At 61.5% G+C, this 109,540-nt stretch overlaps 17 protein-coding genes across 28 annotated transcripts; 9 read left to right on the forward strand and 8 right to left on the reverse strand.

The window, feature by feature from the left end:
* Positions 1–537: 537 nt before the first annotated feature.
* Positions 538–3,992, forward strand: LOC115341599 (probable low-specificity L-threonine aldolase 2). The gene is made up of 7 exons (XM_030014878.1): positions 538–701; positions 984–1,067; positions 1,825–1,913; positions 2,118–2,303; positions 2,482–2,619; positions 2,810–3,002; positions 3,467–3,992. The coding sequence occupies exons 1-7, from the start codon at positions 635–637 to the stop codon at positions 3,802–3,804; spliced, it is 1,095 nt and encodes a 364-aa protein (XP_029870738.1). The 5' UTR covers positions 538–634; the 3' UTR covers positions 3,805–3,992.
* Positions 3,993–4,369: 377 nt separating this feature from the next.
* On the reverse strand, positions 4,370–8,910 carry AFMID (arylformamidase). 7 transcript variants are annotated; one of them, XM_030016208.1, is made up of 11 exons: positions 8,726–8,910; positions 8,529–8,619; positions 8,287–8,391; positions 8,160–8,208; positions 7,895–7,980; positions 7,727–7,799; positions 7,256–7,353; positions 6,853–6,931; positions 6,419–6,554; positions 6,059–6,163; positions 4,370–5,029 (listed from the first exon to the last, which is right to left on the reverse strand). In XM_030016208.1, the coding sequence occupies exons 1-11, from the start codon at positions 8,885–8,887 to the stop codon at positions 4,715–4,717; spliced, it is 1,299 nt and encodes a 432-aa protein (XP_029872068.1). In that variant the 5' UTR covers positions 8,888–8,910; the 3' UTR covers positions 4,370–4,714. The 7 variants fall into 7 exon arrangements, with proteins under 7 accessions (XP_029872068.1, XP_029872069.1, XP_029872072.1 ...); XM_030016211.1 differs by lacking the exon at positions 4,370–5,029 and adding an exon at positions 5,464–5,863; XM_030016214.1 differs by lacking the exon at positions 6,419–6,554 and having other exon boundaries at positions 4,896–5,029.
* A 165-nt stretch (positions 8,911–9,075) lies between these two features.
* Positions 9,076–12,407, forward strand: TK1 (thymidine kinase 1). The gene is made up of 7 exons (XM_030016278.2): positions 9,076–9,391; positions 9,704–9,735; positions 9,809–9,922; positions 10,009–10,102; positions 10,423–10,512; positions 10,600–10,719; positions 10,840–12,407. The coding sequence occupies exons 1-7, from the start codon at positions 9,326–9,328 to the stop codon at positions 10,996–10,998; spliced, it is 675 nt and encodes a 224-aa protein (XP_029872138.1). The 5' UTR covers positions 9,076–9,325; the 3' UTR covers positions 10,999–12,407.
* A 368-nt stretch (positions 12,408–12,775) lies between these two features.
* SYNGR2 (synaptogyrin 2) lies at positions 12,776–15,349 on the reverse strand. Its single transcript, XM_030015583.2, has 4 exons — positions 15,179–15,349; positions 14,593–14,830; positions 14,126–14,265; positions 12,776–14,008 (listed from the first exon to the last, which is right to left on the reverse strand). Exons 1-4 carry the CDS (start codon positions 15,278–15,280, stop codon positions 13,811–13,813), a joined length of 678 nt encoding a protein of 225 aa, XP_029871443.1. The 5' UTR covers positions 15,281–15,349; the 3' UTR covers positions 12,776–13,810.
* A 529-nt stretch (positions 15,350–15,878) lies between these two features.
* Positions 15,879–24,453, forward strand: TMC6 (transmembrane channel like 6). 2 transcript variants are annotated; one of them, XM_030015580.2, is made up of 21 exons: positions 15,879–15,966; positions 16,720–16,830; positions 17,110–17,228; positions 17,550–17,681; positions 17,802–17,960; positions 18,078–18,183; positions 18,276–18,372; positions 18,466–18,720; positions 19,047–19,237; positions 19,313–19,457; positions 19,722–19,877; positions 20,062–20,237; positions 20,387–20,468; positions 20,778–20,875; positions 21,057–21,152; positions 21,924–21,999; positions 22,291–22,424; positions 22,734–22,910; positions 23,100–23,178; positions 23,351–23,429; positions 23,713–24,453. In XM_030015580.2, the coding sequence occupies exons 2-20, from the start codon at positions 16,775–16,777 to the stop codon at positions 23,420–23,422; spliced, it is 2,406 nt and encodes an 801-aa protein (XP_029871440.1). In that variant the 5' UTR covers positions 15,879–15,966; positions 16,720–16,774; the 3' UTR covers positions 23,423–23,429; positions 23,713–24,453. The 2 variants fall into 2 exon arrangements, with proteins under 2 accessions (XP_029871440.1, XP_029871439.1); XM_030015579.2 differs by lacking the exon at positions 15,879–15,966 and having other exon boundaries at positions 16,260–16,830.
* A 997-nt stretch (positions 24,454–25,450) lies between these two features.
* ARL16 (ADP ribosylation factor like GTPase 16) lies at positions 25,451–26,965 on the reverse strand. Of its 2 annotated transcripts, none has more exons than XM_041123812.1 (5): positions 26,873–26,965; positions 26,674–26,732; positions 26,454–26,567; positions 26,040–26,155; positions 25,451–25,766 (listed from the first exon to the last, which is right to left on the reverse strand). In XM_041123812.1, exons 1-5 carry the CDS (start codon positions 26,958–26,960, stop codon positions 25,667–25,669), a joined length of 477 nt encoding a protein of 158 aa, XP_040979746.1. In that variant the 5' UTR covers positions 26,961–26,965; the 3' UTR covers positions 25,451–25,666. The 2 variants fall into 2 exon arrangements, with proteins under 2 accessions (XP_040979746.1, XP_029871442.1); XM_030015582.2 differs by having other exon boundaries at positions 25,451–25,795.
* A 70-nt stretch (positions 26,966–27,035) lies between these two features.
* On the forward strand, positions 27,036–37,335 carry HGS (hepatocyte growth factor-regulated tyrosine kinase substrate). The gene is given in 22 exon segments (XM_030015766.1): positions 27,036–27,145; positions 27,510–27,594; positions 27,994–28,069; positions 28,548–28,640; positions 30,654–30,777; positions 31,770–31,822; positions 32,368–32,436; positions 32,643–32,767; positions 33,006–33,084; positions 33,172–33,270; positions 33,651–33,746; positions 34,099–34,137; positions 34,222–34,365; positions 34,516–34,729; positions 34,911–35,083; positions 35,241–35,381; positions 35,460–35,637; positions 35,717–35,850; positions 36,144–36,260; positions 36,454–36,549; positions 36,641–36,664; positions 36,666–37,335. Coding segments are annotated over 22 exon segments (2,280 nt in total). The 5' UTR covers positions 27,036–27,108; the 3' UTR covers positions 36,750–37,335.
* A 192-nt stretch (positions 37,336–37,527) lies between these two features.
* On the forward strand, positions 37,528–41,398 carry MRPL12 (mitochondrial ribosomal protein L12). The gene is made up of 4 exons (XM_030016166.1): positions 37,528–37,797; positions 37,895–37,972; positions 38,116–38,247; positions 41,026–41,398. The coding sequence occupies exons 1-4, from the start codon at positions 37,543–37,545 to the stop codon at positions 41,140–41,142; spliced, it is 582 nt and encodes a 193-aa protein (XP_029872026.1). The 5' UTR covers positions 37,528–37,542; the 3' UTR covers positions 41,143–41,398.
* Positions 41,399–41,791: 393 nt separating this feature from the next.
* SLC25A10 (solute carrier family 25 member 10) lies at positions 41,792–48,222 on the forward strand. 3 transcript variants are annotated; one of them, XM_030016014.2, is made up of 12 exons: positions 41,792–41,920; positions 44,337–44,456; positions 44,637–44,751; positions 44,834–44,882; positions 45,283–45,324; positions 45,764–45,807; positions 46,283–46,353; positions 46,458–46,550; positions 46,808–46,885; positions 46,965–47,021; positions 47,498–47,596; positions 47,885–48,083. In XM_030016014.2, the coding sequence occupies exons 1-11, from the start codon at positions 41,831–41,833 to the stop codon at positions 47,576–47,578; spliced, it is 840 nt and encodes a 279-aa protein (XP_029871874.1). In that variant the 5' UTR covers positions 41,792–41,830; the 3' UTR covers positions 47,579–47,596; positions 47,885–48,083. The 3 variants fall into 3 exon arrangements, with proteins under 3 accessions (XP_029871874.1, XP_029871875.1, XP_029871873.1); XM_030016015.2 differs by having other exon boundaries at positions 47,520–47,596; XM_030016013.2 differs by lacking the exon at positions 47,498–47,596 and having other exon boundaries at positions 47,885–48,222.
* A 3,301-nt stretch (positions 48,223–51,523) lies between these two features.
* GCGR (glucagon receptor) lies at positions 51,524–61,628 on the forward strand. The gene is made up of 14 exons (XM_030016223.2): positions 51,524–51,671; positions 58,089–58,253; positions 58,524–58,620; positions 58,745–58,852; positions 59,006–59,127; positions 59,209–59,315; positions 59,456–59,609; positions 59,675–59,834; positions 59,924–59,984; positions 60,253–60,322; positions 60,483–60,571; positions 60,726–60,864; positions 60,987–61,028; positions 61,116–61,628. The coding sequence occupies exons 2-14, from the start codon at positions 58,200–58,202 to the stop codon at positions 61,410–61,412; spliced, it is 1,500 nt and encodes a 499-aa protein (XP_029872083.1). The 5' UTR covers positions 51,524–51,671; positions 58,089–58,199; the 3' UTR covers positions 61,413–61,628.
* Positions 61,629–67,257: 5,629 nt separating this feature from the next.
* MCRIP1 (MAPK regulated corepressor interacting protein 1) lies at positions 67,258–69,405 on the reverse strand. The gene is made up of 4 exons (XM_041123910.1): positions 69,209–69,405; positions 69,021–69,139; positions 68,813–68,911; positions 67,258–68,701 (listed from the first exon to the last, which is right to left on the reverse strand). The coding sequence occupies exons 1-4, from the start codon at positions 69,214–69,216 to the stop codon at positions 68,637–68,639; spliced, it is 291 nt and encodes a 96-aa protein (XP_040979844.1). The 5' UTR covers positions 69,217–69,405; the 3' UTR covers positions 67,258–68,636.
* A 120-nt stretch (positions 69,406–69,525) lies between these two features.
* Positions 69,526–71,866, reverse strand: PPP1R27 (protein phosphatase 1 regulatory subunit 27). The gene is made up of 3 exons (XM_030014895.2): positions 71,330–71,866; positions 70,066–70,216; positions 69,526–69,834 (listed from the first exon to the last, which is right to left on the reverse strand). The coding sequence occupies exons 1-3, from the start codon at positions 71,514–71,516 to the stop codon at positions 69,711–69,713; spliced, it is 462 nt and encodes a 153-aa protein (XP_029870755.1). The 5' UTR covers positions 71,517–71,866; the 3' UTR covers positions 69,526–69,710.
* A 2,470-nt stretch (positions 71,867–74,336) lies between these two features.
* On the reverse strand, positions 74,337–84,066 carry P4HB (prolyl 4-hydroxylase subunit beta). Its single transcript, XM_030015348.2, has 11 exons — positions 83,850–84,066; positions 83,265–83,471; positions 82,309–82,442; positions 81,950–82,087; positions 78,857–78,961; positions 78,447–78,572; positions 77,808–78,008; positions 77,018–77,138; positions 76,608–76,789; positions 76,069–76,155; positions 74,337–75,409 (listed from the first exon to the last, which is right to left on the reverse strand). The coding sequence occupies exons 1-11, from the start codon at positions 84,001–84,003 to the stop codon at positions 75,326–75,328; spliced, it is 1,539 nt and encodes a 512-aa protein (XP_029871208.1). The 5' UTR covers positions 84,004–84,066; the 3' UTR covers positions 74,337–75,325.
* A 3,742-nt stretch (positions 84,067–87,808) lies between these two features.
* On the reverse strand, positions 87,809–98,276 carry ARHGDIA (Rho GDP dissociation inhibitor alpha). 2 transcript variants are annotated; one of them, XM_030014829.1, is made up of 6 exons: positions 98,161–98,276; positions 91,412–91,621; positions 90,935–91,018; positions 90,255–90,331; positions 90,012–90,075; positions 87,809–89,533 (listed from the first exon to the last, which is right to left on the reverse strand). In XM_030014829.1, exons 2-6 carry the CDS (start codon positions 91,599–91,601, stop codon positions 89,334–89,336), a joined length of 615 nt encoding a protein of 204 aa, XP_029870689.1. In that variant the 5' UTR covers positions 91,602–91,621; positions 98,161–98,276; the 3' UTR covers positions 87,809–89,333. The 2 variants fall into 2 exon arrangements, with proteins under 2 accessions (XP_029870689.1, XP_040979624.1); XM_041123690.1 differs by lacking the exon at positions 98,161–98,276 and adding an exon at positions 93,262–97,954.
* A 210-nt stretch (positions 98,277–98,486) lies between these two features.
* Positions 98,487–103,510, reverse strand: ALYREF (Aly/REF export factor). The gene is made up of 6 exons (XM_030015703.1): positions 103,197–103,510; positions 102,825–102,956; positions 100,213–100,360; positions 100,046–100,109; positions 99,693–99,873; positions 98,487–98,767 (listed from the first exon to the last, which is right to left on the reverse strand). The coding sequence occupies exons 1-6, from the start codon at positions 103,428–103,430 to the stop codon at positions 98,753–98,755; spliced, it is 774 nt and encodes a 257-aa protein (XP_029871563.1). The 5' UTR covers positions 103,431–103,510; the 3' UTR covers positions 98,487–98,752.
* A 74-nt stretch (positions 103,511–103,584) lies between these two features.
* Positions 103,585–104,054, forward strand: ANAPC11 (anaphase promoting complex subunit 11). The gene is made up of 2 exons (XM_030015705.2): positions 103,585–103,720; positions 103,803–104,054. The coding sequence occupies exons 1-2, from the start codon at positions 103,612–103,614 to the stop codon at positions 103,946–103,948; spliced, it is 255 nt and encodes an 84-aa protein (XP_029871565.1). The 5' UTR covers positions 103,585–103,611; the 3' UTR covers positions 103,949–104,054.
* Positions 104,055–104,173: 119 nt separating this feature from the next.
* NPB (neuropeptide B) lies at positions 104,174–104,958 on the forward strand. The gene is made up of 2 exons (XM_030015704.2): positions 104,174–104,541; positions 104,783–104,958. The coding sequence occupies exons 1-2, from the start codon at positions 104,323–104,325 to the stop codon at positions 104,909–104,911; spliced, it is 348 nt and encodes a 115-aa protein (XP_029871564.2). The 5' UTR covers positions 104,174–104,322; the 3' UTR covers positions 104,912–104,958.
* The last annotated feature ends 4,582 nt before the right edge of the window (positions 104,959–109,540 follow it).

Raw genomic sequence — 109,540 nt, forward strand, 5'->3', positions numbered from 1 at the left:
GGGAGCCATTGCTGTTCAGCACGGAGGTGCCGTGGGCCTGTGGAAAGATTCGGGGATCCTCAGGGAACCGCGGGCCGAGTGGGGCGCAGGTGGCTTCGTGCTGGCGCTCCCTCCAGCAGCACGGCTGGGACGAGCAGAAGCTCCTGGCAAAGCGAGGGGCCGCGGGAGAGCCAGGGGCCCGGGGCAGCAGCCCCCCCCGCCGTCTCCCGCAGCCCCTCCGCCTGCCCCCACACCGTGGCTCGGGGGCGCCGCGGGCGCCGGGCAGAGGCGGGGGACGGGGACCCCCGGGCCGCCCTCGGTGCCCCCGCGGGAGCCGCCGCCCCCGCGGGGTCCCGGCCCCAGCCCCGCCCGCGACGGGGCCCGGGGCCGGCGGGGCCGTCCCGATCCCGATCCCGATCCCGATCCCGATCCCGATCCCGCCCCAGCCCCCCGCCCGCCCCCCGCCCCCCGGGAGCCCTGGCGGCGGGGCGGTCCCGGCGGGTCCCGGCGATGCTGGCGGCACGGGGCGCGGGCGCGGGCGCTGCGGCGGGGCGGCCGCTCGCGGCGGGGGCCGGGGCCGGGGCGGTGCAGCCGCGGGGCCCCCCCCCGCGCCGTGGACCTGCGGAGCGACACGGTGACCCGGCCCTGCGCGGGGATGCGCCGCGCCATGGCCCGCGCCGCCGTGGGCGACGACGACTACGGGGAGGACCCGGCGGTCAACGGTGGGCTGCGGGGACGGGCCCCCCCGCGGCTCCGGGCCCGGCAGAGCCGGGGGGGGGGGGGGCCGCCCCACACCTCCCACCCCGGTGAGGGTCCCTGCCTGCAGCCCCCCCCCAGCCCAGGGGGCGGCCGGGATGGGGACCCCAGAGGAGGACTTCTCCGGGGTGGGGGGGCTGGGGGCGGCTGCCTGGACCTGGGGGGTTCCCGTCCGCCCCCCCGTGCCCACTCAGGGCCAGCAGACGCTCCCCCCCCCCTCAGGACCCCCGTGCTTCTCCCCCCTGCAGAGCTGCAGCGCCAGGCCGCAGGGATCCTGGGGATGGAGGAGGCTCTTTTTGTGCCTACTGCCACGATGGCAAACCTCATCGCCGGTGAGTGCCCCGGGCTGTGCCCAGCCCTCCCTCCTCGGGGCGGTCGCAAACTGAGGGGCAGGTTTATGCCCCCATCCCGTGGAGGGTGCGGAGGGCGAGAACAGCCCCGCTCCTCCCTGGGGTCCCAAGGAGAGCCCCACTTCTGCTCAGGAAGCTGCCTGGACAGCCACAGGGGAAAACTGTGGGCAGCAGGTCCTTTCTGACCCGGGTGCATCTCCTCACCCCCCTCCACCTCAAATTGGTAACAGCATGGCCCCGCTCGGACCCCGAAGCTGCCCCCCGCTTCATGCTGCTGCTGAGCAACTCCCCGCCTTGGGTCTGCTCATCCCCGTCTCACGCTCGGCCTCCACTCTGCTCCATTAACCTTTACCCTGTTCGCTTTCCTGCCTTCCTGTGAGCGGGGGTCCGCTGTGCGCTGCGTGGGATCATGGGCCCCTGCTCCAGCCTTGGCCACGTGCATGCACCAGGAGTTGAGGCTGTGCCCCCCAGCTGCTCCCCCACCTCCAGCTGCTGCGGGCACCCCCCGGGCGACAGCCCCAGCACCGCCGGGGACAGAGCGGGTGCCCCCGTGCCCGCAGGAGGCCGCGCCGCTGCTGCAACGCCGTGCTGCCTGCCCAGGCTTTGCGCGCCGGAGCCCCCCAAACCGCCCGAGCGCAGGCAGCCGGCGGGTACCCCGGCTGAGCCTGCCTGCCCCCCCCCCCGCACACGCTGCCCGCCGGGCGCTGGCCCCCTTCCTCACGGCCCCTCTCCCTCCCAGTGATGTGCCACTGCCAGCGCAGGGGGGCTCAGCTGCTCCTGGGCCGGGACTCCCACCTGCACCTCTACGAGCACGGCGGGGCCGCGCAGGTGGGTGCCGGGGGCGGGCGGGGGGCGGCTGCGCAGGCGGGGCCGGGAGGGCGGCTTGCTGCTGCCCTCCTCTGGCTGCCGGGGCCGGGCAGGGCGGAGGATCGATCCCTTGCTGGGCTGCGGCTGCAGCCGCAGAGGGCCGGGACCCCCGTGCACCGCCACCGTCCCCCGTCAGCTCTGCTCTTCACCCTGCCCTGGGCGCAGGTCGCTGGGGTCCATTCCCAGGCGCTGCCGGACCTGCCAGACGGCACCTTCGACCTGGACCGGCTGGAGCTGACCATCCGTGAGGCCCACGGCAGCCGGTACCACCCGCGCCCCGAGCTCATCTGCCTGGAGAACACGCACAGCTCGGCGGGGGGCCGGGTGCTGCCCCTCACCTACCTCCAGCAGGTAGGAGCCCACAGCTGGACGCTGGCTGCAGCCCTGCCTGGGTGCAGGCAGCCGGACCCAGCAGGACGGCACCACGGGGACGCCAGGGCCCTGCCGAGGAGCTCAGAGCACGGCTCACGTTGGTGCCGGCCGCCCCAGGAGTCCCTTCCAGCCCAGCTGCTCCTCTGCCTCCCCCCAGGTCCGTCGGCTTGCTGACCGCTACGGGCTGCGGGTGCACATGGACGGAGCGCGGCTGATGAATGCGGCGGTGGCCCAGGACGTGGACCCAGCTCAGATCACCCAGCACTGCGACTCCGTGTCCCTCTGCTTCTCCAAGGTGTGCTTGCATGGGGAGGGGGGGTCCCTGGGGCCAAACGGGACCAGCACAAGACAGGGCCTCGCCCTTGTTTGGGGGCACCAGGCTGAGCCCCCGCCTTGCAGGCTGGGGCATCCCTGGGCACGTCCCTGGGAGGGGCAGGGGGCTGCTCCCCGGCACAGCTCGGGTCACCCCTCTGGTGGCTCCGCAGGGTCTGGGTGCCCCAGCCGGCGCGGTGCTGGCTGGACGCAGGGAGTTTGTCGCTGAGGCCTGGCGTGTGCGGAAGCTGCTGGGCGGGGGGATGCGGCAGGCAGGCGTGCTGGCAGCCGCTGCCCGCGTTGGACTGGAGCACGCGGAGGCGACGCTGCGCAGAGACCACGACAACGCCCGACGCTTTGCTGAAGGTATCTTGGGGTCCCTCGGCACGCTGGGAGGTACAGGCGCCCACAGCCTAATGCCGCTCCCTCTGACTGGCTGTGCAGGCTTCCAGGCACTGCTGTGCAGCCAGGTTCTGCCCTGCCCGACAGCTCGGCGTGGGCCCAGCCTTATCCCCCACCCTCACCGTCGGCTGGGCTCACCGCACCCAGCACCAGCCGGCACTGCCAGGGGTGATAGCGGTGCGGGCACCTTCCCCGGGCAGCCGTGCTGGATCTCGAGGATGCTGCTGGGGTCCCTGCCTGGCTGGAGTGCTGGGACGATGCTGTGCCTGTCCCCGCGGTGCTCACAGTGACCCTGGTGTGCAGCACAGCGGGGAGGGCGAAGGGACCCTCCTTCAGCCAGGGTCTGGGGCAGGGCTTCGGCAGCCTCCTCTCCCGGGAACCCGGGCACCGGGCTCACAGCCTACTGCCTCTGCCTCTGCCTCCCGCAGGCATCCAGGAGCTGAACTCGCCCGTCTGCTCTGTCAACCTCGCAGCGGTGGAGACGAACATCGTGATGGTGAGCATCAGGGGGGGCTGGCTGTCCCCCACAGAGCTCTGTGAGCACCTGCGGGCAGTGAGTGAGGAGGAGCTGGCCGAAACCGGCCAGGCTGTCAGTGTCCTGCTGTTCCCCTGGTCGGCACACACCGTGCGCGCGGTCTGGCACCGCGATGTGTCAGCCCGTGACACCGAGCTCGCAAAGAACAAGCTGGAGTTTGTGGCCAGGAAGTGCCAGGAGAAGCTGGCCCTGGGACTGCGTCCGACTCCTCCGAGTGCAGGGGGATCCTGAGCTTGCCTCCCCCTGGCTGCTGCAGGCAAGCTGGTGGGCTGCGGCAGAGTCGTGGTTTAACCCCAGCCAGCAACTAAGCACCACGCAGCCGTTCACTCGCTCCCTCCCCACCGAGTGGAATGGGGGAGAGAATAGAAAAAAAAGTAAAACTCGTGGGTTGAGGTAAGAACAGTTTAATAGGACAGAAAGGAAGAAAATAATAACAATAATAATAACTAATAAAATGACAATAATAATAATAAGGATTGGAATATACAAGTGATGCACAATGCAATTGCTCACCACACGCTGACCAACACCCAGTTTGTTCCCGAGCAGCAATTCCCCCCAGCCCCACTCCCCCCAGTTCATATACTAGACATGAAGTCACACAGTATGGACTACCCTTTTGGCCAGTTTGGGTCAGCTGCCCTGGCTGTGTCTCATCCCAACTTCTTGTGCCCCTCCAACCTTCTTCCTGGCTGGGCATGAGAAGCTGAAAAAATCCTTGACTTAGTCTAAACACTACTTAGCAACAACTGAAAATATCAGTGTTATCAACATTCTTCTCATACCGAACCCAAAGCATAGCACTGTACCAGCTACTAGGAGGACAATTAACTCTATCCCAGCTGAAACCAGGACAAGCAGCTGTCCCAGCCCTGTCCTGGCAGCCAGCAGCAAAGGGGCTGGGACCAGCCACAGCGTGCCCCAGGTATGTTCCCAGCCAGCTGCAGCACAGCATCCACCCCAGTGTGCAGCCCCGTAAACCAGCGTGAGCCCAGCCCCAGGGAGACCCCAGCCCACCCCTGCAGTGGGAGCACCGCACCTCTCGGGAGGCAGCACCTTCACAGGCATGCCCAGAGGGACAGACAAGAGCCCACATCTCACATTGCCACACAGACCCCTCCAAGGCAGCATCCCTGCCTCGCTAGTCACCCAGCAAACGCGTCCTCAGAGCACCCTCTAGTCCTCTACAGAAGCTCTGCTCCTGTAACTCAGGTCCCGCAGGCAGCACCCAAAAGCAGAGCCAGACATCCTCCGTCCCAAAGGCCACACACTGCACGTGGCCCATGTGCACCACACGTGTGCAAGGATGCTGCAGCAGGGAGACAGGTCCTAAGGGATGGTCAGGGCACAAAATAAACCTGTTCTGGCAGTACTGTGGCTGTGCAGGATGTTTTCTCCCAAGTGTGCTCCTCTCCTGACTGCGCAGCAGGGACATCATCGCAGCCCAGAGGTGCGCCTATTGAGGGACAAGTGCTCCTGAGGATGTGGAAGTGTCTCAGCCACAGGACCAGGGCCACTACACAGCAGTGCCAAAGTTTGTATCTGGCCAGGACTGTCCCAGGGGCACGAGCCTAGCCTGGCCCAGACAGCTCGCCAGTGTGCTCCTCCATCACCCCCCATCCCCAAAGGCTTCCATTACCCCTGTCCCACAGCCGCAGGCAGGCTCTCCGGGCTTCCCTGCCTGCCGAGCCTGTCACATTCTGGGTTGGTGAGTCCCCAGCAAAGAGCTGGGCTGGGCTCAGTGGTGCGCTCCCCACTGCCAGCACAGCGGAGGCCAGCTGCAGACTGGGAGCTCCGTGCTGGAAGAGGAGATTCTCTCTGCAGCATCCACATCTAGTGTCTACTTGATGGCTTAGCACAGCCCCAGCTCCCCAGGAAGCAGAGTTATACTTAGGCAGCAGTTATTCCTATTTTATTTTGTATTGGCAATAAGCAGTTTAAAGGAAACCGAGGGAACAAACTTCATCACCAGGTCATCCAGACAGAGCCCTGCAGGCCTGCCAGCCCCATGCAGGGGCAGAAACACCCCAGCAAAGGAATGCCAGCCCAGGCAAGAACTGGTAATAACTGGTGCTCCCCTGCTCCGAGCCCCCCCTGCTTGGCTGCAGGCTGGAGGGAGCGGAGGGGACACAGAGGGTGTCCGGAGGCAGCAGCCACCCTGTGCTGCAGGAGGAGACCCAGGCAGCTGCAGTGAGGAGGGCAGCAGGGCAGGGTGCATGCAGGGCTGCAGTTCCTGACTCAGTTTGCTCCCGACATGCCATCAAGCTCTTGAAATCATGTTCAGAATCACCTGGGATGAGGAACCGAGCCCTGTGAGCGGTGCCTGGCCCCGCTCCTCCACTCGTGGAGATGATGGCCAGCCCCGAAGCCGCAGCCCCACATTGGCCCCCGTACGCAGGGGAAGCTCGCCTCAGCACAGCTCTCCTGCGCTGCCGGTCTCAGCTGTGCTCAGAGAGTGAAGGGAGGACAGGAGGTCTTCCCCTACCTGAGTGAGGACATAGCTGTCCTCCGACAGCTTCTCAATGATGTCAAAGTGATCCACGCCAGCAAGATCCAGCAGGGAGACAGACCAGCCGGCTGCACGCAGGGCCTGCGGAGAGAGCGGTGCTGGCAGGAGGGACCCTGACCCCCATCCACTCTGGTCAGGGGAGCAGGAATGATGGCTCGGCAAGGACTAGCATCCTCCTCTGATCCACTGTCGTCTTTGACAGCAGCCATTGCCACAGCAGCAGAAATACTGCTCTGATACAGAACATGAGCTCTTCATCCCAGCTTAGCAGGTCCGAGCGGGCCGGCTGGAGCCACATCCCTGTGGAGCTGGGCAGGGCGCTGCCCCGGAGCTCACCTGGCCATACTCCTGCGACTGCCTGCGAAACTCCGGGGAGTCGTGCTGGGCCACAGCCACGAGCACCTCACAGGCCGCAGCCGCAGGCGCTGCTGGGGAGATGCACAGCATGGGGCTGTTCCTCTGGGCAACCTCCCTGGAGGAGACAGCGCAGTGGCAGCTGATGTAGCCCCTCGCTCAGAGAAGGCATCTTTGCCTGCAGAGCACCCGTGTCCTCAGCTGTGCACACCATCCAGGCGCAGGGCGCAGGGCCTGTGCCCGGGTCAGGCGCAGAGGCAGCGGGTGCCCCGCAGCGCAGGCAGGCTGTGCGGGCAGGGGCAGAGCAGGCTGCAGAGCCGCTGGTGTTCGCCCGCAGGCTGCGCTGGCCAAAGGCAGGCATACACAGCCTGCCTGTGCCCTTTCCCAGTCGCTGTCCCCATGGTGTGTGGGCTCACCGGCTCATGTTCAGCGCATCATTCACGTAGGTGTGCAGGATGGGCTCAAGGTCGTACACGCCGCTCACGAGCACAGCTCCTGGAGGCAGAGGTGCTGGTGGGTGAGGGGCCCTGCAGCTCAGGCCGCTCTTGCAGCCCTGCACCTGGGAACTCTGTTTGCACCCACATCCCCGGGCTTCAGTGAGCGGCTGGTGGGTGCAGGACACACACACCCCCGGGGGCAGCTCGTCCAGGAGCCCAGAGTCTTGCACTCCTAGTGCCTGTGGGCTGCAGTTGGCTGGGGCAACTCATCCCCCTCGGCTCTACAGCCCCCACAGCCCCTTACAGGCAGCAGAGACGGCCTCGCTCCAGGTGCAGACACCAGTTCTCCTTCAGCCCCTGCACCTGCACACGGCGGCGCTACCTTTGATATCTGGCACCACTCCGTATTCTGTCCAGTCCGTGGACAACACCATGGCTGCCAAGTGGGCCCCTGCTGAGTGTCCACACAGGTAAATGCCTCTGGAGAGAGGGAGCCATGAGCCAGCGTGGGGAGCGGCGGCACGGCGCCTGCTGCCACCCTGCTCCGCGCGGAGGAGGTGGCACAGCTGCAAGTGCCACAGCCCAAACGCGGCAGCTCAGACACGTTTCCCGGTCCATTGACCAACGCCTCGCACAGTGACAAGGGAGCATGGCCACAGGCGTTGCCCAGCCCTTGGACCGGTCGAAGCCTTTGTCACACGGCACAGCTCGTTCGTCCCCCTCCTGTTGCTGCCATGGCCACTTCCAGGCACCGAACCACCCAGGGAGTGACATGGGCACAGTTTGCCTTGAAGGCCTGGCAGCGGCTGTAGTGGTGGGGCAGAGGGGACCCCAGGAGCTGCACGCGGCCCACCTGATCCCAGAGTACCGCTCCACCAGGAAGGCGAGGCTGCGCCGCACCTGCAGCACCATGGCGTCCATGTGGCCTGGGCAGAGGGCAGAGTCAGGAGGGCGCCAGGGCAGAGTCGGGAGTGCGCCGGGCCAGCACGGGCAGCCTCTGCCTCCGCTGGGCACCACCTACCTTTGGGGGCTGTGTCGTAACCCACTGCCACCACCGCCACGCCCTGCGACACCAACGGGGGGGCTGCAAATCCTGACTCGTCTTTACTGGGGGGGGAGATGGAAGCTAGCCTGGCTGTGGGGGCCAGGGTCTCCCAGGGCTGGCCGGGAGGCCGATCAGACCCGGAGCACCCAGGACAAGTCCAGGTACCATGAGAAGGGAGACAGTAGGAGCGGGCCGGGGGGCTCCCTTCCCGAGGGATCCCCTCCGCAGCAGCCCACCTCACCTCAGGCACTGCCAGTATCCGCCATGGATATAGACCAGGACCGGGAAGGCTGTGCAGCACGGCCTGGAGTGAGCAGGGGGGCACGGCCCCTGCCCACCCCCGCCGCCCCTGCCGCCCCGTCACCTACTTCCAGAAGGATCCACGGGAAAATAGATGTCCAGCTTCTCGCCGTCGCCGTCACCATAGGGGACGTGCAGCGAGGTCTGTGCGCCGGCCCGGGCCCGCTGCGTTCCTGCGGCGGGACGGACACGGCACCTGGGGCACCGCCGGCGGGACCAGGGTCCCGGCACCCGAGCGGCAGCCCTGCTCCCGGCCCCGGTGCCCCCAGCCCCGACCCGCCCCGCCGCCCCGGGGCCGCCGGCCCCTCACCTGCCGCCGTCGCCGCGAGGTGGGCCTGGATGACGGTGTCCCTGCCCAGGCGGGGGGACCAGCGGCTGGGGGAGTACTGCTCCTCCAGCGCCTGCGGAGGAGGCACGGGGGCTGCGGCGCGGGGCAGCTCCGCCTGGGCGGCGGCCCCGGGGCGGCGGGGACCGGGCGAGGCCCCCCGCCCCCGCCGCGGGCCCTACCTCCGCGGGCATGTCCCGCCACCCCCCCATGCTGCGGCCGATCCCGATCCCGATCCCGATCCCGATCCCGATCCCGGTCCAGCGCCCGTCGCGGTGGCCCGGCGCCCCCTGCCCGCCCGGGGGCGGGGTCCGAGTCCGGGGGCGGTGCCGCCCCACTCCCATTGGCCGCCCGGGTGGCGGGGCCCGGGGGCGGGGCGGGGCGGGGGCGGGGCGGGGCGGGGGCGGGAACAGCCCGTTCCCGTTGGTCGCACAGTGGGCGGGGCCGCGCCGGGGACACCGGGCGGATTGACAGGGAGATGACGCAGGGGGCGTTCCGGCGCGCAGGCGGGCGCGGGGTGCACGCCGGGAAGGCGGCGCGGGCCCGGGAGCGGACGCGTGGAGGGAAATAAGAATTTTCGCGCCTGTGTCCCCATTGGCCGGCGCGGCGGCGCGGCGGCGCGAGCCCTCCTCCGATTGGCCGGTGAGGCGGCGCGTGGGCGAGAGGCCTCTCCGGATTGGCCGGCGCCGCGCTGCAGCGGAGAGGCGCGCGCGGGCGAGCGGTCGGTCAGTCGGTCAGTCAGTCAGTCCGTCCGTCAGTCTGTCCGTCCGTCCGTCCGAGCCATGAACTGCCTGACGGTGCCCGGCGTCCACCCCGGCTCGCCCAGCCGCCCGCGCGGGCAGATCCAGGTACCGGGACGGGCCGGACGCCCTGGGGCTGCGGCGAGCGCCGTGGGGCCGGCACCGACTGGGGCAGCGCGGGCGCCCGGGCTGTGCGGGGAGATGGCGTGGCCGGGCTGGTGCGGGTCGTGGGGCCGCGCCAGCCCCGGGCGGGGAGCCGGGGCTGCCAGAGCCGTGGCGGGGCTGGGCCGGCGCCAGGCGGGATGCCGGGCCGGGCTGGGCAGGGCAGGGCGGCGGCCGGGCCAGCGCCCCGGGGCTGCCTGCGTGGTGCCCGTGCCCGGCTGTGTTCTCACCCGCTGACCCCCGTGGTTCTGCCCCCAGGTGATCTTCGGACCCATGTTCTCCGGGAAGAGGTAGGCCAAGGGCGGATGGGGGAGGGGGTGGGCAGGGAGGGGGCCAGAGCCCGCTGACGGCGGTCTCTTGCAGCACGGAGCTCATGCGGCGGGTGCGGCGGTTCCAGCTCGCTCAGTACCAGTGCCTGCTGGTGAAGTACGCCAAGGACACACGCTACTGCACCTCTGGCGTCTCCACGCACGACAGGTGAGTCCCTGGGGCAGGAGGACCCATGCCTTTGGGCCCAGCATCTGGGGTGCCTGGCTCACCTGCTTGTTCTCCCTTCCCCACAGGAACACCATGGAGGCCCTGCCAGCCTGCCTCCTCAAGGATGTGTACCAGGAGGCACTGGCCTCTGCGGTCATCGGCATTGACGAGGGCCAGTTTGTAAGTGCACGGCCAGGGCAGGTCCTGGGGAGCATCTGCAGCATGCGGTCTCTTCAGAGTACCCTGGGCAGATGACGGTCTGAACCCTCTGTAGGAGGGTGTGGGAAGAAATACCCTGGGACAGTTTGATCCTCCTGGATTATGCTTGTATAGTCAAACCCTTCCCTTCCCTTAGTCCCTGCAGGCTAAGGACAGTGGGACTGGAGTCTCTTTCACAGATAGGCAACATGGCTCTAACTTTCTTTGTACCCTGTGCTGCTGGATCCTGAGCGAAGTGCTGCCCCTTCTTCCTCCTGACGCTGTTTCTGTGCCTCCTCTAGTTCCCAGACATCGTGGAGTTCTGTGAGATGATGGCCAATGCTGGGAAAACCGTTATCGTTGCTGCTCTTGATGGGACTTTCCAGAGAAAGGTAAAACACTTTTTTTTTAGCACAGCAGGTGCTTTGGGATCCTCATAGAGCCCATCCAACAGAACTGCCCCTGCTGTCTTGGCACAGGCCTTCGGGAGCATCCTGAACCTGGTGCCGCTGGCAGAGAGCGTGGTGAAGCTGAATGCTGTGTGCATGGAGTGCTACCAAGAAGCCTCCTACACAAAGAGGCTGGGAGCAGAGAGGGAGGTGAGTTCCCTTGGAAGAAAAAGTGCTTCAGTAGCTTCACCTTGCCAGTCCTGCTAGTCTAGAGGAATCTCCTCAGGGGAACTGAGCTCTGCAGAGTCACTCTCCCAATTTTCTTGCCAGGTTGAAGTGATTGGAGGAGCAGACAAGTACCACTCCGTCTGCCGAGCCTGCTACTTCCGCAAGCGGCCTCAGCAGCCTGGGTCGGAAAACAAGGAGAACGTGCCCATGGGGCTGAAGCAGCTGGATGTGGCTGCCTCCCGGAAGATCTTTGCTTCTTGACTGCTGGGCTCCCATGTGGGGAAAAACAAGAGGAAGGAAGCTAAATGCTGTGACTCCCGGATGCCAGATTTGGCTGCTTCTGCTTTTAGCAAAACTGTTCAGTGTCTTAGCTCTACCTGTCAAACCAAGCCGCTCTTCCTCTGCACCAAGCACTAGGAAAGAGGAGGATCAACCGGACCTGATGCCAGGGGGGAGCTGAAGCAGGAGCATGACTAAAAGTGAGTTCCTTTCTCAGAACACGGAAAAGAGACAGATGTAGTTACTGATGCTGCCACACAAACAGGTCCTGGAAAACTGTCAGCAAGCCAGGCTGCAGGGCTTCCATCGCTGGCCTTAATTCTGGCCTTCTCTCCTGGGTCTTCTGCATATGTTCAGACTGCCACTGATGGCTGGTTCACTTGCCTGTGAACGCAACTGTTTCTTTCTTGCACACTGTTGCTAAAGCCCAGGTTTCCTAAGACCGTGTAGAGTAACTTAGTATTTTAAACTCACTTCCTTTTTTAACAGTCTGAGGAGATAACCCATCCCTTGTCACAGAGCTATGGCACAACTTTTCAACTGACACACGTAGCAACAGCCTGGCCCTCAGCAGTCCCTTTGAATGAATGTTCATGGCCTGTCCATTTGCCGTTATACTCAGTTGCTCTAACTGTCTTGTAAATTTTTGTCGAAACAGAAGAGGGGGAAAGGAAGGCTTGACTTGACAGCCTGACAGTAGGCTCTTCCTAGCTTTTGAACTTTAAAAGGGCAAGCAGTGGTCTGTATATTAAGACAGAGTCCTTTTGGAAGAATTAGACTTCACTGCAGGAAGAGCTTCCTCTCCAAAACCAGGGTGTTCTTGTTCAGGTCCAATCTTGGTGCTGCCACTTCAGTGTTTTGTTACCTGTGAAGGGTTTGGAGGCTCAGGACTTACTCTGTAAATGTTTGGACTACTGTGTCTGTGAAGATCTAGCTACTTGGAAAAGGGTCTCTGCTTTGAGTGGATGGTTCTCAACTCTAGTCAACTCTAGTCATGCATCTTGCTCCCTCCTGAGCCTTCCAAAAATTTTCGAGGCTCATTCTTCCTCAGCTGTAAGTTGACTGAAGGATCCTCTTCCCACTTTGCTTGACGTGGCTTCTGGAAGGTTGCTTTGTTTTTTTCTTACTCCTTGCAAAAGTGCTGTTCACTGTAAGCCAGTGTCCACAAGCTCCAAGCAGTGGCTCCTTGTTCGGGCCAGGTCCAATCTCCACGTGCGAGTGCAGCATGCTCTGTTTGCGGGCACCCTCCCTGGAAGCTTACAAGAGCTGTCTGAAAACCCCTGCTCCCTCTGTGTTACTTCAAGGGACGACACTTGTAGTACTCACAAGCACTTGATTGCCAGGCCTGGGCTTTCCCCTTAGGGACGGGGAAGGCAGCACTGCTACTGGTTCAGGTTAATAAATAACTTAACAAAATTGTCTGTGTGTGTTTTATACCAGACTGCTCCGGAAAAAGCTTCCCTGCAGCAAGCAGCATGCAAACAGAGCAGGCTGATTGCTCACAGCAGCAGCCTGTGCTGGAGGGCTGGTCGCAGGGGTGGTGTTGGAGCTCTCTGCTCAAACCTTCTACCAGACTCTGCAAGGAGCAGGAGGAGGGCTTGCCTAAAAATAGACATCAGCATGAGTGTGCTGTTTGCAGTGCAGCAGTTGGCTGGGGCTGTTCTGCTGTTTCCCGGCCTGGAACCCCCCCTGCCCCAGCCCTCAGGGAGAGAGGAGAAACCCTGTTTTGCTTCCCCAGAGAAGAAAGGCACGTGGTGGCTAGGTGAAAAAGTTTATTCCATCTCTACAGTGACAAAGAACTATTTGAACGCCAGCCCCAGCAGCGACAGCTCGCATACCGCACACTGCTGCTGGGAACAGCTTCGCAACAGGTGCAGCAGAAAACACAACCGGAGCCAGCCAGCCTGCACAGGCACCCTCAGGGTCAGCCGGGAGCCCAGGCTGCGAGCAGGGTGCTGCCGAGGGAGCAGCAGGCAGGACGCGGGATGGTGGCCTCACGTCTGCGGAGGCAGTGCTTAGTGGGAGGCTAGTGAGGGGGGCTGAGTCAGCAGGGAAAGCACTCCAGGACCTTCCCCAGACAGCTGGAACTTCACAGCCCCGCTGAGAGATCCCAGCGCTCGCTGCTCCCATGGATCCCAAACTGCGTCACCTGAGCACCGGCAGCTCTAGTGCAGGCTGTGGGAAGGCACAGCACGGGAGTTTATAGTCAAAAGAAGACAGGGCTTTGGCATCAAGCTCACCCAGCAGCAGCCGAGGGGGGAAGGCACAGAAGCTGGCGGCAGGCAGGAGCTGGACCGCCCGGCTGTGCTACGGCAGCGAGAGCTGGCACTTGAGGGGTTGCAGCTGGCAGGGCTGGAAAGGCACCGGTGCCAGGACAGGCCGGGGCAGCAGTCACAATGGCACAGCCAGGCCAGAGCCGGGGGGGTGCAAACCACACACCGGTCCTGCTGCTTCCTCCCGCGGCTGCTTCCCCCAAGGCCACAACAGCCAGGGCAGGAGCTCACCCACCCTCGGCAGAGCCACAAGGCTGCGCTCAGCAGTTGCGAATCACCCACTATGTGCCAAATCACCCACTACACACCGGGCACCGGATCCCAGCGGCGGGGAGCTCAGGTCCACCGTCGGGACCAGGCCCCTCCTGCGCCCCAGCACCAAGGCGCGGTGGCCTTCACACAAAGCAGCCGCCACCCTCCCATCCCACCTTCCCCCTTCAAGTCACAGGTCCCTCCCCTCCCACCCCACAGAAGAGAATTGCACTGGTACAGCCGTCTTTGCCGGGCCACCGGGCAGGGGCTCAGTACACCGGCGGGGGCTGGTAACCCTCTGGGGCTTCTGCAGTGTGGGTGAAGGGCGGCTGCTGGTAGCTCTCGTGGCTGATGTTGGGGTAGCTGGAGTAGGGAGCTGAAGCCTCCGGGGTGGGGTCGATGTAGCTGTGAGCAAAGTCCTCCACCCCCATTTTGTACCTCTTGTAAGCAAAGGCGATCAGGAGGCCCTAGAAAGACAAGGGGGTTGGCAGCGTCAGGGCTACCCTGGGCTGCGTGGCCCGGGAAGCCCCTACATGCTGCCTCCCGAGCAGGGCAGGGCCGGCTTCTGCCACAGCTTCACTCACCCAGGAGAAGATGGAGAAGAAGCTGAAGGTGATGGCGGCACGGGCCGAGTCAGCTCCGATGTACACGTCTTTGGCCTGCGTCCAGGCCCACTGGTTGGTCAAGAAACAAAAGCCAATGAACCACAGGAACGTCCAGAGACCTGCAGGAGGAAGGCGGTGTGAGGGACTGGGGCTGCATCCTGCTGCTCCCAGGCAGGTTCCCAGGCCAGACCCTGCTCCCACCAGGCTGCTGCTGCCATCGTGGGGGGGGCCCAGAGGCCAGCGCAGGCGCCTAGCCCAGTGCAGCTGCCAGCGTGCTTCTCCCCATGGCTCCTCAGAGCGCTTTCAAGCAGGCAGCACATGGCCCGTGGGCAGCGTGCCAGGCGGGAGCGACTCCCTTCACCAGGCACCGGCGGCCACGTCACGGGACAAGGGCAGCCATCGTAGCAGCCGCTGAAGGCGCAGCCCTGCCCTGTGGCCGCCGGTACCTGAGAAGCCGAGGTCCGCCAGGACCAGGTACTTGCGGTCGGTGGTGTTGCTGATCTGGGGGAAGTAGATGTCCACCATGAAGAAGAAGATGCAGGCGAGGAAGGCGAGGACGCCGATGCCGATGCCATAGCGGCAGGCGTCCTCGTTGTGGTTGAAGATGCAGAAGAGCTGGGGGGAACTGGGCAGGTTGCTGTAGCCCTCCCCGACCAGGCAGGCGAAGACGATCAGGGCGAAGACCTGCAGAGGAGGGAGCGAGCAGGTGTCCGGCGGGCAGCACCGGGGCTGTGGGGCCCCTTCCAGGGCTGCCCGCGCCCAGCCGGGCTGGGGACACCGGCCTGGGCAGGGCTCAGCGGAGCGCCCGTCACCGCGGCTGCGCCTGGGCAGGACGCGGGGAGGGGAAGGGAAGGCCGGGCCGGGCCGGGCCGGGCCGGGCCGGGCCGAACAGGAGGGGAAGGCCGGGCCGGGAGGGAGAGGAGGGGAAGGCCGGGCCGTGCGGGCTCCGGGGCGCAGGGCCGGCCCGGCTCGGGGCCCCTCCACAGCCCCGCGGCGCGGCCCCGGAGCAGGCCCCGTCCCGCCCCGACTCACCGCGCTGGCGATCCGCGCCAGGACCTGCGGCTGCTGCACGAAGCGGCCCAGGTCGAAGGCACCGCCGGCCTTGGCCGCCCCGTACGCTCCGCCGCCCTCCATCGCCCCGGAGCCGCCGCCGCCGCGCTCCCCCGCCGCTTCTGCGCGGCGCCGCCCCGGGGAGGGCCGGGCCGGGCCGGGCGGTCCCCCCGGCCGCCGGGGCGGAGCGAAGCGGAGCGGAGCGGGGCGGGGGGGGCCGTGCCCCGCCCGGCCACCGAGCGCAGCACCGTGTCCGCGCCGCCGGTGCCCTCGTGCTCCGCAGCCGCTCAGCCCGGCGCAGCGGGGAGGCCGATCAGCCGCCCCCCCGCCCGCGGCGGAGGGTCCCGCGCCTCCCTCCGTCCCTCCCTCCCGGTGCCGCGGCTACGTGGCCCCAGCGCAGCACCCGGGGCACCGGGCAGCGCCGTGGGGACGGGGGAGCGCCCGGTGCCTCCCGACCAGCTTTGTGCCGCCGGTCGGGCCCGGCCCCGCGCCCCCGAGCCCGTGCTCCCGCGAGTCGCAGCCCCACGGCCCGGCCGGCGGGGGGTCCCGGTGAGCGCGGCCGGACGGGAAATGAGGGGCTTTGCGGGGGCAGCTCCCGCCTCCCCCGGTACCGGGAGGCGGCAGGAGGGCTGGGCGGGGCTGGGGGGGATCGGTGCTTCCCCCCCGCCCTCCCCGCTGCTGGACGGGGCCGGCTTCGCACCCACGCCGAGCCGCGGCGCTTAGCCGGCGCGGGCGGAGGGAGCCCCGGGACGCGTCTCCGTCGGCTCCTGGTACCGGGGCGGGCGGGGGGCTGCCGGGGACTCCCGGGGGGGCGGGGAGCGCGGGCGGGGTGGCCGGGAGCCCCCGCCGGGGCCGTCGCCCGCCCGGAGCAGCCTTAGTCCGCCCCGGGAGGACTGCGAAGCCTGAGGGCGATGGAGGGGGAAGAGGGAGGGGAGGCAGGAGAAGGCGCTGGGGCACCGGCGGGCGGTGGGCGCGGGCGGCACGGCCCCGGCGGAGCCGTTCTTCGGCCCCGGGACGGCGCGGGCGGGGTGGGGGGGCACAGAGGTCTCTGCCCCGGTGTGTCCCCCCGCCGGGGCTGCCTCGCCCGCCCCGGGGCTGCGGATCCTGCCGTGCCCTTCCCCGGCAGAGCCCGGCCCCGGAGCGTCTCTGCCCCGGAACGGCGGGCGGGCTCCTCCGGCACAGCCCCGGGCCTGGGACGGTGCGAACCCCAACCCCACCTCCGCCGCGGGCAGGACCTGCTCGGCGGAGGCTGCGCCGCCTCCCCCATCCGCCCGCCTTCCTTCCTGCTCCCGCCGCGGCTCCCAGCCTGCTGGGCCGCCGGGCCGGGCTGGCCCCGCTGTTCGCCCCGCGTTTACACCCGGGTTTAGCCCCGCGGCCCCTCGCGCTCCCGCCTGCCCCGGGCTCCCGCACGCAGCGGCACCGGCACCGGCTCCATTCCCGTCCCCGGGGGCCCCGGGGCCGTCGGGGTGACCGGGGGTGCCGGCGGCGCGGGGCCGGCTGACGCCCGTCCGTTTGCCGTGCAGGGCGGCGTGTCGGAGGGAGCGGCGGGGCCGCAGGGACCCGCTCGGTCCCAGCAGGATGTCCCGGCCGCCCTCCATCACCCTCCGCGTCTCCGAGGACACCGACAGCGATGGGTGAGTGTGGGCCTGCCCTGCCCTGCCCTCCCGCTGCCCGTGCCCACCCGAGCTGTGCCACCGCACCCTCGGCCCCCCGGCATCCTGCAGCCCCAGCGGCACGAAGCTGGCGTTCTCGCCACGGGCGGCGGCAGCCCTCGTGCCCAGCCGGCACCGGGTGCGCATGCCGCGAGGCGACATGGCCGGGCTTTGAGCCGGCACCGGGGCTTTGCCATGGTTCCGTCCCTCGGGTCCCGGTGCCCAGCCCAGGCCTAGGTGAGCGGATCTGTGTCCCTGCAGCCAGGAGCTGAGCCCAGACAACGAAGGAGCCCTGCACACCTCCTTCCACCAGCTCATCCAGGAGCAGAGCAGCTTGGTAGAGGCGGTTCTGGAGCTGGAGATGCAGGCGAGGGGCAGAGGTAAAGTGCTGCGGCCGCAGCCAGGGTGGGATGGGGACAGTGCGTGTGCCCAGGGCTATTTACCGTTCCAGACCCTGCCTGGGCCAGCTAGGGCTCGTGCCGAGGCTGTGGCCAAAGCACTTGTAGGAGCCCACTGACACCTTCACCTGTGCAGGCAGTGGGGCAGACCTGCCCTTGGGGGCACAGAGAGCATCCCCAGGGGGGGCACACACTGGGGCAGGTGCCTTGCCTCCATGCCGGAGAAGGGCAGCAGGACCACAGGGACTGGAGGTGTGGGTGGTCTGGCTCTCACCGCTCTGCATCCTGCCCTCCCTCTCTCAGAGCACCCGGCCCGCCTGGCCCCCCAAGATGCCTGTGCCACGGTGTGGCAGGAGCCTGGGCAGGATGAACAGCACCTCGGTTACTCCTCCGCCTCCCTGCGGATCCTCGCCAACATGCCCAGCCGTACCATCGGTAGGTGCCACACACCGTCCCGCCCTTCCCAGGCCCAGGAGCCCCTTGGGAGAACTCTCCCATCTGCCTTGCTCTCCCACGGCTGCTCACCCCCCTGCCCTGACCTGCTCTTGCCCGCAGGGCGCAGCCGCGGGGCCATCATCTCCCAGTACTACAACCGCACAGCCCGGCTGCGGCGCCGGAGCAGCCGCCCACCCCTGCAGCAGCTCTGCCACACGGCGCGGCCCAGCCTGCGGCAGTACGACCTGGAGACCGACCCTGCCAGGGCCACTCTGGAAGGTGAGGGTCCCCCAGGAGTGGGAGCAGGCAGTGCCGGGCACCGTCCCCACGCCGGGTTCAGGATGGGCACACTGTGTCCTGGCTGGCCATGTCCCACTGAGCCCCTTGTGCCCCCAGACAAGCGGAGCCTGCTGGTGAAGGAGCTGCTGAGCCTCTCACCCAGCCAGCGCAGCCACATGCTGCTTAATGTGCCCCTCAGCCTGGCAGAGAAACGCACCCTCCGGTAGGTCCTCTCCCCCCGGCCAGGCAGGGCTCCCACAGCTGGAGCCGTCCTGGGGCCCGTGCCACCCTCTGACATCCCTCTCTGCTGGGCAGGCAGGAGCTGAGCGGGCAGAGGGGCCCCCTGAGGCAGCACGCCCAGTGCCAGGCCCCCTCCTCTCTCTGCGGATGGTCCAAGGACTACATCATCCTCGTAAGTCTGGGGTATGGGTCTGCACAGCAGCTGTCGGGGGCTCCGGTACAGGCTCCGGCCCCGGTGCTCTCCCCAGGCTCCCTCTCTCCGCAGGGCTGCCGGGGCCTCTGGTACAGGCTCCTCTCCCTGCTCCCTGCCGCGAAGCCCTGGCATTACGCCCTGAAGCAGATCGGCGGCCGCTTCGGCTCCAGTGTCCTCTCCTACTTCCTCTTCCTCAAGACGCTCCTTATGTTCAACATCATCTCATTCCTCATTCTCCTGGTCTTCGTGGTGGCCCTGCAGGCTGCATATCCCCCTGCCTCTACCAGCCCCCAGTCCTTCACTGGCCTCGAGCTCCTGACTGGAGCGGTAAGCACTGCCAGCACGCCAGTGCCAGCACATCCCTGGGCCAGGAGCTGCTCCAAGCCTGGGGCCCAGCCCTGCATCCCTGCCACAGTGATGCCCTGGTCCCTGTCCCGCATCCTTACATCCCCGCCACGGTGATGCTCCAGTCCCTGCCCTCACACAGCCGGGGCCCTGTGACTGCCAGTGTTGTGGGTGCAGAAGGGGGTGCCTGCTGCTGCCCCAACCCAGGGCTCTGCATCCCCACGAGCTGGCACAGATGTCCCAGGCTGGGCAGGGAGCCACGGGCACCAGCGAGATCATCCTGGGCCCCATCGTGCACTTTCCCACAGGGCTACTTCACTCACTCACTGCTATACTACGGCTACTACAGCAACATCACCCTCAATGACCCCTGCACCTCCAGCCCCAATGACAGCGCGTGCCCCCTCGCAGCCCCCCCGCTCCCATACAACATGCCGTTGGCCTACGTGTTCAGTGTTGGGGTCTCCTTCCTCGTCACCTGCGTCCTGCTGGTGTACAGGTGGGTCGGCAGCGCCTCCGGCACTGCCAGCCTTCACCCAGCCCTGGTGCCCTGACACCCTTCCCCTCGCCGCAGCATGTCCTGCTCCTTCCGGGAGAGCTACCGTGTGGGCAGCTCTGCTGGGGACCTGGCTGTCAAAGTCTTCTGTGCCTGGGACTTCAAGGTGATCCAGAGGCGCTCGGTCAAGCTGCAGTGTGAGAACATCTGCACCCAGTTGAAGGTGAGGAGCTGGGCTGGAGGCGGCCCCTGCACCCTGCAGTGGGCAGGCGAAGGCGTTCACAGGAGCCAGTCCAGACCCCAGGGCTCAGCACCCCCGCTCCTACCCACTGCACAGGGGAGCCCTGCAACTGCAAATACCCCCTGACCCCCACCCCGCACCAGCACTTTGTTCATCAGCCCTCAGGGTCCCAGCTCAGTGCAGCAGGACAAAGCCTTGCTCCAGACCCAGAGCATGTTCAGCAGCACTGGCACTGCTTTCTTGCAGGAGCTGCTCGCGGACCAGCAGTCCCGCTCCCGCTCCCTGAGCCTCTGCCAGCGCCTGGGGCACTCTGCTGTGCTTCTCCTGGCCTGGGCCCTCTCGCTGAGCACAGTGCTGGGCTGCGTACTGGCTGTGCACTACTTCTCAGAGCACATGCACGGGGTGAGTGCAGCCCCTCGCTGTGGGATCTTCTGCCCTGGTGTTGGGGGGGCCAGGGCTGGGCTACTGGGGAGGGAGGCAGGGGCAGCCCCATTGCAGCTCCCCTCCTGGCATTGGCATTTGCTGCCCTCCCCGAGGGTGCCAGGCTGCCGGCAGCCGCACACTCACCCTTGTACCCGCCCACCAGGTTCAACAGGACCACCGAGCACGGGGCAGCAGTGAGCGGCAGCAGGAAGCCATCCTGCTGGTCCTGCCCTTCATGGTGTCTCTCCTCAACATGCTGATGCCCCACCTGTACAACTTGCTGGCGACGTGGGAGAAGCAGGACTCCCCCGTGGCACAGGTCTACGTGGCAATCTGCAGGTAGGCTGGCCAGGGCCGAGGTGGAGGGAGCATCCTGCACCCCCACCTGCAGCATGGGGGGAGGCTTTGGGGCCAGACACCCCATCCGCGGGGCTTGGCCCCTCCATCCCCAGGGCTCAGGGGCTTCTGGCCCTGCTCCTGCTCCCCAGGAACCTCATTCTGAAGATGGTGGTCCTCGGCCTGCTCTGCTACCAGTGGCTCAGCCGGAGAGTTGTCTGCTCAACAGAGGAGGTCAGCACCGCCGCCCCGGGGCCATGCCATGCAGACTGTCCCTTGCCCAGGGAGCGTGGACCAAAGCCAAGGCTGCAGTCCTGGCACTGGCAGGCAGCAGAGGCAGGGGTCTGGCAGCAGGGGGTCTGCTGAACAGCACCACAGGCACCATCTGCTCCTTTGCTGAGGAGAGGGGGGTGTTAGCCAGACGTGGGGTAGCTGGGAAAGGGGCGCAGGGGAGGAAAAGGTCCCACAGCCCCTCACAGGAAAGTCATGGGGGGAGGAGAAGCCTCATTGCTCGCTTGATGCCACCTTTGCTTGTCTCCCCAGTGCTGGGAGACGTGTGTGGGGCAGGACCTGTATCGCTTCGTGGTGATGGACTTCATATTCACCCTGCTGGACACGCTTTTCGGGGAGCTGGTCTGGAGGTAATGTGCCCCAGGAGGGGTCCCCCTGCCAGCATGGCATCCCCAGCATGGCCCCGGCTCTCCGCTGCCCAGGCAGCGCTGCCCTGGTGCACCCAGGCTCTGCTGCCGCCTGAGGGCAAAGACGGGGTGCTGAGCATCCCTGCCAGTGGCAGTGTGGGAGCAGAGCTCCGCTCTTTCCCAGGCTGATCTTGGAGAAGAAGCTGAAGAGGAAGCAGAAGCCTGAGTTTGACATCGCCCAAAATGTGCTGGAGCTGATCTATGGGCAGACCCTGACCTGGTGAGATGTCTCCTGCCCGGCACGGCTCATTCCTCTGCTGGCAAATGCCTTGGGGGTCCCCTGAGAGCCCTGTGGCTGTCGGGGACCAGGCATGGGGAGCTGCATGTTTCGCTGAGCAGGGTCGTTTTGCTCCACATGGGTGGGACGAGGGAGATGGGTGGCCTGACAGTTACAGCGCCTGGTGCCAGCATCTTACAGCCACAATGCACGTGCTCACCTGGGAGGTCTGGCTTTGGCAGCAGGGTGAGAGCCACGGGGGGATCAGCAGCAGAGCATCCCGGCACTGGTCCAGCATCCCCCGCCCAGCTGGTCCCCTCCAGAGCTCTGGGGAAGGAGCAGGCTCTGGTGCAGGAGCAGCCCCCCTCGTTTGTCCAGACCATAATGGTGCAAGCTGCTCCCCTCCAGCCTGTCTTCTCAGCTGCTCAGGCCCCTGCTTTGCCACCCCCCACCCGCCTTTCTGCAGCCCCTGGTCTCTCACCCCCCTGCCCAAGGAGGGGATCCATGCGTGTGCTGCTGCGTTCCCACTCTCAACACACCTGGGAGCTCCAAAGGCCACGACCGCCCTGGGGTTGGTGAGATCTTAGCCACTGCCCAGCCCCAGCACAGGCTGCGCAGCAAACCTGGCACGGGGTGTTGTGTGCTTGCTCTTCGCTTTACGAAAGCCTGACCGCAGCTGGCGTCAGTGCCCTGCCGCTGCCCCCAGCTCTGCCCACCACTGGCTCCTGCAGGGCCCAGACTTGGGACAAGCTCGTCTTCTCTGCTCTCTCTCAGGCTGGGCGTTCTCTTCGCACCACTCCTGCCGGCCGTGCAGACACTGAAGCTGCTGCTGCTGTTCTATATCAAAAAGGTGTGAGCAGCCCCTCTGCCCCGCAGCTCGCCATGTGTCCCTGTGATGGGCAGCCCTGCAGTGATGCTGCACCCTGCTGCAGGCTGCCTCTGTCACAGCAGAGGTGCTGCACCATGCAGCAAGCAGCGCCGTCGTCGTGGGAGGGAGGAGGTGTTGCTGGGGACAGGGTGTCCCCAAGCTTGCCCAGCTCCCAGCGGAGGGGATGGTGGGCTGGGGCAGCTGTCCCGCTTGCGCTCCTGGGGCCGCTCCCCAGGAGACGGCAGCACGCAGGACTCTGCTCCCTGTCTGCAGACCAGCCTGATGCAGAACTGCCAGTCCCCCAGCAAGCCCTGGCAAGCATCTCACATGAGCACTGTCTTCATCACCCTACTGTTCTTCCCGTCCTTCCTGGGTGCAGCCGTCTTCCTCTCCTACACCATCTGGTCGTGAGTACCCGCTGGACCACAGCTTGGGGCACAGAACCGCTGGTTGCCTGGCGAAGGAGAGGGACTCGGGGAAACTGTTCCTCCCCAGCCCTGTACGGCATGCGGAGCGCAGTGTACCCAGCACAGGGCTGTGCAGTGCTGCGCCAGGCAGGGAGATGCAGCAGCTGGTCTGTGCCCACTTCTCCCAGCTGTTCCTGATGCAGGACAAGGGGATGAGGACCCCCTCGTGCAGCCACTGGGGATGGCTAGGAGAAGCAGCCAGCTGGGCTGTCCATCACTCTGACCAACCCCATCGGTCTGTCCCCTCAGGGTGCGGCCGTCGGAAACCTGTGGTCCCTTCCAGGGGCTGGAAAACATCTACAAGTCAGGGAAGACCTGGGTGCAAGTGCTGGAGAAGTCCAACCCGAACATCACCTGGTTTGCGTGGGTCCACCAGCACCTGGTGGAGAACACCTTCCTCCTGTTCTTCGTGTCTGGGTTCCTGCTGTGAGTACAGTCCCAAGCCTGAGGCTGAACCCTGGGCCCACACTTTGAGGGTCCTGCTGAGGAGCTGAGCGGGGGGCTGCGATCCAGGGTGTCACTCCAGAGCCCTGCGCCCCAGCCTGGAGGCAGGAGCGCAGCGTCCCCCAGCTTCCTGCCCTGGCTGCCACTGTCTTGTCCTGCCTGTCATTGCAGAGCCGTGATCTACTTCAACATCCAGGTGGTCAGAGGCCAGCGGAGGATCATCTGCCTGCTGAAGGAGCAGATTGCCAATGTGAGTGAGCTCTGCATGCTGCCCCTGGCCAGTCCCAGCAGTCCTGGCTGTTTCATGCCCTGGTCCAGCCTTGGGATTGCCGGATTCGGGTTCTAGCCCTGACAGCGCTGCCACCTCAGGCATGCAAGAGCACATCCCACGGCTGCTCACTGCAATGTCTCTGCTGTTGCAGGAAGGGGAAGATAAAATATTTCTCATTCAGAAGCTTCACTCTGTTTACGAGCAGAGAGAGAGACGCACCTGAGTCCCAGGTGAGGCCTGCATGAAAGGGAGAGGGGGCTGCCAGGGTGCTCGGAGCTCGGCTGGACACACAGACATTCCTCCGCTCCGTGCCGGAGCGGGGCTGGCGGGAGCGGCACTGCCAGGGCCAGCCCAGCTGCGGTAGAGCACTGCTTGCCGGGGAGCAGGAAGGTGCAGGAGATGATGGGGTGAAGGAGGATGGAGACATTTAGAGAGCCTCCTCTCTGCTTTCAGTGCTGTCTGCCCCCAGCAGCACACGCTTGGGGGTCTCGGGGACTCTATCTCTCCTCTTAGTGTCAGACTCCCCAGGAAGGAGCGCGACAGGACAGCGCTCTGCTTGCAGCCAGGGACTGGATCCAGCCATCTTTCTAAGCCATCACAGCGTGACACTGGAAGCAGTGGGACCGTGGGGTGCTGGGGAAGATCCTCCCCTCCGGGTTGCAGCAGCCAAGGACTCATTGGGGCATGTCATCTGGCAGCTCTGCGGGGATGCTGTGGCACAGGGACGTGGGCGCTCCCACTTCCCAGAGCTGCTGGGGATGGGGCAGGCACAGCAGGACCACGACACAGCGCTGCGCGGGGCTGGCTTGCCAGCAGAGCCCTTCTCCATGGGTGGTTACGGTTAGCAGAGAACAACTCTCCCTACTGTAAATGCCCCAGCCAGCCCGTAGAACACCTTTGGGCTGTTTCCAGAAGACTTCAGGGACAGTGATGCTTTCTGGCTGGAGAGAACCCTCAGCCCCCTTTGCACTGCCCAGGAGCAGCAAGTCTGGAGCTGGGAGCTGCCAGGCGCCGACCCAGCTCCAGCCCCATGTCTGGCTCACCACGAGGAGAGCAGCTGGCCGATACCTTCCCTGTGAACAAGGCCCCCCAGGCCCCCCCCAGCTCAGGCAGCCCTGCGGCACGCTGTGCCTGCTGGGAGGACAGGCTCAGAGACCACCATGGTGCTGAGTGCTGGGCTGGGCAGAGGAACCCAAAGGCTCTGGCTCCCCTGCTGCATGCTGACCTGGCCCATTAAAGTGTAGTTGTACAGGAGTGCTCCCAGCCTGTGTCTGACCCGTCGGGCTGGAAGCTGGCAAGCAGGTTCGGTGCATTAGCGTCAGTGTTCCTTAGGGGTGGTGACTCAGCAGCCGTGGCAGGGTGTGCTCAGGCTCCTTGGCACTGCCTGCCCATCAGGCTGTCCCGGGAAGAGCCCGGCTCAGCCCACACCGCAGGAGCAAAGACTATGGCCATGTCATCGCATATGGCCCCAGGAGCCACTCGCCATTGCGGTGCGGTGTCTGCAGCCCCCAGCACTGAGAACCGCTTTCCACCATACCACGCTGTCAGCAGGCCCTGGCCCTGGCCCAAGCCGGTTTCCCCCCGCGCCATGGCACCAACAGACCCAGGGAGGGTTGTGCCACGGCGTGTGCCAGGCGCGGGCAGCCACAAGTACCCCCGTGACTTGGCACTCATGCCACCGGGTGAGGCAGCTGCCTGCCCAGCTGGGCGCTGGGCTGGGCTGTCAGTGCGGGCACCGACAGGTTATCAGCGTGGACACAGACACAGGTTATCGGTGCGGGCACGGGCCGGGTTCTCTGCACGCACCCAGCTGTTCTCTGAGCCCAGGTGAGTGCTGGAGAGCAGCCACGGGCTGGCACTTGCTGCAGCTCATGAGACATCCCTGACCGAGGCATCCCTGCAGCTCAGCCTGTCCTGGCTCCGACACCCACCCAGGTCCCCCCCAGTCTTTCCACACATTCCTCCAGGTCACCCAGCTGTGCCTTGGCTGGCACAAGGCCTGCAGGGTCAAAGCTGCTAGCAGGAGCCCCATGTGTACTTGATCTCCAACCCGGGAGGCGTTACCAGCCCCTGGCCCAGGTGCTGCCGCACTCCCCCAGCCCTGCTCCTTGTGACCACCATGACCACCCCTCCTGTCCCCAGAGGTGCCAGCACTGCCCTGTGCAAGCACAGTCTGGCCTCTGAGGCTCCTGCTCGTCCCTTCCCCGAAAGGCCAGGGTCTCCACGCAAGCACAGGGCAGACACCAGCCTGGACAGTACGGTGGGAATTTTACTGTAAAGTTCCACAGGGGTCCTGTCCGCCACCAGCCCGTGACACCATCCTGGGCTCCACTCCTAGTCCCACGCAGGGCAGGTGCTCACCGGCCACCTCCTTCGGTGACAGGACTTGCCTGGGCTGCCGCAGGCACCCGGGCAGGGTCAGGGTCAGCGGGGCTCTCCGAGGGTGGCCCGAAGCCACTGCAGGACATCAGGCAGGCCGGTGCCATCGCGTGCACTCGTCTCCAGCATCGTGATGGGCTGCGTGGCGCAGGAGACGATGTCCTGCATGCGGAACAGCGACTTCATCTCCGCCAGCGACATGTAGCAGGGCAGGTCACTGCAGGTGGGAGGGGGGTGGCTGCATTAGCCCACCCCAATGGCTCTCCTGCCCGGCCCAGCCCCTGGTTCGGGGGTCTCTGCAGGCCCAGCCAGCCTGGGGAGTGCAGTAAAGTGTGGCTGCTGCCCCCCAGGACACGCCAGGCTTCCTTGGGTGTCACCTGATGGAAGAGACATGGGAGCCACCGCGGGCCCTCAGCGTGCCCCTGTGTGCCCCCACCCTCCGGGCTGACCCCCCTCCTCACATCTTATTGAAGAGGACCAGCACGGGCACAGAGGCGAGCTGCGCTGCGGAGAGGACGGACAGCAGCTGGACGCAGGACGAGGAGACCTGGGTGGGGTTGGCGGCATCGACCACGAACTGGAGGAGAAGGGAAAGCGGCGGTGCGGGCGTGCCTGAGGGCGGCCCCGCATCTGGCCGGGCCGGATCAGGGCACGGCAGAGGGAAATCACAGAGCCAGGGCGAAGCCGAGGGGCCCGACTCCCCACAGCAGAGCGGGGGCCAGCGCCGCCCCCCAGACACAGGGTGCCCTGTGGCTGCATCCCCCCCCCCCCCCCCCGGCCGGGTCTGTCCCTCGGGGCCTCGGCTCAGCAATGGCAGCCACGGGGTCCCCGCTCGGCCGCCGGTGCGGGGTCCCGGTGCTGCCGTTGGCGCTCACCAGGAGAGCGCTGCACTCGCTGTAGTAGCTGGGCCAGATGGGGCCCATGCAGCCGCCCAGCTCCCGGAGCGTCGCCTTCCGCGGCAGCCGCAGGTCGGTCAGGTTGGTGCCCACCTGCCGGGACAGGCGGCTCGGTTGGCTGCGCCCGCGCCCCGCAGACCCTCGGCCGCGCCGGGGCTACCGGCCGGCCGGCCGGCGGTCCCCGCCGGGCCCTGCCTACCGTGGGCAGCGTGGCCGGGGGCTCGCCCAGCTCCGCGGCCCCCTCCTCGGCGCTCAGCTGTGCCGCGCGTTAAGGACACGACGACGCCTGGGAAGGGGACGCGGCCCACAGCCCGCCCGGCACCCCCGCCCCCCCGCCGGGACCGCCCCGGTACCCCCCCCCGGTACCCCCCCCCCCGTTCCCCGTCCCCGCCGGATATGGCGGAGCCGCCTGGCCAGCAGGCTCTTCCCGCCGCCCGCCGCCCCCAGCAGCAGGCACGTGGGCACCGCCCGCCCCGCGCCCGCCATCCCGCCCCGCCCCACCCCACCCCGCCGGAAGGAGCCCCGCCCCGCCCCGCCGGAAGGAGCCCCGCCCCTGTCGGAAGCCGGAAGCGGAAGCGCCCGCGGAGGGGGCGGTGGGGCAGGCCGGACCGGCGGTGCGGAGGGGGGACACACCATGGGGCGCGGCGGCGGCACCTTCGAGCGGCTTCTCGGTACCGGTCGCGGCCTTCCCCTCGGCGCGGGGGGCGGGGCGGGGCGGGAGCGGGGCCGGGCCGGGCCGGGGGACGCGCCTCTCGGCCGGGCCGAGGTCCGCAGCGCTCGGCCTCGGGAGCCGGGGCGGGCCCGGGGCCGGCAGGAGCCGGAGCGGCGGGTCCGAGGTTACCGAGGGCCCCGGGGGGCCCGAAGGGGAAGATCTGGCGCGTTCCGGGAAAAATCGGGATTTTTATCCGGCAGTGCTCGGGTCTGGGGCATCGCCGGCGCCCGGGGGAGCTTTCCCGCAAACACACCAGCGGTTGTAGAGTGGAACCGGGATAAGCAGAAGTGCTTAAAGCAGCCTGACGGGTTTATTCCTTGCAGATAAGGCTACGAGCCAGCTTCTGCTGGAGACGGACTGGGAATCCATCCTGCAGATCTGCGACATGATCCGTCAGGGAGATACCCAGTAAGTGCTCTTTGGCTTTTGGATGCGCTACAGGCGCAGCATTTCTTGTCTTTGCAAGACGACACGTGAGGGTCTCGGACCTGTCAGCCTGCGGTAGCACGCGTCTTGTTATCCCCTTCCAGAAGAGCATTGGAAAGGCAGTACAGTACACCCCAATGTGTTGAGGTGCTTCCCTGACCTCGGGAGTTGCGGGTTATCTCTGGCCTGAAATCCTCGGAGAAACTCAAGCTTGAGCGCACTTATTCCTTCTCTTCCCAGTTTGCCTCAGGGAAATCGCGTAGACCATGAGCGAACTGTACCCTTTTGTTGGGGTGGGGGTTAGCAGGTTATCAGCAGCAGGTGGAATCTCCGCTCAGATTCCTGATTACCTGAGGATGTGCGCTCTCTTTCCTTACGCAGAGCAAAATATGCCGTCAACGCTATCAAGAAGAAAGTCAATGACAAGAATCCCCACGTGGCACTCTATGCACTGGAGGTAACGTCAGCACAAACCGCGAGCACTGCAGGGGACTGGTTCACAGGCCAGGGAACTTCCCATCTTTTATAAGCTTGCATTCTGGGCTATGCAGTCTGCACAGCGTTCCCTGCCCTGCTCAGGGAGCGTCGGAGTTGCGGCTTGGAGTTTGCCTCCTCCTGGCTCTTTCATGATGGATCAGCAGGCCATAGTTTTCATTCTTTAATTCTATCTCGGAGTTAGGAACGGACAAAGCTGGAACTTGACACACTGTCCCTGGGGGTCTGTCTCTACATAGCAGAGGTACAAAGGCCACTGCGCAGTTGAAGCACAGCTTACTCTCCAGGGTGGTGGTGTGGATTTCTCTGGCTTGGCTGATGCTGCCCTAATGCGACTCATTGCTGAAGTAGTGCCCCCATCTTGGTGTGCTGGCTGCAGTAACCGCAGGCTACAGAGAAGGAAGAAAGCGGCGAGCTAATACTGTCCTTTGCCCTCGCAGGTCATGGAGTCAGTGGTGAAAAACTGTGGCCAAACAGTCCATGACGAGGTGGCCAATAAACAGACTATGGAGGAACTGAAGGAAATACTCAAGGTAAGTATATCTTATTTTACCATCATTTTTGAATGAGGTTGGAAAAGAAGCAGCTGCAGGAGAAAATATGCATGTCCTCTCTTTCGTTCCCTTCATGTAAGGAACAGAAGGGAAGCTGCTTGGAAATGCGTTTCAGAAAAGAGCAAACTGTATTGTGTGGTGTGAAGGGATGAGTATAGGGTGCTAAGGAGTGCCTGCTAGGGAGAGAAGATGTCCTGAGACCAAAGGTAGTGTTTGGCTATGTTGTGAAGTGGGGGAGGCATATGCTGCAAAGGCCTAGACTGTTTCATGGTAAATGCTCCTGGCTGCAACACTTTGCTTGGTTTGAGTCAGCAAAGGAAAACAGAGGTGATGGTCTGGCAGTTGCACCAAGGACCTGAGCAGCAGTGAGGTGAATTCCCTCCCATAGTACAGTATGAGACATGCAGAAAGGTGAGCAGCAAGGTAAAAACTGGCACAAGCTTCCTCTTTATCGTGGCTGTTTCATTGGCCTGTGGAATTGTTTGAGGAGCTTTGCAGGATGTAGACCTGGCTGTTTTCACTGACAAGCTGTTGTCACAAGCTGTCGCTTGCCAGTTTGTTGTAACGTGGTGCGTGCAGGAACTCCGTGTGTCCTTGGACTGGGGACTTCCACAAGTGAAGTGGAAACAGGAACTTTGTCTCCAGCTCCCAGCCCCGGAACGGCAATGCCCAGACAAGAGCTTGTGGCAGTACTGCTGTTCCTTCCTTGCAGCCTCCATCTTCTGCCAGAAATAGGCGACCAGGTGACCCAGATATTTGGTGAATGAGCTGTGCGAGTCCCATCATCTTGCACGCTGTAGCAGGGTGTCTCTCTCCTGTCACCTTCGTGCTAGGGCTGACTCAGTCTCTGTGCAGGATGTTCTGCTGAGATTGGAACACTGCCACAATGTGACGGACAGGTGTAGTAGTGCAGCCACTCCGAGCACTGAGGAGACCAGATAAGATCAGGTCAAGAGATTTTGTGGTTCTCTCTAGTCCTTGTCTGCCTTGGTAGTTTCATAACTGCCATGGACCCATTCTCCTCCTACACTTGGATCTTTGCTGCTTGTGAATGTCCAGTGCTGGTAAAACAGTCTTTGTTCTGATGAGGTTCAGGGCTGTGACATTTGTGGAATGCAGGATTTTGCCAAATCTTCTAGAAGTTTGGAGCTCCAGGAATTGTCAGTAAGTGACACTGTGTGGGCCGAGCTCTCGGCTGAAATAGGAGCTTGACAATGCTCCTCTGGTTCCCCGGGGATTTCTGGAGCAGCCGGTCATGTGAATGCGCGATGACTTGGTCAGCTGATGACAGAGCTGCTCTCAGAGGCTGGCTGGGATAGGAACAGGCTTGCCAAGTTTCCTCTGGCTCCTTGAACTGTGATACAACCACCCCTGCCTCCAAAGGGCAGGCTTCCCAGCTGTCCTTTCTGCGTCACATCCCGAGGTAGCTTTACGTATTCCTGGGCAGGAGTCTCGGGGCTGGAGGTGCTCACAGCCTGACACTGATACCCTCCATTTCTGAGCTTGTGGTGCCCTGTCAGTTCTCGGGTGAGGCTGACTGTGCTGTTCTGCCCAGCTGGGTAGCTGTAGGTCCCTCAGTTTTCTGAGTGCGGGATGAGCAACTCTTGTGAGGAGGTGAACAGAGATGTTGGGCAGGCCAATGCTCGTGCCTGCCCTGGGGAGCGGCTGAGCAAGTCTCTGTGGGCGTTTGCTCAAAGCATTGTAACCGCACCCCTTTTCAAGTTGGTCTGTGCTGCTCTGAAGGACATTTTCTTGTTTGTGCTGGAGGGGGGAAGTGGGGAAGCTGAAGGAGTATGTAGTCCTTGGCACGAGTTGTCCTTATTGCAGCTTTCTGATGGCTCTTACCTTGCACGAGTACTCTAAAGTCTCTCTTTCCCTGAATGGTATTTCTGGCTCCTCTTCTGGGGGATTCACACAGTCCTTTGGGTTTCAGAGTCTTTTTCTTAGATTTTTTTTTTTTTTTTTTTTTTCCCCTCCTCCCTTTCTGTGCAGAGGCAAGTGGAGACAAGTGTCCGCAGTAAGATCCTGTACCTTATCCAGGCCTGGGCTCACGCCTTCCGCAATGAGCCCAAGTACAAGGTGGTGCAGGACACCTATCAGATAATGAAGGTTGAAGGTGAGGACTCTGTGGGCAAAGGTGGGTGGACAATTGGTCAAGCAGCTCTGCTCTGGAGGAGCCTTGCAGGAGAAGGAATGGGTGTCAGGACCCTGCCTGGTGTTAGCAAATTCTGGACTTGCAATACTGAACTTTTTCTTGGTGCCCGATACCCGATGAACCTCTTGGAGTGATTGAATCCTGCTGCAGAGAGAGGACAGACCCATTGTCCCAGGATCAGGCGCTGCCTTGCTCTGGGCCTCCAGCCCAGCTAGCAGCTAAGGGTTGGCAGTGAGACCTGAAAAGCAGGAGCTGCAAATGTTCTTCAGGAAACTGGCAGCAAATCAGTGTGTCCTCTGGGAAGGGATTTACAGTGGGGTGGTTCCTTCCTGTCAGGCTTTCATTAGTACTCCAGGACGGGCCCACGCTCCTGCTTTCTGACAGTGTCAGTATGGCACTTTCTCTCTTGTCCCGGGGATAGCAGTGTTCCCTGCGAGGGAAGGGATGCGCTGCTGTCTCTGCCTCTATTTCTGTGCACCAGCACCTCCACAGGCAGTGGCAAAGCCTGGAGGTCCTGGTCCCCCGCCAAGCCGGTGTTGCCACACTCTTGCCATTCAAGGGGTGAGACTCAAAGCCCTGCCTGCCTGTGCAGTGGCCTTTTTTCCCCCCATGCTGAGTTCAAGGTCTTGAGAAATAAGCCTTATCCAAAGGGCCCTGATGTCCCTTACAGGTGTGTAAGGGAAACCAATAGGGGGTTGTCCTGTGCATTCGAGATCGTGGCTGAGAGCCCCGTACTTCGCAGACAGCAGCAAGTGCTGCACAAGCATTGCCCTCTGGCCTCCTGCAGGAGGAAGATTGCTGTTAGTTGTGTCAGAGTAAGATAATGGTCAGGGCAGGCGTGCTGAGCTGGGTCTGACGTGTGTGGCTGGGATCTATGGCACAAGGCTGTAGGCACCACAGCCTCCCTGTGCTGGAGGAGCCCTTTCACAACAGGACATTCGCTTCTCCCACAGGTCATGTGTTCCCGGAGTTCAAAGAGAGCGATGCCATGTTTGCTGCAGAAAGGGTGAGCTTTGCTGGTGGGGAGGGAGTTGGCACTGTGGGACAGACCTTGCTCTCTTGTCCCCTTCCTACTAAACCTTCAGTTCTTGCGTTTCTCCATTTCTTGCAGGTTAGAGACCTTGCTGGGTACACAACTGCTCCCAGCTGTCACGCAGGCAGTTCTGGGGTGGTGTACAGCAATTTAGCCTAAAACTACCAGACGGAGGGGAGAATTGACCAGGTCAGGGAGTTAGTCTCATCTTATCCTACTCAGTGGCCTTCCAGCACCATGGCAGTCTGAACATGGCAGCAGGGCATTGCTAAAGCGATTGCTGTGCAGACACATTCCTAGAAAATCTCTTCCTGACTGGGAAAGCATCACAGTCTCTAGAAATATGCAAGGAGATAACTTGTGGGGATTAAAAATTCCTGCTGAGCTGCAAATGCTTCCAGTCTCCCCCATTCATGAGAGCACCTTGGTTAGCCATAGGAGCTCCTGAAAGGTTCGGTGGAGACACTTTCCTCGAGGCCTTCCTCCCCTCCTTACACAAGCTTCCTTAACCCTGACAGGCTCCAGACTGGGTCGATGCTGAGGAGTGTCACAGATGTCGAGTGCAGTTTGGCGTTGTGACACGGAAGGTGGGTGCCACTCCTGCCCCTCTGGGTTCCCTGGTCCTGCCCAGCCCCCTGGGACTTGCAGGACTCCCTGAGCCTGCGTGGAAGTGTGTCAGGGCTGGACCGCATTCCCTGGCCACCGGCAGGGAAGTGCCCGGAGTGTCTGAGTGATGTTGTCTAATAGCGAAGGAGTGTCTTGCTACTGCACTGATGTCTCCCACCTTTTGCAGCATCATTGCAGGGCCTGTGGGCAGATCTTCTGTGGCAAATGCTCCTCCAAGTATTCCACCATCCCCAAGTTTGGGATTGAGAAGGAAGTGAGAGTCTGCGAGCCCTGTTATGAGCATCTCAACAAGTCAGTACCCTTTGTGGTGTGTTTCTTTGCCTGCAACAGCTGGGACTGTGAGGGGAGAAGCTTGGCATGGAGCCACCTTTCTGCAGACCAGAGCGAGGGTTTCCCAAGCTGTGCAGGCTGGGCTGGGTTCCCTTCCTTCCAGGGAACGGGGTTTACAGCTGTAGTGTTGTGCAGAGCTGGGGCTCCAGTGCAGAAGAAGGAGTGCTCAGTCTGCACTGTCACCTCTTTCTGACTCCAGGAAAGCTGAGGGTAAAGCTGCTGCCACCTCTGAACTGCCCCCTGAGTACCTGACCAGCCCCCTCTCTCAGCAGTCCCAGGTGAGTGGCTGCCCTGTAGGTGATCTAGTGATCCTGACATGCTTGTTGATCCCTTTGTTGACCACCTCCTCATCTTTCTTCTTGCAGCTGCCTCCGAAGCGTGATGAGACAGCTCTGCAAGAGGAGGAAGAGCTCCAGCTAGCTATTGCCTTGTCTCAGTCAGAGGCCGAGGAGAAAGAGAGAATGGTTTGTGTCCTGCTTGGCATGTGGGAGTGGTTGTTGCCATACAGCCCAGATGTGCTGGGCATCTCCTAGCTGTGCAGTAACAGATCTGTAGCTGCGTCCTGGCGTGAGCGAGTCACGGGGCCTGTGGAATGAGAAGGTGAAAGCAGAGCTAGGCACATGCTGTGTCGCAGTCCCAAATCTTGGAACCAGGCTGTGCCCAAGCTGCAAGCCCTGGGGCACACTGGCCTGCGGGAATTGCTCAAAGCGTGAGGCTGGGTCTGCTGGCTGTGCCTGGCCATCTCTAGGAGCCTTGTCCACGCAGTGTGCCCAGTTTGTTGCTGGCTGGGTGATTTGGAGGAGTCTGGACAGTCCCCGAGTCGACTGTTTTTTCTCTTTTCCAGAGGCAGAAAACAACCTACTCCATGTACCCGAAGGCTGAGCCCACACCCGTCACATCATCAGCTCCCCCGGTCAGCACGCTCTATTCCCCACCCGTGGTAAGTTCACGGAAGCCCCTGAATGTGAAGTGGCTGGATGCAGACCCCTTTCCTAGCCTGAGTCTGCCCTGCTTGGGTCGGATTTAATTCCTGTTCTGGGAGAAAAGATTTGCCCCGTTCAGTCCCTTGCTCTTTCACAGCACTACTGTGTTTTCAGCCAGCATTTAGGTGCCTCCGCTGCTTCCCGTAGCTGCAGCATGTGTCTGGCTGAAGGAGACAGCTGTCCCTTTTCAGTCTCCTGCTGGTGCTCAGCACTGGTGGTTGTGCATGGCCAGGTCCGAGGAGGACGTCTGTTGGGAGCTGTGGGTCTGTGGTTTCTCTGAACTGGTTTTCCCTGTCTGTCTCTTTCCAGAATTCCTCTGCTCCCTTGGCTGAGGACATTGACCCGGAGGTAAGGATCCAGGCCTTACTAGTCCACGGCACAGGCTCACTCCTAGCGGGGCTGTGATGCTCATCTTCCTTCTCTTTCTGGCAGCTGGCTCGGTACCTGAACCGCAACTACTGGGAGAAGAAACAAGAGGAGGTTCGCAAGAGCCCCACCCCATCAGCACCTCTGTCCCTCACGGAGCCAGCTGCTCAGCCTGGGGAAGCCCACCCTGCTCCACTCGGTGTTGTTGAGGTAAGAGGGGGCCTGGACCTGTGTTTGGCAGCTTCTGAGGGGTGAGAAGCGCCCAACTCCTTCGTTCAGCCCAGTCACACAGCTCTGCAGGCTTGCTGCTGGTGCTCGACACAGCAGAGTTGAGGCTGACTGGCTGCCCTGTCCTTCCAGCAGCAGTACCAGAACGGCGAGTCTGAGGAGAACCACGAGCAGTTCCTGAAAGCACTGCAGAATGCGGTCACCACGTTTGTCAACCGCATGAAGAGCAACCACATGCGGGGCCGCAGCATCACCAATGACTCTGCCGTGTTGTCCCTCTTCCAGTCCATCAACAACATGCACCCCCAGCTGCTGGAGCTGCTCAACCAGCTGGACGAGCGCAGGCGTACGTGGGAGCTGCCCGGCCGTGGGCGGGCATCCTGGCGAGGAGCGGGTGGCTGCCTGGCTGCTGGGGTTTCCCCCAGCGCTGGGGTTCGGCATTCCCGTGACACAGCCTCTTTGGAGAGAAGCCAGCGCGGTGTGCTCTGCCCCGAGAGGGTCCCTGAGGCTGTCCCTTCCCTCCCCAGTGTACTACGAAGGCCTGCAGGACAAACTGGCCCAGATCCGGGATGCGCGTGGGGCTCTGAATGCGCTGCGGGAGGAGCATCGGGAGAAGCTGCGCCGTGCAGCAGAGGAGGCAGAGCGCCAGCGCCAGATCCAGCTGGCCCAGAAGTTGGAGATCATGAGGCAGAAGAAGCAGGTGAGGCAGGGAGGTGTTTCCAGGGTATTCGGGGCCGCGTCAGCCAGCAGGCCTGCCTGCACCTTGGGCCAGCCCAGGGCTGGCAGGGACGGGTGCCCTGACAGGAGGGGATGCTGCGGTGTCCTGGCTTCTAGCTGTCACATCCCTCTTTCCATAGGAGTACCTGGAGATGCAGCGTCAGTTGGCCATCCAGCGACTGCAGGAGCAGGAGAAGGAGAGGCAGATGCGCCTGGAACAGCAGAAGCAGACCATCCAGATGAGAGCCCAGATGCCAGCTTTCTCGCTGCCTTACGCTCAAGTACGGCTGCTGAGCCAGAGACCGTCCTGCCAGGTCCCAGGGGACGTGGCCTAAAGGTTGTTTTTCTTCCCTCAACAGCTCCAGGCCATGCCCGCAGCCAGTGGGGTGATCTACCAGCCTTCTGGGCCCACCAGCTTCCCTGGCACCTTCAGCCCGGCTGGCTCCGTGGAGGGCTCTCCCATGCACAGCGTATACATGAACCAGGCAGCACAAGGGGGCACGGGGCCGTACACCGCAATGCCTGTCACAGGGACAGGTACGTCAGCCAGCTGATCCCAGGCGGGTGGAGGCTGAGCGCAAGGTGGTTGCTTCAATCTCTGCCCTCTCCGCCCCAGATCCCAGCATGGTGAACGCCTACATGTACCAGCCGGCGGCAGGCAGCGGGCAGGCGGCTCAGCAGGGGCAGGCGGTGCCCACCACCACCCCAGCGTACTCGTCCTACCAGCCAACTCCAACACAGGGCTACCAGGCAAGTGAGGGCAGAGCAGCTCGCAGCCGGCTGGGGTATTCTGCGGGGCTGGTGCAACTTGCCCCAGCTCGGTGATGGGATCTCCTAGTGGGAAGGAGAAAGGGCTGGTTGGTCCCAGATCTCTGGATCTGCTGCTGCTTTTGCTGTGGGAGCAGGTTGGGGCTCCCCACGGCGCAGAGGGAAGAAGACACCCTGGTTCTAGCGGAGCGGGGAGAGCTCTGCTGCTCCTGGGGCCTTGGTTTGAGATGAACCATCGCTGCTTGCGCCACGTCTCACCAGCCTCTCCTCCACAGAGCGCAGCCTCACAGTCGCAGAGCATCCCGGCCATCTCTCAGGCCCCCCAGTCGGGCGCCATGGGCTACATGGGCAGCCAGTCGGTCTCCATGGGGTACCAGCCCTATGGCATGCAGGTGAGCTCCCTGCTGCACGGGCCCCTTCTTGGGCGCTGGCGGGGGGACGAGATGTGGGTGGTCTCCAGCCTGTGCAGCCTTCCACGGTGGCAGGGAAGGGGGAGGCCCGGGGGAGGCTGTGGGCCTTCACCTCTGCCCTGTGGCCGCTGTGCATCCCCCAGCCCCTCTGACGACCACCCCCTCGCTCCCGCAGGGCCTCATGTCCAGCCTGCCGGGCCAGGAAGCGGCGCTGAGCAGCCTGCCAGCCCAGCAGTCCTACCTGCCCGGGCAGCAGCCCCTCTACCAACAGGTGAGTGCTGCCGGCCCGGCCCGGGGCAGGGGCGGGGACTTGCCACCCTAGAGGGGTGTGTTCCCTAATGAAGCTGCCTCATCTGTTCCAGATGGCACCTGCTGGAGGGCCCCCCCCAGCAGCAACAGCCCCAGCCGGCGCCCGCCCCCGTGCAGCAGCCCCAGGGCAGCGGAGAGGCCCAGCTCATCTCCTTTGACTGATCTCTGCCGTGGGGGGGGCGCGGGGTGAGCCCGTGTAACACTACTCTACTCTTCATCCGGAATCACTTCTGCACTTCACCTACTCCTTCTGCCCCCTCAGCCCCCTCCCACCCATCCCACCTCCCCAATCTGCCCCCGGCCCGGGGGACGTGGGACCACAGGCTCCCGCCAGCGGTGCTGGGGCCACATGAGCACAGCCCTCCCTGCCGAGACCCGGGGCTGCGGTCCTGCCCCCGCCCCGCCGCCGTCGCCGCCCCTGGAAGCCCGCGGGCCCCGGCTTGCACCGCGGGGCTGGGGGCCCTTGGCTGGGCCGCCCGGGGTGGGGGCCGCCGGCTCCCCCCCCGCTCCCCGTCGCCTCGGGCACGGCGCTGTCTGCCACCAGCCTGGCCCTCTCCGTGTCCCGTCCCCCCCCCCCCCCCCCGCCGAGCCCCCTTCCCCGCCAGCGGCCTCTCCCCTTCCTGCCCCGGGGGCCCCCTCGCCGGGCCGGGCCCGTCCCCGCGGCGCGGCTGCTCGCTCCTCGCCGTGGGGAGGGGGTGTGTGGGGTGTGAACCGAGCGCGAACGGTGACAATAAAGTGTTCGGAACGAGCCGCGGCCCGGTGTGCTGGGGGCGCGGGGGGGGGGGGGGCGGGCCCTACCGGAGCGAGCGAGTGCCGGCGGACCCGGCGGCTAGAGCGCCGCCGCCTCCCCGCCCCGCCATCGAGAGGAGGCGTCGGAGCCTAGAGCGGCGCGGCGCGGGGGCCGCCGGGACCATCGAGCGCGGGGCAGAGCGCCGCCGTGTCCTCTGCGGCCGCCATGCTGCCCGCCGCTCGCGCGCTGCCGCCGCGCCTGCTCCGCCGCCCGCCGGCCGCCTGGCGCTGGGCCGCGGCCGGGCCGCCCGCCGCCGGCCTGCGGGCGCTGGGCACGGGCCGCGCACGGCGCTCGGAGGCGCTGGCCGGGGCGCCGCTGGACACGGCCGCCAAGGAGTACTCGCCCAAGGTGCGGCAGCTGGTGCGGGACATCGCGGGGCTGACGCTGCTGGAGGTGGCCGACCTCAACGCGCTCCTCAAGGTGGGTGGCGCGGGGCGGCGCGGCCCGCTTCGGCCCGGCCCGGCACGGTCCGCGTGCGCCGCCTCACCGGCTGCCGGTGCCGCTGCTCTTCCCGTAGGAGACGCTGAAGATTCCGGACGTGGGGGTGATGCCGGCGGCGGCCGCCTCTCTCCAGCCCTCTCAGGCGGCTCCGCAGGTACCGGGCTCTCCGGGGAGGGGCCGGGAGTTGGGCCCCCGGGGCTCTGTGTCGGTCTCGCGGGTCCCCACGCGTGGGGGGGGGCGGGGAGGAGGGCCGCGGGGCCCGGGCGGCTGTTTTCACCGAGCTCTGGCTGCTTCCAGGAAGAGGAGGAGATCCCGCTCAAGAAGGAGAAAACGCATTTCACCGTCCGGCTGACAGAGCTGAAACCTGCTGACAAGGTGAAGCTGATCAAGGAGGTGAAGAACTTCGTGCCGGGAGTGAACCTCGTGCAGGTGAGGAGGGGGCTGCCCGAGGCTCTGACCGCCCGCCGTGTCGCCTCCGAGCCTGGACGGCTCCTGAAGCACATTGTAAGCGGCAGGCTCAGTTCTCTGTTCAAAAGGGAGCCTGGATTTCTGTGTTTAGGAGAACAGTCTGCTTGTGCGCACGCCTCGGTGCAGAGACGCGGACGAGGTGTAGAGCAGGAGTCGGTTGCGTCTGTTTGTCTGGCATTCTTTAGGGAAGGCTGTTCCCTCCCAGCTCTGCTGCGTGGCCGACAACTGAGCCCCTAGCAGGAGTGGTGAGATGAAGAAGGAGCCTCAGAGCAAAGACCTCAAAGGCCTCCGTGCCACCCTCACCTTCTCCAAATCTAAGCGCTGCCATGAGCCTCCCTGCAGACCTCAGGAGTAGCCAGGATTCCTCACTGCAGCTGGATTTGGCTTGCCTTCCCCCCAGCTTTTTTGAGACCAATGTATTTCTGAAGTTAGGCAAGTTTCTCTAATTCACACGTCCTGCAATCCATGCTTCCAATGCTTTTTCAGAGCTCTTCTTTTTATAGGTGATGCCTCCTCCTTCTTCCTCGGAGGAGACGGGTCTTTCACAGTCCTGTGCAGCATCTGAGCTCATGCCCTTGAGCTGCGATGTAGGCTCAGGACAAAGAATGGGTGATACAGCAGCTACTGCAGAAGCATTTAACATGCTTTGGTTCTCCGCTGGGTGATGCTTTCATGTCTTGGGGATAATAGTAGCACTTTCTGTTTATCCAGTTGCAAGGAAGAAATGTTGAGCATTGTAAAATCTGCTCTTATTTGTAGCCCAGCATATCAGAAGGATTTGTAGAAAAGCTTCTGACCCATTCATATTTGTATATTGGAAAGCAAACAATTTGGTGACAGAGAAACCGTGGTAGCGAGATATGAGTTTCATTGGCCCACTGGGATAATTACCTTGCTATCAGCTGGGTTACTCTGGCAGTTGTTTATCCGTTACCAGTCGCAAGCAAACATTAAACAACCAAAATCCCGTAACGGACATGATCAGCGGATAATTAAAAGCTGTCTGGAGAACTGATGCTAAATCAACTTGGCTTAGCACGTGGAACCTGTCAAACAAGCTGGTTACCGTTCCAATGCGGTTACAAGGTTGGTAGATGCAGGTTACTGGGGGTAAACTTTGTCAAGTGGGACTTACCTGACCTGGTATTTTGGTTAAAACACACACACACACAAAACAAACTGCTGCGGAAGGTTGATTCTGCCTAAAGAGGTTGTATTCAAAGTGTAGCTGATACATTTTTGTTGTAAATTTTATTGCCATCCGGTTGAGGTGTTTTTAATGAGATTTGCAGGGAACCTGTTCTTGGCCTGTGGGGCTGTTGGTGGTTTGGAAGAAAGCATTGCTAGTAAAATCTTTGGATGTTGTGTGCTGATGTGACTCAAACAGGTCAGTCCTACGGGAATGACTGCTTGATGAGACAGGCACGTTGTCAGCACAAGCTGGACTCGAGTCCATTTGCCCCTCTGAAAGCGTCTTTAGAGCCAGCCCAACAGACGCTTACCTCGCATCTTCACCTGTCCTGGGCTGGCGTTCTCGTATGCTCCGGCTGGGGTTGAAAACGCGTTGCCTCTCTGTCCAGCGTCTGTTACGGTGCAGGTCCAGCTTGGCTCAGGCCCCGCTCCTTCTCCTGCTGGGCGCTCTGAACAGCTGCTTCCTCTGACCGAGGCTGCTTTAGAACAGAAGTTAAGCATTAGTGAGCAAGGATCTTTCATGAATAACCTTGATTGTGTTGCCTGTCCTCATCACAGCAAGCCAGAGCAGGCTCCTTTCCAGATACTGTCCTGGGATCTGGTGGGTGAAGGCATGCCTGCCCTGCCTGCACAGCTATGCCTTCTCATCCCTAGCAAAAAAAAGCATTTTCTGCCACCCTGGATACATCATTACTGTGCCCTATGTGAATTAAAACAACAAAAGCTTCTTTCTCTCAGCAATGGTCAATCTGTTGGGTGCTAAATACCTGCAGTGCCAGATGGCAGAGAACTGGCAGTGGCTTTTCACCATAGGAACCTCCCAGGGCTTTGTTTTTAAGGAGCTGAATAGCTTTGTTGCTACTGCTTAGTGTAAGAGCAAGAGCATCTGACTGCAGCAGGGGCTCAGCCTCCCTTCCCTTTTTATGGCAGTACTGCAGGAAGTCCCTTCACATCAGTTCAACAGCTTTTCAGTTTGCCTTAAATATTGCGGTACTGCGTAGTATCAGTAGTTTCGTATAAAAAGTCCTGAAAATACCAAGATTGTGTTGTCAAGCATAGTCTGTACTGGAGTTCTTTTTCAGCCAGTACAGTGGATTCCTGTACAGCAGTGTACAAACCCTGCAACAGCCTCTCCTCCCCGCTGGCAGAAATATGTGAACCAAAACATTCGCACTGAAAAAAGTCGACCCAACGCAGGCCGGTAGCTGCCTTGGCAGGTTACCACGTGGTGGCTCTGCGTGCATCCCAGGCACCTTCTCAGACCGGGGCTTCGCATCCTGGAGCACCATGCATATGGTGGGAAGAATTTACGGGCTATTACTCACTGAAAAAGGTCTTCCAGGGCTGCAGTGGATGTGCCGTCACTTGCAGTCAAGTTTAGATGTCTTCCGGCAGGATGTGCTGTAGTTCAAGTAAAAGTCTTGGGGTTTAGACCAGTCAGTGAGTTTTCCTGGTCTGCTTATGCAGAGGTCAGGCTCATGGCTCTAAATCTGTTAATCCGGTTAGTGAAAGCTAGTTTATAAGTCTCGTACTTTGTCCCTCCCGCAGGCAAAGAAGCTGGTGGAGTCCCTTCCGCAGGAGATCAAGGCTAACGTCTCCAAGGAGGAAGCAGAGAAGATCAAAGCGGCATTGGAGGCAGCAGGAGGGACTGTGGTTCTGGAGTAGGCAGTGGCATCTCACCACGGAGGGACTGGCATGATGGCAGCCTTCCCCACTGCCGCCTGCCCGGCTGCTGCCCGAGCCAGGGTCCGGACGTTTCTGACTCCGAGACGTCCCCTAGTCGTGCGGTGGGAACGTTCTCTCAAAGTGATACGAGAATGCTGTACGGTTCGGCGGGGCTGCTTTCTCGTTCCGGTATCGCGATGAACTCTACCTTCATAAATATAAAAAAACAAAACAAAACAAAACAAACCACCAGAAACCTGTAAAACGGTTCCTCTCTCCAAAATGAGCCCCGCCTGATTGTCCCCTGGGCTCCACGCACCTACCCCCGTCCCGGCACTGCCTATACCCACTGCGCTGCGCAGCAGCCCCCTTCCTCAAGCTGTGTTTTGGTGGCCGCAGCCGTTAATCGTGCCCCGTTAATTAACGGGGAGAGGTGCCACCTGGATGAGGGAGAACCGTGTCCCTGGAGCCCGGGGTCGCCGCGGCAGCTCCCCGAGCGGCGCGGGGGAGCTGCCGCGACGACCCCGGGCTCGTTGCAGCGGCCCCGGTCCCGTGCCCCCCCCCCCCCCCCCCCCCCCGCGCCGCCTCCGCTGCCCCGCTCCGGTACCGTGGGAGGGGGCGTGGCTTTATCGCAGAGGCGTGGCTTTGCCTTCGAGGAGGGGGCGTGGCTTATCGCCGAGCGGCGCCGATGGCGGAGCGGCGCGTGTCGCGCTGGTACTTCGGCGGCCTCGCTTCGTGCGGTGCCGCTTGCTGCACCCACCCGTTGGATCTGCTCAAGGTGAAAGGGGGGGGGGGAAACGGACGGGGAACCGCTTTTGGGGGGACGGGGAGCGGTTCTGAGGGGTCGGGGAATGGCTGCCCGGTGGGGGGGGGGGGGGCGGGCTCGGGGAGGAGGCAGGCGGCCGTGGGGCCCGGGGACACGGCGGGGGGGGGGGCGGTTGTGGGGTACGGTGGTGAGGGGAGAGGGACGGGGGGACCGGGCTGAGGGGAGGCGGGGGGGTAGAGTGCAGGCGTGTGAGGAGGACAGGTGTGGGGCAGAGGGTTCTGGGGAGCTCGGGGTGCCGGCCCTGGGGGCTGTGGGGGCCGTGGAAGACACCCCGGCCAACCCTGCCCGGGCTCCCGCGTAAGGCACGGCAGCGGCTCCGGGGCCTGCGGCGTTGGACACAGGCCCACTGGGCTCCGCGTCCTCGGGCCAAGATGTCACCTAGGCGCCTCGGACGGCCTGGCATCCCCGCTCCCGCACAAAGAGCGACGCGCGCAGCCCTGTGCTGCCAGCACCCGCGGACGGGGCGAACGCCAGCGCTGCCCGGAGCCTTGTGCGCCGGCCAAGCGGCGATGAGCCTGGCAGCCGGGCAGGCTGCGGAGGGGGAGCGGGGGAGTGAGCCCAGGCCAGGGCCTGCCGTGCCCAGGGCCGTGCCCATGGGTGAGGCTCGGGACAGGCAGCCCATTCCCACCCCACCGCACGGAGAGAGGGGAATATGCGCCGGGCGCAGGCCCAGGAGAGGAGCCAGCAGCGCTGGCAGGGGGATGCCGCTTCCCCGGTGCTCGGCCCGTTGCCGTGCCCGGCTGGCCCCATCTGCCCAGCGGAGGTGGCTGGCAGCCCGTGGGGGCTCGCGTCGGATGCCCTGGCAAGGCGCTAAGAAGGGGGATTAGTCTGGCACACGCCTCTAGGTCTGCCTCTGTCTCTGAGCCAGCGTGATGGGTGTGACTTTTGGGCTGCGTCCCCACGTGCTATACCCTGCAGATGCGTAGCCCCTGCATGCCCCGTGGCTGTGAGCAGCCCAGGCCAGCCGGCTGGTTTTGCCAGCTGAATATTGAACACAGACCTGCCTTTGGCCCAGAGCTCCCCTGCAGCAGGGGCTGGTGCCAGGCGTGAGGAAGCACGAGGGGCCTCAGGGTCCGGCAGGGCAGGGGGCCAAGGGCACTTCGCTGCACCTCTGGACCTTGGTCCTGGTGAGAGGCCACAGCCAGCCCGGCCGGAGGGTGCTCGCGCCCCTGAGCCGGCACTGCGCAGCCACTGGCCGCCCACGGGGCTGCTTGCCCTGCGGCAGTGACCACAGCCCTGGCCAGCTCCTCCCCTGCCCGCCTGCCTGCCCTTCCTGCGGCCCTGGGATGGGCAGGCAGCGGAGCGCTTCCAGGCATGGCTCTGCCCTACCTGCCTGCCCGCCCGGCCCCTCTGTCCCGGCGTCCAGCAGCCGCTCGCCCAGCTCCCCGACATGCCACAAGCTCTGGTCCCTGTCGTCCAAAATCCGCAGCAGGCTCCTTCCCTGCATCCCCACTGCTGCCCTGCACGGGAGACGGAGGCTGTTCCCAGCGTCCTGCTGCGTGTCCCACGCCCTGGCCGTGCCGGGGCTTCTGTAATGGGAGCCAGGCCTGGTCCCCCGCCAGCGGCCCTTTGCTCTCTTTAATTTTATCTCCTTGGGCCTTTGACCCACACGTGATCTTTGCAGCATGGGGCCAGGCGGGTGCACTCAGAACGTGCTCTGCCACTGGCCAACATGGCTCCTCCGACCCAGCCAACCCCTGCAGTCCCGCTGCCGCTTCCTCCGGTGATGGTGGGAAGTGTTGGGCTGCTGCGGGTGGCGAGGGGAGCGCCTGGACACCCGGGCTGTGCCTGGCTGTGGCAGGGAGCAGTTCGGAGCTGGTGAGCAGGGCTGCGGGGTTGTCTTCCTGCCTCCGCGATTCTTGTGGCTGGGGAGAAGGGGAAGTGACTTCTTGGAGGCCTGCTGCCTTTTGTGGCAAGGGTGTAGGGCAGCAGGAGGTCATGAATTCACCGGCCCTGTTGTGGTCCCTCTGAGCAAACCCACACTGGTTGCTCGCTCGCTCACATGCTTCTGGATCCTCCCCGCTCCGATGTGGCCCAGGGCCTTTCTTGGCGGAGCAGGCGCTGCCACTTCATCTTGGGGCGTGCTGTTGAGGCCACCCAGGTGGGCAGGCGCCTGGGAGGGACCGTGGGCAGGTGCCTCGCCAGCCTCCACCCCTCTGATGCTGGGCTGGGCATGTTTACAAGTACTGCTTAGGTGTGGGGAGCCTGGAGCTGTTGGTGTTTGCGCAGAAGCTCCTGCATGAGTGCTAAGGAGTTACCTTGGCAAGCACTTGGAGCGGCTGTCCCTGCTCCGCTGCCCTGCGCTCTCCTGTTTCTGCCCAGCCCCAGCACTGGGCTGGTGCACTGATGCTGCCAGACTCTGCCCCAGGTCCACCTGCAGACGCAGCAGGAGGTGAAGATGCGGATGATGGGGATGGCGATGCGTGTGATCCGCACCGACGGCTTCCTGGCTCTCTACAACGGGCTCAGCGCCTCCCTGTGCCGGCAGGTGAGTGCCACCGTGCCCTGACGGCCTCTGGTCCCCCAAGGCCAGCACGGAGCTCCTGCCGCACGGCGCTGCCCAGCCTGTCCGGCAGCTGAGCTGGAGCTGACAGGCTGCCCTGAGCCGCAGGGGCCGGGGAGGTGGGCGCCCAGCGGGACACAGCGGCTCATTCTCCCTCTCCTCCAGATGACGTATTCCTTGACTCGCTTCGCCATCTACGAGAGCGTGAGGGACCGCCTGGGCCAGGGCAGCCAGGGGCCTCCCCCCTTCTACCAGAAAGTGCTGCTGGGTGCAGTGGGAGGTGAGCAAGGGAGAGGGTCCCTCAGCCCCGGACTCCCTCGGGCTGGAGAAAGCCCCTGACCTCAGCTCTTCTTTTGCTGCAGGTTTCACCGGCGGGTTCGTGGGGACCCCGGCGGACATGGTGAACGTCAGGTCAGTTCTGCCCACGTCCTGGCGCTGCTGGTGAAGGAGGCTTGTGGCTGGTGTGTGGCAGCAGTTGGGACAGCGGGGCGCTCCCCATGCTCCTGACTTCTCTCCTGACCAGGCTGCCCCGTGGTTCGCGGCCCAGTCCCGGCAGGCAGCTCTGTACCCCGAAGGACCAGCGTTGTTCTGCCGTTCAGTGTGACAGCTCTGGGCCCCAGCCCCTGCGTGGCCCTCTGGGGGGGTGTGGGGCTGGAGGCAGCTTTCTTGTCCCTTTGCAAACAGGCGACGCAGTCCGTCTGCTGGGCCGCTGCCCTGAGCAAGGGCAGGCTTGCCCCGGGTCCCCGGTGCTGGGGGGGGTGGACAGCGGGGCACTGGCCCCCTCCTCAGCCCATGGTGCTCTGCCTTCCAGGATGCAGAACGACGTGAAGCAGCCTCCCGCCCTGCGGCGCAAGTGAGTGGGGGGCCGGGGCTCCCGGGGGGGGCCGGAACAGCGGGGCAGGGTGTCAGGGGGTGCCAGGGCTCCCAGGGGGGGCCGGAACAGCAGGACAGGGTGTCGGGGGGTGCCAGGGCTCCCGGGGGGGGCCGGGGCAGCAGGGCAGGGGGTCAGGGGGTGCCAGAGCTCCCGGGGGGGGGCCGGGGCAGCAGGGCAGGGGGTCGGGGGGTGCCAGGGCTCCCGGGGGGAGCAGAGCGGGGGGTCGGGGGCTCCCGGGGCCGGGGGTCCGTATGGCCGCGGGGGGGCAGCACCGCACCGGCAGCACGGCACCGTGCCCGGGGGCGGCGGGACCGGGGCCGCGGCCCCGGGAGCTGCAGCCACCGGCTCGGGGCGGCGGGGCTGCCGGGGTGCCGGGGAGCCTCGGACCCTGACACCTTCCCCTTCTCGCTCCTTCCAGCTATTCCCATGCCCTGGACGGCATGTACCGCGTCCTCCGGGAAGGTGAGGCCGTGCCAGCTGGGGTCTGGTGAGCCCGCCCGGGCTGTCCTCGCTGACACTTGGGCAACCGTGGCAGGATTGACGCGGGGAGCTCCGTCCGGGAGCTGCCGTGGGTGCTCGCTCAGCCGAGAGCGGCTGTGGGAGCCGAGGGTCGGGCAGGGGCCGGCACCTCCACAACAGCTGGCTGGGGCACGGGCCAGGCAGGGCCTGGCAGCCTGCCTGTACTCCGGTGGAAAAGAGAGACCTGCCGGGAACCGCTATGAAAAAGGGCAAGAGGGTGGAGCAGGTGGGAAGCAGAATGAACGGCAGCAGGGAGGAGGTAGGGCTATTCGGAAGGATTCTCCTTTCCTGCAGCCTATTTGCTGTTGCGTGTTTTAAGCACTGTTATATGAGGAGTCTGGGACACAGACCGGGCAGGGAGGAAGGGAGTGTGAGTAATGTCCCAGGACTGTGCTGATCCCAATCTGTCTGTCTGCAGAGGGCTTGAAGAAACTCTTTTCGGGAGCTACGATGGCATCCAGCCGAGGGGCCCTGGTCACCATTGGGCAGGTAGGACAGCTCTGCCGGGCAGTAGGTGCCCAGGGTAGGGACAGGGGTAGTCCCTGGCATGGTGAGGAGGGGGGACGTGTCACTAATACGCCGTGTCTCCGCAGCTCTCCTGTTACGACCAGGCCAAGCAGCTGGTTCTCGCGACTGGGTTGCTATCAGACAACATCTTCACTCACTTCCTGGCCAGCTTCATCGCTGTGAGCAGGGCTGGGTGCGGGGAGGCAGGACTGGGACTGGATTTGCCTGTGGCTGAGCTCAGGACCCCAGGCTGGGGCTGTCAGAGCTGCCTCTCAGGACTCTGATGAAGCAGAGCTGGGCACAGAGGCTCCTGTGGGGCTCCCAGCATGGGATTGGGCCCAGGCAGAGCTCTGGGTCTCTCCAGTGACCATGGCAGTTGCTGGCACCCAGGTCTCCTCCGTGAGCCGGAGCTGCTGACCCCACTGACTCTTTCCAGGGTGGATGCGCCACATTCCTGTGCCAGCCCCTGGATGTGCTCAAGACCCGCCTCATGAATTCCCAGGGCGAGTACCGGGTGAGTAGCCCATCCTGTTCCATTTGCGCACTGGCCTCTGCCTCCGGGCACCTCCTCACCCCTCTCCCTCTCGCTCCAGGGTGTTACCCACTGTGCCATGGAAACTGCCAAGCTCGGGCCCCTCGCCTTCTACAAGGTACCTACCTGGGGATGCGTGGGGTGGGCTGGTAGGGTGGAGTGTGGGGAGACGGGGCTGGGCTGGGAGCAGAGGTTAAGGTGCAGAACAGTTCTGGGGTAGGAGCCTTCTGGGCTCTGCTGCCAGCAGCCTGACTGCTTCCTGCATCAGGCCTTCGTCTGCCAGTCCCCAGCTTGGCCGTGGAGTATTGCGAGCCTTGGCCTCTTCTGGGCTTGCAGCCTGGGTCTGGGCACCGCAGCAGCTGCCCTGTTGCACCCGCTGGGTTCCCCAATGGGAATGCAGGTACGGGCAGTGGTGCTCCAGCACTCGTTGGATGTTGCTGACCAGCAGACCCGGTCAGCTCTTGGGCCCTACGTGCCCGGGCTTGGTGCAGTCACCCATGTGTTCAGTCTCACTCCTGGGAGGGCCCCTGAAAAGGGGTTTCAAACCCGAGGTTTTTTCCAGATGCTGCCAGTCAGGCATTTTCCCTGTTACAGCCTGTCCGCTCATCTTCCCCAGGCAGCGTCCAACCCCCTTCTGAACCGGGGGCTGTGGGATCTGACCCGGGCTTCTACTGAGATTCTGCCTAAGTAGTGGTGATGCTGGCACTGATGTGTTTGGGGGCAGAGGGGTTGATGCATGATGCTGAGATCTGTGTGCACAGCGATGGCTGCGGTGCCTCCCTCACCGCTGTGGCAGTCTCTGCCTGACACCAAGGCCCCAGCTCCTCGGAGCTCGTGCTGCATGCCCAGCCAGCCGCTCCCCCATGCTTGCAAGCTCGTGCCGTTCCCCAGGGGTTGGGCTGCTGGGCACCCTTGGCCCTGACGGGGAAGCCCAGGGCCAGGCACGCGCTGACTCTCCACCTTCTCGCTGTCCCCTTCCAGGGCTTCGTTCCTGCTGCCATCCGGCTCATTCCTCACACCGTCCTCACCTTTGTCTTCCTGGAGCAGCTGCGCAAATACTTTGGGATCAAAGTGATCACCTGAGTAGGAGGGATGGGACCCTGCCTTGCCCCAGGGGGGTGAGCGTGCGGGTCACCGCTGAGATCCCAGAACCCCTCTCCGCTGTCTGGGGCCAGCGCCGCTCCCCCTACCCCTCATCCCCACTCCTGTGCCTTGCCAGTGCCTGTGGCCAGCCAGTCCTGGTCTCCCCTTGCCTCTCTCACCCCCATTCTCAGCATCTCTGTTACCTCTGGGCTATTCTTGGGCCTCTTGTCCCCTCTGCACTGTTGGTTTGGGGGTTTTTTTGCTGTCTTCCCACTGCCCTACTGGCCACGAGTTCTGCCCTTGCCTCCCTCAGCCCTGTCCCATATGGGCTGCCAGGAGCAGGACCACGCTGTCCTGGGGAGGACGGGGGATCCCGCCTTCTGGCTCCATGCCTGGTCACAGAGTCCACGGGGCTGGGGGGTCCAGTGACCACACTGCAGCCGGGGCCGTGCTGGGGTCTGTGGGGCTGGCTCACTCCCAGCCTCTGCTGCCAGCAGCAAGGGGAGATGCAGGTTTGGCACAGCGAGGCCCTGTTCTCCCTTAGTGCCTCTGGCCCCATGTGCTCCTCCGCTGACCCCAGGGCAGCCTGGCATCCCCGCTCCGCTTCCCAGCCTCCCCAAACACCCCCTGCTCCTGCTTGGCCAAAACTCACCAGCGCCCGACGGCTGCTGGGCTCTTCAGGGATTGTGCCTCATACCAATGATGACAGAGAACGGACCCCGCGGGCGAGGGGCAGCCGCTCGGCTGCCCTGCCCTGCTGGCCAGGCACGGGATGGAGCCCTCCTCGCCTGGGGCAAGGCCGGCAGCTGCGCCGCTGTCCCCCGGCTCTGGCCAGGGCCAGGCAGCGCGTGTCCGAGGACCCGGCATTCCCTCGCCCGTGGCGCGCTCCCCCTCCGCCAGACCTGGCCTCGGGTGGGGGCGTCCGTCCAGCACCGTTCTGCGGCCTCACCCGCTCCCCCCGGCCATCGCAACGAGGCCGGGGCAGACCCCAGCCACGAGTGCACCGAGGCTGCCTCACGGCCCCCCCCTTGCCCTGCACTGCCCTGCACGGGGGGGCTGCAGGCACCAGCCCCTCTGCTGTGTGCACCCCTGCGCGTGGTGGCCCCGAGGGATCAAAGAACTGGACTATCTGTGACCTTAATATATAATAAAGAGTGGAACAAGCGCAGGGCCTGGTGTCCTTCTTGGGGGGGGTGGGGAATGCTGTTCCCCCTCCTGCTGTGGGAGGGCTCAGGCTGGGAGCTGAGCTCCCCAGGAACGGAGGGAGGAGAGTGAGGCTCGTCCCCTCGGCACTGCACCAAGCAGGGGAGTCTTCACCCTGTTCTGTGCCCCCAGCCTGACGCCGAGGCAGGGGATGAGCCCAGCACCTCCCGGCCCCACGCAGTGGGGAGCCATGGGCCGGGCTCCCCGGGCCAGCCCTGCGCCGAGCTGTGCGCAGTCTCAGCCGAGCAGGCAGCTCCTGGGCAGAGCTGTGCCGAGGGCGCCTGCCCGCCTCTGCCTCTTCGTGGGAGCTGCCTCCTGGATGTGACACTAATTGGGCTCCAGCAGGCGGAACAGAGCCAGCCTGGGACAGCAGAGAAGTGAAAGCTCGTCACCTTAACGAAGTCTAATGATGCTGGCTGGCATCGCTGCTTTGTTCCTGTGCCTGGCCCTGTGTGAGAGCCGTGGGCAGGTGAGTGTGGGGCGAGCTGAGCCCTCTTTCCTTGCGAGGGGCTGGGGGCTGCCTGGCCCTGGCCGGGCTGCGCTGGCTCATGCCCCCAGCCACCCTGGCACCGCTTCCAGGGCAGATGGGTGCTGCTCTGCACCCATGCAAAAGGCCAACGTGGAGCAGGAGAGCGATGGAGCTGCACGGCCCTGCCCCAGCTGGCCATCATCCTCCAGCAGCACAGAGCCCCGCTCAGCCCTGTGCCGGCCAGCGGCAGGGACGTTCCAGCCGGGCCACTGTCCCACCAGCTGCGCCAGCCCTGCGCTCCTGGCACTGGCATACCCTCTTCCCATGTCCCTTATGGCAGCTGAGCTGCACCGCAGCCACACCGGCAGGACAGCATGTGCCAGACACAGCCTGGAGCACGGAGCGTCCAGGAGCTGCACAGCGCGGGAGCGCTTCTTATCTCTGAGCATCGGAAAACGAGAGGCCTCGGGACTGTCAACAGCCTGTTGCCAGCGGTGTTTGCACTCACTGTAGCTGGCTGGCCCCTCCTGGTCTCATCCTGCCCTCTGCCCAGGCACCCCTGCCACCTCACGGGCAGCAAGCCGAGCCCCAGGCCCTGCTGCCTGGAGGGGCTTCCACAGGTCATCCCTCTGCCTGCACTGGGCAGGGCTGGGGGCTGCCAGTCCTCCCCCTCCACAGCCTCCTCCTGACCCGGAGGGGTGCAAGGGCTGTCTCCGGGGGGGGGGGCCGACCACCCCCAGCACTGGCGAGGCACCCGCAAGCCCCAGCGTGTGCCCAGGCAGCCGGGTCACTCTGTCCACACCCACAGGGGCTTCCAGCAGGCGGGTGGCTGAGCAGAGTGAGACCCTGGCTAGGGGCACTGGCTGGGGGGCTCCGGGGGGCTGGCCTGGCCGGGGTCCAGGTAGGAGGACGCTTGGAGTCCCTGAGCTGCCATGGCCTGCATGGCCGCCATGGCTGTCGGCCCAAGGTGAATACGTTTGTGCCCAAGGGCTGAGGCAGGGCGGTGGGTTGGCTGCTGGCATCCCCGCGGCCGGGGTCTCTGCCCAGGCCACGCTCCAGCCCCAGACCCGGGGGCTCGGGGGGTGCCCAGGGCGTTTGCTGCTGCGCTGGGATGTGTTTACCTGGTTGTGCTGCAGCAGGACAGCGTGCGGCGGACACTGACCCGTCACCGCCAGCGGTGGCCGGAACGCGGGGGTCGAGACAGCTCCCGGCTGCACGGCAGAGGTTTGTCCGGGTCCTCGGGGGGGGGGCGAGCCCTGCTCCCGCAGCAGGAGCTGCCAGCTCTGCGCACAGGCAGGACCGGGACGCGGGATGGGGATGGAGGGGGGGGTACACGGGACGGTGCCGGGAAACCCCCGGGGACCGCAGGAGAGCCCCGAAGCCCTGCCGGCTCGCTGGGGCCGGGGGAGCCCTCCCCGGCGGACCCCGCTGCGCCCAGCGGGGGGCTGCACCGGCCCCCCGGAGCCGCGGGCACCCCCGTCCCTCTCCCCTGGGGGCCGGTGCGCTTCAGCTGCCCCCGCCGCTCCGTCCGCCCCGTCCCCGCCGGTGGGAAGCCGGTGCCCGGGAGCGGGGCGGGGCGGGGCGGGGCGGAGAAGACGGCGGCGGCGACCGGCGGCGGGGACCGGCGGCGGGGACAAGCGCCGGCGCCCCCGCAGCTCCCGGGCGCGGCCGCCGGTGACGCGGGGCCGCGCAGGCAGCGCCGCGGCGTGCGCAGCGCCGAGCACCCGGGACCGGCGGCCCCGGGCGGGGCGGGGCGGGGCGGGGGGCACTGGGCTGCGCCCCCCCCCCCCCCCCCCGTGCCGGCGGGAGGAGCGGGGCGGCGGGACGCGGCTCCTCGCCCGCGGTCCCTCCCCCCCGCGCCGGTCCCTCCCCCCGAGCCGCCACAGCCGCCGCCGCCGCGGCTCCGGCAAAACTTTTCGTCGGAGCGGCCGAGCGCGCCGGTCCCGGTCCCGGTCCCGGTCCCCGCCAGCACCGAGATGCGCCCGGGAGCCGCCGCGAGCCCAGCCCCGACAGGTACGGGGAAGGGGCGGGGCAGGAGGGAAGGCAGCGCCCATCCCCGCGGTCTCGGGGCTCCCGGTCCGGCGGGATGCCGCACGCCCCGTCGCGTGGATGCGGACTCGGGTGGCGGCCGCGCATCCCCGGGGCCGCGGCTGGAGCCCCGGGAGTGCGGAGCGGCAGCTCCCAGAGCCGTCCCGGTGCTGGGCGCCGGCCGCGGTGGGGCTGAGCCCCTCGGCACGGCGTGTCCTGGGCCGGGGAGGTCCCGGCTGGGCTGCGCCCCCTCCCCGCCTGAGCCGCTGCCTCCGATGTCCCTGAGAAGGGGCCGTTGGGCAGCTCGGCACCCCTGGGTGCTGCCGTGGCTGTCGTGAGCCCTGGGCGAATGATACCAGCGGGGCTCTGACGCGCTGGGAGCATCTCCCAGAGAAGCCCCTCGCCGGGGTGGTGCCCGCGGGGTCTCCCTGCCGTGGTCACAGAAGTGCCTGCGGCTTTCTTGCTGAGGGGTGGAAGCAGGGGACACTTTTCCACCCTTCCCAGTGCTCCCCAGGCTCACCGGGTGTTGCAGGGGCCCATTGCGAGTGCCCTTTGTGACTCTGTCCCGAGCTCTGCTGTGTCAACACGCTGTTGGTAAATGGCTTTGTTTAACCAGGACATGTTGGGTATGTGACCTTGCCGCCCTCGTGGTTGGAAGCGCATCTCCAAAGCAGCTGCCGAGATCACCTCTGCCTGGCACTGCGCTTCCCAGCCCGGCGGCTCCCTCGGGGCAGCAAGGGAGAGCAGGGCGCACCGGTGTCAGTCTGGCTCCCTGCGAGCCGTGGCGGCTGGATGGGCAGAGGACGGGGCATCAGCTGCTGCCCAGCCAGTGCTGCCGAGCGTGCGTCTGCCCAGCGCCTTGCCCCGCACCCTGTATTGTAGCCGCCTTGCCCCATGCAGCACTCGGCAGCACGTTGCGGGTGTCCTGACACATGGCAAATTCAGTGGTTGCCCCTGCAATTTCCTCGGCTTTATCTGTGCATCAGCAGGAAAATTTAGGGCCCGCAGGACCCCTCCTCGGCATGTTAGTGCCGCCCCAGCTGCCGGCTCCTGTCCTTCCCACCAATCCCCGCTCCTTTCTGCAAGCTGCGGTGCAGATTTTTTTTATGTTCTGTTGCCTGGAGGGTGGAAAAGAGAAAAGGCTGAATGGAGAAGAGGCAAAATGTGGATTAAAAATAGTTAATGAAAAAATGTGACCGCAAGCCCTGATCAGCAGTGCAGGGCTGAGACCAGCCACCAAGCACAGTGCTGTGCCGTGCACCTCGCTGTGCCAGGCAGAGGCAGAGGCAGGCTCTGGGCAAGCTGGATGCAGGGGAGATGGCATGGCCTCTCCGCTCTGTCCCCTTGTGCTCCTCCACTGCATCCTGCCCTGCCCTGTGTCCCCCACAGCCACAGCCCCTGTCCTTGTCTGTCTACCCCAGATCCGGGGGTCTGGGGAACTTGGCTGTGAGCAGCAGGCGCCAGCGGGCAGCTGGGCACGAGTGCTGCACCACCTGCCTCTGGTGGCTGGCTGTGCCCAGGTGCTGCGGGTACCTCGGGACAGGGAGGGACCCTGCCAGAACCTCTTCCAGGATGGGCTGCGGTGGGGCAGCTGTGGGCAATGTCACTTGCACATCTGCACCTCGGCAGAGCAGGGTTTGAGCTCACTCCTCGGTGAGGTACCAGGAGGTTGTCCCCAGCTCCGTAATGACCGCAGCATTCATTCGTGACACAAGCTGCTCTGGGGAGGCAGGTGCTGAGCTCCCAGTGCAGGCGTGCGTGCGCAGACGCCTGTCTGCACTGACCTTTTCCTAGGCTTTTCCCAGGCTTTTCCTGGTCCTGTGCTTCCCCTGTGACACGCTAACCACACGTGTCATGCCGTGTCTCTCATGCCATCCTCCTGTGTTTCACGGGTTTTTCATGCAATGTGATGAACAAGAAAAAATCTGTCTCCCTGAGCCAGGACCAAGGTGCTGTGTGGCTCAGCATCCCCTCACCAGAGCCTGCCAGGCAGCAAGCTTATTCGACCACTGCCTGGCTGCCAGCTGTGGTTGCAGACCACACTCCCTCTCTGGTACTGGGCAGCTGTGGACGATGCCCTTGACCGTCCCTTTCAGTAGCAGGGCAGTCATGGAGGTGATGCAAAGAGCGTTTGTCCTGATGGCACGGGAGGGGGTGAGTGCTGTTTGTTTGCATCCTGCGTTGATGTTGACAAAAACGTTGTCAGGGTTGGTTTAGGTTTTCTTGGTCCAAAGTGACACAGAACCCGACATCGTCGGTGCCCGGTGACGTCGGCTCTCTCCGTGTGCCGCCGCTCAGTGTTTCCATAATCATGTAGCTCTGTGCAAACGAGCTGCGGTCTTGCAGCGTGAGGGCTGCTCCAGGCAGTTCAGCTGTTCCTCCGTTGCGAAAGTTCCTGGTACTCGGTGCTTCACAAGGGAGGACTGGAGCAGTTGTGCATTGCAGGTGGGGCACGGGAGGCATCCCCAAGCTCGGGGCAGGGACACAGGCAGGGGCAGTGCAGGGTGTGGGACAGACCTCCAGGGCCTCCCCACTGCTTGTTCTGCTTGCTGTGGTCCTGGGCTGAAAGTGGAGCAGCATCTGCAGTGCCAGGCTCGCGCTGGCATTGCATCAGCTCTGGCCCTGCACCGTCCCCTCCCCTGCCAAGTGCCGAAGCCCCTGCCGCGCTGGCTTGTAGCTCGGAGCTCAAAGCCAAGCCGGCCGTGGAAAGCACTGCATTAGCGCACTGGGGGCTAATCCCTGCATATGGAGGGCACGCAGGCCCCGCTGCTGTCTCCTGAGCAAGCGGTGCTGTGCTGGGCATGGGGCTGCGCTCGTGGGGAGGCCGTGTTCCCACCCCAGCCAGGGATGCGAGAGCCCCGTGGAGGGACTGGGCTGTGGTCAGCGGGCTGCGCCAGCCTCCCAGCGCTTGTGTGGGGCTGTGGCTGTGCCCGGGTGCTCCTGGGTCACGTTGCAGATGCCCATGAGTGTCCCCATGGAGGCTTCACCAAGCTGTTGATCCATGTGGCAATTGGCTGCAGTGATCCCAGATGTGGAGCTCGTTCCTCCACACGTGTGATGGCAGCCAGAGCCAGGCGCCAGCCAGAGGGGCCGGGGTGGGAAAACCCCCAAGGGAGGCTGACCTGGGTGGGAGGAGGAGAGCATCTCTCTCCCCCAGGAAGGGCTGGGCGCTCAGCTGACTGCAGGGGTCCATGCCAGTACAGAGCTGCTGCAGGGCAGCGCAGGGGCTGCACATCCACGAGTGGGGGGCAAAATGCCAACACAAGCCTGTTTCCATCCATTCCTGACGGCTTGGTGTGATGCCGCAGCGGTGGCAGCAGCCTGGTGGCACAGCGTGCCCCAGTACTCGGCTCAGCCCATACCCTCCCCAAGCTGTGCACCCCGGTTCCCTGCGTGCCAGCAACCCCCCGGGGCCGGTGGCTGCCAGGCCACGAGCCACAGGTCCAGGGACTGCAGGGAAGCCGGTCGGTGGGGAGAGGAGGTCCTTGCTTTGCCCCTGCTGCTGCAGGGTTTGGCACCGCTGGCTTGGGAAGGGCTCAGCACATGAATGCAGGTGCCAGTGACTGCCCCACTGCCCCCACCCCAAGGGTAGATGATGGTGCCTGCGTCTGACACCTCTGGCCCCCCAGCGCTGGGGCTGCTGGCATTGACCCCTTCCCCACCTGGGCGCAGCTGTCCCAGAGCTGGTTCCTCTTTCCTCCTCTCCCACCACGAGCACAAGATCTCCCCTTCGCAGCTGTGGCAGCAGAGCAGCGCCGGGTGTTTGCAGCCCAGCCTCTGCAGGGGTCAGCAGCCGCAGAGCCGTGACACGGGAACATGCTGTGTTGCCCAACGCCAGCGTGGGGCAAAAGTCCTCTGTGCGCCCACTGCGGTGTACCGCAGCCCCAGCAGATGTGCCCACTCGTCTGCTGGGCACCCTCTACCCAGTGCCCACAACTGTGTGGCAGGGGTCCCCCAAAGCCTGGTCCTGGCTGGGGACGAGGTGCTGGGGCAGGGGAATGTGGCGGGGTGAGGGGAGGTGGTGACATGGAGCTGGGTCCCTCCCATGGTGCTGCGTCCAGAAGCAGTGGACACGGCTGAGAGGGGCTCCTGGCACCGGTGGCCATGGCATGCTCAGCCATCAGCGACTGCTGCTCTGAGCACTGCAGGCACTGATGCTGGCAGTGCCAGCTCCCAGGGAGGTGCTTGGTGCTGCCGGCGGTCCGAGCCACCCCAGACTCCGCTGTCGCAGCTGCATGCGACCACTGCTCCTTCCTTGCCACTGCCCATCTGCGCTGAACCAGGGACAATTGGGCCACAGCTACTCCTGCACGCCCACGTGTCTGCTAGAAATAGCCTGCATCTCTGAGAGCGCACCGTGGGGTGGCCGAACTGCCGGGGGTCCCTTGCACCGCAGGGAGCGGGGGGCCGGCACAGCGCTGTGACCGCACGGCACGGCGGGCAGCTGGGGCAAAGGGCCTGGGCAGGGCCCCGCTGCAAAGGGGGGAGCCCCGTGCCCGAGGCGAGGAGCGTGACCAGCGCCGTGCGCCAGGACCCCTCACCCAGTGCAGTCTGCCCAGCTTGGCCACGGCAGGGCCCCGGGGCCGGAGGAGCGGCTGCCAGCCCAGGGGGGAGTCTAGGGCAGAGGCCTCCCCGCCGCTAAATCCCATTGCAGGCAGCTAAAAATAGAGACACCTCTGCCCCAAAGCTGCCTCCCCGGGCAGTGGAGAGGGGCTGGCAGCAAGTTTGTGGCTGACCTGCAGCGGGGCAGGGATGCTCAGGGCAGGGGCTGGGCACTGGGAGGTTCCCACGGAGCCAGGCCATGGCAGCGGTGGGATGGGGCAGGGCGGGATGCTGGCGTGGGGTTGCAGGGGGACAAGGACAAGGATGCTGGGGTGGCCGTGGCAGGGGGATGAGGACAGAGAAGCTGGGGTGGGGCTGGCAGGGGGACAAGGATAGGGATGCTGGGGTGGGCAGGTGGCTGTTGGGTGCCCACCCGAGGTCCCTGTTCCCAGAGCCCACCCAGTGAGGACTGTCCCAGGAGACAATTCCTTCTGTCCTGGGACTGTCTAAATAAGGCGCGTGCTGGCAGGTCCAGCTCCCCAAGCCGCATCTGGAGCCCCACGCACTGATTAATGAGCTTCTCATGCAGCTGCTTGTGACATGGCGAGTGGGTCTGCATGGAGGAAGCGCGACTTTCCCAGGGATAAAAATAGGCATGGGCAGAGCGGCGAGCCCTGGGAGCGGTGGCTGGTCGGGGAGCGCGGCGCTCTGGCCGGTACCCGGGGGAGAGGCCGGGGGGGGGGTGATGCCGTAGTGTCTGTGGTGGCACCGGCACTGCTGTCTGTCCCGTCCCCCCATCTCGGCTGCACTCAGCCCACATGGCTGCACCGTGCTGTGGGTCTGCTGTCAGAATGACCCCTTGTCGGAAGAGTTGAAATCCTGCTCAGGAGCCCTGTAACCAGCTTAGGGGGATGGAGGGAATTACGGCACCTCGTGAGCCAGGCTTTGTGCTGGAGCTCCCGGGCACCCCGTCAGCCGAAGCACTGCGCCGCTCACCTGAGCTGGGGCCATGGAACCACGGCGGCACGGCCAGGCTGAGCTGGTCCCGGGGCCACGGCAGCCCCGCGAGCCGGGGATCCCTGCGGGTTAATGGTTAACCACCCTGGAGCCGGCAGCCATCCCCATCCCAGCGCTGCTGTCGGCTCCCTGCCCACCTCCATCCTCGGGTGGGTGCTGCCACCGGGGAGACCTGTGGGGCCAGGGACGGTGCGCTCCAAGGGCCACCCCAGGGGCCTGGCCACCTCCACCGCTGGAAGCAGATCTGAAATCGGTGCTGCCGCAAGCAGCGGCAGCAGGGAGGTGATGGGGAGGGGCGGCAACCCCAGCGCCAGCCCCTGCCCTGAGATTATGCTCAGGCGCGAGGAGGGGTCCCAGCTGCCACTGGGGTCCTGGGCTCTTGGGGCTCAGCACCGGCCCGCAGCTGGGCACCGGCAACAGCGTGGGGTGGCCCCGGCCCAGGTCTGTGCGCAGGGGGGTCCAGAGGCAGCGTTGCCTTGGGGAGGTGCGAGGGTCCACCCTGCACAGGGGTGATGTCCCACGCGTGGTTGCACACAGGCTGCGCAGGGGCTGGGGGTTTTGGCTCAGCAGGCAGAGGGGTTGTGTGGCTGCAGTTCCGATGCTGTCTGGGGACGAAATGGCAGGTACACCGCGGCTCTTCAGCCTCACAAACAACCAGCTGAACATTAAAGCCAGGCAGGGTCGGGCGAGGACGGGGACAGGAGCATGGTGCCGTGACCAGGGCTGGCTCTGCACCGGGGCAGCCTCCCCTCCCGCGCCCGCCTGCCACAGCCATGCATCACCCAGCTCTGCCCTGGGACGGGTCCTGCCACATGCATCGCCATGACCCGGTGTCTCGTGCAGGGTCGCCCACGCGCCCGGGCCCTCGCCGACAGGGCAGAGGAGCTGCCAAGGGCCGGTAGGAAGCCAGGCATCCCGCCGTGCTCCCCATGCAGCTCACAGCCCAGCGGAGGGATGTCCCAGCCACGTCTCCTCAGCCTCCTGCTGCTGCTGCTGCTTTGCTGCCAGGTAAGGACGGGCCATGATGCACGATGGTGGTCTGCCCCGCTCCCAGCCCGCTGCCTGCTCCCGAGCCACCGCCAATTAACCTCTGCCTGCAGCAGCCCCTCGCCACGGCATGCTGTGCAGCGGCCGCTGCCCTCTCCTGCCATCCACATAGCACGGCATGGCACGTTAGCCTGCACTCGCCCGTGGCCATCCCTGAGCCGGGGTCACTGCCTGGCAAGGCATGGTGGCCCCCACGGGCAGGGCACGGGTGACGCTCCCTGGTGTCCCCAGGGCCCCTCTGCCCAGATCACGGATTTCCTCTTCGAGAGATGGAAGGCGTACAGCGAGGAGTGCCACCGCAATATGAGCCGCCTGCCCGCACCCACAGGTGAGAGCCAGCGCAGGGTCCCAGCAGGATGGGGACTGGGGGGAGAGGTGCTGGTGTGGGGCCTGGCGCCCGGCTCCCGGCACGGGTGAGGCCGAGGGCACCGTCCCGTCCCGTCCCTCCGCAGAGCTGGTCTGTAACCGCACCTTCGACAAGTTCTCCTGCTGGCCCGACACGCTGCCCAACAGCACCGCCAGCGTCCCCTGCCCCTGGTTCCTGCCCTGGTACCAGAAAGGTAATGGCTGGGGGGGGGTGCGCGTGTGCATGTATGCACGTGTGTTGTGTGTGCACATGCTGCTCCAGGCGGTCACGCCTGGGCCGGTGCACAGTGCCCACGGCGACTCTGGGGCCCGGCACACCCCATCGCCCCCCCCCCTTCCCCTCGCAGTGAAGCACAGACATGTCTTCAAGACCTGCGGGCCCGATGGGCAGTGGGTGACGGGCCCCCGGGGACAGTCCCTGCGCAATGCCACGCAGTGCGAGCTGGACGCTGAGGACCTGGAGGCGCAGGTGGGCAGAGCTGGGGGGGCAGCTGGTGCGGGGCTCCCTGCCCTGCCTGCCCCTGCCCTCACTTGCTCTCTCCCTGTCCAGGAAAAATTTGCCAAGACCTATGGTAGCTTCAAGGTGATGTACACCGTGGGCTACTCAGTGTCACTGTGTGCGCTGCTCCTTGCTCTGGCCCTGCTGCTGGGCTTCAGGTAGGGGCGCAGGCATGGCTGCCCAGCTCGGGGGCCGGTGGGAGCCGTGCCGGGGGGCTGGGGGTGGGAGTTGGGGGACACGCGGCAGCCGTGCTGGGGGTCTGGGCGCTGGCACTGACGGCAGCTTCCCACGTCTGCAGCAAGCTGCACTGCATGAGGAACTACATCCACATGAACCTCTTCGCCTCCTTCATCCTGAAGGGCGTCTCCGTGCTGGTCATCGACGCCCTGCTCAAGACCCACTACAGCGACAAGATCGACGACTACAATGTGCACATCTGGCTGAGCGATGAGGTGAGCCGTGGGGCTGGCGGGGCCAGGGGCGCAGGCGGTGTGGCAGCCCTGACCCCTGCCCACAGGCAGCCGCGGGCTGCCGGACGGCTACAGTCTTCATGCAGTATGGCATCGTGGCCAACTACTGCTGGCTGCTGGTGGAGGGCATCTACCTGCACAACCTTCTGGTGGTGGCCGTCTTCTCTGAGAGGAGCTACTTCACCCTCTACCTGTGCATCGGCTGGGGTGAGTGCGGGTGGGCTGGCTCCCCATCCCTGTCTGCTGACCCTGTCCCCCGCTGTCCCTCACCTGCCCCCTGCCCACCTCCCCTCCAGGGGCACCTGTGCTGTTCCTCATCCCTTGGGTCGTCGTGAAATTCCTCTATGAAAACATCCAGTGAGTACCAGCCTCTGCAGCAGGTCGGTGACTGCAGATGTGTGGAGCATGGATGGGTGTGCGGGGCTCAGGCGGGTGCACGTGGGACACACCAAGGGATGGTGGGGATGGTGTGACAGCCCCGGAGAGGCTTCACACCATCACCTCGTGCGAGCAGCAGGGTCCCAGGCTGTGGCGCTTGCTCAGCTGGGGCTGCCGATGCCACACGAGGCTCCAACAGCCGCCCAGTCAAGGGGCTGCCCAGCAGTCCTGTCCCTCCCCTCTGCAGGTGCTGGACCACCAACAACAACATGGGCTTCTGGTGGATCCTTCGCTTTCCCGTGTTCCTGGCCATCCTGGTGAGTCCAGGGCTGCAGCTCTGCCCACTGCAGCCCCTCGCTCGGTGTCTGCGAGGGCCCCGAACCTGGTGCGAGAGGGGTTGCCCTGGGCAGGGGACAGAGCTGTCCTGCCTGCCCCTGCCCAGCCCTGCCCCTCATGGCTCACTCCACTCCATTGCAGATCAACTTCTTCATCTTCATCCGCATCATCCAGATCCTCGTCTCCAAGCTCCGCGCGCACCAAATGCGCTACACTGACTACAAGTTCAGGTGGGTGGCGGGCACAGCCCCGGCCCCACAGGCCCATGGTGCACACGCTGGGGGGACCGGGGGGGACACGGGGGGGGGGGGTGGGGGGGGGGGGGGGGTGCGCGCGCGCCCACCCTGTGACCCCCTCCCACTGGTGGGCCCCCCCTCTGCGCAGGCTGGCCAAGTCCACACTGACGCTGATCCCGCTGCTGGGCATCCATGAGGTGGTCTTCGCTTTTGTCACGGACGAGCATGCCCAGGGCACCCTGCGCTATGTCAAGCTCTTCTTCGACCTCTTCCTGAGCTCCTTCCAGGTGAGCCCAGCCCCACACGGGACTGGCCCTCCATGGGGACCCTCCATCTTGGGAGGGACCAGACCACGGTTGGGGTTGGGGTCTGGCCAAGCGCCTCTCATGCCTCTCCTCCCTCCACCCAGGGGATGCTGGTGGCCATTCTCTATTGCTTCGTCAACAAGGAGGTGAGCAGGATGGCACGGGAGTGGGCAGCCATGGGGAGCTCGGGCAGCCGCCGGGCGCGGGGCCACACTGACGGCAGCTGCCTGCAGGTACAGGCAGAGCTGCTGAAGCGGTGGCAGCGCTGGAAGCTGGGGAAGGACCTGGCGGAGGAGTACAAGCACACGTACAGCCACACGCCCAGCGCCCGCAATGGTGCCGGCAGCGCCTGCGAGAAGCACCAGCTGGTGAGTGGCTGCGCCAACGGGCTGGGGCGCAGCCCGGCCGCCGCGCGCCCCAGCACCCACTACCTCGAGAGGACCGGACGCAGCACCGCCGAGCACCTCGCCCTGGGGGACCGGCACCACTGCTACGAGTTCCCCGAGACCACGGCTGAGAGCCACTTCTGAGCCTGCAGCTGGAGTGGGAAGGCTGTGCCAGCTCCGCTGCTGGGGCAGCCGCCGCCTCCCTTCCCAGCATCATCCTCCTCCGGGCACCGCGCAGGCTGCGTGGGACCCTGCCTGTCCCGGTGAGGATGCTGCGCCGTGCCGGGCACACACGGGACGATGGACGCGGCTGGGCTGGCTGCGGGTGAGGCACGGCGAGCGGAACCTGGACCTCTGTGGGGAGGGGATCTGTGGGGCGGGGGGGGGGATCTGTGTGGGGGGGGGGGGGTTCATCCTGTGGTGCTGCCCTCGTGCGCCTTTGAGACCCTTTGCGCAGTGCTGTAATTTATCTGTCGTAACTGTAAATAGGTGTGGGCCTGTGCCGGGCTGCAGGGCCAGCTCCGCGTCCGCCTTTCTGTCCGGGGTGTGGGGACTAGGGACACCGTGGCCCCAGACTGTGCCCCCGAGCACCCACGGTTGATGGCCACAGCCACGAACGAGGAGGTGGGCCACCCAGCATGGATGGGCTGCACCAGAAGACAGCCTGCCCCACAGCCCTGCTGCCTGCCCCATGGCCCCACACAGGTGAGCGAGGCAGACATGAGGCAGCAGCAGCTGCAGCGCTGCCGGCCAGGGCTCCAGCTCCCTGCCAGCACACGCTCTCCTCTGGCCGCTAATCGGCTCTGTCCTCTCGCTGCCAGGAGCCCTTAATTAAATCATTTGGCTCTGCCTGCCGGCACCCCCGCTCTCCTGGGAGCTAGCCCGGGCCACGGGCCGGGCAGCAGCCAGGGGCAGCGCCAAGCACCGTGAGCAGTGCCATGGGGTGCGGGGCTGCGGGCCCCCCCTGTGCCAGCAGGCTGGGCTGGCTGGCTGTGGTGGGGAGGGAGCGCGGCGGGCCAGCACCCTAAGAGGCTTGTGCTGCGCACATGAGCGCTAAGCCCGGATGCCGCGGCTTTGGGCACCACAATCGCCTGGTGTGCAGGGATTAGGCAGGCGCACCTCCCCGGCTGGGGTCACCCTGCCCGGCAGGCGGTGGCAGGACAGACACCAGCCCTGCCATGACCCCCTGCTGCCCGCGGACCCTGGGCGCTGCCTGTCACCCTGCATGGCTGTCCCTGCCTGGCCCCGAGCAGATGACGGTTCCCGGCTGTCTGGACCCCACGTGCAGCCCAGCGCAGGGGACGTGATGAGCGTGGCGAGTGCTTGGAGCTGTGCCGCGGCAGCCACCGGCAGTCCCATGCAGTAAACAGCAGCGCTGGGCGGGCGGCCGCCCCCCCCACCAAATACCACCCTGTCTCAGCATCGCCCGCACTGCCACGGCCCTGCCCGCCCACGCCGGCCGGCACGAGGGACGGCGGGAGCCACGCTGTCTGCCCGGGGGGTGGCGGGGTCCCAGACCACTGCGAGGGCGTCAGCGGGGCTGGCCGTGGCATGGGGAGGCCATGCCCACAGCGCCGGCCCCAGCTGTGCAGTGCTTGGCTCCCGGCAGCAGCGCCGTGCCGAGCACGCAGTAATTTTCCTCTGTTTACTTGACAACTTGCCGTCTGCCCCGGCCGAGCGGGAACCCGGCGTCCAGGGGCTGGTGCAGCGCAGGCAGCGGGGACGTGGGGCGGAGGGGTCTGGGCCATGGTGCTGGAGGCTGAGAGCCTGTGGCAGCAGTGCCGTGGGGCAGCATGGCGGTGCTGTAGGGACACATTACCCATGGGGGAGAGGTGCTGTGGGGCTGAGCGGGTAAGGGGAGGGGAGTGCAGGGGTCGTGGGCCACCAGGTACAGGGATGGGGATGGGGAGGGGGACAGGGACAGACCCTGCCCAGAGCCACGGTGCCAGAGCCGGTCCGGGCAGCCCCCGCAGAGCCACTGGCCCCCACAGCCAGGGCCGTCACTGCGGCCTCCTGACGTGGTAACGAGCCTAATTGAGGCAAATTGCTGAAGCACAAAGCGGTTTCTGGGAAGGTAAATATGGTCATCGCTCGGCACCGGGCCCTGCGCCTGTTGCTCCAGCATTGCCATGGCAACACCCCACTGTCATCCCCCTGTGACACCCCACCGGGGCCAGGCTGGCCCCACAGCACTAAGGGCATGAGCACCCCCAGACCCTGTCCAGGAGGGGTGACACGCAGCACCGGGGCCCCGTGTCCACCACACCATAACAGGGACCCTTTGGGGACCCCAAGCCAGCCCCAGCTCACAGGGTATCCCTGCGGCAATGCCCTGTGTCCCCCGGGGCCATGGGGCAGCTCCTGCACTGCCCCATGTCCCCCACACAGCCCCTTGTCCCGCCATCCTGCTCACAGGCTAGCTGGTTCCAGCACCCCGAGGGGTCCGTGTCAGGGGTGGCAGATCCCCGGCCCCCACCTTCTCCCTACTGAGGGGGCTGAGGAACGTGGCAGGGGCTGGCCAGGGGTCAGAGCTGGCAGCACCGGGCACAGCCCTGAGCAGGGACGGTGTCTGCTGGTGGCCAGGAGCCTCATGCAAACGCCTGATGTCAGCCCACGCTGGGGCCCGCCGGAACGTGGCCCCATAGCACTTGGCACCAGCCTGGCTGCCGCCCCAAAGCCAGGGCACTGCTGGTGCCGCAGGGTTGAGCCTGCAGCCCCTGTGTCCTGGTCATCCCCCCCGCTCCCATAGAGCCACGTGCCCTGGCCAGCGGCTCCCGGGCACACACGGACCCCCAGGACTGCTGGGCACAGCCCCTCCTCAGGAGCCGCACAGCTCCTGGGACCCCAGAGGGAGGGAGCAGGGTGCCTGCAGCCCCTGGGAGCGGGGCCAGCCCTGGCCCAAGGAGCTAGCTCCCACGGGACTGCCGTCAGCATCCTTTCCCGTCACCACAGAGAGTCTCTGGAAGGGGACAGCCTGCCGCCTCTGTGCTGCCGTGCCCACTGGCTGCCAGGGCTCTGGCTGAACCCAGGGCTGAGGACAGAGCCTCCACTCACAGTGGGTGCCTGCGGGACACGGCACCCACCCTGCACCGGGCTGCGGGACGGGGCAGGCAAGATGTGGCTGGCGTGGAGGAAGCTGCCCGCGGGCAGCAGTGAAGGCTGGGGCCGAGGGACCCCCCCGCCGTGGCCTGGCACTGCCCGCGGCAGGTGTCACCCCCGTGTGCACCCTGATAGCAGCCTGGGGTGCACGTCTCGGCAGCACAGCCTGCACCCCCACACCTCCCCGGGGTACATCTCGGGCAGCACAACCTGCACAACGCACACAAACATGCAGGCACACTCACACACAGGCACGCTCACAAATACACACACACGCATGCACACACACACAGGTGCAGATCCCAGCTGCCTGACCGGTAGAACAAAGGCGCTGCCACCAGCTCACCAGCCTGCACACCCCAGGCAGAGAATCAGAGAATCACAGAATAGTTTGGGTTGGCAGGGACCTTTAAAGGTCATCTAGTCCAACCCCCCCTGCCATGAGCAGGGACATCTCCAACTAGATCAGGTTGCTCAGAGCCCCGTCCAACCTGGCCTTGAATGTTTCCAGGGATGGGGCATTGACCACCTCTCTGGGTAACTTGGGCCAGTGTTTCACCACCTTCAGCGTAAAAAATTTCCTCCTTAGAGGTGCTTGGGGGGCAGAGGCCAGACTCAGCCGCAGCACGAGTCCCTGGCTGTGGGGCTAAACCCCAAGGCATGGAATGGGGCCGGAGCAATAAATCACCACCCGCTGCCCGACCCGGTCTGCCCGGGCAGTGGCACCCCCCAGGCACCCCGGGGCCATGGCGCCTCGCAGGAATACTCCCACTTCATCAAGGGAATCGAGCACTGCAAATTGGTGTTCTAAGTAGATTCTGCCTGCTGCCGTCCCCTCTTCCCACCGCTTAATTCAATGATACAACACATACCTCTCTTCCTCCCACCGTTTAATCTAATGATAAGCACTGTATCCGAGTCACAGGGAAAATAAACCCTTGCCGAGTTCAATTTTTATAGGTAAACAGCCTGATTTCTCTGGCCTGGGGCCTCGCTGCCTTGCAGGGGCACCCACCCCGCCACCTGACTTCCACGCTTCTCCTGCACCGCCTCACCGCCCTCACCCCTGTGGTTTGTTATTAGTCTTTATAAAAATCGCCTGTTTATAGAATGATTTTTGTATGACATTTCATTAGAGTTTGAGCGACTGCTTTGCCTCTGGCTTTACAGCACCCAAGCCAAGAGAAAAACAAGGCAGAGGCTGGCAAGGTTGGCCTGCAGGACCCCCGTACGTGCCCTCAGGCTCAGGGACACTGTTGCAGCCTCCAGGACAGTCCCAGACAAAGTCTGCAGCATGCACCCAGCCGTGGGGAACAGTGCCGGGCTCCGTGGAAGCCAGCCAGCAGCCTGCCTGGCCCGGCGAGGAAGGGGGGTTGGCACTGCACAGACCCCATCCCGCACCGGGCCATGAGCCATCCCTGCCCAGCTGTCAGAGCAGCGAGCCAGCCGGCTGCAGCTCTCCGCACCGGAGCACGGGGGGCACAACCCTCGGACGAGCTGCTCGGGGGCTGCTACAGTCCAGCTGTGCCGGCAGCGTGGGGCCAGCTGCTGGTGTGTTGGGGCAGCTCTTGCCCACGCACGCAGCCCCGTCCCGCTCCCCTCGCACCGCTCCCTCCCTCAGCAGCCCCGAGGTGCAGGGGGTCCCCCAATCAGCAGGCTGGGATGGGTTGCCTTCCTCCAGTGCCGCCAGCCCCAGCAGAGCCCCTTCCCATACCCTCGGGACGCACGGACCCAGGACACACCGCTCCAGACGCACTCAGGGCTTCCAGCCAGGGCAGCCGCTCATCTGCCGCGCTCCCCGGACACGGGGCACACCATGGGGCCCGTCCTGCAGGAAAAGTCGAAGGAGAGGGGCCACGACAGCGAGAACTGTCACCTCTTGCCCCTGCTCCCCCAAGGGCACTCACTCCCTGCTGGCTGCGGGGAAGCAGGGCCTGGCAGCGACGGGCCAAGGAAGCGGGCCCATGGGCGGCTCCGACGGAGTCGGCAGCAACAGGGGGCCAAGGCACCGTCCCGCTGTGCCAGAACTGGGCAGCGCGCCCCGGCATGCGTGCACCCCGGGAATGTTTTGGTGATGGGAGTTAAACAGGGTCGTGGCTAAGTGTAGAGATGCACTTGAGGAGAAATTCTAGCAATGCTAAGTATAGTTTAAATGCCATTAAAGCAGGGGAGGGAAGAGGATACGAGTGTATTAATAGTCTCAACATTTAAATCTTTGGTCCAGCGACAGCTCCTAGGATGCTGGCTCGCAGGAGGGCTGCCAGAGCCCAAGGGCATTGTGCTACCAGCATGCAGTGCCAGGCTGCACATGCTTGCGGTGAAATTAAGAGCCCAGAGCAAATGCAAGGCCAAGATCCCTTCTGGAAAAAAAATAAAAGAAATAAAAGTAAGAGGCAGCTTCTGCTCTCTGCGTTACTTCTCCTTAGGACTTGATCAGGCCTGAAAAGGCACAGAAAGCCCTGGCCTTTATTGCCAGCGCTGAAGTCTAAAATGGAAAACACAGGGCTTCAGCAACAAAATAGGAACGTTTTGGAAGTCTAAAAAAGGGAAGAACAAGGCCCCTGCCCCAGCAAGGCTGCAGGCGTACACAGGCCAGGACCGAGAGACCAGCGTGCACACGCAGCTTGCGGGCACAGGCAGCCGAGGAACCAAGAGAGGATCAGGCAGGGAACAGCTCACCGGGATACTGCAGCTGAGACAAACCTCTCCCAGGCCTTTGCAGTGTCAAGCCAGGCACGGCACACCATCACCATCAGGAGCAGCCTGGCAGCATCCTGCACGCTACTCCACCGCTGGACCCAACCCCTGTGGCCAACAGCCGACGGATCGGCCCTGCGCCTGGCCAAGGCAGCTGCGGAGCTGTGGTGGCAGCATCACACAGAGGCAGACCCAAAAGGACACCAGCTTTTATTTACAACACTCCTCAAGTGACAGACAACAGAAAAAAAAGGAACAGTATAGCTCAACGACTCAACAAAGGAAAGGTAATGGCAGCCACAACTCCCCCGCACCCCTCCCAAAGCCCACTGGCGTGGGGCAGAGCCCCCGGCAGCCCCCTCCCCGCCGGCTCGGAGCACAGGCAGGCAGGGGGCTGCTCCCGCCGCTCCCCACGGTCTTCTGGGGGCACAGAGCAGCTCCCCAGCTGGCACGGCTGCTCTGCTCAAACAGGCGAGGATGGCACAGTCGCTCTCCCTCACTCAGAGGCGATGATGCAGAAACCACCTGAGCCTTGCCAGGAGTGAAGGTCCCAAGAAAGCCCACCCCAGTGCAAGTTACACCGACCATGGCAGCTCCCCCACAGTGACATTTCCACCAGTTCTCTTCCAAGGGTGCACGTCTGGAAAATGGTGTTAGTATAAAACAGCACGGCGCTGCTCAGGCAAGGATGCCAACGAGCTTCTTTCCACACAGCCAGCACCAGCCACCCCCCACTGCTGCCACCTCCCATGGAGCTGCCAGAGTACTGAGGCAGGGGGCCTGAACGCAGCCCAACACCCCCCTCTGAGCACCTCTCAGGCGCTTGGGGCTGGGGCCAGTGCTGACACCCTGTCTCTCATCTGCAGGGAGAGAGGAGCAGCTCCAGCACCACAGAGACCTGGCCCCGTCTAAGCACAAAGAAAATCCCACCTCGGATACGGACCCACGAGCTCTGGCAGCACTGTGAGTCCCAAGTGCTAGCAGCCCAGGTACAAATTAAGCCCTCCCACAAGGGAGCAAGGAACAGCCAGACTGTGACCTGCCCAGCAGTCAGCTGCGCAAAGGGTGTTGAACTGGGGCTGCCTGTCTGTCCCGAGGCAGAAGGACAGAACCAACTCTCGTTCCTTCTCCCCCCAGCCTGCCCCAGCAGCTGTGGATCCTTGGTGCACAGAAGCGAGCGGAGAACTAGCGCTGCCTCTGCTGACAACACAGCCACTCTGCTCTGCCCCGCTGCACACCAGAGCCCAGGGAGCCCATGTACTCAACATGCCAGGGGCAGAGATGGAAGGAGAATGGGAGATCTGCGAGCCCAGCATGAAGTGGGTAAGGACAGCTTGAGGCCAGAGAAAGCTATGAGTGGGGGACTGGAATCCTATGCAACAGGCTCTGGGCATCCTCGGTGAGCCCCTGAGCATCTTTGATTTCAGGTAGCTTCAGAGCCAGCCCCAAAGCTGACTGGCTCTCCCGCGGGCTTTTGGGAGTACAGACCAGAGGAGGAAATCAACACAAAATCTCAAATTAAATCTGCTTGAGGACCTTAGGAGACCAGCCGATCCGCAGGGAGGACCTGCCTTAGGACTTCTTTGCATCCTGTGTGTTCCTCCTCTTCAGATCACCCAGGTCGACAGGTTTAAACGCTGCAGGGAAGACAGGAGAGCCTTTGGCGGCAGAGGCCGCATCACAGCCCTCCCCGGGGCCGACCGTCTCCTCCGGCAGGAGCGGGGGAGGGTGCCCCCCGCCCCCCTCACCTTTGAGGCTAGGGTTCGGCATCTTCTCCACGTACTCCTCGACCAGGCCGCGCTCGGAGCCCATCTGGCTGCGCAGGTCACGCTCCACGCACTGCCAGGCTGCGGGGCCGCGGGTGAGGGGGCCGCTCGCCCGGGTGCAGGCCCGGCCGGGCCCCCCCGAGCCCCGGGACCCACCCCCCCGAGCCCCGCGGCCTCCTCCCCCGCTCACCCTCGTAGATGAAGCGCACGTTCTCCTCGTGGGCCGGCGTGAAGATCTCGCTGCCGGCGCCGGGGGAGCGCGGGCCGCCGCTCCGCTTGCCGTTGTAGACCACGCGGGACACGGGGGAGCTGAAAGCGAAGCGCGGGGCTGAGCCAGGCCCGGAGCCGCGGCTGGGCCCGGGGCCGGGCGGGGCTCACCTGGCCATGGCGGCGGTGCGGCGGCGGCGGCGCGGCTCGGCTCGGCTCGGCGCGGCTGCGGGGAGAAAGGAGAGGGCGGCCAGGCCGGGGCTAGGCCGCGGGCCGCCCCCCGCCCGTCGCCATGGCAACGCGCGCCCCTCACCTGGGCCCGGCTCCCGCCTCCGCTCGCCCTCGGGCCCCGACGGAAGCGCCGCAGCGCGCAGGCGCGGCCCCGCCCCCCCGCGTCGGGCCCGGCCCGGCCCGGCCCGGCCAGGCCCCGCCCACACCCGGGCCCCCGCCCGAATCCACCCGCGGTCCCCGGCGCAAGGCCCGACGGCGGCGGTGTCCGAGATGCTTTATTGGAAAAGTACAAAGTGGTTCCCGAGACGCGGTACCGAGCGAGCCCCCGCCCGGCCGCCGGCCCAGGCCCAGCCCAGGCCCGGCCCCGGCCCTCGGGCCCGGCGCAGCCCCGCCGCCCGGGCCCCTCGCGGCCCTCGGGGCCTGCTCCTCGCCGTGCCCCGCCTCAGTCCATCGTGGTGGCTTGGAAGAGCTCCACCAGGTCCTTGTACTCGGGGTCGATGAGGTCCGAGGGCTTCTCCCCGGCGTCGGTGGTAGCCTCCAGGCTGGCCCCCAGGGAGATGAGGTACCTGCAGGAGACAGGGAGCTGAGCCACCCGGGCTCCCCCAGAGCCCGCTGCCCTGACCCCCCGCTGCAGGGAGCTCTAAGGCCCGGGTGGTCCCGCGTGCACTGCCAGTACCAGGCACCCTCCTAGGATGAGGCGCCCGGAGCCCGCTCCAGCCCCGTCGCTGTCGGCTGCAGTTCTCAGGGCTCTGCAATGCAGGGGTGTCCCATCGCAGCCCAGGCGAGGGGCTCCTCACCTGGCTATGTCAGCGTAGCCGTCGCTGCAGGCCATGTGCAGGGGCGTCCACCCGTTCTCATCTTTCTGGTGGATGTCAGCGCCGTATTTAACCAGGAGCTTGACGCAGTCCAGGTTTCCAGTAAGCACAGCTTCGTGGAGGGCTGCCATGCCTAGAGGGAAAGCCTTTGTTAGCGCTGGGCTGAGCAGGGAGTCCTAATGCTGAGCTTACAAGTGCAAGTTGTCCACAGCCCAGGAAAGAGGGGTGCCAGCAAACCCTCATTACTGGGGAGATGAGCTTGGGGAAAGAAGCAAAGACTGAGGAACCAAGAGGAGCTGCCGCAGGTTTCTGTTCCCCTTCCACACCATAAATACCTCATCTAAGATGGCGTAGCAGCCACCTCCTCTCTAGGCCAGGCAGGACAGATTGTAAGGGCGGAGGAGCTGCCCTCTCCTGCAGAGCTCCCGGCCAACGGCCTGCCCCAAGTCCCGGCCAGGACTCACATGGTGACATGAGAAGAGTGTCTCCAGGGTCCTGCTCTGTCCAAGTTTCAGAAGCTCCTTACAGAGCAAGTAATGAAGCAATCAGTATAGATGGGAGGAAGCACAGGGTCATTTGAGACCCTGTCTCCCTAGCCATGTGACAGCAGAAGCTGAAGCCAAGCACAAGAAAGGGACAAATCTGGGCTCTGCACCAGCCAGTACGGATCAAGGCATTCCAGAAACAGTTGCTAGTGAGGTTGGGTGCAAACGTAACACAGTGCCTCCCCCAGAAACATAAATGCCGCAAGTCCACGGATCTGGACGCGCAAGAGAGAACAGTGTTGGTGAGAAATGGACAGAGCCAGGCACAAGATACAGAGCCTTGCTTCTCCCCACTCTTCCCCCAAACCGGGGCAGAAGGCAAGAGCCCTACTGTCCCATCCAGAGCTCCACAGACCAGCCTGTGCTCACTGCTGCTTTTCTAGGTCCCACCACACTGCAGTTGCGCCGTCATGCTTTGAAGGGACCCAGGGGGCAAACTGCCCCCTTCCCGCAGCGTATGCTGACTGTGCCCTTGAGGGGAGATGTTGGGGCACTGGCACGGGGCTCTCTTGGGCCCTGCTTAGCAATGTTGGGGGCACTAGTCCTCACTAGGGAGGAAAACAACTCGATTCCAACCTGTCACCCTGCTGAAGGTGGCCCACATCCTAGTTTTGGCCACACAGCTCGCTCATCTCCCTTGTGGCCCAGCTGAGCCATGCCGCCGCACAGATTCCAGCTCTGCCAACCCTGGCAGCACTCACCAGAAGGGTAGATGGTGTCCAGCGTCACCTTCCTGGCACGTATGAATCTGCCCACCTGCTCCAGGTCCCCCTGCCTGATGTGGTCCTGAAAGACGACATCATTGGGGAAGTGCACAGTGCGTGAGGCTCTCAGTCTCCGGGCGTACCGACTGTACCGGGGCATTGAGGCTGGGTAATAGTCCTTCATGCTGATCGCAGCCTTCAGACACTGCAGAGGAAGAGGAGGAGCAGAGGCATGGGGGGCTGTAGGAGCAGCCGGAGTTGCTCAGTCCTTGGCCCTACCACTCGCTGGCCTCGAAGCGCTGCTTTCTCCTCTTCTGCCTGTCAGGTCCCTCCTCGCTGTGGAGGTGTGATGCACCCACACCGCTGTGCTCCCTCCACGCCCGTGTCTGTGTCCCCAGTGGGTACAAGTCCCCCTCGCTGGCAGGAAAGTGGCGGCCACCGGGCTTTCCCTACACTCCCATGGCACATGCAGGAGGTGGCGCTGGGCACACGCAGTTCACCCGCAGGCCCTTGGCCCAGGACTGATGGTTCTCCAGCGGCATCGCATTATATAGGCTCCCGCGGGCTATTTTGAGGACATGCAGCTCATGCTATTTGCCACGATACTTCGTAATCGAGCTGCCCAGGCCCACAGCCTCCCACTTTTGGGCAGAAGTTGGTGTCTCATCTTACCACCCACCTGTTGATGTGCCCATCCAAAGGGTCAAATCTACTCTTGCTTTTGCATGGATAGCCCTTCAGAGGAGCCCAAGGGCCTGAAAACAGAACTTCCCAGCAGCAAGCCCTCACACACACACACGCACATGCCAGGGAAGAGACACACACAGGATGACCAAGTGAGGGGAACCAGCCGCTCATTTACCGACCAGCCAGCACACTGCAGACGTGTCAGAGCTATGGTGCCAAATACATTCAGAGCTAAGTCACTCTCCTGTAGTTGCATCAGACAACTTGAAAGGAGCAGAATGAGCTGTGCTGCCTGGCACAACTGTGAGACAGCGTACAGCTAAGCATGGAGAACACCACCAGCACGTTGGATATCATCTGTGCCCTTGCAAGGACAGAGGTGCTGCTGGTGCTCCTGATGCAGGCACAGAACCAGAAGCCTACAATGCCAGTCTGTGGTGTTCGATGTCCTACTTCAAACTTGGAACCAGCTGCTACAGAAGGGCAGATTTCTACAGAACAGCCTCAGAAAATAGCTGAAGAATAGCACCACCACCAGACAATTCCTGCATTCTTTACTCTCCAGCTGTGGCTGTCAAAGGCCCAAAACTGACCATCTACCACAGAGGAATCTTTCAGATCCATCAAGGGTTGAAGCAACAACTGCTCCTCCATGCTTTTTCCCCTCAAAGTTTGGTCATTTCAGATACATGAGCACATTGTGCTCTGTTTCATCCTGATGGGGCTTGTCCAGGCAGGCGTCAGGAAAAATCCCTGTACCATGTTAGGAGTCATAGAGATTTCATTCTGCCCCCCCTGCAGCAGACCCTTGTCCTGAACGCCTGCCAGCAGTGATGCCAACAGCTCCGTCAGCCATGCACCTGAGAACTGCCTGCACTTGTTTATCTTCTGGCAAATGCATTGATCTTTTTGCCAAGCATCTCTGCTCAGGGTTACATCAGACAGAACACGGCGCAATAGGAGGCTGAGCTATCTGCTGTGGAGACAGAACACTTTAGCTTGCTTTCTTGGAACAGCAATTAGCTGTGTACAAAACATGACTGATGGAGTCCTGCTCTGCCAAGAGGAGCCTTGGTGTATGAGAAAAGCCCCCCTCCTCTGAGCTGAGCAAGGTCTCAGACCATAAACAGAGGAGAACCACTGCAGAGCTCAGCCTTGTTTACACTTTAACTGGCTCCGCAAAAATGGACCTCTCTGAGCCGAGTCCTAGCCAGCACCTTCCAGTGGAACTTCTTACTAGCAGTGCTCTCTTCCTCCCTACCCCAAAATGCAAGGCAGCTACCACTAACCAGCCCCAACACTGGCCGCTAGCACTGCCTGCTCTGTTGGGGTACAGCAATGGACACTGGGCTACACTAAGAGCAAGTCCCCTGCTTGCCTTCAGATGTGTGAGGTCACAGCCCTGGAGGGAGGCATCTTCTAAGATCCTTCTCCACATTAACTGCAGGTAACAGTCACAAACACAACACAACTTATTATGAACAGAACAGGCAGTAGCAAACACCCTTTTCTGATCCCACAGCCAGCAATTGCCTGTTCAGCCCCAGCTGAGGTGCTGCTGCACCAAAGGTTTGTGTAGACCATGCCAGGACTCGGCCAGGGCTCTGTTCCCAGGGGAACCACAGGGGGAAGCTGGAGCTGGTGCTGCAGGCAAGTGTTGTACAACACTCCTGTTCTACCACCCAAGTGCACCCATGTTCAGTGACAGGCACCAGTAGCCTTCCGAGTTGCCCTCTAGCCTCACCATGCCCTCCCATGTGACATTTATAGCATATTTTCTTACAAAAATATTTTCAGCAGTAAGTGACTGGTTTGGAAATAGCAATGTAGCTCACTGGATCATGTGAGCCTGACTAGCACAGCTACAGGCAGCCCCAGGTTTCCCTGTAGGCAAATTCCTTGGTTAACTGCTCAAGAGCAGTGAGGTCCTCTCACCTCAAGCCAGCTGGCAAGCTGAGCCACTTATTCTCAGAGCCCAGGCCAACATTCACTCACTGCTAACAGAGCTGTTAGTTGTCTGCCTGCCCAAGCTGATTTAATCTGGACATGACATAGTCACCTTGAAGTTCTTTTCCTTTATAGATTACACAATACAAATTTCTTCAGGTTAAGGTACCAGAAGCCACCTGCAAAACTGGAAGCATTCAAAAAGAATAGTTTCTCTCAAGAAAGTGGTATTTAGTGAAAGTTTGAGAAAGCTGACAAACACACACTATTTTGGCAGAGCCCCTTGAGAATCACCCTAGAAGTCTGATCCTCTTTCAGGTCAGGTTCAAATTTATTCATTCCATAGTCTGATAAAGACAAAGAGACAGAGTAGTATTAAAATCTCAACTTTATTTGGCCAACAAATTCAGTTCCAATGTTATTGTAGCGGAATGCTAAGAACCAGCCTGATGCAGCTCAGGCCTTTGAGGCACTCCCCTGTTCAAGTTCCTCCCCAAAACCCAGTAATTGCAAGTGTCCTGTTTGATCTATTTTATCAGGCCCTCCCACACCACCCACCTGCCTGGTCAACCCATTCAAAATAATGCATGGAAAGTGACTGCAAAACAGTCTTGCATTTGATCGAAAGGATGGCAACACAGCTAGGTCTTGTCTAAGCTGGTGAGCCAGTGATCACCTCCACCCTCAGAGCCTGCCACAGCCAGTGCATACAGTATTCCACCCTTCCAGGTGTTTGGAATAGTCATCTCCAAGTGTCTTAAAGCAGAGGGGAAAGGAAACATCTGGCCAGCATGAAGAGAAGCACCTTCACATACACCTTTCACCAGGATGATGCCATCAGCCTACTGCCTCTTCCCCTACATATACTGAAGGCTGATTTCCAGAGAAGAACAGCTGAAACCATTAGGACCCTGCCAGGTGCAGAAATCAATTATGGGCTTTAGTTTTAAAATTAAAAAAAAAAAAAGGAAAAAAGCTTTCTTGGAAGATGTTAGTGGCAAGGCTCCAGAATGTTGGGCCATTGAACTCATGCTACCGCTTCACAATTTGCTTCTACCCAGAAGAACAGAATACTTCAAACAAAAGCTGTGTACAAAAAAAGTACATCACAATAAAAAAAAATAAGCCCAGCTGGCTGGGCTGGCTACCTAGTGACAGATCCCTTCTGAAGCAAAAAGAAAGAAAAGATAGTCAAGTGTACAGACAAGTGAGGGTAAAGTGTTACTTTAAAAGCCAATCCCTGGATTTCCAGTCATTTACCTTCTGCTTTAAATCTTAATGGGTTTCTGACTCACTGGACTGCATAACAGCAGCCAATTTAGTGTCTGATTTTTTGGGTGATGTAGATCAGTCTTCTCTTTACAATTCATCCTTTTGGATTTTCTGCTCATCATCACCTTCCTCAAGGTCTGTTTCTTCATCTGTCTCCAGGTCCTCCAGATCCTGTATGGGTTAAAGACAGCTGCTGGCTTCTGGCACATTAGGCAGATCCAAAACCAAGCACAGAACAGCATCACTAATCTGTTTGCTATTCTCTGCTGCCATGTTAACAAAAGATCCAGAGACTTCTACCAAGAGCTCTGAATTTGGGACCTTAAGGATTAGAAAAGCCCCTGGAAGGCGGTACCTGCACCTGTAACACCCTCCACCCCAGCAGGTGAGGAGCTTTCAACTAGATATACTGCATATGTAAGTGTCCATCACAATGCTCAAGTTCCAGGTGCTGAGCAGGAGTTCTCAATAAAAAACAAGCCCTCTAAGTACTCCAGCAGTTTGCACAACCACCAGAGACAGCTCATGCACGTTTAGAGGTTAATATCAACAGTTTCCATGCATTTGTGCTTAAGCCTCCCAAGAACATTTATTTCACACCCAACTGAAGTGTTGTCAATAAAAGGAGTCCATTACAGGCCAACGGCCAGCTGGGCTGCAACTGAACAGATCACATTTTGTGATGTGGGCACTTTTGTTCACCAGCAGTATCCTTTCCTGCCACATAACAATCCAGGATCTTATTTAGGACTGAGGATTCAAGCATAGCACCAGATCTGACCCATGCTCCACATTCTGAAGGCCCAGAGTACTGTATTAATATTACTTACATCATCAGCTGCTGCCCCATCCTGACCTCCGCTCTCCAAGAATTTTTTGAAGCCTTCTAGTGTCCTCTCCCCATTATAGTCAATTACCTACACAGGAAAAAACATCAAGATAATGGTTATGGGCACCTACAGAACCACACCCCTGGAAAGGAGAATTCTCTTTCTGAGCAACAGTTAACATGCCAAGCAAAAGGGAATTTAAAAATTCACCTTCACCCATATGAGACGAAGGAAAACAGCTCAGCCACTAGACTTCAGAGATCACTGCGAGGAAAGAATAGCCTGCAGATGAGCACACTGTCCTCTGCTATCCTCCCTCCTTTCCCCATTCCCACTTCCCACCCCCACCAAACTCTTTCCTACAGCCCAGCCCCCCACAAAGGGTCTCGGATGTCCTGTAGACTTGATGTGTTCCATCCCTACAGAATGGAGAGCCCTCCCAAAGGCCTTGACCAAAACAGAACTCAAGCAGCAGGCAACTAAGCATTTCTAGTGCTCCCTTGTTAGGTGATCTGCATAAAGGTCAGCTGCTGCCTTACATTTCTGCCAGAGCCTGCAGGGAAGAACTTGAGTGTGGGGAAGCTGTGGATTTTCACTGCCTCTACTTCATTGGCTGTCGAATCCATCTTGGCAATGACAATGTTCTCATGGTCCCTGTAGGTCTCTCCCAGCTTGTCCCAGATAGGAGCCAGCTGCTTACAGTGACCACACCAGGGGGCATCTGTTAATTACAAAAACATGGCTAGCACCAACAACCTAACAAATTACCACCACCACTCCCCCTCAGACCCCACACCAGACAGTTCACAAGCATCTTTTCAACCAATGCATCTTTTCAACTCTGTGGCTTAGATTCTGTTAAGATGCTTTCTCCCTAATCCTGGTCATGCCATATTCTGGCACTCCTTTCATGCCAGTTACTTGGAATCAGCTGTTGAAAGATACTTACAGAACTCTACAAAGACATTCTTATTCTCATCAAAAGCAACTTCTTCAAAGTTCTTCCCAACTAGAACTTTGACAGGCTGCTTGTCCCAGTCTTCAGGAAGATCTTGACTCATCAAGTGGGGCTGGAATACGAAGGGAAATTCAGAGATAGTTTGCTACACAGCTGCTTGGAATGTACATGCAATCACATATCCTGGAAACCCAAATTTAACCACCCCCCTCAGTGCCTCAATCATAGGCTGTGAGCAATCAGATGAATCAGTCACTTCCTCTTCTGCTTACAGAAAGTCTCCTTCCCACCCAGAACAAATGGGAATAACAGGTGCTCTTGTGCAGAGAGAACTGCAATTGAGCTCTGTAGGAAGGAAACGATATTGCTGACAGTATTATTCCCACAGGACTGAGTTTAGCTAAACAGTCACTACTGGAGTAAGCTGCATCTGGCTACCTCCAGCAGATTAGAGCTGAAAGCTCTTTAAACTGTGCCACACAAGTTCACACCTTCCACAGATTGCTGGCAGAAGGAGCAACTGGATAAACAGCAGTTACCCATAAGCAGCAGAAAGAGCAGGCTCTTATTGTATCCAGGTGCCAGTACATAGCTTGCTTTCTTACAGTCTTCATGCCCCAGTAGTTTTGCCTTCTGTTTCTCAGCACAAAGCCCACTAGATTCTCTGTACATTAGTTGGAAGGATTTTCTCCAGATGACTCGCACAACTCCTCACAAGGAGGATTTTTTTCATGCTTGCTCAACCAGTAGGTTTACCACCAGCAGCATTTATCTTTATTACCTTGATCTTGCCCTCCAGGAACTTATTACAGAACTCTTTGATCTTGTCTGCTGTGAGGTCATCTGATTCAGGTTTGTATTTGGTCATTTCTTCCTCCAGCGTGATCAGACGTACAGCTGGACATTCTTCCTTCTTTAGGCCAAAAAACTCCAAAATCCTCTGGTTGTCACTGTGGTCACTGTCTATGAAGATGAACAGGATCTTTGGAAGAAAAAGTCAAAAGCAGTATGGTGAAGATGAGTGCCTCTTGGCTATCAATACTTTACACACACACTTGCAAGGGCAGCAGCTGAACTGGCCCCTCTTCCTTCTCCAAGCCCATTAAGAGGGCACCCTGTCAGAGCACAAATGCTGGAGCCGCAACAGTTCAAGCAGCATGCACACAGACCTGGCACTGATGTTGATTAAGGTAGAGTCAGATTTACATCTGCAAGAAGGAAAGTCAGGAATTAACTGCTATTCCTTCAACAGTTGTGCAAGCCAGTAAGTGACTCAGTCACCTATTATGGAGAGACACAGGTAGAGAGAGCACTAGCTTCAAGTCCTCCTCCACAGCTGTTAAGTGGATATAGACAGACAGTGCTACACTTGTCTGCAGGAGGTGGTCAGTGAATTCATAATCCAAGAAATCCATCTCACCTTCCCTTTGAAGTTTCCAGCTGCACTCTTGAAGTTGTCCAGTTTCTCTTGATAGTCAGACACACTTTTTGGTAGGAACAGCAGTATATGGGTCTTGATCTCTCCTCCAAAGATTTTAGGAGCAGTCTGAGGAGTAGAAAATAAACTTTATTTTTGGAAGAGAGGTAAATCAGTGTCAAGACTAGCTTGGCTCTGCTATTCTGACTAGACCACAGGAGCTTCCAACACTACAGGACTGCTCTGAATGGCAAGTTTATGCCTCCTTTCCCTTGTGTTCTTCACACTTCCCCATAACCCCAAACAGGTGTCAGCCCCAAGAAAAAACATGGCCACACAACCTACAATTCAAGCTTTGTTATATTCATGCAGTAGCTACAGGAAGAAGCCTTACCAATTATCTAAAGACCTACCTGTTCAGTGAACTCTATGACCAGAGGCAATGCATTAGACTTGATGAAGTTCAGTAAATTATCTTTTGTGAGATCCCCTTCGAAGTTGTTACGGCCTTCATCAAACTGCAAAACCAGATATTCTTGCATTAGAACACTTCCATTTCCCATACAAATCTCCTTCAAGAAATAAGATGCATTCACACCAGAGTCCCTGCTCCAATGGATCTCAGCTGCACTTATTCAGAGCAGACTTCCATCTCAACAAGGTCACCCCATGTTCACATAAAATCTGGATCAAGGTGTTCATCTTCCCGGCAAGCAAAGCCTTAAATCACCCCCAAGCAGCAAAAGGGGAGAGCAGCAACAAGACAGTCAGCTTAGATCTTGGCACTGTTCTGCACTATCATGAAACAATTTGTGAAACAGGTCACCAACAAGGACTTTTAACAGCTGCCACACAGCTTTGTAGAAGGCATTAGGCAGACCAGTGAGAATCTACCAGGGCACAGGCAGCTTTCTGCTCTGCAGGAATGAGCAATGTCAGAGCCGACACAAGCACTTCAACCAGACAGTACTATGAAAGAAGTCTGACAGCAAAGCCCACTATGCACTGCAAGTAAATAGTAATTTACTCAGCTCTGTGGGGTTGTTTCAGTCTCTGTTGTTAGAGACAGCAGCACGTGTTTAACACGCACGTCGCACGAGAGGTGCCAGATCCCTTTTTATATCAGGACATCACCTGTATCCCTGACCAGGATTCTCAGAACCCTCTCTGGCAGCCAGGAAAGGGAACAGCTGTAGAGGACCATCAAGGTTAAAGAGAGGATGTGCAGGATAACACAGCAGTCCCATGGCAGGGCAATGCTCGAGTTACTGGCAGAAGCCAGAGAGTGGACTCAGATAACCTTCTGTTAGAGGAAGCATACCAGTCTCAGCTGAAAACCTGAGCAAAACACTTAACATTGGAAGTTAACTTTGTACATACTTTAAAGAGTATTGAACATCACCATAGCACCTTCAGAACAGTTGTTTGAGGGTCTTTGCAAGTCTGGACAACTTGCACAAAGGATAAGATGAGAATGACTAGCCAACAAACCCTCTCAGTTTAGACCCAACTAACTGCAGGAAGCTGAGCCAAAGTCCAAAAACATAACTGTTGGTAAAATAAACCATCTGGTTCTTATGCCCTCATATTTGGTTACCATTGCTGCTCATTTTCATCTTAGTTTGGGGTGGACATATTCAAGAGCTCTCACGACACTACCACAACATTGCACTGAAACAGGACCAAGGAGGCAGCAGCATTCACAGGCTGAAAAGCATCTCACCTTCTTTCTTCCATGCAGAGCAGAGCACTTCTCAGCATCCCAGCCCTCTAGTGGCTCATGAACTGCCTTTCAGACCAAGGTTCCTCCCACTCCTAACACACCTGACAGAAGCTGCCAAGTGCAGGATTGCTTTTCATTCCAGATGTACCCAAGCTCACTACACTTACAGAAAATAGCTTGAAAATTCCTTTACTGTTAAAGACTGGTCCTGCCATTGCCCCAGTTCTTCAGAAGCAGAAGAAATCCCAACAGAGCTCACAAGACTATAGTACATCAGATCAAATCAACACAAGTCCATTCCACAGAGAACTAAACATGAGAAAACATACAGGTAACTCAAAACCCAGCGTAATAACTTGTCAGTGCTGGAAGTCCTAGCTGTAACCTAGCCCCTTCAGAGCATTCTCATATGTTGCCTGCTCGGACCCAATGCTGGTACTCCCTGCAGCCCCAAAGAGGCAGTTTTAGAGGAGCATTTCTATTTGGACTTCAGTGTTTGCCAAAGGACACGAACCCCTGCAAACAGCTATTTCAGCCTAGCATTAGCCATGAATAAAGCATACAGAAAGATTACATACGGAAAGCTATACACGCAAGAAGAGCAAGATACAGGTAGTAAGTCAACCAAGAACAAAATGCTGCTCCCTTCACCCACCCCAACTTTTCTAGTTGCAAAACCCTAGCATTCTGAACACATTAGCCAGATAATTTACTTGCACCCTCAGCCATACTGATCCAAGGGACCTCCGACTGAGAATTTCAGTTTACAGGCTTCTAGCACCATAAAAATAACTACAAATTCAGAAGCATAGTGGAATAAAATATACTACTTTAGCTGAACAAAGAAGAGAATGAAATAAGAATTCATTCAGCTCTAGCCTGCCAAATTGGTCAGACCGATGACTGATTAGATTACAGATTTAATAAGTCTGAACCCAAAGTGGCTTTGTCCTGCCTCACCGCACCCATACAGGCAGTACCACCAAGTCTAAGGAACCTCTGCTTGTCTTCTCAAACCTAGAATTTCATCTCAGTGACTTGGATTTTAATAGCAAAAAGCATTAGTAAGTTTATTTCTGATTCTTTAGATGGCCAGCATCCCTCTGCACATAATCCAACTGCCCCAGCCTAGTCAGCTGGAACTGCAAATCCTCTTAGGAACTTCACGGGAATCATTATGCCACGGAACCCACAGCAGTGCGAGAGACAGAACAACTCTTGGACACAGCCATCGACTGACTGCAGCAGAAGTCAATACTGAGTATGTTTAAAAGCAACTTGGCTAAGCCATAATCAATCACAGAGCATCATGGCAAACCATCAAGAACTTCGCTACCATTCTGTTTAAGACCTTCAGATTTCAGGGAGGGGCACAGGAGGCCTCATTAGTTACAACCATTGTGCTGACCATTACTGCACTGCAGCCAGATATCTGAGAAAGAGGGAAGTGAGTGAAGCAACAGCTTGGACCCAACGCTCAGCAGCTTTGGGAGGGCAGGACCAGGTCAGGAGACCATTGAGGCTGCCCTCTGCCGACTGCAGGCCCCTCTGCTGCCAGCTGTGCCCTGCAAAGGGACCTGGGGCTCTGCCACCCCGCAAAGGGGCTGTGGGCTCTGCTCTTCTCCCCCCCAGACTCTGAGGCTTGGAAACAGTCAGATTGACAGCACAGGATCTTTTGCTGTTTTGTCCAGGGCTGCCCTCATTTGAATCTGACTAATTAGAGAAGAGGTAAGAAAAGGCAGAAGACTCAAGTGTGGTGCTCGTGCTTTGCACCAACCAGTACCTTCTTGAAGAGGACCACGCCATCCTTGCTAAGCTGGTACTTGGTGAAGACATCAGCACTGGAGGAAATCCCAAAAGGAATGTCATCCACAGCTTCCGCTGCCAACAAGAACTCCTTTGCAGGCTCTGATGTCAAATCCTGGAGAACAGAGAAAGGTGTCTCACATGGGACACATCAAACTGAAGCATAAACATCCCTGGGCTTACCAGCCAGAGAACTGGAAGAGCAAGTAAGGCAGGACAGCAAGTGTTTCACAACTTACAGAGAGCCTTCCCCAGCTGTCAGGTCCCCATGGGGCAGAAAGCAGGGAAGGCCCTAGACATACGCAAGAGCTTCTCAAACAGAAGCACAAACTCTACCTTGAAAAAACCAATCACAACCACTTCACTGGAATCCACTAACGTCTCTGCTGCAGCAGTGTCCGTCAAGGTAGTTGCAGCCGGGCCAGTGCGCTTCTTCAGCCAGCTGACAATGTCATCTGCTTCTCTGCCAGCTACACCAGAAAGATAAGAACATCAATTCACTTTTTCCCCTGACTAAGTTTAAGAACACAAAACCCCTAAGCTTTGAGATAGACTGTTCAACAGCTGGCCAAGAGGTCGGGAAGAATCAAGATATGGTTTACGCAACTCTTTTCCTTTCACTCCTAGTGTAATTAAGCTAATCCCTAATTGTTAAGTCAAGGTACAAGGGGCTCCCGGGAATCCATCCTTCTCTTGCTTCTAGCCCAAGCACATTCTTAAACTTGGAGAAGCAATACAGCACTTCTCTGAGATACTAACATTTTTCATGCAAATGTATCACCCTTTCCTTTCAGAATCGGTATTCTGGATGTTACCCTCAGCATCCAGCACAGTGCAGCATGGTTTAGCTGAATTCTGCTTGTCTTGGTCTTCCTTGCAGCTCTGTCTTACATCTTGTGTTTGCCTCTTTACCCAACCGCCCAAGCATTTTTTCAATTCTGGGCGCTACATTGCTCGAGACAAGCCGAGCAACACATCAAGCTTGGATTGCTTTGCTTTCCTACGCAAAAACAATTCCATGCGCTTCGGCTCATATCAGGGCTTTCCCCAGCTTTAGGTGAGAAAGCCTGCTGAAGGCTGACCCATTCCTCGACATCCCAAGCACAACAGCCCTCCGGAGCACACCCACTGCGGTGCCGCTCCCCCTCTCGCTCCGCTCCCTGGGTCGCCGTCACAGTGGACCTTGTCCAGCCGCACCAGCACACACGGGAGCGCAAGGACCAGGTGCAAGGACCCGCTGCCACGTCGTTGCCCTCTGCACCTGGGTGGCGGGGCCAGCCGCCCCGGCTCACCTGTGTACTCCTTGGGAGCGGCCTTGTCACCGTTCCTGAAGAACTTGATGGTGGGGTAGCCACGCACGCCGAACTGCTGCGCCAGCTCCGACTCCTCTGTGGCGTCCACCTTGGCCAGCCGGATCTCCGAGCCCTCCGCCTTCAGCTTTGCCGCCGCCTTCGCGTACTCGGGCGCCAGGGCTTTGCAGTGCCCGCACCACGGGGCGTCTGCGGGACGGGGCGTCAGCCGGAGCCCCCCCCGCTCCCGAGCACAATGCTCCCGCAGCCCCCCCCCGGGCTCAGGGAGCCCCGCCAGCGGGCACGGGGCAGGGCCGAGGGCGGCGCGGAACCCGCACCCCGAGCCCGGCAGCCCCTCCTTCCCCTCCCCCCTCCAGCGCCTCGGCGGCCTTCCGGCCGAGCCCGGCCCCGCACAGCCGCCGGCAGCGGCCCGCCGCACCCCGGACCGGGGCAGCCCGATCCCTCAAGCACTTCCACCCTACTCCGCCTCCTTCCCCTTCCCCTCCCGGCCCCCGCCCGCCTGCTCCTCCCGGCCCAGCGCTCCCGCGGCGCGGCCCCCCACCCGGCCCCGGCCCCGGCCCCGCTCACAGAACTCGACGAGCAGGTAGCGGTGCGCCGCCAGCGCCTCCTCGAAGGAGGCGGCGCGCAGCACCAGGACGCCGTCCTCCTCCTCCTCCAGGGCCGCGGCGGACGGCGGCAGGAGGAGGCAGAGCAGCGCCGCGATCGCGCGGAGCCCCGCCATGGACGCTGATGGCGGCGAGTCGGGACGGGCCGGGCCGGGCGTGCGGCCGCGGCGCCGCCTCCGCTTATAAACCCGCCTCCCCCGGCCGCCGCCGCGCCCCCATTGGCCGCGCCGCGCCGCGCTGCCGCCGCCGGCCATTGGCTCGGGCCCGCCGTCCGGGCCGACGCGCGGCTCCTATTCGCCGGCGGGCCGGGTACCGCCCTCCGCCCGCCGCCGCGGGTTGGCCGCCGGCCTCGCTCCCCTCCCGCGGGCCGCCATTGGCCCCTTTCCCCGCAGCGTCGCCCGCGATTGGTCAGCGCCGCCGCCTCGCGCGGCCGCCTGCCCTCGAACGTGGCACTCGGGCGGCCCCGGCGGGTGGGCACTGCGCGTGCGCGCGGCCAGGCGCGCGTGGTGGATTCTGACTGGGCCGCGTCCACCGCCCTTTGACCCGGCCCGGAAGGGGAAAGGGGCTCTTCCGCCGCGCGCGGAGGGAAAAGTCCGCGGGGCATGTGACGTTGCGGGACACGTTACGGCGCGCGAGGCCGCCGGGCGGAGGTCGGGGCGAGGCCCCGGCCCCGTTATCCCCCCCCGCTCCCCCCCGGGCCTCGGCATCGGCCCCCCAGGCACCGGTCAGCGCTCAGGGCCGGGCCCGGGAGCGCGCGGTGGGCGCGGGGCAGCAGTCGCTCGGCGTCACGGCAGCGGCGCTGCCCCGTTATCCGTGGCCCCGAGCTCCCCTCCCCACGCCAGGCCCCTGTCTGGCATAGGGCACCGGGCACCGCTGTGGCGCGGGGAGGCCCCGTTCGGTTTCGCTGCAGCCTCGCTGGCCCCGGAGATGGACAGCGGGGAATGGCGGGAGCTCGGCGCAGTGTTTTGGTCCCGCTGGAGGCTGGCGGGGGTTCTCGGACTCGGTACACGCTGTCCCTTACAGAGAAGACAGGCGTGCGATGGCGTGCTCGAGGCAGGGCATGGGGGGCACCTTGTTCCCCCCCCCCCCCCCCCCCCCAGACCGAGCAGGAGCCTGTCGCAAGAAGGCTCTCGTTCAGACAGGTAGTTCCGTGTGGTGCCTGCTAAGGGACCCACGAGAGATGAGTCCTGTGACTGTGGCAGGAGAAAACCCCGTCACACAACTCTCCCTGGTTTGCTCTGGCATCTGATGCAGCGCAAGAATCAGTCGTTGGGTCCCAGTTGCTCCTGGAGCTCGGCTGGGGAAGGAGAGCCCCTGCGTTGCTGGGCAGAGAGCAGCCGGCCTTTGGCTGCGGTGTTCGCCCTGCCAGTGCCGGAGTGCCGGTGGGGTTGCTATGCACACCTGCTATACACGCAGGCTGCCCAGCTGATAAGTGCTGGAGCGGGGACAGGCTCCGTCCAGGCTCCCCGGCCGCACCCTGCTGATTTGCCAGCTCAGTGGCTGCCTGCAAAGCAGAGCCCCAGCTCTTTGCTCTCCTCCTGCTTCCCCCTGCAGGGGCTGGGCTCAGTGCCCAGGCCAGCAGTGTTCTGAGCGAGGTGCCCCACCAGTTCTCCACAGGTAACCTGTTTTGTGAGTGCTGTGAGGAGCAGTTGTCCATTCAGGAGCTTTTGCTGGGTGCAGAACTGGACGCCTTTCTTGAGCCCAGAAGGAGTCCAGTGAGATTTTTGGCGGCGCAGCTGCAGTGAGCGAAACAGTGAGTGCACCATGCATCAGCAGGGGCAGCGGGGCCCAGTGCGGTGCTGGGCCACCAGTACGTGTGCTCAGCACCTCTGGTGAGGCAGACAATGCTCACCCATGCCTTGCAGGTGCCGCAACACTCTTGTTCTCATTTTTGTTGCTAGCTGGAGATCCTGCCACCGCTGAGTGTGGTGTCCTTGTGCCTGCCTTCCAGCACCCCGTGAACAGAGTATGGTTCTCTTTTTTTTTTTTTTTTCTTTAAATCCCTTTAAATATCCCTGCGTGGCAGTGCCTGCCAAAGAAAAGCTGCACAGATAGGGCACCGCCTGCGCACTATGGCAGCAGCACATCGCCTCTGGTGTCTTGCTCCCTGCTGGGGCAGTGTGTCATGTCACTTCTACACCTACCAGCCGCCAGCACAGCCGGCCCAGGCCCGGACCTGGCGCTCTCCAGCACCGCAAGACATTAATTCACAAGTTCTCCCTTCCCCCTCAGCCTCAGTTCTCCCTGTCTGCTTTTTGGCAGACGCAGGTGAAAGCTGCCACGCTTGCGGAGCTGCGGTTCTGCCACTTAGAGGCAGCTGCTGTGTCAGACTGAGCTGCTGCAGCACAAACAGGCACCTGACTAGAAAAGCAGTCCTGACTGCTCTTGGGCAAGCTTTGGCCCAGGGTTCATGAGGTGCATCTCCCAGAAGGGGCTGAGGCTTTTCCTTGGAAGCCACAAGTAGTGAGAATCATCCGGCCCATGCGCCACCATGTCCTGCCCAGCCCGTGACCAGAGCCGCGCATCCCTTGGGCTGCTGGTGTCTGTGTGTGCTCCTGGGCTTGGCTGCCAGGCGGGAGAGCCCAGCCTGTTACCCTGCAGCAGGGACCACGTTCAGGAGAAAACACGGGCAGTGAATCACCACTGCAGCCCTTCGGTCCCTGGAGTTACGGCAAGTCGCAGCCATCCTGCGTACTCCTCCCCGGGCATCCCACCATCGCGCGAACGATCTAACAGAAACGCCAACGTCCAGAGTTTGGCAAGACTTGCCAAAGAGCTGGAGATTGCATCAGACAGGATCTCACCCCGACACTAACTGCCCGCAGAGCGGCTGTTGGGGGCCAGCACAAGGAGGGCCTTTGTTCACTTTATCAGCACGTCTGGGCTTGCTCTAACCGACATGACAGAGGGTGACGCCTGCTCCGAGCTCCTGCTCTTGCGCTGCCCTTCCCGTCCCCACGCTGCGGGGGCAGGCGGCTGGGCGCAGCTTACAGCAGGGAGCAGCGCAAGCGAAGCGCGCCTTCTGGAGCGGGTTCTGGCAGGCGCCGGCCACACGCCTGCTCCTCACCGGGGTGGGCAGGTGGCTCCTGCCTGGCTGAGGGTGCTTCACTTCAGCCCTTGCTCTTTCTTGCAGTTTCAGAGTTGCATCGTTTCCTTCAGCTGTGGCATCTGGAAGCACAGCAGCTTTCCTGGATCCAAGGAGAAAGGGGGCCTGTGCTGTTAGCTCAGTAGTTTCCCTCTTGCATTCCAAGTTCTCCATTACCATTGTGAGTCTTCTAGACCACGAGCAGGGCCGAGCCATCTCCTCTACAGCTTCTCTAGTGCTGTAGATTCTGTGAAGAGCTTTTCCTGGCGACACTTTTCTTATCCTTAACACAAACATGCCGCATGCTCTGTAAACATCCGCAGGCTCTTATCACACATCGCCTCTCCTGGATTCTGTTCTGCCTCTGCCTCCCTCATTCTTCTGGCTGTGCAGGAATTTCACTTCATACTTGCAGCTGGAGTAGGCACAATGCAGGCAGGCCAGAGGCTCGGAACCCACCTGCTCCTCAGCTGTCAGGAGACACCCCCCACCCCCAACTTCACTACCTCCGAGACCCACCATTTTCACTTCCCCACACCCTTCTCATCCCTCGTACTGCAGGGCACGCAGAACAGAGTGAACAGCGAGGGACAGATCTTGAAGACAAACCCCCAAGAGCAGCAAAGGACACACTGCAACGAGGGCCTCTTGCCTTTTCTCCTCTGGCAAGGGCTGTCCCAGATCCCCTGTTTCACAACTCAGCAGGCCCAGGGATTCTGGTCTTCTCCCACCCCAGGTGTTTGCAGAAATCACCTGTGGAACAGAAGTTCTGCCACTTCCTGCCAAAGGCCCAGAACCAGGAAGTTCCAGAACAGAAGCAGAAGGGACAGCAGACAGTCAGTTCAAAGATTTTATTTAACTGTCATAAAAGGAGAAGCAGACGATGATTCCAAACCTGTTAACCCGGGTCTAGGATTTACAGACAATATGCACCAAATCAAATTAACAAAAATCTCTCTAGGGGCAGGGCAAGGGAGAGTTAGAGGCAAAGACGTAGCTACGAGAAAGCCACATGTACTTGGTCCCAGTTCTAATACGACCTCAACGTGGTAGGATCCAAATAAGAGGGCTGTGGAGCTGGAACGTGCCTGCCCAGCCCTCAGGGGTTCACGGGCCCCCGAGGGCTCCTGCGCCCCGAACGCCGTGTCAGTGCAGCCGTGGGTGGCAGGCTGGCGTGCTGCAGGGGTCTGCTACGGGCACGGGGCAGGGGAGTCGAGTGTCAAGGCAATAAATACTGACAGGCCAGGCACAGATTTTAAAGGCAGAACAGATACATAAGGCATTAACCGCTTCTGAATGCTTGTCCATTGCAAGCTCTTTGTTGATCGCATCAGGAGAGCAGCTGCAGAAACAGACTAGTCCATCCTCAGCCCAAAACAGCCAGGAGGGCAGGTGCTGTCCTGGAATTTCAGTGCTTTGCAGCTACCTTGGCTGCAATGAGAAGTGTGAGGTGATGGCAACACTGGTGACTCCTGCACCCACCTGCCTTGTAACCCCCTCTATGCCTTGGAGGCTCTGAGGCTGCCAGAGAGTTCGGAGCTCTACGCAAACAGGGCCAGGGGTCCTGCCAGGCCAGCTCTCTGGACACTGGGAGGGGTGGCCAGGCGTCACCCAGGATATCACACCACCCTCCCCTCTGGAGATGTCCCGTCTCAGGTGAGGAACGGACCAGCAGCAAAGCGGGAAGTTGTGAATCTTTCCTAATAACCCATGAGGGGCGTGACCAAGATGAGTGCCATGCCAACAAACAGGGGGAGGGTGGGTGGCATTTAAAAAGTGTAACAAGGGCAGGGCCCCCTCCCTAGAGGATACATGTTACACATTAAGGCATCATGGTTACAGGGAACATCCACAAATGAAGCTGCCAGCGTTCCCAGGACACTGACGGGGTGGAAGGGGCAGGGCAGACATGATTTTAGCCAACAAACGGATTCAATAGCTGCCTGGCATCAAAGTTCTTCAGCTACTTGGAGGCAGTAGCTACCCTGAGCTGTGCACAGGAAAGCCAAGCAGAGGATCCTACACAGAACATAGGAGTCTCTCCCCTTCAGCACCTACCCGAATAAAGGCAGGTGAGAAGCAGCAAAGGGCCTGGTGAGGGAGCAAGCGCTCCCACCTCTGTGCTGGGACAGCATGGCCCTGGGACGGGCAGCTGGAGACCAGATGCAGACAGCACGGTTTGGTCAATGCACTCAGTGATTCTCTGGGGAGGGGGCACATTACACAACTGAGCTCTCTGGTCAAATTATAACAGGGGGTGAAGGGTAAGAGGGTTCCAATGTCAGCACTTTGGTACAGGGGGGGATTTCTACGGTAGCCACTGTCTGATTCACGCTCTCTGGGGTTTGGCCTTGGGAAGGGCTAGTCCTTCCAATCCTTCTTGATGGTCAGGTTCCACTCCCAGGACAGGTGGTCAGTCTTATCATCATCTGTGAACTTGGATTTGATGTTGTAGCTGCCCCGGGCCAGCATGCCCTTAGGGGCTTCTTCCATGGGGGTCAGAAACTCGTACTCCTCTGCTCGGGGGCCGTAGCTCCCAACCATGTATTCGGTCTTGTCAACTAGAAGGAGAAAAAGAGGTGCGTGGAGGCTGTTTAAGAGCCTTCCCTGCATTTGGGGCAAGGCTATAAAGCAAACGAAAGGTCTGTTCCTGCTACAACAATCCACAGAGGAGCTGTGAGAACAAGAATGTCATCTGCATTAACAGCTCTGTTCACTCCAGGAACAGCTCCTCCTGCCAGAAGCGTTCCCCCCACACTAGCACCGCTGTCAGCAGTGACCTGTTCACCGCCACACTCCGGCAGGGATTACACGTCAAGCCCAGAGGTGCAGGTGCAGCCAGGACTGCAGGCTGCCACCCTGCATCAGACCCAGGAGCCTTCGCACATCACCACAGGCTCAGAGGCACAGAGACGACTGAAGACCGTCTCTTGCCATTATGAGCTGTTGGGGCGCCAGCAGGCGAGCCCCCATCACCGCAGTGGAAGGAGCAGAAAGCCCTCACACAAAGCAGCACCCCAGTCACAGAGAAGCACTTACTTTTCACGCCTTTCCGGAATGTGTGCTGAATGTACTTCAACCCTGACACAATCTCCCTGTTAACCTGCAGGGAGACAAGCAAGGACTGTAGAAGACATCTCTGAGACACACTGCCCAGCCCACCCACAGTAGCAGACAATTTCCTCCACCACAGCACTTTTCGGGACTCAGGCACGCCCTATGCTGGGACTGGAGCAGTCTGGTGTTCCATTCGTTCTTCAGCTTTCAGATCTGAATTCTTACCCTAAAGGAGATTTTTATCCGGTATTCCACACCCTCCTTCAGCACAAACGCTTGCTTCTTGAAGCTCTCCAGGTCACCTACAAAGTAGGGATAGGGTTGCTCAGACTCCCTTTGTATAGTGCTCTGGGGCGAATTTAAGTCGCAAGAGGTGATCAGGACAGTATCTGCAGTAGCAGGGGATGACCCTTACTGCCTGGACAGCACACAGCTCATTCCTTTTGTTTTTGCATGACAGGACCCTCCTTGCTGCACTGCCCATGCTACCCGAGGTGGGCGAGCGATGCCTTGCCAAAGGACACTGCAGTGCAGCAATGCAGTTGATTCAAGAGTGTTCCTTTGTAGATGTTTGCTCCGAGGCTGTCACCATCTCGAAGCTGCCATTAGCGTCGCTGCGCAGGCTGGAGGACAGCTGGCTCCCCCAGCCGGCAGCTCACACCTCTAAAAAGCTAGGGCTGGCAAGGCAGTGGAAGAAGAAGGGCCTTCTGCTGCGAGGGGGGACACAGCTGCTGGGCTCAGAGCACAGAACCCTCTGGGGGCCCAGGCACCTTACCCTGCATCCAGCACAGGGGCATTTCAGACATAGGAGGGCTTGGCCACCACACCAGCCGTGCTCCTGCAGGGCCTTCTGCCAGGCTCCACACCAAGCCAGCTTTGACCTGGGAGAAGGGCAGGAAGCTCACCTGTCAGGTCCAGCTCCAGAGGGCCAGGAGCAGTAGCACAGACCAAAGTCAGCTTGGTCACCACCACATTTGGAGCATTGGGATCTAGAAAACAAGCAAAAAGGCTGTTAAACACCCATCCCTGACACCAACCAACACAACTCCTTTTCCTTCCAGGGCACTTCTTGAGAAAGCAAGAAAACCAGTGAGAACAACATCCCCCTCAGTGAAGGTATGGGCTCCCCGCTGTGTCAGGCCCAGCCCACAGTCTCCCCTCTAAAGGCAGAGCGTGTCACCCCTCAGTCCCTGTGCCTTATTCCAAGGGCCAGAGATCAGCCCAGGGGAGTGCAGAAACAGGCCTTTATGCTCCTGGCTGTGCTCCAGCCAAAGCGCAAAGAGCTGGGAGGAGAACAGCTCCCAGGCAGGAGCAGGGATGAGGCTGGAGGTGACTGATGGAGCTCTGGCTTGGTTGAGGCATAGCCATGTCCTAGGGCTCACCTGCAGTCACGGTGACAGCACCAAGCAGTGCCTCCTTGTACTTGCGCAGGCTCTCATCATCCTTGTCTAGCTCCTGGATCTCCTGGATGCTCTTCTGGGCAGGTGGCTTATAGTTGACAGAGTGTTCGTCCTCCTCATTTTCAGCTGCAATCTGGGCCAGCTGCTCTGCCGTCGGCTCCTGCTCTGCCATCCTCACACACACGAGTTACACTGAAGTGGGGAGGAGAAGTGTAACTGCATCTACCTACTCCACCAGCACGGCTCCTGCACAGCACCGCAGCCCATCAGCACCAACCAGGCTTCCCCAGAACCGCTCCGCCGTGACTCCACAGGCTCCCTCTCTCACATGGGCCCCTCACGGGCTGTCCTCAGGGGTCTTCAGGGGACACAACCCAGCCAAGGGTGCAGAGCCCACAGACCCTGCAGACCCCTCCACAGGCCAGGTCTCATACTCAGCCCATGGAGGCCCACACACAAAAGGAAAAATTGAACCTCAGTGCTTTACTCATAAGCTAGAACAGGTAAATATCCAAAGCCGTAGAGAAAACGCTCTCTTCCACAATATCAGCCGGGTGAGGCTTTCGCTCATAATAAACCTGAGCCCAGAATAAACCCAGTTCAGTTCTGCTCTCTACAACACACGATTCCAGCTAAGAATAGGCCTCTGCCCCACCACTGGCACAAATGCCAGGAGCCTCTGCTGCAATCTAGATCTCACAGTTTGTAACTCAATCAGATCAATCTGCTCTGCGCCGGGTGCTGGCTGCCTCGGAGAAGTGGAAGGAGACACCTGGCTCAGTTGATCTCATGCTCAGTCCTTTTCAAAGATCTGTGTCACACACGGCCAGTGAAACAGATAATGGATTAAAAACATGTGCGGAGTTTGGCTCGGCTGGCCAAGACTCTAACCAGGAAACACCCAGCTGCACACTGAGGGCTGGTGAAAGGTGATGCCAACACCCCTTTAAAAACCTCAGTAAAAGCCCATGACATCCTCAGTAATTCCTGATGTTCCATGGAGTGTGCTGTCCTAAGGGTCATCCAACAGCAAATATCAACTTGGACTCTCCAAAGACTCGAAAAACTCTTTCAGTGACAGCTTTTGAAAGGCTTTTTGTACAAGCAAAATCTTTCACAAATGATCTGCTGGTGGATCCAAGTGTTTCTGTCATTATCTGGCACTCCCGCATCCTGTTCAATATTCCCGCCTGGAGCTCTGTGCTAGCACGCACGACTCGCAGCAGACTGCAGCACTGCATTCACTGCTCTGGGATCTAGTTTCCAAATAAATCACAAACTACTACATTTGCTACAAGTACAACAAACACACACAATGTACTTAAATACAGGCTTAATTATGATCTACAAGCACCTAAAGCTTCTCATACAGGTTATGCTAAATAAGCTAACCATCATCCATTCTTTTCATCTTCGAGCTAGCTGATGTAATAGTACACAGTTCAGTTATTCCATTTCTACCCAACATGCCACCCAGAGGGGGAAAGAAAGACCTCAGCGCTGACACTAACCACACACGGTTTATAGAGCACATTTTATAGTGACACAAGGCAAGTTCTGCAGATGCTGGAGCCAGTCTGACTCCACATCCAGTTCAAGCTTGGTAAGGGTGTAATAGCAGAACAGCAGAGGTACCACCTGGGCTCCACTAATATTTTTAGCCATAAATATTATTAATGTTTTATTGGGGAACAGGGCAAAGGAGACAGATTAGACACAGAAAATGAAATTTTGCACATCTCCACCAGAAGAGAAGACTACAGCAGACCTACCAGCAAATGCGCAGAGGAGAGAGAAAAGGAAGGGGGAAGGAGAACCGCTGACCAGCCCGCCTGCTGCCAGGACTCTCGGGTGAGGCGCTGGCCCCGGCTCCCACGGAGCTGGTGCTGAGGTGGAGCTGCAGCCAGGCCCCCGGTGGGGACCCACTCCTGGCCCGCTGTCAAACCTGGGAACAGACGTGCTGGCTTGTCCTGGGCTGGCAGCTCTTCCCCGGAGGGGCTGGCACGGCTCTCAGCGTGTCCTGGGGGTAGGGTACTTGCAATGGATGCAACTGGTGTTTCTGGGTATTAAAGCTTGACTAAGATTTATCACCAGACAAAGGTGGGAGGATGATGTGATACTTTGGGGTTATCACAAGGGCTTTGGCCCTGCGTGGCACAAGTGTGTCTGTGTAGGGGAGTTTGTCCCGTTGTACCTTCGCACTTACTACTCCCAACAACTGCTGGTACTGACCCCTACACTTTACAACAAACAGCTGGCCCTTCTGCATGGCATCCTCCAATATCCTGGCACTGAATGTCGTGGAAATTTGTATTCAAAAGGCCATTTAATCTCATGTCATACATGAACAACTGACTAGATCTCACCCTGGTATCTCCGTATCAAACCCAGTCACTTCCTTTGTGCTCCTGACCAAAAAAGCCTCCAGCCTTGCAGACTCTCAGAAGTGTTGAGCAAACACTCACTCAAGCATCCGTTCTACTGCTTGATCCCCTTATTGCAGTCCTCTGCCTCACCTCTGGGCTAGATTTCACCTCCCAGGCACTACAGGTCATTCTCTCTCCCTATGCTGAAGAACTCCTGGACGTCCCTCCTAAGACGCCTGTAGCTTTCAGGAAATGGAAGTGACAGACTTTCAGTGAGAGCTTTAAAGAACTAAAGTCCCAAGTCACTGACTTCTGTTGACTCCCAAACTCCCTGCGATTGAGCCCTCTTTGAAACCCTGAATATAACAAACAGATACCCACGTGACAGACGATCCACCAGTATCCATCCACATGCACATCCCTGACGGTGCCAGGTCCCTTTCCATGGCATTAGCGTCCATAGGTGTATACCACCTTCCAATTTTCAGACCAAGCAGAGACAAAACTTCTAGCAAATGGCCTCATAAGCACCTGCAAGTGACAGGCCACAGGAGCTGTAGCACAGCCTCTCCTCGAGCAAACAAAGCTCGCCGAAGCCAGCACTGTGCATGCAGCGAAGGATCAGCACTGCAAGGTGAACAGAGCATGTACCAACCACAGCGCAGCTCTGGACAGCAGGGTCAGGTCTGGAAGATCGCTGCACTCCACAGAGGAACAGCCTTAGCATTAAACAGTACTGATTTCTACCAGCTGATATAGCAGCCGATTTTCAGGATCAGGTATCCCATCCTGATCAGTTAAGAAATGCATTAGTTTGGTCTCACCCACATATAGAGCCATCGATAACCAACCTCTAGATGTAACAGACGGGGCAACAGTTTCCTCCCACACATCAACAGCGCTCAATCTTCATCAACTCTGTCAGGGTAACCCTTCCCACAAACAGATATTTAGCAACAACCATGCTGTAGAAGGCACAGAAGAAAAAAAAAAACCAAATGAAAAAGCAAATCCCCAGCTCTTCGGTTGTGTTCCTATGCCTCTAGTCTTGATCCAGGGCTAAAGAAACAACCATGCACACCACCACACGGATTAATCAAGAACCACCCCAGTCCTCACAGGATCTCTAAAACAACAGAAGCCCACCAGACACCGAAAATGGCTCCTCAGACCAACACAAAGCACTACTCCAACCAGCAGCTCAGGCCAGGCCAGGGTTTAGCTCTCTGAGGAAGCCCTGGAGAAATACCACTTCCTCTCTTCCAACAGGCTTCCCCAGGAGCAGCAGTCAGAAGAACATCTCTGACCAGGCTGCACCAAAGCCACTGCTGCAGCACTCCCGAGAGGAGCGGGCTCCTGCACCCCAGCTGGATGCGAGGGCCAAGGCACTCTGCGACAGAGCCGGCAGGGGCCAGGCTGTGGCCAGCCAGCCGCCCCCTTACACACAGAGCACTGCATTTCATCACCATGGGTCACAGCGCCTCGGCTACTTCTCCAAACATGGAGCCAGAGAGGAAGGAGACTCCTCATGGCATCAAAACTTTTATGAGGGCCTCAACCTCACCCTTCAGACTTCTCGGACAAAGCATTTATTACAGCTCAGGATTAGTAAACCAGAGCTTTTCTAGGCATGTGAAAGACCAGCCATGACATTGCCAGACAAAGTGAAGCCAAGGGACTTGATTGCATGTGAACTGCCAGGAGAGAACTGCATTTGTGTATCCCATCTATGCCATGCCAAGACCTGCAGCAAGCACTCACCAATACACAGAGGAGAAGGGACCTGCAAGACAGTCCTTCAAAGGGCTCAGCTCCTTAATGAAAGCCTTCCTGCTACACTGCTGACCTGCAGCTGAGCGCAGCTGCCTTGCAGGAGCTCAAGACCTCAAACCTCAGGCATTGCTCTGAGGTGTTTGGAAGGAAATTCCTCTTCAGCTCCTTTTGACACTCAGGAGATGCTCGGGTGCCCTGCTCAGCACCTCTGCACAGTAGCTCTCAAGACTCAGCCGAGTTGCAGAACGCTAGAGCTAGTGCCTCTGCGGCTTCTGAGAGGCCTGCTGCTCTAGAAGAGGCACAGACCCACTGTCAGCTCTGCCACAGCTGGCAGGGAAGGGACTCCCAGCCCTCACAAGCAAATTACAGGAGACGGGCTCCTCAGCCGTGGAGAGACATCTAGGGAAGCAGCCCTGGGTGCTTCTCAGATCCTTGCAGGTCACAGAAGCCTGCAGAAGACAGCAGGAGGCTGAATTGCTTCCCACCTGGGAATTTGCACTCAGCTGCCATCATTGCTTCCTCAAGTCAGCAGCTCCTCCTGGATTCTCAGCATTTTTCGCGCAGGACCGAGAAGCTGGCAGCAGGGAATGCAAGAGCTCCACCTTCTGCCAGACAGAAAAACTGCTAGGAACACGACCCTATTTGTTTTCAGGCAGACAGCGGTAAACAGCAACTTCTTCATACCCCGGGATCAAGATCCTACGGCACTAGTGAAACCAGAGTTAGCCAGAGCTAACTATGATGAGCTAATTGGCTTCTGACGTCCATTAGACCACAGCGCAGCCGTGGACACGCAGCAGTGCCAATTCGAGCAGTCCCCACCCTTCCTTCTTCCCTCGTGGTGCAAGGGAAGGCTTGTGCAGCCACAGGGCAAACTCAGTTGGAATTTGATCCAGTTAATAACCGTTTCTGCAGGGCTATTTTCCAGCCAGATCAGTTCACTGATCCGGTTCACTATGCAGCTACAAACGCTGCTACACTGTAAGAACTGGGAGCCAGAACTGCTTAAACCGGCTCAAGCTGTGCTGCTGCTCTGCACGTACAACGGGAGCTCAGGAGGCTGAATCAGAAATAAACGGGGCTCAGACAGTTCCCAGGGCAGCAGCAGGGGAGTGGGTGGGCACATCAGCAGCAAAGGAGGAACTGGTGACTCACTGACGCTTCCGGAGGCCGAGCGCTGCCCTCTGACACCACTCGGTAATTCGGAAGCAAGGGGACGTCCAGATAATGATAATGCCACTGCACTGGTTGCTTTGTAAGAGTGTCCCAGAGAACTCTCGTCTCGCCTGATCCCTGCCACTGGCTCACAGCTCTGGGGATGAAGGACTCTGGAAACAGTCCGCTGCCTTTCAGGGACTCAGCAGTTTGGAGATGTAGGATTTTTTTTTTTTTTTTGCTTGTGACATAACCCTGGCCTGCAGTTCACCTACAAGGCATTAACTGTCAAGAGCAAAACCAAAGGTGTGAGCAGACAGTTCCATACGCTCACAACTTCAGAAGTTTAAAAAACTCTCGCAGTCCTACACCCAGGATGCAAACAAGTTATGTGGGTAAACAGGCTGCAGTCTGGCTGCAACCGCCGTCTGTGCGGTGACCCCGGCGCTGCAGCCGCGGACACCCCCAAGAGCGTGACCCATCTGTACGCATCGCCACTTGTCCCCACAGCGGAACACTACAACGAAACCGTCTCTGCTCAGCAGTTACGGGAGAAGAATACCCACGCTGGAAGAACGCTTGGACAACCAGAGCAGTAAAGCACTCTGGACTAGAGCCGAAACCCTTAAGGCAGCAATGTAGCCACTTCGTGTGACTAGGAGTTCTTATCGGCTTAAGAAAAGGAAGTTAGGACTTTCAGACTTGTTGCAAAGACCTGTGGAGCCAGGGAAGACATCGCCATCCTTCCGGCAGGGCTGTAAAGGAAGGAGGAGAACCGATACCGTAGCCTGCAGGAGCCAAGCTGCAGCCTTTATGCACGTTGCCCCTGCTGCTGTAATGTGCACCCTGCTGAGAGCATTAAGGGGGATAAGACGGGCTCTTTAATTACTCTAACACGGAAGGAAATCCACTCTGAGGAAGTTGCTTCCAAGTTCCTCATTTCGTAACTAGGAACCATTTATGGAAAATCTGTTTGAGACAAACGAGAGCGCTTGCAGCCCCCAGCGCCCTGGGAGGCCAAGAGGACGCAGCGTTCCTTTCACCGCGGCCCAGGCAACGAGAGAAACCCGAGGGGAGGACTCAGAGCAGCCCCGGCTCCTCCAGGGGAGCACGAGCCGACCCGAACCGCCCGTGTTTCGCCCTAACCGTGGGCCTCGGTGCCGCGAGAGCTCCGCTCCGCTCTGCTCCGGGACGGCGCCAGCCGGGGACGGCGGCTTCCCCCGGGACCTCAGCGGGCCGTGCGAGGGCACTCGGGGCCCACGCTCCCGCACCTTGGCCGCGCCCCGGAGCCAGCGGGGCAGCGGGGCGGCCGAGCCCGGCCAGGCCCCGGCGGGGCGGAGGCGCGGCCCCGCGACGTAATGCGCCCCCCCCCCCCCCCGCCGCCGCGGCCCGGTCCCCGCCGCTCCCCCGCCCCGCCGCGGCCCGGCCCCGCCCTACCGGCCCTGCTCGCTCTCCGCGCTGCGGTGTCAACGCCGCCGGGATCCGCCCAGCCGCCCGCGCGCCCCCGCACTTCCGGGACACGCCCGTCACTTCCCGTTATACGAGGCTGAGCCCCGCGCCTCACTTCCGGCCGCGACCCGGCGCGCTGATTGGCCCAAAGGCGGGGGGGGCGGGGTAAGCGCGCGCTGGCGGGATGAACGATAGAGTTGGGGCGGAGGGGTAGAGCGCCGCGGGGCGGGGCGCGGGAAGGCGCGCGCGGGCCGGGCGGGGCGGGGCGGGGCGGGGCCGGGCGCGGCGCGGCGCGGCGGGCAGGCGTCCACAGCTCTAGACACGGTTCTATTTTATTACGGCAAAGGTGAAAAAGCCACCTCGGCCCAACAGGCAACCAGTAAAATTTATCCCAAAAATAACTCGGTACAAAACAGGTCTGCTTCAGAATTAAAAAAAACCTTTACAGGAGTTTAAAACCTATCCCAGAACGTAAAAGTAAAACAAATCCCATCCTCGGTATTAGTAGCCACGGCCGCAGCCCCCGCCGGGGAGCGTGGAGCGAGATCGGAGTCCTTCCCTGTGCCCGCCGCCCACCGCTTTAGCTGGTGTCCATCTGGAAGAGAGGAGAGGAGCCGTCACCGCGCGCCCCGCGGCACCCCGCCTGCCCACCCCTGCAGAGGCACTCCGGCCCCGGCAAACCACCACGAGGCCCCAGCGCTGCCGGACGGGGACGGCGCGTTCCAGCCCCGGCCCGTTCAGGTGCTGGCCCAGGAGCATCCGGCAGTGCCGGGGGCCAGCTGAGCCACCGCGGCGCCCTGAGGCATGACGGCCAACTGCCCTGCCACGCTCTCCCTCCCCCAGCCAAGTCCTTGCAAAATAACACTATTTACGCATCCCCAAGGCCAGAGAAGGCTGCTCTAAAACACCAGACAATTTTTTCTGGAATCCTGCTCATCCCACTTCTTCCACACTCTTGCCTCAATTTTATCCCGCTCCTACAACACTGACTCACGTACACATGTGAGCTCAGTTCTCTACCAAGATTTTAACCTGGCTGCAGCACAGAGACATCTGAGCTAGTCCTGAAGGCAGCAAACAACATGCGTGGCTCCGTGTGTTACGGACTTGTATCGGCCATCGGCATCGCCAACCCTTCCTCCGTCAGCATCCCATGTAGTTATTTCACCCATTTTTTTCCTTTTTGTTTTTCCTTTTTCCAGCCCATTCTCTGTGGTTTTTGTTACACAGCTACTGCTCGTCACAGCTGCTCCAGCTGCGGAAGAGGCTGCCCCACACTGGCCCCAGCGAGCCATGGAGCTGGACAAGGGGCTGTTTCTTGGCAACCAGTAACAGCAGTTGGCAAAGCGTTCTGGAAAGTAAAGCCAACTACCGGACCAAGGCACTCCTTGGCTTTAGAGGGAGACCGCTTTAGTCCACTGACCCGGAAAACACTTTGTTTCCTGCCGGCTCTGGGCTGCCAGTGTTTCCCAGAACGAGATGCTGTGGGAACCTGTGGACAGCGCCTGAGCAGCACTTACCCTAGCATTGTAAGCATCCAGCTGTGCATCTAGTTCTTCTGCGGAGAGCTGCTGTTTGGAAGTTCTCCCAGCTCCTCTGCCTCTCCCTCTGTTCCCGCCACGAGTACCTCGCCTGTTGCCTCCTCCACCACCAAATCCTCCTGAACCACCACGGTTTCTGGTCATGCCTCCTCTGTTTACACTGTGATTTTTAAAGAGCAACTGTTTTAGTGCATTCCGGTTAACCCAAACGGGCACGCAGAAGTTTGCCAAACAGGAGACGGATCCACGCTTCCTACACAGACAGGAGCCAGGCACGTTCCCACCCCGCGCTGACTGGGCAGAGCAACTCCCGCGACCGTACGGCATCTCACCTCTGTGCTGGTCTCCTCTGTGTGTCGATCTGTGACGTGACCAGCTGAATGTTCATGGGGCGTCCTGGAGGAAGAGCAGCCCATGAGCCTGCGTGCGGGACACAGGCGCGCGGGCTGCTCCAGCCAGCCAAGTGAAATGCACTACTGAGACGGCCACACAGACTCACCGTCCAAGGGGACTCCGTTGTACTGCTTCATCGCTTTCAGAGCATCTGCCTTCCTTTCGAAATGCACATCTGCTGTCCCTAGACTGCGGCCAGATCTGTCATAGTGCACAGCTGCCTTCTTCAAGGTCCCAAACTCTGCAAAGAGCTCCTGAGAAAAAGAGGGAGAAGAGCGTACACATCCAACAGCGCTGCAAACACTGCACAGCCAAGAGACGACACCGGCAGTTCCCCGTACACAACTGCTCTCAGTAATCACAGGCGCTTTCCAGAACATCACTGACAACTCGGACAAAACACCAATGAAAGAGGGGAGCACAAGCCCATCAGAAGGACTTCAGAAAGTTGCCACAGGTGGCAAAAACAAGCAGGACTTCATATTCACCACTTGCAGGGTGCACATTTGCAGCCAGAGAAGTGGACCCAAGAAATGCCAACCTGTTTCTTTTCCCAGGGAAATTGCAGGTGTTTTTGTTGAGGCTGAGTCAATGGGGTGACTACTTAAAAATAATCCAGAACCTAAGCCATTTCACAGAGGAAGAACAACCTGTATGAACGCAGGGATTCATAAGATGGTCACAGTTTCATTGTGCTGGATTTTTTTTTTAACTCCTTAAATCTTTACTAGACCAGGTGCAATTTAAAAACACAGCCCATTAGGGATATACCCCAAAAACTGAGATGAGGAAAAGCCCTGTACTGAAGTATGTAATTCACGGTCATGAAGGATGGAAATGAAGAGGCAGCAACGGAGCCACCCATTTTGTTTTACAGCTGCTACACTTAGGAAGTCAACAAGGACAGCTCGCCTTTGTGAGTTTCTGCTATAGCCCGTGCCTCAAAAGCTCAACATCTACCCCAGAGCTGCCAGGTGCCCCAAGGGACAGGCCGCCTCCTACAGTACCTGCTGCAAGGCCTGACCGCCACGCTGCTGTCCCCTGTGAGTTACTGCCCAAGCATCTGACGGGGCACTATATGCGTTCTTCCGCTTCCCAAGCAAGCAGCACTCCAGGCAGGGCTGCAGGCCAGCTCCTCCCTTGTAATCATTCACCGGAGGCGAATGTTACACAGCACTCGATAGAAGCTTTCTGGAGCAGGGCGCACCACAGGCGAGGCCGTGCTCTGGCTTCTCCAGAGCCAGCTTCTCTTTGCACTGCAGAGAACTCAGGTTCCTCCCGAGCAGCAGCGACCGCTCGCTTGGGGAGCAACGCCTCCGAGAGTAGCGTGCGTTGGAGGCTCCTTCCAGCCCATACACCTCCGAGCTGCACTGTACCACATTAATGACGCGATTAGCATAGAAACAAAGAAAGCAATCGCCACATCTGAGGCAGCGCTAAATTATGGGATGGGTAGTAACAAAACAGGTGCAAAGCCGTTAAGTCAGCTTTGCTGCTAAATAAACCATAGGCGGACATTCGTCCACACCTCAGCCCAAGCCAGCAGCGGAAATGGTGAATCCCCACGATCCTGCGCCACAGGAAGCCCAGGAGCTGGCCAAACTGAGGTGACTTCACAGAGCCACATTTTACACATCGGGGCCTGACTGCAACAAAGAAACTTATTTAAACCAAATCTGAACTAACACGAGGAAAAGAGGTGGTTTTCAGCACATTACCCAGTAACTAGGTGACCTGAAAAAGCTCACTTCCAGCTCCCCAGGCACAGCCAGATTGGCGCGTGGCATAACTGCAATGAATTAACCAATGAAGAAAACATAAAAATAGTTGTTTGTTTTTCCTTGGTGAGGACGCGAGGACCAGAAGCCAATGTAAAAGGAAGCGCTTTGCAGCGCGACTGAGCCAGCCGAGCCTCCAGCAGGGACGCACCTGCTATTTGCAAACGTTTATTTCTGCACAACCCGCTCGTGACAGAGCCCCCACAGCCGGGCGGGAGCACCACGCCTCAACCCCTCCAACCCGCACAGCCGCAGGGACAAATCACACCGTATGCCTGACTGAAAGAATCCTACAGGTTCTTACCCAAAAGCACGACCAAAACAAGGGATATGAACCTGACAGGTAACTCGGATAGAAGATTTAACACACCAGGTACCATAGACGCTGCCATGCAGGGGAGCACGCTCTCCCTCACAGATAAGCCTTCCCAGTTACAGCAATAGATGTGTCTGCAGGAACACCTCGACGCTCAGCAGAACGTGACTTTAACAAAGCTGCGCAAACAGGTCCCACAAAAACAGAGCACGCAGGCGTATGTGCAGTATGGGTACAGAATTTCTGCAGTTACGCAGACCTTAAAGAGTTTACGCGACTTATGCTAAATTCTCCAGCCGCAGCCGGATCCAGCCCCTCAGCAGCACTTTTCCTCACGTGCGCTGCGGCAGAACCACTTACAAGGCAATTAGCTACCGCTCTGTGGGAAAGGGCGGCTTTTCTGAACCGCAGCCCCCTCGGGCTCACCAGAGCCACACAGGACCGACACTCGCAGCAAAAACACCATCGCCAACAGCGAGCTAATTCACTCGGGGCCCTCCCATCCCAGGCGCGAAAGGGCAGCGGGACCCGCGAAGCTCCTGCGGGCGCCCAGCACACCCGACCCCAACACTATGAATTAAACCCCCCCGCGATCGCCCCCCGCGCACCCAGCGGGGCCGCTACCTGGATGTCCGCATCCGAGACGCCGAAGTCCAGGTTCGAGACGAGCAGCTTCCCGCCGGTCTCCACGCCGGCCCCCGCCCCGAAGCCGCTGTCGAACAGGTCGTGCTGCCACTTCTCGGGGAGCTGCTTCGGCTGCAACGAGACAGGGACCTCGCTGACCGTCGCCAGGGCACCGCCCGCCACGCCGCCCGCCCCGCCGGGAGCGGACAAAGGGCCGCCCGGCGGGCCCGCCCCCCGCCGCCCCGTCCCGTCCCGTCCCGCCGCCGCCGCCGCCCGCCCCGCCCCGGCTCCGGTCCCGGGCCCGGGCCCCCGCCGCGCCGCCGGGCCCCGCGGACGGCCGCGCTCCCCGCCCGCTCCCGCCGCGCTCCGTACCCGGCTGTAGGGCGCGGGCCGGTTCCTGCCGCCGCCCCGGGCCATCACCGGCCTGTTCCGCACGGGGCCGCCGCCTCCCGCTCGCCCGGCTCCCACGCCGCCCCGGCCGGGCCCGCCCCCGCGGGTGGCGCCGCCCCGGCCCCGGCCGCCCCGGCCGCCGCCCCGGCCGGCCCCGCGCTGGCTCCGGTTGAGCTTAATGATATCGTCCAGGGACATGTCCATCTTGTCGGCCATGATGGCGGCTCCGCTCCGGGGGCCTGCACTTCCGGCCGCGCTGCGCCGACGCCGGAAGCGGAAGAGGCGTGGCCGGCGGCGAAGGTGCGGCGGCCGCGCGCGCTTGTGCGCGGGAGCCTGGCGGGGCGGGACTTCCGGCGGGGCGGGGCGGGGCTGCCGGCGTGGCGCGGCGCGGCGAGCGATGCGGGTGCGGGTACGGAGCTGGCATGGCGTCGCCTCCTGGCTGTGGGTGGCCAACGACGAGAACTGCGGCATCTGCCGGATGGCCTTCAACGGCTGCTGCCCCGACTGTGAGTGCGGCGGGGCGGGGCGGCCCCGGGGGCTCCGGTCCCCCCGCCCCGACCCCGGGCTGACGGTCTGTCCGTGCCGCAGGCAAGGTGCCCGGTGACGACTGCCCGCTGGTGTGGGGGCAGTGCTCGCACTGCTTCCACATGCACTGCATCCTCAAGTGGCTGAACTCGCAGCAGGTCCAGCAGCACTGCCCCATGTGCCGCCAGGAGTGGAAGTTCAAGGAGTGACGGCCGCGCTCCGCCGGTACACCGGCTGGCTGCCGCCGGGGCCGCTTCCCGCCGCCGGCCGCCCCGCCCTCAATAAACGTGCGGCCGCCGCTCACACCCCCCCACACACCCCGGTGTCCGGTGTCTTTCCGCGCTCGGGATCGGTGCCGGGGGCGGGCGGGTCGGTGTCGGGACGCGCCCCGAGGCTTTCCCCCGGCCCCGGCGGGCAGGGCCCCTGGGCCACCCGGGGGCGGCTGCGGGGCCGCCGGAGAGCACCTCCTTCCCCGCGGGCCCCGCCGCCCCGGGAGGGCGGGCCGCGCGGCGGGGGCGGGCGCCCGGTTATAAAATCGGCGGCGGCGGCCCCAGACCCGGAGCGCTGCGGTCCCGCCGGCACCATGCACGCTGCCCGCTGGCTGGGGCTGGCGCTGCTCTGCCTCTGCCGCCCCGCCGAGCCCTGGTACCGGCCGGCGGCCGGGCCCCGCCACTACTCCGTGGGCAGAGCCTCGGGGCTGCTCTCCGGACTCCGCCGCTCCGACACCGGCGGCACCGCCGAGCCCGGCCCCGGTGCACTGATGCCCGGCTCGGCCCGCCCGCCCACACGGCTCCACGCCGCGGTGAGTACCGGGGCCGGCTCGGTGTACGGGGTACGGTGGGCGCTGGGGCTGCTCCCGCTCCCCACGGGATGTTGGGCACAGTTTGTGCTGGGACCGGGCACCCGGCCGCGGGCGCTGGGACGCGGCAGGTGCGGGGTCCTCCGGCTGCCGGGCACTGGGGCGCGGTGGGGGCACCTCGGCTCCCCCCGCCAGTGCCGTGTTGCCGGGGGACCCTGGTCCCTGTTGACGGTCTCCCCTGCAGGCGCTGTGTGTGACGGATGTGGCCCCCGAGCCGCGGAGCTGCCGGTTGCTGCCTGGAGCCGCCGGTGCTCTCCAGTGCAAGGCGGACGTGACCGTGTCCTTGGACCCCGTGGCGTGTGCGGATGCCTGAGCCGGCACTGGTGGCTCCGTGGTGACAATAAATGTGCTTGGGCTGGCTCCATCGTGTCTGTTCTTGCAGGGGAGGGAGGTACTGTGAGGTGGGGGGAGCCCACCCGGGTCTGGGGAGCTTGGGGCTGCTCAGCCGTCCCCTCCCTGCAGCTCCCCGAGCCCCACAGAGCCTTGTCTGGGGCCGGAGCTGCCCCAGGTCAGGCTGGACAAAGCTGGGACTCGGCTGTGCCCTGGGCAGGACATCGCACTCAGGGCTCCGGAGATGCTCCAGGTGAGAGGGCAGTGACAGCCCGGTGGGGAGTGGGTGGGGGGCACCTGGCAGCAGGATCACAGCTGGAGCTGAGCACAGTCCCCAGCCGGCGGCTGCGTGGGGGCCCCTGGGTCCCCGGGGAGGTGGGCAACCCAATCCCATGTTTCCTCGTGGGTATCGCAGTGGGGAGCCCGGTCAGCCGACTGAGCACCCACCACCTGCTTCGGCTCAACCTCTGGGCTCCACCATGCCCCTGGGACCCACGACAGTGCCGGCGTGGCCCTGGCCTCACAGCCCCACTGCCCCCAGGCTCCTGTGAGCACTCATTCCCCCCCCAGGTGCCGAGGCTGCTCAAACACCCATCGGGGAAGATCACTCCGATCACAACCAGCAAATTGCCACCCCGCTGGCAGCCCCAAGGGCCAGCCTGATGCCCATGGTGTGAGCTGCGGGGAGCAGCAGGAACTGATGGGGCTTTGCTGAGCGGTGGGTGACCACAGGCAGGGCGCTTCTGTCCCCATGTCCCCCAGCCGGGAAGGGTCCTGCTGACCCCCTGCGCTGCAGGAGACCCAGGCACAGCCCCCGCCTGGCACCGAGGCACCCAGGCTGTGCCCCGGCAGCAGAACATGGACTCTGTGACAAGAGTGGGGCAGCAGCAGCCCCCCAATGGCAGCTGCTCCTGGGCAAGGGCACCCCCCCCCCACCAGGCAGCTGGGGGGGGGCTGCCTCCTCCCCAGGGGTGCAGCACCCAGTCTGGTCGCAGTTTCTGCCCCCATGAAGGTTGCCAGGGCCCTGCCTCACCTGGCAAGAGGCTCTTGCCCGTGGCGGACACTGTGCCCTTTATGAAAGGACACCCCCCCCCCAACTGCCCCTGGCTGTGATGCACTGCACCCCGCAGGACTTGGCACGCCTGCCCTGCGGTGCAGCATGGCCCCATTGAAGGCTGCCAGTGCCAGTGTCTTCCTAGGAAGCTTGGTGGGCACCAGGGCCACCAACCATCACAGGGGACACAGCCCGGCATCCCCACCACGGCGGGGGTCAACATGGCACCATAAGCCCCTACTGGAGCTGCTGCAGGGTGCCAGCAGCCACCACTAAGCTCAGCCCCATCTCTGAAATCCTGTGGGCACCCAGAGTGCTCCGGCATCTCACGACCAGCCAGGCAACTGTGGGTGTCCCAGGTGCAGCCCTCCTACCACCCACAGCAGTAAGGTGCCAGCTCAGCACCAGCCACTGTCCCGGTGCTGAGCTCCCGCCTGGAGCCACCATGCGTGGGAAGCAGCTGTAGAGCCCCAGCCGTCCATGCACAGCAGGACCAACACACTGCGAGGAGCTTGGTCTGGGCTTTGGCCAGGGTGGCAGTGGCCTACGGTGATGCTCCGGGGTCTGTTCGCCCCATCACCCCTTTCCATGAATTGCTAACAGGGCCCTGGGGGACGAGCACCAACCCCAGCCCTGCTCTGGGGGCCCTGCACCCCAGCAGGGTTTGGGCTGAAGCTGCCGGCTCCCATTAGCAGGGTCACGGCTGCTCTTACAAGATTGAAGGCACCTGCTACAACTGTTCCAGTGAATTAGTTCCCATTAGAGAAACATCACACACTCGTTGCAACCTGCATCGCAAGGGAGGGAGCCTCCTCTGGCTGGGTGCAGGAACCAGAGTCCTGATCTCCTGTGCTTGGGTGGGGTTGGAAATAAACCCCCAAAAAACAAACCACAGAAAACAAGGAAAGTCACAAACTTGAAATTCATGCCTTCCCCCCCACCCCCATTTTAACTCCACGCTCATTTTTGCCTGTGGGACAGGCTGTCAGTAAACAGAAGCTTAGAAGAAGGGCCCAGAGGCACTTGGAGAAAGGAACATCATATGCAAAAGTTTTCAGAGTAAACTCAGAAACAGCTCTCAGAAGCCCCAAGGAACAGCAGCTCCACCACGTGCCAGCTGAGCAGGCAAAGCTGACATTTCCATGCAAGTAAGTTATACCAGCAGGCAAGTACCCGTGCATGGTGACAGCAAAAATAAAGTACTTTTGTCATTTTTTTAATAACAACAGTACCTGTTTGGGTCCCAGAGGCAGCTCATTTACATGCAGATGCTCAGCCCAGGGCAAATGTGTCACCGTGGCCAAGTTGTTTGTTTTTAATGACAAACTCTTCTGCCGTCTCTGTGGGAGGGGGGGCTGCGTGCTGCAGAGGGTTATTTGTGCACTCGGCAGCCGGCGGATCCCAGGAAGGGGCCGACAGCTCAGAGTCACGACAGCTCCGGGGGCGAGGGGCGACTTTGCCAGCTCCGGGCGGCAGAGCTGATGCGCACCAAAGCAGCGGGGTTTCAGCAGGAGGGCACACAGGGCAGTGACGCAGACTAGAGCGGAGCACTGGCTCTGCCCCAGCACGATGGGGTCCCAGCACGCGTCCCCTGTACCCCACAGCGGGCAAAGCACTGGTCTGAGCCACTCTGCTCCAGGCAGGGACTCACCCCACTTCTCAGCCCGCTCCCGCACCCCAGTTGTGGCCGGGACAAGGACAGGGCTCAGCCCAATCTCACAGACCCTCAGGGCAGCTGAGACCCCTGGCCAGCTGGCGAAGACCTCAGCCCTGTTTTCCGCTGGGGTGTAGCTGAACCAGGGCACGGTCTGCAGCATGAGCCGGCCGATGCAGCCCACAGAACGGCTGGTTCCATCAGGGGCAAATCCCCGACCTGCCCAACAGCTGCAGCAGCTGTTGCCTCTGGTCAGGAAGGGAAAAGCCCCAGTCCTGGCTGGAGAGCTGCAGCAGAGCAGCCTCTGCACAGCAGCAGAGGAGCAGCAGCAGCAGTGAGGGCTTGCCTGGACCCGCTGGGAGGGAGGTGTCTATTCCCCAGACCCTGGAGAACGTCTCCAGCCGGGCAGGGGTCACAGCAACAGGCTTTTCACCAGTCACCATCCCGCCGCCAGCCAGCAAGGCAAGACAGGCGTTACCTTCCCAGAGAGGAAGCACCTTCCTTCTTGCCAAAAAGGGCAGCAGAAGTTTGGGATCACTCACACACGCCCCAGGGCTGCCCTTTCCTCTCCTTCAGCTGCAGAATTGCCCACAGAGTATGGCCCCGCTGCTGGAGAAGAGCCCTTTCGCAGAGCACCGGCACCCCAGGGAAGGGAAAGCCCAGAGAATTATGCAGAGCGCAGCAACCAAGGCTGGGAGCATCCAGGTCTCAGAAGCAGCTTTGGGGCTGTGTCGTGGTTTAACCCCAGCCAGCAACTAAGCCCCACACAGCTGCTCACTCCCTCCCCCACAGTGGGATGGGGGAGAGAATTGGAAGGGTAAAAGTGAGCAAACTTGTGGGTTGAGATAAAGACAGTTTAATAGGTAAAGCAAAAGCCACACGCACAAGCAAAGCAAGGAATTCATTCACCACTTCCCATCGGCAGGCAGGTGTTCAGCCATCTCCAGGAAAGCAGGGCTCCATCACGCCTAATGGTGACTTGGGAAGACAAACGCCATCACTCCAAACATCCCCCCTTCCTTCTTCTTCCCCCAGCTTTATATACTGAGCATGACATCATATGGTCTGGAATATTCCTTTGGCCAGTTTGGGTCAGCTGTCGCAGCTGTGTCCCCTCCCAACTTCCAGTGCCCCCCCAGCCTCCACACTGGTGGGGTGGGGTGAGAAGCAGAAAAGGCCTTGACTCTGCGTAAGCACTGCTCAGCAATAACAAAAACATCCCTGTGTTATCAACACTGTTTGCAGCACAAATCCAAAACATAGCCTCATACTAGATACTATGAAGAAAATAAACTCTACCCTAGCCAAAACCAGCACAGGCTGCAAGGGACAGCTGGGAGGAGCCCAGGACGAGCAGACACACTCACAGCATCACCCGTGCTCAACATGGCGCAGGGATGGGACTGCTGTGCTTGCTGCAGGCACCCAAGGGGCTCCAGCTACATCAGGAGAGGACGGGAGGCTCCGAGTTCTCCAGTCCCTCCCTGTGCCCGGTGCTCAGCAGGGAGTGTTCCCACACAGGTGGGTGTCTTGGCTCGTCACAGATGACACACTCATTACTGAAATGCCAATATGTGACCACAGGGTCTGGGATTAGCACCCATGCAACCGTGAGACCCCGAGCTCCACGGCTGATCTGTCCCCACCACAGCTGCTTGCAGATGCTGCTTTGGCATTGCAATACACCGCAAGCCATCAGCAGAATAGTTCAGGTCACCTCCGCCTTCCATACCCACCATGGTTATGTGCCCACCGAACTGCTGAGACACTCACCTTTCCAGTGCAAATTCTGCAGTTTTGGAGTCCAGAAAGCATAAAACCCCAGAACACAGCAAGACCCTTTCACACAGTCTAGCTCAATTCTCTAGTGAATTCAGCAAAAACCTCTCACAGTGAGAACAAAC

Source organism: Aquila chrysaetos, chromosome 5 (genome assembly GCF_900496995.4).
Source record: "Aquila chrysaetos chrysaetos chromosome 5, bAquChr1.4, whole genome shotgun sequence".
In the NCBI taxonomy this organism is placed as follows: Eukaryota; Metazoa; Chordata; class Aves; order Accipitriformes; family Accipitridae; genus Aquila; species Aquila chrysaetos.

Coding starts and splice junctions, on each gene's coding strand:
- ARHGDIA (XM_030014829.1), bottom strand. CDS start 91,601: ATGGCAGAGCAGGAGCCGACGGCAGAGCAGCTGGCCCAGATTGCAGCT. Junction 90,332..90,934: donor TCTGGAGCTGGACCTGACAG/GTGAGCTTCCTG, acceptor CCTACTTTGTAG/GTGACCTGGAGAGCTTCAAG. Junction 90,076..90,254: donor GGATAAAAATCTCCTTTAGG/GTAAGAATTCAG, acceptor GTCTCCCTGCAG/GTTAACAGGGAGATTGTGTC.
- ANAPC11 (XM_030015705.2), top strand. CDS start 103,612: ATGCGGGTGCGGGTACGGAGCTGGCATGGCGTCGCCTCCTGGCTGTGG. Junction 103,721..103,802: donor CAACGGCTGCTGCCCCGACT/GTGAGTGCGGCG, acceptor TCCGTGCCGCAG/GCAAGGTGCCCGGTGACGAC.
- P4HB (XM_030015348.2), bottom strand. CDS start 84,003: ATGGCGGGGCTCCGCGCGATCGCGGCGCTGCTCTGCCTCCTCCTGCCG. Junction 78,573..78,856: donor TCATAGAGTTCACTGAACAG/GTAGGTCTTTAG, acceptor TCTACTCCTCAG/ACTGCTCCTAAAATCTTTGG. Junction 75,410..76,068: donor ATGGGGCAGCAGCTGATGAT/GTAAGTAATATT, acceptor TAACCCATACAG/GATCTGGAGGACCTGGAGAC.
- PPP1R27 (XM_030014895.2), bottom strand. CDS start 71,516: ATGAAGGACTATTACCCAGCCTCAATGCCCCGGTACAGTCGGTACGCC. Junction 70,217..71,329: donor GGACACCATCTACCCTTCTG/GTGAGTGCTGCC, acceptor CTTTCCCTCTAG/GCATGGCAGCCCTCCACGAA. Junction 69,835..70,065: donor GGCTACGCTGACATAGCCAG/GTGAGGAGCCCC, acceptor TGTCTCCTGCAG/GTACCTCATCTCCCTGGGGG.
- AFMID (XM_030016208.1), bottom strand. CDS start 8,887: ATGGGAGTGGGGCGGCACCGCCCCCGGACTCGGACCCCGCCCCCGGGC. Junction 7,354..7,726: donor GAGCGGTACTCTGGGATCAG/GTGGGCCGCGTG, acceptor CCCTCTCTCCAG/AGGCATTTACCTGTGTGGAC. Junction 6,164..6,418: donor AGTCGCAGGAGTATGGCCAG/GTGAGCTCCGGG, acceptor CTCTCTCCGCAG/GCCCTGCGTGCAGCCGGCTG.
- SYNGR2 (XM_030015583.2), bottom strand. CDS start 15,280: ATGGAGGGCGGCGGAGCGTACGGGGCGGCCAAGGCCGGCGGTGCCTTC. Junction 14,266..14,592: donor GGCGGACCTCGGCTTCTCAG/GTACCGGCGGCC, acceptor TTCCTCCTGCAG/GTCTCTGGACGTTCCTGTGG. Junction 14,009..14,125: donor TCTTCTCCATCTTCTCCTGG/GTGAGTGAAGCT, acceptor TTGTCTTTCTAG/GGCCTCCTGATCGCCTTTGC.
- ARL16 (XM_030015582.2), bottom strand. CDS start 26,960: ATGGCGGGCGCGGGGCGGGCGGTGCCCACGTGCCTGCTGCTGGGGGCG. Junction 26,156..26,453: donor GCGAGTGCAGCGCTCTCCTG/GTGAGCGCCAAC, acceptor CTTCTCCTCCAG/TTCGTGGTCGATGCCGCCAA. Junction 25,796..26,039: donor CTGGTCCTCTTCAATAAGAT/GTGAGGAGGGGG, acceptor TCCCACCTGCAG/TGACCTGCCCTGCTACATGT.
- NPB (XM_030015704.2), top strand. CDS start 104,323: ATGCACGCTGCCCGCTGGCTGGGGCTGGCGCTGCTCTGCCTCTGCCGC. Junction 104,542..104,782: donor CCACACGGCTCCACGCCGCG/GTGAGTACCGGG, acceptor TCTCCCCTGCAG/GCGCTGTGTGTGACGGATGT.
- SLC25A10 (XM_030016013.2), top strand. CDS start 41,831: ATGGCGGAGCGGCGCGTGTCGCGCTGGTACTTCGGCGGCCTCGCTTCG. Junction 44,883..45,282: donor GCGGACATGGTGAACGTCAG/GTCAGTTCTGCC, acceptor TCTGCCTTCCAG/GATGCAGAACGACGTGAAGC. Junction 45,325..45,763: donor CCTCCCGCCCTGCGGCGCAA/GTGAGTGGGGGG, acceptor CGCTCCTTCCAG/CTATTCCCATGCCCTGGACG.
- ALYREF (XM_030015703.1), bottom strand. CDS start 103,430: ATGGCCGACAAGATGGACATGTCCCTGGACGATATCATTAAGCTCAAC. Junction 102,957..103,196: donor GGCCCGCGCCCTACAGCCGG/GTACGGAGCGCG, acceptor GTCTCGTTGCAG/CCGAAGCAGCTCCCCGAGAA. Junction 100,361..102,824: donor TCTCGGATGCGGACATCCAG/GTAGCGGCCCCG, acceptor TCTTTTTCTCAG/GAGCTCTTTGCAGAGTTTGG.
- GCGR (XM_030016223.2), top strand. CDS start 58,200: ATGTCCCAGCCACGTCTCCTCAGCCTCCTGCTGCTGCTGCTGCTTTGC. Junction 59,128..59,208: donor CTGAGGACCTGGAGGCGCAG/GTGGGCAGAGCT, acceptor CTCCCTGTCCAG/GAAAAATTTGCCAAGACCTA. Junction 60,572..60,725: donor TACACTGACTACAAGTTCAG/GTGGGTGGCGGG, acceptor CCCTCTGCGCAG/GCTGGCCAAGTCCACACTGA.
- MCRIP1 (XM_041123910.1), bottom strand. Junction 68,912..69,020: donor CGTGCGCTTCATCTACGAGG/GTGAGCGGGGGA, acceptor GCGGCCCCGCAG/CCTGGCAGTGCGTGGAGCGT. Junction 68,702..68,812: donor GCCGAACCCTAGCCTCAAAG/GTGAGGGGGGCG, acceptor TCTTCCCTGCAG/CGTTTAAACCTGTCGACCTG.
- MRPL12 (XM_030016166.1), top strand. CDS start 37,543: ATGCTGCCCGCCGCTCGCGCGCTGCCGCCGCGCCTGCTCCGCCGCCCG. Junction 37,798..37,894: donor ACCTCAACGCGCTCCTCAAG/GTGGGTGGCGCG, acceptor CTCTTCCCGTAG/GAGACGCTGAAGATTCCGGA. Junction 37,973..38,115: donor CCTCTCAGGCGGCTCCGCAG/GTACCGGGCTCT, acceptor GGCTGCTTCCAG/GAAGAGGAGGAGATCCCGCT.
- LOC115341599 (XM_030014878.1), top strand. CDS start 635: ATGCGCCGCGCCATGGCCCGCGCCGCCGTGGGCGACGACGACTACGGG. Junction 702..983: donor GGAGGACCCGGCGGTCAACG/GTGGGCTGCGGG, acceptor TCCCCCCTGCAG/AGCTGCAGCGCCAGGCCGCA. Junction 1,914..2,117: donor AGCACGGCGGGGCCGCGCAG/GTGGGTGCCGGG, acceptor CCCTGGGCGCAG/GTCGCTGGGGTCCATTCCCA.
- TMC6 (XM_030015580.2), top strand. CDS start 16,775: ATGTCCCGGCCGCCCTCCATCACCCTCCGCGTCTCCGAGGACACCGAC. Junction 19,238..19,312: donor TGCGTCCTGCTGGTGTACAG/GTGGGTCGGCAG, acceptor CCCTCGCCGCAG/CATGTCCTGCTCCTTCCGGG. Junction 20,469..20,777: donor TTGTCTGCTCAACAGAGGAG/GTCAGCACCGCC, acceptor TTGTCTCCCCAG/TGCTGGGAGACGTGTGTGGG.
- TK1 (XM_030016278.2), top strand. CDS start 9,326: ATGAACTGCCTGACGGTGCCCGGCGTCCACCCCGGCTCGCCCAGCCGC. Junction 10,513..10,599: donor ATGGGACTTTCCAGAGAAAG/GTAAAACACTTT, acceptor GTCTTGGCACAG/GCCTTCGGGAGCATCCTGAA. Junction 10,720..10,839: donor GGCTGGGAGCAGAGAGGGAG/GTGAGTTCCCTT, acceptor TTTTCTTGCCAG/GTTGAAGTGATTGGAGGAGC.